This window comes from Mangifera indica, chromosome 9, assembly GCF_011075055.1.
Source record: "Mangifera indica cultivar Alphonso chromosome 9, CATAS_Mindica_2.1, whole genome shotgun sequence".
Taxonomy (NCBI): domain Eukaryota; kingdom Viridiplantae; phylum Streptophyta; class Magnoliopsida; order Sapindales; family Anacardiaceae; genus Mangifera; species Mangifera indica.
The window spans coordinates 12,472,831-12,614,881 of NC_058145.1; the positions used below are offsets into that span (position 1 = coordinate 12,472,831).

General features: G+C 33.7%; 15 protein-coding genes and 4 pseudogenes across 31 annotated transcripts in view; 10 read left to right on the forward strand and 9 right to left on the reverse strand.

The window, feature by feature from the left end:
• Positions 1-5,060: 5,060 nt before the first annotated feature.
• LOC123226403 (mitoferrin-like) lies at positions 5,061-8,628 on the forward strand. The gene is made up of 2 exons (XM_044650918.1): positions 5,061-6,104; positions 8,012-8,628. The coding sequence occupies exons 1-2, from the start codon at positions 5,343-5,345 to the stop codon at positions 8,225-8,227; spliced, it is 978 nt and encodes a 325-aa protein (XP_044506853.1). The 5' UTR covers positions 5,061-5,342; the 3' UTR covers positions 8,228-8,628.
• Positions 8,629-10,028: 1,400 nt separating this feature from the next.
• On the reverse strand, positions 10,029-13,998 carry LOC123224789 (malonyl CoA-acyl carrier protein transacylase-like). The gene is made up of 10 exons (XM_044648507.1): positions 13,613-13,998; positions 12,653-12,738; positions 12,403-12,469; positions 11,725-11,867; positions 11,199-11,247; positions 10,950-11,087; positions 10,758-10,838; positions 10,491-10,667; positions 10,321-10,407; positions 10,029-10,234 (listed from the first exon to the last, which is right to left on the reverse strand). The coding sequence occupies exons 1-10, from the start codon at positions 13,880-13,882 to the stop codon at positions 10,172-10,174; spliced, it is 1,161 nt and encodes a 386-aa protein (XP_044504442.1). The 5' UTR covers positions 13,883-13,998; the 3' UTR covers positions 10,029-10,171.
• Positions 13,999-32,361: 18,363 nt separating this feature from the next.
• On the forward strand, positions 32,362-34,666 carry LOC123224813 (SWR1 complex subunit 6-like). Of its 2 annotated transcripts, XM_044648537.1 has the most exons (5): positions 32,362-32,657; positions 32,758-32,863; positions 32,961-33,070; positions 33,149-33,355; positions 33,578-34,666. In XM_044648537.1, the coding sequence occupies exons 1-4, from the start codon at positions 32,568-32,570 to the stop codon at positions 33,350-33,352; spliced, it is 510 nt and encodes a 169-aa protein (XP_044504472.1). In that variant the 5' UTR covers positions 32,362-32,567; the 3' UTR covers positions 33,353-33,355; positions 33,578-34,666. The 2 variants fall into 2 exon arrangements, with proteins under 2 accessions (XP_044504472.1, XP_044504471.1); XM_044648536.1 differs by lacking the exon at positions 33,578-34,666 and having other exon boundaries at positions 32,363-32,657; positions 33,149-33,510.
• On the reverse strand, positions 33,949-34,665 carry LOC123224812 (annotated as a pseudogene).
• Positions 34,667-36,412: 1,746 nt separating the features above from the next.
• Positions 36,413-45,147, reverse strand: LOC123224757 (annotated as a pseudogene).
• Positions 45,148-45,514: 367 nt separating this feature from the next.
• Positions 45,515-50,467, forward strand: LOC123224755 (sorting nexin 2A-like). The gene is made up of 5 exons (XM_044648457.1): positions 45,515-46,803; positions 47,134-47,343; positions 47,619-47,879; positions 49,394-49,480; positions 50,062-50,467. The coding sequence occupies exons 1-5, from the start codon at positions 45,745-45,747 to the stop codon at positions 50,140-50,142; spliced, it is 1,698 nt and encodes a 565-aa protein (XP_044504392.1). The 5' UTR covers positions 45,515-45,744; the 3' UTR covers positions 50,143-50,467.
• A 3,326-nt stretch (positions 50,468-53,793) lies between these two features.
• Positions 53,794-55,513, reverse strand: LOC123226276 (beta-amyrin 28-monooxygenase-like). Its single transcript, XM_044650798.1, has 3 exons — positions 54,565-55,513; positions 54,197-54,384; positions 53,794-54,099 (listed from the first exon to the last, which is right to left on the reverse strand). The coding sequence occupies exons 1-3, from the start codon at positions 55,511-55,513 to the stop codon at positions 53,794-53,796; spliced, it is 1,443 nt and encodes a 480-aa protein (XP_044506733.1).
• Positions 55,514-59,626: 4,113 nt separating this feature from the next.
• On the forward strand, positions 59,627-61,394 carry LOC123226277 (beta-amyrin 28-monooxygenase-like). Its single transcript, XM_044650799.1, has 3 exons — positions 59,627-60,575; positions 60,804-60,991; positions 61,089-61,394. Exons 1-3 carry the CDS (start codon positions 59,627-59,629, stop codon positions 61,392-61,394), a joined length of 1,443 nt encoding a protein of 480 aa, XP_044506734.1.
• A 3,087-nt stretch (positions 61,395-64,481) lies between these two features.
• LOC123226278 lies at positions 64,482-69,902 on the reverse strand (annotated as a pseudogene).
• A 3,696-nt stretch (positions 69,903-73,598) lies between these two features.
• LOC123225762 (YTH domain-containing protein ECT1-like) lies at positions 73,599-79,275 on the reverse strand. Its single transcript, XM_044649983.1, has 8 exons — positions 79,106-79,275; positions 77,962-77,999; positions 77,679-77,850; positions 77,281-77,357; positions 76,692-77,201; positions 76,032-76,556; positions 74,956-75,168; positions 73,599-74,330 (listed from the first exon to the last, which is right to left on the reverse strand). The coding sequence occupies exons 1-8, from the start codon at positions 79,149-79,151 to the stop codon at positions 73,959-73,961; spliced, it is 1,953 nt and encodes a 650-aa protein (XP_044505918.1). The 5' UTR covers positions 79,152-79,275; the 3' UTR covers positions 73,599-73,958.
• Positions 79,276-80,758: 1,483 nt separating this feature from the next.
• On the forward strand, positions 80,759-81,625 carry LOC123226279. The gene is made up of 3 exons (XM_044650800.1): positions 80,759-80,848; positions 80,953-81,167; positions 81,266-81,625. Exons 1-3 carry the CDS (start codon positions 80,759-80,761, stop codon positions 81,558-81,560), a joined length of 600 nt encoding a protein of 199 aa, XP_044506735.1. The 3' UTR covers positions 81,561-81,625.
• A 271-nt stretch (positions 81,626-81,896) lies between these two features.
• LOC123226280 lies at positions 81,897-84,474 on the reverse strand (annotated as a pseudogene).
• Positions 84,475-86,159: 1,685 nt separating this feature from the next.
• Positions 86,160-91,320, reverse strand: LOC123224780 (myb family transcription factor PHL6-like). Of its 2 annotated transcripts, XM_044648493.1 has the most exons (9): positions 91,141-91,320; positions 90,269-90,345; positions 89,050-90,182; positions 88,732-88,939; positions 88,531-88,607; positions 88,398-88,437; positions 87,461-87,533; positions 87,291-87,360; positions 86,160-86,631 (listed from the first exon to the last, which is right to left on the reverse strand). In XM_044648493.1, exons 3-9 carry the CDS (start codon positions 89,719-89,721, stop codon positions 86,293-86,295), a joined length of 1,479 nt encoding a protein of 492 aa, XP_044504428.1. In that variant the 5' UTR covers positions 89,722-90,182; positions 90,269-90,345; positions 91,141-91,320; the 3' UTR covers positions 86,160-86,292. The 2 variants fall into 2 exon arrangements, with proteins under 2 accessions (XP_044504428.1, XP_044504429.1); XM_044648494.1 differs by lacking the exon at positions 90,269-90,345.
• Positions 91,321-100,376: 9,056 nt separating this feature from the next.
• Positions 100,377-102,458, forward strand: LOC123226281. The gene is made up of 2 exons (XM_044650801.1): positions 100,377-101,940; positions 102,184-102,458. Exons 1-2 carry the CDS (start codon positions 100,377-100,379, stop codon positions 102,456-102,458), a joined length of 1,839 nt encoding a protein of 612 aa, XP_044506736.1.
• Positions 102,459-105,455: 2,997 nt separating this feature from the next.
• On the forward strand, positions 105,456-113,113 carry LOC123224684. Of its 10 annotated transcripts, none has more exons than XM_044648362.1 (13): positions 105,456-105,706; positions 106,808-106,947; positions 107,151-107,268; positions 107,799-107,885; positions 108,476-108,589; positions 109,453-109,638; positions 110,420-110,530; positions 110,921-111,426; positions 111,692-111,791; positions 111,911-111,970; positions 112,085-112,177; positions 112,277-112,396; positions 112,499-113,113. In XM_044648362.1, the coding sequence occupies exons 2-13, from the start codon at positions 106,880-106,882 to the stop codon at positions 112,808-112,810; spliced, it is 1,875 nt and encodes a 624-aa protein (XP_044504297.1). In that variant the 5' UTR covers positions 105,456-105,706; positions 106,808-106,879; the 3' UTR covers positions 112,811-113,113. The 10 variants fall into 10 exon arrangements, with proteins under 10 accessions (XP_044504297.1, XP_044504304.1, XP_044504298.1 ...); XM_044648369.1 differs by lacking the exon at positions 105,456-105,706 and adding an exon at positions 106,058-106,075; XM_044648363.1 differs by lacking the exon at positions 105,456-105,706 and adding an exon at positions 106,117-106,195 and having other exon boundaries at positions 106,577-106,947.
• Positions 113,114-113,718: 605 nt separating this feature from the next.
• Positions 113,719-117,246, forward strand: LOC123225792 (PGR5-like protein 1B, chloroplastic). The gene is made up of 7 exons (XM_044650054.1): positions 113,719-114,315; positions 115,189-115,251; positions 115,355-115,441; positions 115,973-116,210; positions 116,354-116,427; positions 116,628-116,726; positions 116,979-117,246. The coding sequence occupies exons 1-7, from the start codon at positions 114,088-114,090 to the stop codon at positions 117,063-117,065; spliced, it is 876 nt and encodes a 291-aa protein (XP_044505989.1). The 5' UTR covers positions 113,719-114,087; the 3' UTR covers positions 117,066-117,246.
• Positions 117,237-120,214, reverse strand: LOC123225794 (respirasome Complex Assembly Factor 1-like). The gene is made up of 4 exons (XM_044650055.1): positions 119,076-120,214; positions 118,782-118,885; positions 117,971-118,100; positions 117,237-117,848 (listed from the first exon to the last, which is right to left on the reverse strand). The coding sequence occupies exons 1-4, from the start codon at positions 119,181-119,183 to the stop codon at positions 117,810-117,812; spliced, it is 381 nt and encodes a 126-aa protein (XP_044505990.1). The 5' UTR covers positions 119,184-120,214; the 3' UTR covers positions 117,237-117,809.
• A 414-nt stretch (positions 120,215-120,628) lies between these two features.
• Positions 120,629-131,330, forward strand: LOC123225745 (histone acetyltransferase HAC1). Of its 4 annotated transcripts, none has more exons than XM_044649901.1 (5): positions 120,629-120,942; positions 121,152-121,465; positions 129,909-130,023; positions 130,311-130,611; positions 130,684-131,330. In XM_044649901.1, the coding sequence occupies exons 2-5, from the start codon at positions 121,287-121,289 to the stop codon at positions 130,962-130,964; spliced, it is 876 nt and encodes a 291-aa protein (XP_044505836.1). In that variant the 5' UTR covers positions 120,629-120,942; positions 121,152-121,286; the 3' UTR covers positions 130,965-131,330. The 4 variants fall into 4 exon arrangements, with proteins under 4 accessions (XP_044505836.1, XP_044505835.1, XP_044505837.1 ...); XM_044649900.1 differs by lacking the exon at positions 121,152-121,465 and adding an exon at positions 127,769-128,096 and having other exon boundaries at positions 120,630-120,942; XM_044649902.1 differs by lacking the exons at positions 120,629-120,942; positions 121,152-121,465 and adding exons at positions 127,399-127,590; positions 127,769-128,096 and having other exon boundaries at positions 130,365-130,611.
• Positions 131,331-134,018: 2,688 nt separating this feature from the next.
• The window catches only part of LOC123225744 (histone acetyltransferase HAC1-like), an 11,350-nt gene continuing 3,317 nt past the window's right edge, over positions 134,019-142,051 (forward strand). Inside the window, exons 1-12 of one of the 3 annotated variants that reach the window (XM_044649898.1) lie at positions 134,019-134,329; positions 134,530-134,863; positions 136,670-136,784; positions 137,126-137,372; positions 137,445-137,924; positions 138,061-138,642; positions 138,753-139,897; positions 140,321-140,617; positions 140,714-140,992; positions 141,369-141,497; positions 141,602-141,802; positions 141,887-142,029. In XM_044649898.1, the coding sequence (XP_044505833.1) occupies positions 134,655-134,863; positions 136,670-136,784; positions 137,126-137,372; positions 137,445-137,924; positions 138,061-138,642; positions 138,753-139,897; positions 140,321-140,617; positions 140,714-140,992; positions 141,369-141,497; positions 141,602-141,802; positions 141,887-142,029 (3,827 nt within the window). In that variant the 5' untranslated portion in view covers positions 134,019-134,329; positions 134,530-134,654. Of the gene's footprint in view, positions 134,330-134,529; positions 134,864-136,669; positions 136,785-137,071; positions 137,373-137,444; positions 137,925-138,060; positions 138,643-138,752; positions 139,898-140,320; positions 140,618-140,713; positions 140,993-141,368; positions 141,498-141,601; positions 141,803-141,886; positions 142,030-142,051 lie in introns of all 3 variants that reach the window. The other 2 variants (XM_044649896.1, XM_044649897.1) reach the window with 2 other exon arrangements.

Sequence of the window (142,051 nt, forward strand, 5' to 3'; positions counted from 1 at the left end):
GATCAAATATGATTGAAAAGATTCAGAGAAATATTCTTTGACATTATCACTATGTAAGGTATGAATAGAAACATTGAATTATGTTTTTATTTCATCATAGAAGGCACAGAAATAGGAAAACACTTCAGAAAGATTTTTCATTAAGTAAAACCAAGTCATACGAGAATAATCATCAACGAAAGTAATAAAATATTTAAATCCAGTTTTGGACACAATATGACAAGGACCCTAAACATCTGAATGAACTAACTCAAAAGGAGAGTTAGCTTGTTTATTAACTTTAGAACCTGAAGACAGACAATGATGTTTGGCAAATTGACATTTCTCACAATCTAATGAAAATACATGACGAAACTGTGGACATAGAGTCTTCAACACAGGGAGAAAAAGGATGCCCCAACCGACAGTAAGCTTCAAATAGAGTTAAGGCACTGGAATAAGCAATGGACCTTGGCATTTGCACATCTAAGATATAGAGACCCCTAGATTCATGTCCTCTACCAATAATCTACTTCGTCGTAAGATCCTGAAATAAACAATGATCAGGAAAGAATGAGACACAACAGTTAAAATCACGAGTGAGTTTACTCACAGAAATTAAATTAAAGGAAAATTGTGGTAAACTCAAAACAGATGACAATGAAATTGACGAAGTTGGATTAACAGTTCCAGAACCAAGAACAGATGTCGTTGATCCATCTGCTAAAGTAACATTAGAAGGAGATGCAAATGACTGAAAAGTTGAAAAGAGATTAGGATTACCTGTCATAGGATTTGTAACACCAGAATCAATGACCCATTTGGATGAGGAGGAAATAAGACATGTATTTGGTTTACCTGACTCAGTACTGGCAGTGATAGAAGTTGATGAAGACTTTAGTGATTCTTAGTACTGAGAGAACTTGACATACTCATCTGCAAAAATCATAATAGTCTTTCCAGATGATGAATTAGTAGCAATGTTGGTCACTGCAACATTTGCTGACTGGGATTTTGAAGCCCGATTTTGTAACTTCCTACAAGTGTGTTTTGTATGGCCTGGCTCGTGGCAGTAATAACACACAATCCCTCCTGACTCATGATTATGATCAATAACTTTGTCACAATTAGTGCTGCTCCCTCCTTTATTTTTATATGATCGTCCAGTTTCAGGTACACTACTTCGACTAATAAGAGCACTGTTACTCTGAAATGATGAGGCACTTTCTGTACGAAGTACCCTAGTAAATGTGTCATACAAAGATGATATTTCAGGACTAGTAAGTATTTGAGATTTGGCAGTTTCGAACTCAGACGGAAGACCAACCACAAAGCTCATAATGGCCATTTGTTCTCGTTGGGCTTGTTGAACCTTCACATCAAGACTAAATGGTAACAACGTATTAAGTTCTTCATAAGTTCTTTTGAAATCCATAAAATAAGATGTGATGGTCTTGTCCTATTTTTCTGCACGATAGAAAGCTTTGCACACCTCATATATACGAGAAAGGTTACCTCTTCCAGAGTACAAAAAATATAGATATTCCATTTGTTCTTTAACCAATTCACAATGATTAATTAAACTGACTACCTCACTTTCAATGGAATTTTGAATCTACAAGAATAATCTAGCATCATCTCTTAGCCATGCTTGTCTAGTACCATCCATAAGAGGAGCTTGCGTAAGGTGATAATCTTTCTTGAGGCTTAACAGATATAATCGAACAATTTTACTCCATTCTAAATAATTGGAACCATTAAGCTTGTGTTCAGTGATCTTTGACATTACTAGAACCATTTCAGCCATAGTTATCGGTTTAATATCTGCCATAATAATGCTCAACATAGCCGAATAAAATAAATAGCAAAAAACCTTTGCACAAATTGATTTCTGCAGTAACTAAGATCCGAATACACAAAGAACAGTGAAAAAAAAGTGAAAACCTGGTCAGAAAGAGAGATTCGTCAACGACAATTGTTTCGACACGACGATGGCGTATGCGACGATGAAATGCGATAGAAGAATAGGGATCTGAACGATCGGCGTCGTTTGAGTCTGACTGTACCGACGGTGAGAATCAACGCGCCACAGAAAATGAGATCTGAGTGTTCATTTTCAAAAGGAAAAGATTCTGGGAAACTGATGATCAGTGAGCTTCCGATGGTCAAATTCTGGGAAACTGATGATCGGTGAAACGCGCTTCTTTCTAGGGTGGCGGTGAGAACTAATGGTCACTCTACACCGGTGAACTACGAAATTGCTTACTAGGGCTACGAAATTGCTCACTAGGGCTAGAAGAAATTTCCGAATTTGCATACTAGGGCAAACCGGGCTCTGATACCATGTAGAAACTGAAATTCAAAGTATATTTTTATTTATATATTTACTATTACAGAGATACGTTTATATATACACATTAGATATTCTAGACTAGGAAACAAAATATTTGATTCATATAATTGAGATTCTAAAATCAGCGTCTACCATGATTAATTCCTATAATTAAGCTCTATATCCACTAATGCACATATTTACAGATTCTGTAACAGTTTCTTTAATGGGAAAATATAAGAATTCAATCACTTTTATAAAAAAAAAAATAAAATTGATGAACCAATAATTGTCCACATCATTCATGAACTCTTAGTATGGATTGATTGATATTTGTATCAACAATAAGATGGTATTAGATTAAGTAACAACTTAATCCTACTATGGTTACTGATTTAAGTGCTCATTGACATCCGTTAGTAGGTCTGTTAGAGATATTTATTCCTATGCTTAGAAGTTATGAATCATTTATTAATTTACCAGAGTCTTCATACATCTCTTTTTATGGTAAATCACCACAAATTTGATAATCTTTCTCAGGGTCTACATTGGCTAGTGTCAAACTATATTAATTTTTGTACAAAACAGTCATATGACCTTAAGTCAAGGGATTACATGTATTATAATTTGTTAGAGAACGTATTCCATAGACATTGGGTAACCATTCATATAGAATCTTTTTAGTAGGTTATTGACAATATTTTTTATTCATGTGTTGCACTATGTTGTCAATAAAAAATATTGACACACACCACCTTTTAGTGGACTCATTCAATACTATAATAATCTTAACCATATTTTATACGTTATGAGTTAGGATAATATGGAGACTACAAAAGTTTCAAAAATTACTATTATATGTGAATATATGGTTCTCACGATCAGTTACACACTTTGATCCCATCATCACATTACTACCATCTTAAGGGTATTCTCTAGTCTTAATGTGATGTAGAAACAGTCATTTTGTTAACAAAATATGACTACAATTGTTAATATATAAATGTGACAATTGACTATAGAACACCTATTTTAACACATGTTTGTTGAGTACCCATATGATAGAATTAAAAAAGTCACAACCCTCCAATCTTTTTGCCCTTACATGCTATTGACATAGTTCATGGAGACATTTTATCTTCCATCAAAATCTTTTGTGAACTTTATATTGATATTTATTCTCCAAAGCATGTCCACATAAAGCTAACTAGATTTATACAGTAAAAACTATTCGTACCATCAGTAAGATCATTAACATTCATTTTCTCTTTTAACACAAGTTCTTTGATCGAAATATCTTTTATTTCATCACCACGGTTACAAGTACCTTATGTCAGAATATTTTCTTTCCTTCCACATATCCAATCCTCTACAGTTGATAATATATCGAAATTATGCATATTCACAATATTATCCTCATTAATATCATGAAGGGTATTACCCTTTCATGTTGAACCCCTTGTAAACAATCACTCTCTTTTATCATTGTTATGCAGTTTTAAACATTAATGTTGGTGGTTTCAAGAGATGTCCTTTTTTATTTCAGGATAGTTGTCATATAAATAGGAATGAGTTGTCTTATTTGTTAAGCAAGACTAATAAGACAATGAACATCGTCATCATCCTCTATGTTAATAGACTTCTCATTGTTGCATTTTCTTGTTTTATACTATTGATGGGATATTTGCCCATTGACTCCCATCATGTTCACAAGGATTTTCACAAATTTTTGTTTGCCTCTAATGTGTTTTATTGTGTTACTCTCAGTTCTCATCCATTCCTTTCCGTAGCAAATTAAAACAATTATTAAACCCGATATGTTGAGCAATCCTATAATGATAATATATAATTTCATAAATAAATTATTGGAAAAATAATTAAAAAATTCCAAAAAAAACTCAATTGTTTGAAAAAAATTCTATGCTACAGTAAATTTCAATATATTGTGTATTTTGCAGAGATAAGGAAATGTATCAATTACCCATATCATTTATCAACCCCATTCAAGATAATTAATGTAAAATATCAATAAGCTCTGAATGCAACTCCCATGATAAATTCCTTCTTAGGCCCATAAATGGCAACATAACAAATAAGCTCCCCCATGTGTCACACATGCTTGATTTCAAAATACCATGTATAAGAAATACATTTTAATTTATAAAACCAAAACAACACACTAAACAACAATACACAATCATTAGCTTCATTACATAAATAATACTTAGAGTTAAAAGATTCGTATAAATACTTTGTTTTATTAAACTTTTTTATTTGATTTCAGATCTTAAAGTTGGAGTGTGTGTTAGAGTGAAAATGAGACTTTTTAGAATTTGTAGCATGTTAATATTAGTTTGGTTAAAATTATTAGACTTTTTTTATAAAGAGATAGAGGTGTTTTAATATTTAAATTTAGAATTTTTTTTTTATTCTTTTTTATTTTGTAAGTCGTGACAGGGCTTTAGGAGAAAGTCTACATGTCAATCTAGCACAACTTGTTAAAAATGATATAAAATTAAAAAATTAAAAAATTAAAAGATATAGATTAATCGATAAAAACATATAGAATTCTTCGTTAAAGATCTATAAAAGATATAACTAAAAAATCCTTAGATTGTATCACGAGCTTTAATATGTCAGGTGTGTTGACCCGACCCATCCTATCAATCGAAAGGCCCATATATGACCCGACCCTTATACACGGTGGCTTGGTTGGCACGGCTCGTTGACGTAGCCACCACGGCTCACTGACGTGTCAAGATATAAACATGCTCTATCTCAATTAGCTGCCTACCATAAAACTAAATAATAATCAAGTTATTTCCTTTCCGGCTTATTCGGAACCCAAACCACCTCCTTGTCAAAACGGCCTCCTGAAACCTTCTTCTCTCAACTCACAGAAACTTGCATTCAGTCTTCTCTTCTCCGAGACAAATCTTTGTATGGCCACAACCCTTCTGGCTTTATTTCAAAACCCTAATTTTTCTCCGTTCGCTTCAAAAACTAACTTCAATTATTTTACCTTTCCACAATGGCCACGGAAGCTACCACTGCCAAATTTAAAAACCCAGATTTCCGACCCGACTTCAGACCTGAAATCTCTGTAACATCCCACGATGGCCTCCACTACTGGCAATTCATGATCGCCGGTTCAATTGCTGGTTCGGTCGAACATTTGGCCATGTTCCCGGTCGACACTATCAAGACACATATGCAAGCCCTAAGGTCTTGTCCCATCAAATCGGTTAGCGTTCGGCAAGCCCTTAAATCAATACTAAAAACCGAGGGACCATCGGGGCTCTACCGTGGCATCGCCGCCATGGGCCTTGGCGCCGGCCCGGCTCACGCCGTTTATTTCACGGTCTACGAAGTTGCTAAAAAGTATTTTTCAGCTGGGAACCCTAATAACTCAGCAGCCCATGCGATTTCTGGAGTATTCGCAACTGTGGCAAGCGACGCCGTTTTTACGCCTATGGATATGGTGAAACAGAGACTACAGTTGGGTAATAGTAATTATAAAGGCGTCTGGGATTGTGTTAAGAGAGTGCTGAGGGAGGAAGGTCTTGGCGCGTTTTACGCGTCGTACAGGACTACGGTGTTGATGAACGCGCCGTATACTGCGGTACATTTCTCGATTTATGAAGCCGCGAAGAAGGGTTTAATGGAGATTTCACCGGAGAGTGCGAGTGACGAGCGTTTGGTTGTTCATGCTACTGCTGGAGCTGCGGCTGGAGCGCTGGCGGCTGCTGTTACCACGCCGCTTGATGTTGTTAAAACTCAATTGCAGTGTCAGGTAATTCTGCTATGCCTTGTTTGGTTATTTCATTGGTCAGGTAATTCCAACCAAGTTTTAGTCTAATTCAAAAACTCAAATACTCACCTCATAATAGTTCAAAACCCAAAGATTTACTGGTCAAACTGTTGTTGAATAGAAAGATAAAATCGTTATTTTATTATTAATATTAAAAAATATAAATTTTATTATATTTTCTGTTTTAAAAATTAATAATTTTACCTTTCATCTAAACTTTTTTAACTTTGAAAAGTAATATTTCCTTCAAAATTTAGAGTTCATTTTTAATGGCTTATTGGTGACCATCTTCGGCCAATGATGACTCCCCTTTATACCCAAAGTCATTGTCGTCCCTTCATCTTCCCTCTCAAGAGCCTCCTATCGTCTAGACTCGTTTGGATTCATTCTATCCAAACGATTCCAGACAACAGGAGGTTCTTGGGAGGGACAACGTAGACTTTGGGTTTAAAGGGGAGTCGCTAGTGGTCAGAGATTGTCATTGGAGAGCCGCTGAAAATAAATCCTAGGTTTTGAAAGAAAAATATTATTTTTTAAAGTTAAAAAACTTTAGACAGAGGTTAGGGGACAATATAATGAATTTTATATTTTTTTAATATTAATAGTGAAATTATGATTTTACCTTCCCTTTTAACAGAGAAATTCAACGATAATTGGGTCATAGGTGGGTGGTTGAGTTTTTAAACTTTTGTAGGTACGTTTTTGAGATTACGCTAAAACTTGGGTGGAACATAGTCCTTTGGCCATTTTTTTTATATGTTTAATGTAGTGAATGTTATTGGGTTTTATGAATTTATATAACTTATAGGGCATTTGGTTTGTAGCAAAGGAAGGTTAATTTGGTAATTTATTTTTTATTATTTATATTGTTAAGGTAATTTACTTTTATTTATTAAAAAATTATCAAAGTAATCTTGATTTTGTTACAATTTTGTCTTTATTTATTAATTTTTTAAGAGTAAAATATCATTGCTTTTAATTAATATAATAAGTAATATAAAATATATTTTAAAATAATTATAACTAAAAACATTTAAATAAAATAATATCATTTTACTATCTCTAACCAAACACAATAATTATATATATTAATTTTTATTAAATATAGTAATAATTTATATCCAGTAATAATTTATCTTTGTGATAATATTTTATATTTGGGAATAAAACATTACCTGAATCAAACGCACTCATATAGTTTTGTATAGGTCCAAGAACTTGGTTTTTGGTTCTTAACTAGTTGATAAATATGGTAAAAGCAAACAATGTAGTTTCTCTTTCGAATTAATTTTTTTAAGCAGTGAGAACACTGCCTTACACTCCGAGTACATTCAAGAAAGGTGACTCTGGGTGGACTGCATGCTTGCAATAGGTTGTGCAATTTGACTGGTATACTGTAGTTGTCATGGAGAAGCCTTTATCGCCTGAACATGCAATAGAATGTTTTGTTTCATTGTGCATCGGGTTAAGTCTTAAGAGGGGTCTATTCATTTTTTTTGGTCGATGACTTTTCTATTTTCAGTAGGATTTTTTCTTCGTCCTCTGAGGGTTATACTTTTTGATGATTTGAAACGCATGGAATGCCTTTTTTCATTTTATTTACTTTGTATTTGGGATAGCCTAGTGAATTTACTACACTTACGCATTTAAACTCATGGTGTGCTCAAGTTTAGACCTATCTGTTTCCCACTTGATTTTAACTTGGCCTTACAGGGTTGGATGGTGACAACAGTATGTAAAGTGGTGTTGCAACGATTAGATACCGATATTTATAATTTCAAGTTTCAACATACGTTCTTCAATTTAGGATTCAATCTCGAAAAGTTGTTTGGTTGTTTTGTAGGAATGATAGGATCTTTTTTTAATTACTAGCTTTACATGCTGTTCAGGGTGTTTGCGGATGCGACAGATTTCAGAACAGTTCAATCAGTGATGTGATTAAAACAATATTGAGAAAGGACGGATACAGAGGGTTGATGAGAGGATGGATTCCGAGAATGCTTTTCCATGCTCCTGCTGCTGCAATCTGCTGGTCTACATATGAATCCTGTAAAAACTTTTTCCAAGACCTTAATGATTGTAGTAGCAGCAGCATTATCACCTAAATTTCGTTGAACAGTAACCATAATTATAATGTTTAAGTTGCAATAAATATCCATGTATAAGCAAGAATGAGAGCTTCACACAAGGAATGAACAAGCCAAGACTACAATGCATCTTCCAGATTTCAACATGGTTATTTAATTTGCGGCAGGAACCTGAATTTAGTCCTCAGAGCATAATTTCTTACAGCTGAACACTTTGTTGTTACCTTTGCCTAAGAAATGTCTGAGTTTTTCTCTGCTAGATAGCTATTAATTTTTCTCTTCTTTCCATTAAGTCATTCCGTGCAATGATTTTGAAATTTTGGTTAGTAGATGGTGTAGGTTTAATTGCAAAGGAAACTTTTGATTTGTTCTGGATATTGATATTTAAAGAGAAAGGAAATTTGGGTATGGCACCAATACATTTGTTGTTATGTTGGTTTGTACTTTATTAGTTGCCATGATAATCTAATGTTGTTATTAAGTTGTTTGAACTCATTCTATGCTTGGATTATTTGTAATGGAATTTCCTTTTACTGATTAATGATATTATTTTTCATCTTTCTGATGGTCTTGAAGTAATCTTCATAGATTTATATGTTTGTATGGCACATTGACTTCAAGTATTGCATCTTGAGTAGCCTGGTTAGTGCTGAATCACTTTCCAGAATGGAGAATCATATACTTCTGACTAATGCAGGTGATAATGTTCTATCTCTTTCAACAATGCTGTGATTGATTGAATTTAGAATGACTTAGGATAATGGTACATACTTGATATCTTGTTGCTCATGAAACATAATTAAGTATGAGAAATCGATGATGCAAAACTTAGTTTTCCCCTGGCCTTAGGGTTCGTGAGGGGTGACAGGGACTGCAGTCCCTTATAATCATGGTATTTTTCATGTCTGCTTCTTGAAGAACTTGGGATTATTTGACGTTATGGACATTTCATTTTGATAGCTATGCCAAAAGTAACTAAATCTACCATGACCTGCCATTAGAATGTGTTTGTTTCACACAATTGAGTACTGGTAAGGAGTGTTTGTTACAGAGATGTGTCATAAATTTCAAATCTGTAATGCCAAAATTGTTCAAGTTTTAGCCATTGTTCTCTAATCTCGGCATCAGAACATCTTTATGAACATAAAATTTACGGTCACATGTACTGGTTATGTGAAAGAAGTTGAAAAAGCACATCTACACTATAAATTCGATATGCCATTAGTCAGATATTAACAAATTTGTGTTGTAAGAATGTCATAATCCTGAGAATTTGTTTATTTACGGTCACTAGATGCCCATTTGACACCTCTTCTACCAATCAATCTCCGCCATGGATGATTTCGATTTTGATTATGAATCAAATCAATTGAGTTTGGGGGCCTTCAAAGGTTCTTAATAGCCTTCCAGATGATTATTATGTTAATGTAACAGAATGGGGTGTCAAGAGTAGATCTAAACAAGAAGATCGGAAGTGAAGATGAAGAGAAGAGAACGAGAGAGGAACCCGCAACAGCAATATTGAGAGCATTCTAAAAGGACGAGGATGAAGAAATGCTCTGCTGAGTGAAGAGATCGTGACCAGAGTAACAGAAGCCATGCGCGGTGTTTTGTTTGGCGGTTTGGCTCCTGATTGGACCAATTACTTTCCTGAACATTGATGGGTGGATCAACTCAGGAGAATACGGCAAACTCTGCCGCCCACCACTTTTAAACCGAATTCTGCATTACCAGGATTTGTTCTGGTATCCATGTTTCTTATAATTATCATTTGTTATTCCAGTCTTATAAGTGTGAAAATGATTCTGGAAATTGATGATTGAGTTTCCAAAGAAATATATTACTATTCTCACCAAATACATAAAGTTGATTAATTCTTGAAATTGGTCTCTCACACTCCAAAAAAAATTTAAGCTCCTACTGTGTTCTCCTGGTTTGAATAATGTTATAGAATTCCTCAACTTAAGCGGCAATGATTTCAATCTCTGCACTTTTGTCCACTCTCTTGATAATGCCAGCGATAACCTGAGTAGCGATAGGAATCAAGTCAATTAAACTGATGAGAAACGTGAGTGAAAGGATGAAAAGTGATAACCAGAATTGACTCATACCTTTCCTGGTCCCAATTCATAACTCTTCTTCAGCCCTTTGGAGAGAAGAGTCTTAACTGTTGTTTCCCATTGGACAGGAGAAGTCACCTGTGATGTTAAATTTTGGAGGCTAATTACCGTTTGAATCTTTTCATGGGGGTGAAACAAGTAGTGAATTCTGTTTAGCATACCTGACGGGCTAATATTTTCTTAATTGTTTCTGGATCTGCATGCGGCTGTGCATCGACATTTGATATGACTGGTATTCTTGGACTTCTGATCTGGGTTGCTGCCAGTGCAGCTTCCAACCTTGATACAGCCGGTTCCATGAAACCAGTGTGAAAAGCACCAGCAACAGCTAGACGGACCTGAGAAAAAAGGAAAAAAAAAAAAGGAAGGTCAGTCTTTGCCAGTACAAGAATGGCAACAGGCAAGACTAAAGTTAAGAAGAAAATTACAGTCATTCGAGCCTTGAATGACTTGGCCTTGGCTTCTACTGCTTCTATTCCTTTCACACCACCAGATACTGCATAATTCCCCTACCAAAGTAGAATTTGCTTCATTTGCAAAAGTTTATACATGATATAAAAAAGTTTAAAACAGAACCCACTATTAGATTTATGAAAATATAAAGACATGAAGAAACTCACAGGGCATAGATAATTTGCAATTTGAACTTTATCATGCTCATCGACTTCCTGATTGGCTGCATCACATAGCTGCTGAACTTTATCAGAATCCAGTCCAATGACACTGACCATGGCAGTTTTAGCAGCATCAGCAGCTTCCTGAAGGGAGTTGCAGAGAAACAATTACCAAAAGGAGTTGCTAACATTTATGTGAGCACCAATGCTAGGCTGATTAATTAAGACATTCCTTAGCTAATAATACACAGTTACCTGCATAGCTTCACCCCTTAGTTTGACCAGCTTCAGTCCATCTTCAAAGCTTATAGATGGGGGAAAAAAAAAACAAAAAAAAGAGGCAAAATCAACAGAAGAAATTAAGGAAATAAACAGATGGGTATCATTCTGTAATTTATTATCACTAGGCATATTGATCTACTAACATTCTAACTCCATTGAGTAAAATGACGCATGAGAGGCTCATTATATGTGATGCTTCAAATGGTCCATAGATTAGACAAGGGGAACTTGATGGCATAAGTCTTAAGCCAGTGCTTCTATACTGCAGATCTGAAAAATTACCCTGTTACAGAGTAAACTTATTGGATTGGCAAACCCAGTTTCTTTGCATGCTAATTTTCCTAGCATGCTTTGCACATATGCTCAGAATTAATGAGTAGAAAGGTATCAAAGATTATGCAAGGAGCTTATGTTTAAGTTTATATAAACTAAACATCATGATGTTTCTTCGCCATAGAAAAGAAGATAATATGCTGATCTGCTGCTACAGACAACTCACCTGAAAGCTCCGGCAAAGGCTAGAGCAGTATATTCACCCAAACTCAGACCACATGTAACATCAGCAGAATCAATTATTTGCTGGCCTCCATCTCGGGCTCGGAGCAGCTCAACTGCTGCTAAGCTTGTCACATAGATGGCAGGCTGCAAAGATGCAGAATTAGTTGCTGTTTTATAAATGTCAATGGATAGCTCTATTACACAGAAAAAGAATATAACATTAAATAACACCGATATTAAACATTGCCAGCAGAAAAGATTCAAAAGAATGGTAATGCTTCCTGATAGACAAAGGATTTCCCATTAGGTTAAGAAGAAAAGGGTACACGTTTTCATGATTTAAAATATTAACTAATCAATTCAAAATAACTATGAACTTAAACTACAAAATTAATGCCATCACAAAAATTTAAAATGAGCATATAATTGTTATTGTACGGTCCTTCTATTGGTCTAGACCCCAACTGATCAAGATAAATGGGCCTCACCATAGATCAATAATGTAGAACCCATAATTCTATGATTTCGATTGGTCCAAGACGAAATTTGTTCAAAATTAATAAAGTCTGCTAACACCACAAAACTACTTCTAGAGGAGTTTATCATTTTAGAAGGAAAAAGTGAATAAATCATAGCAGAGACAATTATGATATGAAGGAGAAGTAGCAAAGCAAATTACCTGGCTTATAACAGTTGAATCTAACTTATCTTTTGGTCCATTGGCGCAAATTTCTAGAAGATCAAACCTGCATAAAACATGATATCATATTACCAACAAAAGGCATCTTGCATTACTTGACAGAATGTGGAAATTTTGGGCAGAACATAGAGTTGACTGGAATTTTAATTTTAAACCAAATGCCACAGAGAATTTATCAAAAATTGAATACATTTAGTGGGTAACAAAAAGTTGAAAAATTTTAAGTTACCCTAAGATATCATTTGCTTTCTTGTACAGCTCTGCTGCAGCAGGCACACTCTGGGCCTCCTTTCCCATTCCAACTGCTTGTGCACCCTGAGACACAACATGAGTAGTAAATACACAACGAAAAAAAACATTAAGAGGATGATGAGTAACCAGGCTATTGTCAGTATCCTTGCAGGAAGTAATTTAAGGTGAAAAAATCAACAACACTAAATTACCAAGGGACACTGGTAATATGAGCTCCATGAAAAGGTGGTCACAAATTTATCTATTCTTCATATCCTCCTCATGGTCTAATCAGGGACACTAAGCAGAAATTTCTGTGTCACATAGCTGCAGATTACAGACACAATGCAAATTCCTCTAGCTAGCTGCTTAATTGATAGGAGATATAGCAACTCATCAAGTAAGATAAAATTTTAATTAGATTCCCTCTTCAAAACGATCCTTTCCTCTGATGAGATTTCTAGAATCTCCACTATCCTAGTCAGTAGGTATAAAGCACTAATCATCAATGAAGATTCATTCAAGAACAGCTGAAAGACTTAAACCCAGTACCTCTTTAGCATTCCAAAACCAATATCACCAAGCCCAACTAATCACATCTCATCAGCTTCAAGATTTGCTAACACACACCGATCTATCACATGTTTAAACTAACATTTGTTGTTATGACTAAATTTATCCAACTATTCCTCGATATAACATTTAAAAAAGCAGAAATATGCAGGAAAAAGAATTTGACCTTCTAAAGAGGTCGCAAAAAAATCTTTCCACATAGCATTTTGTTTTACAACTACAGTTTTTTGGTCAACAGCACACCTAGCAGCAAAATTATTATCATATATTTTTTATAGTCTCAATGAAATTTTCACAAAAACAATGAGAAATAAGCTTATATCTTAGCACTACAGAGGCAGATGTTTCCATTTAGAAAAAGGGAAAAAAGACAGCAAGGCATTACCTGCCCAGGAAAAAAGAAAGCGGAGGTGGGTTTGTAATTAGCAAAGAGAGCATCGTCAACACGCGTTTGACTTCCAACGGAGGCGCTCATAAAAACCCCAGATCCACCAAAGCGTGGTGATCCTAATCTAGTGAAAGAAACAGTAGCGCCGTAAGCGTGGTTTTGGAAAGAAATTGAAGGTAAAGCAAGGGAGGAGGCCATGGTGATGGACATGGTTGAACAACAAGAGGGACTGCGCAAGATAAGAGGGTGGTGAAACAGAGAGTTCATATATGTGCCAGTGAGCGTGAGGAAGGAGTAAAGGAAACAGCGGAGTTCACAAAGTTCTTGAAAGAACCGTTGGAGATGTCACAAATCAAATAGGCCAACTGTCATTTCCGTGACATCTCCCACATTTACCTAATTACAACCATCCCTTGAGAAAATGTGTCATTTTTTTATTTGAAGAGAACAAAAATTAGAATAAGATATGGCATTGGGGAGGAACAGGACCAATACCCTATTTTTTGTTTCCCTTTTTGCAGGCAATAACAATTCTTACCTTTGGTTACAATTTTCTCTATTTTGATACTCATAAAAAATAATTTTTTATGTATATTTTAAATACAATATAAATATATTAAATAATAATATTAACTAAAATTAAAACTAACTCATTATTTTAAATATGATAAATAATATATATTAACTATTTTAATATATATAACAAAAATATAAACATATTTAAAAAATATAAATAATTTAAAATTATAATAATATATTAGTATATTAAGTAAATATATTAATATAAAAGAAAGAAGAGATACATATATTCTTTATTCTTGATTGTGGAGATATTTTTCATCTTCATCCCTATCTTTTTTTTATTTTTATGAGAGAATTATCTCTCAATTAGATTAATAATCCTAAATTCCAAGCAAAATTACTCATTTCTAGTAATGCTGTTCCTTTACAATGATCAATGTTCAAATGTTGAATATTTGGCCAAATGGCTATTTCCCACCCAATGTTTGATGTTTTCTCAAGTTTTCACCTTTTAACTATGGAAACACCAAACACCTACCCATGACTGGTTAGATTTAACAAAACTCTAACGGTGATAAGGGTAAAATCGTTATTTTTGCTATAATATTAAAAATAAACTAAAATAGAATATAATTTTACCCCCCTAAACTTTAAAAACTAAAATTTTCCCCCAGCCTAAGTTTTAAAAAATCACAGTTTCACCCTAAGGTTTGGTTTTGAAATCTCCGGCGACCTCTCCGGCGACCTCTCCGGCTCCGTTGCTGACGACGTCTCCCTCCCGAAGCAACCTCTCCTTTCAGCGATCTCTTTCCTCCCATTTGGAGGTCCGATAGGCGTCAAAGACGCCTTGGGAGACGAAGAACTTCGTCGAGGAAGACGAAGACGACGACGGCTTCATCTTCGTCTGGGAAGATGAAGACGACGACGGCTTCATCTTCGTCTGGGAAGACGAAGAACTTCGTCTTCCCCGACGAAGTTCTTCGTCTCCCAAGGAGTCTCCAACACCGATCGGACCTTCAAATTGGAGGAAAGAGATCGCCAGAAGGAGAGGTTACTTCGGGAGGGAGAGGCCGTCGGCAACAGAGCCGGAGAGGTCGCCAGAGATTTCAAAACCAAACCCTATGATGAAACTGTGATTTTTTAAAACTTAGGCTGGGGAAAAATTTTAGTTTTTAAAGTTTAGGGGGGCAAAAAGAGATAAAATTTTTAGGCGTTAGGATTCTGTTAAATCTAACCGATCATGGGTGGGTGTTTGATATTTCCATAGTTAAAAGAGAGATATTTGAGAAATCATCAAACCTTGGGTGGGAAATAGTCGTTTGGCCTATTTATTTGAACAGCCTTTATTCTTTAGGATATGGTGCAAGAAACACATTGGCATTACATCTACTCACAAAATCTTGGGAGCTTTGACTCGACTCACACGATAGAATTTAGAAAGGCTAAATGACAAAGTCCCATCCCAACTCCTATGAAATGGTATTTTTTCCCTATAATTGAAAATTCTATTTATTTACATGTCATCAAATTTTGTTTGTGAATTATGTTTTATTTTAGTATAAATTTCTATTTTATTCTCACTGTTCCAAAATCTTTTTTTTTTAAATGAAGTTTAATTTTTGGTTAAAAAATATTATTTAAAGTTAGATTCAAACCGAATTAGCTCAGTTTCAAAAGTTGATTAGATCATGCTTGAATTTATTTAGTTCAAATTTGAGTCAAAAGATTCGCTTCATTTTTTAAATTGGGTGGAAGTCCAACTCTGAGGTATTCAACTTTGTTTGACTCGAATTCTTAGCTTGAATCTATTGTTTGAATTCATAGATCAAAACGACGGTTTGAATTCATAGCTCAGATTTGTGATTTGATTTCGTGACTTAATTATAAAACGGTGTTGTTTTGCCTTTTTTTGATAAATGATGTTATTTCGTTAATAAGCTATAAACTCAAATCATGAATTTAAGTTAAGGTTGAATTAAATCGAACTATTTTTTATTCAAATCAAACTCGAGCTAGAAAGTATTCCAACTCGATTTGGTGTATATCCACCTCTAGTGTTATTTCTGCCATGAACGGTACAAAAAGTGTTTTAGCCTTGGCTGGGAAAATGTAATTTACTCGAAATTTAATCGGAAGTATCTTCATCACTCTTAACACATTCAGTATCCAAACTGAGATGAAAAAGTTGTCTGGTTCATGTGAGGCCATAAAGCTACAACCTCGGTGATGCAGCGCCATTTTCACATCCAACTATCAAGCCTATTATTAAACAACTTGTTATATGAATATGAATTCAGTTGCAAACAATATCGTTCAAGACGAAGCCATGCATGCCAGCCATAATCAACTCCGGTTTCTGGGCATCATACAAAGCTTCCTTCTGCCTCTTTGTCTTTCCTGTTGGTATTTGATTGTCAAAACTTGCACAGCCTTCCTTTGTAGAGCCTTAAACATATATGCTGATCATGGATATATATAAGCAACAATATGAAGCTCATTTACAGTGTCACTTTTGCTCCTTATGCTCTTGCTTCATTGCCTATTATTTCAAGCACCTGGCACATGTCAAAAAATCTAATTTCATTGACCTTATTTGTAATGAACATTAACTTAACAGGAAACTTCCTGGAAACAAATGGATTGAACTTTGACACTGCTATGGATTTCAGAAGCTTTCCATCTTTTAGATGCACCAATCCAGCCAACAAGAGCTTCTTCCCAATCATAATGGTAGTCTTTCAAGTATTCCAGGAAATCAGCACACTCATCAAATCCCCCAGAATCTACAAAAAGTCCTCTTGAACATTCATAGTCTCCTGAGAAGTAAATTATTAGCGTACTCAGGAAAAATTTCACAAATGAAAACTACAACATTTAAGAAAGAATCCTTCTGATGGAACCAATTGAAGTGAAACCAATAACAAGAAACTTGCATAACCAATCCAGAAGGATTTATGCAGACTAAGGAGGACCTGATGATCAGGTAACATGATCTTCATTGAACCCTTCATTTTATAAATTATATTTTTTTACGCATTTAAAGCAATTTCTTTAACATCAGAGATGTAGGTAACATTAACTAAAAATATTTGCAAGTTAACTACACAAACCTAAAAAACTGCTCCACCTTCAGTTTTTGCCTGCATATCCAATGACTTCAATAAGTATAAAATAGCTATTTCATCTTCACCTCTATCAAGTACATCACCAAGCTGAATCAATATCTAACACTCAAACAAAATGATCATCATATCGGTTGTTATTATTCAGCTAGGATGATTTCCATCGACCAGGAATATCGTAACAATTTGTTTGAAGAGAGAGAGAGAGAGAGAGAGAGAGACTGTGTTCATCAATAATATATCCACACTCACAAAAAGAAAAAAAAATTCTGCCCAAAGCAATTCTTTTTATTTTCAGTAGCAATGTTCTTATGCTGATCAACACATATTCTACAAAACATGCACTGTTAGTTATTTACAGAGATAAATATCCAAGTACTTAAAGGAATGAGAAGCATGAATAAGAATTAATAACCCCAAAAAGGAACAGAAAGTATGAAGTAAAAGATGCAAACCAGCAACAATACGGCGACTGAGAGCAGATACAAAAGTGGGGGGATTTCCACTAACAACTATAGGCTTTGAGGCACCTGCTAAGCCACCATTTCTCAAACAACAATAACTAGTTTCAGCTAGTCTCCGAGGATGTGGAGAAGGTGGCAGAATTACTAATGAATTTAGACAAAGCGAAGCTGATGGTCATTACTTCTCAGCCTTGCATTTTTCTAAACCTTGTTTTGATTGGTTTTCATGAATATTTCTCGCTGTAGCTTTGCGTTGAATATTTTTTTCTTCAACTTTTCGTTAAAGGGCCGAGATAGTTGATATTCTAAAACATTTCTTGCATTTTTAAGCCCATTTTAATGGACTATTTGGTGATTCAGGATCCTATTTTGGCCCTAAAGCAAAGATTGATAATTTCAATCGAAAGCACAGGCAACAAACTTGCAGGGTCAATCACTGATCAATGAACAAGCATGTTGGTGTTTATGACTAACATATCCCACAAATCAAGTAGAAAACAAATTGACGAAGTTGTTTTTTTTTTTTTCATGTATTTGTTGAATAGGTAAACTCAGGATACAGTGATTAAACATTTAGTAAGCTAAAGTTTCATAAACATAACAAAAGTTAAGACCAAGACTTTCACTTTAAAAGTTCTAATATTCTACAAATTTTTCTAACTCTTAGGGCTAATAGCTTATGATTTGCTAATCAAAGTGATAAAATCATTTTGTGTTGTTGCAGAAATGATCTATCTCTCCATCATCTGTTTGTTTAGTTGTTTTCATAAAATGATCATATTTGATGTAGAATTTATCTCATAAGCCTTTAGTCATTTTTTTTCTTTTGATACATTGAATAAAACCATCTTATATCCCAAGCAAGATAAATATTTGCTATGGGCAACTCATCCTTTTCCTTTCATTGCATTTGATTCAAATGATCTTTTATTACTAGAAAGATTATTACAAAAATAATTACCTAAAAGATTATTAAGTATAAATTATTACTATGATGATAAAAATGAATGGATATAAATAATTATTATATTTTATTTAATTTAATAAAATAATATTAAAATATTTTTTGCTTAAATGTCTTTGATATACTTATTCTAAAACATTCATCTTGTTACTTGTTATATAAATTAAAAATAAGGTTATTTATGTCTTAAAAAATTAATAAATAATAATAAAATTATTATAAAATTAAGATTATTTTGATAGTATTTTAATATATAAGGTGGGGATGAAAATCAAATTAACCTTTATATTAACTATTATACATTTTTAGTAATAGAAAATTACTGAAATTTTTTATCATTTAATAAATCAAACAAAGTTTTATCAGAATTGAAAGATAAATAAGTAGAGTAATTTTTGAATACTTTAAACTAAACACCAATGTCATTGTGGATCTATCCTTCAAAGGTGCTGCTCACATCTTCAACTTTCATAATTTGAATTAGGGATGGCAACGGGGAGGGGCGGGTCCCCGTAGAAGATATCAATCTCTGTCCCCGACCCGTCCCTGTTACGGGATGAAAATGATTCTCCGTCCCCTCCTCGCAAAGAAAAATTCTTTCCCTATCCCCGCGAGAAAAAATCTCCTTCCTGTACCCACAAAAAAAAATTTCTTTTTTTTGCCTTCTAAACATAATATAAATATATTAAATAATATAATTAAATAAAATTAAAATTAACCCACTATTTTAAATATCACAAATATAATATATTAACTACTTTAATATATACAACAAAAACCTAAATAAAAGTGAAAAACATAAATAATTTAAAACTATAAAAAATATATTAATATTTTAAATAAATATGTTAATATAAAGGGATAGGGATGGGGATGGGGATGGGGATGGGGGTGGGGACGGGAAGGGCCGGGATGGGGAGGGCACATGTATCTCTATCCTTAGCCCGTCCCTGATTGCGGAAATTTTTTTCATTCCCATCTCTGTTTTCTTTCCCATTTCTTTTATTTGGTTAATGAATTCTGTTAAATGAAATGGATTATTCTATTTTTTTTTTCTTTTTTCTTTATTATTCTATTATTTGTTTTCAAAAGTTTATGAGGTAAACCTATTTTTAAAAAAATTTAGAGGAGTTTTTGAAATTAAAAAAGTTTAGGGTTTTTTTCAAAATTTAAAATTTCAATATATCTTTTAATAGTTTCAAAAGTGATAATAACACTCTTAAAAAACAGACTTAAATACAATATTTTAAAATTGGCTAGAATTTAATTTTTTAGGAGTCAAGATGATACATTTTTAATTAATAAAGATACATTGGTAATTAATATTTATATTAAATATTAATGACCGTTTTCCAATTTTAATAATTGGGTAAAACAATAATTTTTTTTGAAAAACTTAATAAATTCATTAACAAAAATAGATGATTGGTGGGAATTTTGCTTTTTAAAATTTAAACGATAATAATTTATCGTTTCATCAAACCTTTGGTGGGACATAGTCATTTGGTCTTAAATTAACCGTCATAATACATATTACAAGCGAGCATTGTTATGCGTATATTTTTTTGATACATAATTTAAGTATATAGAGTATATATTATCATATAATTAGATGTTATTTTATCTTTAATTCAAAATTATCTAATTATATAATGACATATTATTTATATATTTAAATTATATATAAAAAATAAATATACATAATTTTATTGTATTGCACGCTTCAGATGATTTAGGAAAAAGGGAGACGACCCGGAGGGGCCATGGCTCGCCCTGATGACCCGGCTCTGGCGTTAAGTGAAACAGCAGAATATTGTCGGTGTCGGCCCTCACCTTTGTGGCTGCAAGAAATCTTAGGAACATGATCACAAATCGACTTGTGTTTTTCATACTCAAGTAAAATGAATACAAATATACGTGATTTGACGTAGCAAATATATTTACATATCTGCTGAAGTCTGAATTGTGGATTCTGCTTTCACAACTTGCCATTGTGGACTGCCCACCTACATCTTCTCTTGGGATTGACAGTCTTCTCCACCTACAATAAGTTTTCTAACCCTATTACCTTTTCTATTCTCCTGACAATAATACTCCCTTTTGACAACCCTATTATGGTTTTGAAAATTATGCTTCTATCATATGATTATATTCTTTGACTCTATTCTTATTGGTACATATTGATTTTTCAATATCTTCTTAGTTATTCACAGTGCATGACTTCCACCCCATTAGACATGTTGTGCAGAGATTGAAAGTCTTCATCAAACCTTTTTAATAAAATATAAATATAAATCTATATTTAGTGTATGCATAAGCTAGTTGGTAATTTATGATTACACGTTAAGGAAAAGGGGGAGGGGGTGAAGTCTATAGCTTCCATGTGGCAACTGATTTGACACAAACACATCCCCACGTTCACACATTCATGTATATAGTGGGGTGTGCCGACTGAAAAACTCTTGAACTTTCTTCCGAATTTCATTCGGCTTGACCACGTTCAAGCAGTCCTGCGTATATCTCCGCTTCATTCGAGGGAGATTAGTGGGCTTGTATATTCTGGTCAAAAACACACAAGATGAAAAGCTTGAATAATAACAAAGAAAACAAATAACAAACAAGAGGAATATAGAATATTTAAAACCTATAATTTAATAATAAAACTATATATATACGTTTTTTATATATAATTTATATATATATAAATAATATATTATTATATGATTAAATAATTTTGAATTAAGATAAAATAATACCTAATTATATGATAACATATAATTAATTTATCAAAATTATGTTCAAAACATGTGAATACATAATGTTACTCATAACTTATATTTCATTTTATCAAACAAGGAAAAATACATCTGTTTTTACACACGCATGAGCATAACCTAGCAACAACAGTCATCACATTGCAATCTATATTGTTAATTACTTCTATTAGAAATAATGTATGGTAACATCCAAGAGTAAAATAGTCTTTTTCCCTTAATATTTTGAGTTCTTTTGAAGTGGTTTGAATTTTGTGTTTTAAAGAGATTTATATTTGATTCTTAAATTGATGAACGGCTATACTTAAAGGGCGCATACTTGTTTATCCATTAATTATCACATCAACATATTAGATAAGGTGCCATGTAGAAATTTTTAAACAAAACTTACAACCGCACATAAAGAAGATGCATATCCATGCACCCATTATGAAAATGAGTTCATATAGACACATTACCGAGAGTTTGGGAATCATTATCCCACCAATTCAATAATGATCTTATCCGAGATGCATAGAGAGTTTGAGTAGAGTTTCTCTTATAGTTGATGACAATTCGGTGACAGTTTCTGACTAAATGAAGAGGAGACGAGAAACAATATTAGACTTTACTGTAGAATCCAAGTTAGTGGAGACTTTTCTTAAGAGGCATGATGATGATTTCTATGGTATGACGACTATTTGTTGAATCCATGATATTTCTACATTAGAAATCTTGTCAACTATGTAAGCTGTTTAGTCACATATTTGACAAATCACCTTCCTCTTTCGATTAGGTTTACCCTTTTCTTTTATAATAAAATTATGTATACTCATTTTAGATATATGAATAAGCATATATTTATGTATATCATTATACGATTAAATGATTTTGAATTAAAAATAAAGTAATACTTAATCTTATAATAATACACATAAATATATACTCATTTATATACAGAGTAAATCGACGTAACATTGATGTTGCTCTTGATTGTGACCCTTGATGTATTTCAGTCTCATCATTGTAAGACATTTGTGTAATGATTCAAGAACGCTCATTATGGTTATTGGCCTGAAACTCTTGAAATTCTACCATTTTGATTAACAATAGTTGAATTACTATACATATATATCAAGAGACATTGTTGCATTTTTATTCATCCTCTAATTATATTTGGGTAAAATGAATTTAGTCTCTGCTAAAGATATGCCATCATTTTGAGAATCAATCTTAGAAGTAACTTGTACCACGGGTCAAATTTAGCTCCTAATTCATTAGCCACGATTAATTCTTCTTCATTAATAGTCTACCTTTAGTAGCATTTTTTATGACTTTTAGTGGCATTTATAGATGTTGCTATATTTTTTATTGGCACATAAACAAATATAATTGAATCATGTACTGTTACAAATATTAACGGTAATCATTTACATTGTTGATATAAACACAAAATAAGGGAGCTGTTACATTCATCATCCCTTTCTTTGGAGTCTATAAAGTGTTTTTCAGATGCACTTGATTCAATTACAAAGTAAGTCTTTAAGGTTCTCCGTAAACCATTTGCATCCAAACTCTTTGAAATTTGGTTAAACATTGATTCCGAAATTGAAGCTAGCAACCAACTTAACAACAGTTTATCATAACGTTTCCAGATAGAATATTAAAGATTAGATTTTTTTATAATAGTAATTCCAAAAACGTCTTTCACCAAAATAAAATTAGGACAAACAGATAAACCTGTTAATTGATCCTCAATATCATAAGCCTAGGATTGATGTGTTGTAAATTGGAAGTGGAAAATTCCCATACCGCGACATAGAACAAGCAATAACTTTCTTTGCAGCGAACTCAACTGAATTATTCAGCATGAAGGAACCAAAATCAATCCTGCCATATCTCTTCAACACAATGAACTCTTTAATTTTAGATTTCATTCTTCACACATGAAAAGGTTAAATAAAAGTTCCAAATTAGATATTTTTTGTTTGATCATTTCAGAAAACGTTGTGAAAAATCCAGATGACTAATGGCTAGCTATTGTATGTTGTTTACTTAATTCACCGGCGTCATAAGTTGGCGAAACCTTAAAAAATTGTGATGAAATCCAAAGACTTCAACTCAATGACAAACCGACATGAGTTGGAATGCCGATTGATTAGAATGTGATTCACTGAGATAATATATGCTTAAAATACAATGCAAGACAAATATTTTGAAAACACTAATGACAGCTAGTTTGGTATTAATACGTACAGTACTTTCGATGGGGTTTTGAATATCTAAATATTGAAGTCTAAGGATGAAGTATTGATTTAGGAAAAAAATAAAAAGACTAGTACAAGAAAGGGCGGAGGCGTACATATAATAGGAGAAATAGGAACCGAAGAGAAAGGATGAAAGATGGAAATGAGCTTTTTGGCATAGTAGGGTTACTAAGTAGGGCTAGACCTAAATTGAGTTGGCTCAAACTTAAAAGTCTGTTTAACTTGATTTAATTCAGTTTGAATTTATTCAATTCAAATTCAAGTTAAATTCAAACAAGAAGAGCCGATTCGTTTTTTAAGTAGAGTCAACTTAAAATTAAAAAAAGTTCAATTAAGTCTGATTCAAGTTTAATTCAAATTATAGTTTGAATTTATAGCTCAAGTTTAATTCAAATTCAGTTGTTTGAATCTGTGGCTTAAATTTATGGTTTAAGTTCATAACTTATTAACAAAATAATATTGTTTTGCTAATTATTAGTTAAAACAACTTTGTTTTATCAATAAGCTACTCACTCTAGCTATGGATTTAAACGACAAATTCAAGTGCAAACGGATAAAGGGCTAAATTTAAGAGATTCAGAGTTTGCACCTTATGTATCAACACCTTATGTATCAATTATTACTTAACTTCAAAAAAAATTAAATATGAATGATATGACAATTTTTTTTCCTATTAAAAATGTTAATGTGATTACTTTGGTATATTAATATGAATATTTTATTTGATGATGTAGACAACTTGTATGTTGATATAGACATTTGATATATAATACAAAAATAATAAAACTATGTATATCTATTTTGAGTATATAAATAAGTATATACTTGTTTTGTATCATCATATGATTGTGTGATTTTGAATTAAGGATATACTCAATTATACGATGACACATATAAGTGTATACTCATTTGTTTACTTAAAATGAATATACGTAATATTACTCAGGCCAAAAGACTAATTCCCACCCAAAGTTTAGTCCATTTCCAAATACTCACCTAAGGATTTGAAAAATCTAAATATCCACATGTCATCTAATTTCTATTAGAGTCAAAGGTAAAACAGTTATTTAACCATTAATATTCAAAAATACAAAAGTTTATATCATTTTTTTCCCTTGGTTTGAAAAACTAAATATTTTCCCTCATGATTAAGTTTTGAAAAATTATATTTCCCTTTAGGGTTTTAAAATCTTCCTTCCATTTTCTGATGATTATCCATCTTTGTCCAACCACCTTCTCTTCCTATGACTGACACAATCTGTCTCTAGCTATCTTCTCTTTTCAACCTTTGTCATCTCTTCCTAGTCCATCGTCATCGAAAAGAGAAGGACAACCCAATTGAAGGCTTTGCTTGGACAACAAATCCTTCGTTGTTCAGAGTTTGACATGTGTCGTCTTCTCTACCTTCTTTGTCAGAGAGAGAAAGAGAGATGCTATCATCCATTGTTGATGGTGGAGAAAGAAGTCATATGGAAATGGACGGTTGTTGAAAAATGGATGGAAGATTTTGAAACTCTAGAGGGAAAATATGTTTTTTCAAAACTTAATCCTAAAAGGTAAATTGTTAGTTTTCAAACGAAGAGAGAAAAATGATATAAACTTTTATATTTTTTAATATTACTAGTTAAATTACCATTTAACTTTTGATTCTAATAGAAGATTTTAACAAAAATTGGATAATAGATAGATATTTAAAAATAGACTAAACCTTGGGTGGGAATAAGTCTTTTGGCCTATTACTCATAGAGAAATTATAGAAAAAACATAATTAATAATACTGTACATACTCGTTTTAAGTACACACTTGATGTGTATTATCAAGTAATTAAGTAATTTTAAATTAAAGTTAATGTAACACCTATTCTCATGATAACACATTATATGTAACTAAAAAATATGTACATATAATATTATTCAAACATAATATATATTTAGAGATAAAACCCATTTTTGTGTGATAAAATTCAAATTTTGTCCTTAAAAAAAATTTGAAAGTTTAATTTTTAATAGAAAAGAAAAGTAAAATTCAATCAACTAATAATTATCGGTATCATCATTTCTGAAAATTTATGTCGCTAATTTTTAACAAGATTAAATCCGTTTTTACCTGACAGTTAACATCGGAAAACACAGTTCCGATAACGAAAATGATAATTGATACATAAAGTGTTGATATCTGAAATTAAAGTGGATGATAATGGTAATATTTATAATTATTGATGAGTTGGTCAGATGTTGCGAGGGCATTGAAGTCGATCAAAATTAATAAAATTTAAATGATCAGCAGAGAAGAGAGGAGAAGAGAAGAAAAGAAAGAAGGAAAAGAGAAGACCTCGAGATGTGAGAGTGTGAGAACTAGGGGCCTGAAGTCTACCACCTTCTCTGTAAGCTGTACTGAAGAAAGAAAGCAAAATTAAGAAAGTGATTCTATAGAAATGCAGCTGACTCTAAAAGCCATGAGGCGATGAAGGCGGTGAAGGTGGCGGTGCAAGTGCCGAGGCTTTTTGAGTCAGAAAAAAGAGGGCGCAAGGCATACTAGAATGAATGTCCATTCCCCAATGTATACTTTCCCTTTATCCACGTTTATCTTTATTATACTAACACCATTTTACAAATTTTCCTTCATTCCTTCTTCACTTTCTTCCCATTTGTTTTATAATTGGATTCTCACGTTTACATAGAAAGATTCTTGATCTAATTGTATGTATGGTTTTTTCTAATGAGATACCTTATTTGAAATAGTGGAAGAAGTTTGATCTATTATTATTTTGTTATTCAAATTATTCTTGAGACAAGTATATTATATACTATTAAATCATATTTCCATTTTTACAAATTGAATTTTTAATAAAATTATGTATATATATTTTTAAATATATAATTTTAATTAGATTAAAATAAAGTAATACCTAATTACATAATAACATATTATTCATATATCTTAATTATATTATATATATATATAACATTATTTTTGAATTTTACACTACATATTGAACCATTTATTTCTCTGATTAAGTGGAAATTAAATAAGAGATTGATTTGATAATATTGCCGACTGCAAATAATAATAAGATTATTAAATGATCATGATAAGTTTGACGAATAGAATTGGCGACTCCAAAAGTGTAAAATGCAGTAGTGGTGTTGGGATGGTGAAGGGCAAACTATGGACCTATGATATAATGACTCTTTACCCACCCAAAGCTTTAATTAAAGTAATCCTATTCTCGTATGATGTTATAATAAATATCAATTCATATATCAATTATAATGTATTATTATTAATTTAAAAATATTTAATTACACCATAATATATTATATTAATATTCAAATTAATGTTTATTATAAATATAAGCAAAAAACCATAATTAAACAACCAATTTTGAAATTATAAAACTTAATAATTCTATCCAAATTTATGATTTAATCACAATACATTATTTAATATTATAATACGAAGATTAAAGACAAAGACAAACTTGTTTGCGTTATTTTGTTGTGAAAATTGTTGTAAAACAGTTTGATTATCAACCTTTGAGCAGGTCTTCTTTCTCATTTCTCTATTGCGATGTGCATAAAAGATCTCAGGAGGATATATTGCGTAACTAGAAAGGGGATTTTGCCTTTCTTTTATTAAAAACTAAAATGAGTTAATTGAACTCACTCATAAGGAAGTCAATAATCTTATATTAGTTCACATTTATAATCCTAATTTTATAATTACAATATTATAATTACAATATGAAGTGTATTAACTCGTTTCTGAATTATTACATCAGAACTATAAAATAAATCCTTTTTAGACTACATATTCACCCAATTTTTATTAAAAGATAACAAAATTTAATCAATATATATCCACATTGTTCCAATAATAAATGCATATAATATTATTGCCAAAGACCTTCTCCCTCTTTCTAATTCATCTATGCAGCAAAATTTTTATACCCCATTAATTTGGCCTTGATAATCAAACAATATCAAGAACAAATATGTATCCGTGTGACAAATATAAATGCTATGTCTTCCTCATAATCCTTATTGCAAATTTGCTTTGATGAGGATGAAGGAGCAAATGTGTGTGTGTGTGTGTATGCACACACACGCACATACATAGGGTTTTGTATCATCCCATGGTGACTTGGAGTCATTTTTCTGTTATTATGGGCGCCGAACTTATCTGTAGTACGTTGATTTAAACATGGATATTTATCAAATGTAGTCGGCAGCGTATAAAGTAAACATATTGCATTGCAATTCAATGAGAGGAAGAAAATATAATAAATAAAAATACTAAACATTTTAAATTAAATTAAAAAACCGTCTCTCCACAGAAATTAATAACATTTTTACTTGGTCCAAAGCCTCTTGCCAGCTCTCACATGTATGCACACCACGTCTCCTTTCGCTTATAAATACTCTCAATCTCTCCTCTTTTCTTCCCCACAACTCCATGTGAGCTCCCGGAGATACTTTCAAGAGAGCTAGCTCAGTTTTAGCTTTATATATTTATTATGGAGGTTTTGAAGCTATATATTCACAGTATGGGAGAATCTGTAAAGCTCAGGAGGGATAGCGCCATGATTCCTTAACGATGATTCATAGTTTAATCATCACTGGCGCTATCCATCCTGAGTTTTACGGGTTCCTCTTACTATTTAGGGTGCAGTTTCAACTTCAACTGCAATTTCCGGCTTCTGGGTATGTGTTTGTTTTACTGGCATATATGTATTTTTTTCGTTACATCCACATAAAAGGTTTTTTTTTTTTTGGCTAAGCAATCCACATAAAAGTTTCGTCAAGGCTGATCGAAGCTTCTCATTTCATTTGATTATGTTCCTGTTTTTTATTTTTCCAAATCATGCATGGCAAGGTATTTGATCTGGGATTCTTCTTGTTCCTGACTGATGAATTTGTTTATTTACAACAAGTTATCAGTTCTTGTTTCAGCATCTAGGTTTTCTGATGTTTCATCTTTGATATAAGCTATAAAACCTGGGGTCTCTATGGATCAAGTTCAATATTGGTAGCTTATATTATTGATGATATCTTCAAAGGTAAAAATATGTGGTTCACAATCTCCTACTTCTTTCTGTTCTATTAATCAACATATATGTCTTTCCTTCAGATTTTGATTTTCCCAGATTCTTCTGGTTTATTCATCTTGGTATTAAAAATCATATAGACTTGTACAAGTGTGAGCACCTGTTTTCAGATTTGGGTGAATTTGCTTTTCAAAATGAGTAAACCAGAGAGCTTACTTATTACTTCATGGTTTCATCAGTTGTTCTTCATGATCAAAATTTCTCTTTCTAGATCATCATATTGCCTCAAGGTTTGATTTTCTTATTTGGAAAAACAAAATATCATATCTAATTTTTGGTACATCCAGAGTTTTATATTTATTACCTTGATTATAAATTTGCCTTTTAATAGCCGGTCTGAGACTCTGAAACCCTAGCCTTATATAGTGATCAATTTATTGAGCTAGCTAGGGTTTCACATTTTGACTTAAATTTGTTGCAGGCTTTTAAATAATGGACCAATTGGTTTTGTGGATGTTGACTCCTTACCCAAATTTAAACTTCGTTCAGGTCACGGTCTCGTCGCTTTCTTTTCTTCATGAACATCATTAACTATCTACAATATTTAAAGCAAAATAGTTGTCTTTAATTGTTATTTCTTCATGCAATTGATTCATAAATAAAAATAATTTAATACTTCAATTAGAATTCTTATTGAGTATGATGCTTATGTTGACTTGTTATTCGAATTCTTTTATGTAATGTGGTTATCTGTTCACTGTTGATATGCCATATGTAAATGATGTGGTTGGCCATTATAAGCCAAGTGTATGGTTGAGATGTATAATTTTATAGCCCTAATATTGATATTAAGAAGTTTGATATAACTTTAGGGTACAAGATGTGTCTTATTGTATGGGGACAACGAAACAAACAATCTATAGTAAATCTATTTTAGTATTCAGAATTCTATACATATTTAGTTTAATAACAATTTCACATTTTTTTTTAAACGGGGAAACCTTCTTTGCATCGAATAGTTCTTTTAGATTAAATTTGATCACTTCAAACAAGTAAAATTTTAAACTCAGTGGTTACCCATAACTATTAAATTAGGTAAATCGAAATTTTAATTTTAAAATATTGTTGGAAAAGATTTGAATCATTACTTTCTAATACATAAAATATTTTCTATTATCACTCAAATTACCCAAAAATTATATTTTAGTCTTTTTGAATTATAGTGGACAATGTCAATGTGCTTAAACAGAAACCTCCACGTTTCTCTACAGTATGGGGAAAGGAATTTGATGTACTAAATACTAATTAAGTTTATAGCTATTTCTTATTGAACGAAAAGAAAGTTGATATGGATGAATTGAATATAAAGTTTTGGCCTGGCTAAATTACGTGGGTGATTGGGATTTCAAGATTTGATGTTTGATTTGTAATTGGTTTTCTTATTATAGGTTTATCAAAATCCATTATTAATTTTATTTAATAGATGACTTCCAACTTGCTAACATTGTCGAGTAAATTATTGGCACAAATAGAAATGCCACGATGAATATAATTTTATCAGTTTATAGTTTCAGATCTTTGATCTGCATTCTTATCATATATACGTAGGATAATGTTCCCAATCCATCTAAGTAAATTAATACATTAATTAAATCTTGTTTCGTTCTTATCTCTAAAAGCTACCTCAGCTGGGAAACTTGAGATTCTAATCCGTTGGTCTGAAAGTTTTGTTTATCTCTTTCCGCCATCATAGTGATTTAACAAACACAGAAAGCTAAGCTTTGCAAATGAAAACTGTTGATGAAGGTGGCTAGGTCGAATCATCAGTATAAAAAAGGAAAAGAATGAATTAAGAAGGTGGGGCAACAGAAGTTGGCAGGATATAAATCCCAACCATAAAATTTCAGAGGGTGGCATGTGGGAGCATGAATTGAATTTCCCATTTATGTCGCATTAAATTATACAGTCAGAAACCAAGGTATATATGGTGATGAATATATATATATATATATATATATAGTCAGAAGAATATATGCTATGCCAATAGAGTTATAATAATTTGGCATGGACCCTTTTATGCAGAACAACATTAATCATATTTTTGACCTTTCCAAGATATCAGTATGTAAATTTAACTTCTGCCTTAATAATCTTGTCGTGGCATAAGCATTGCCATATCATCATCATCTTCTTCTTCCTTTCTGTCTTCTGTGCAACCACAAAGCCAGCCACTTTAATTTAAGCTTTAGTTAGTAGTAGGCCTCCATTCTCCAGTGATGTTCTCTAATTAATTACTTACAACACTCATCATTCCTACTTCTTATAGCTACCACTCCGGGATCTTCTCACTTTAAAAATCTAATCAAGAAGATAGTGGTAGACTGTGATTAAGTGATATAATTATTTATTTTTTCTTTTACTTCTATATCATTCAATCAAACACAAACATATCAGATTGTACACAAAATATTATACAGCTTATTTGTACATATAGTGGTACTCATAATAATGATAATAACAATAATAAAAATGTGGTCCACGTCTCAGGAGTATCAATTTCTTGTATAACAAGTGGTGCTGCAACATATTAAATCCTCTTCACAAGCAGAACTGCAGAAACAAACAGGCGCCTTGTTTTAAGGTGATGAAAGAAAACCCTCATGATGTTGATGGTGATCCCTATGGTTTGATTTCACATAATAAATAATTTCTATGAAATTTCATTACCATTTCTCCGAAACTAATATGTCCTCTTGATGATCTTTCATATTCATGTTATCATATCATATCATACCATGCATACACGTGGAAAAAAAATTACATTGTATTGAATTATTGCCCCCAGGTTTTTCAAACTCATGAGCTACGTAAGAGAGTTCAAAGTATGCAGACTAACAAGTAAGTACAATTTTCCCATTCCTTGCAAGAAAATGGATGGATCCAGACTAAGCCAAAATACGTTCAATCTTTGCAATTTCCACAAATTCTATTATGGATTGTGGATAGAACCCCACAAGGGAAACCAGTGAATCAAGGTTTAGTTGTTGGCGGTTATAATTATGGGATTTCTAACTGATATGTTTGATATATATGGCCTTGTAAATGGGTCATTTTGGCTAGGACTAGTTGTCTCGTATGGTTCTCTACTTGGAGTAACTCATTGAGAGAACTGAGATCATTGTATTGGAGCTTTTTATGCCATTTTCACTTGCACTTGTTGAGCTATATACTAATGTTTGGTTTGTCAAACCTTAGATGAAAAATAGCCATATAGCCTAAAAAAATTGGATTGTACAAGTAGTAAGGATCATTAAGCTACCCTTGAAGTCCTATAATTATTTATCCATGCACATACTAATATTAGACAGTTGATATTAGTGAATGAATATATAGGTAATATTATTTTTATATATATATATATATATTTTATATGTATAATTGAGTATATAGATAATATTTTATTATTTATTTAAATATAATTATTTAATTATATATATTAATATTAATATATTTATTATTTATAATTAAATATTATTTTATTATTAATTTAATTTAAAGTCACTTCATTGTAATCGCAGAAAAGGAGGCGCAAATTACAGGGACTGGTCTTTATTTTTGTTTGGGTCTGGGCCGTTCAAATACTCCTGAAAACCCTTGTCATTTTTCTTTTTTTTTTTTCCTGTTAAGTCCCTCTTCGTCTTGTTGAGCTGAGAGTCTGAAACTGAGGGTTTAATAGTGTTGTGTGCCAGCGTCGTCGGCTTCTTCTTGTATTGGTCTCTTTTAAATTGTTTTGTAAATTAAGGTCTATAGAAATGGAAGATGAACGCCGAATGTCAATGCGGACTCGTAAGGTTGCTCCCAAAATGGCTGCAGCCCTTGCCAGCGCCGACAATCGAACTCAGGTTTTTATTTTCTTTAATTTTCTTTTTCATTTTTTCTCATCTGGGGTTTGACCAAAGTAAAAGAATTTTGATAGATATTTTTTTAATTTACTTTTATTAGGCTGCTCTTGCTCGCCTCGAGGCTCTGGAAAATGATAATGCCGGAATTGAAAATGTTGAAATAAATGATGACGACGACGAAGCTTCTCTTGATGATGATGACGAAGGTCTTCTAACTTCCCTTAATAATATTCTTATTTAACTGACAAATGTATGCAATTCTCGTGTTTTGAGTAATCCAAAAAATTGGATTTTGCATTGCAGGCTATGTACAAAAGAAGCAATCCAAGGGTACTAAACGAAAAACCCGGCAGGCTAAAGCGCTTGAGGATGCTAGAAAGGCACCAAGGACTTTCCTTGAGCTCTTACATGAGGAATGACTCTGTTCTGTGCTTTTAATTCTCAGTTAAAATTTATTAAATTAAAGGTCCTAATTTTGGTTGCATCAACAGGCAAACCTTGAATCCTTGCCTCCCCATGTTCCATCCTATTTGAGGGCAGCTGTGGGACCTCCAAGTTCCAAGTCTCGTCGCCATTTCTGCACGGTTTGTGGATTTACTGCAAGCTATACTTGTGTCAGGTGTGGTGTGCGCTTTTGCTCCATCCGTTGCCAGAATATACATGATGATACTCGATGTCTCAAATTTGTTTCCTGAAAGGTTAGAGACTTGAGCTGGAAAGAATTTGTAAGAAAAGGATCAAATTTGAAGGTTACTCGTTTTAGTATGTAGCATGAATATTGTCAAATTGCTAAGTTTTGCACCAGTGGTTTGCCCATACTTTTAATATTAAAGCAGTTAGTTTTAGAGGAAAACATTTTTGCTGCTGTTACAGGAATTTGCATATCCTTTATCATTCCACTACATTGTGCTTTTTTCCAGGTTATTGGCACTTATCATTCCAGACTCAGGCAAATAAATACATGTACATCTAAGGACATTAGATAACAACAGATCATGTAATCGGGAAACTATAATTGTGGGATAATTTGTTGATAAACTTAAAATTACGGCAGATCTAGTGGAGGCTGTACAGACTGCAATTTCTCAACTTCATTTTCAACTGGGAAGCCATTGTGAGACTCCAAGTTAAATGAGCATCTATGTGACAATGCATCAGCTAAATACCTGTTTAGCCTGGTGAGTTAGAGGAAAAACTTAAATTATAATCAAACACCACTGTGACAAGAAAAGAACCTTGCATGTGTTTTTGCTCTTGAATATGGTGAATCACCTGGATTATCAGCTACTAATCAGATGGCACCTGGAGGTTTTCCTATGGTATTTCTTTTTGTGGGATCAACGAGTTTGAACTTTGCCGTATCTCTACTTGGGTTGAAGTTACCAAAACCTGATCCAATGACATAGAATTCATACCCATGAAGATGCATGGGGTGGTCCTCATCTGTGACAATGATTGTGTCCTATAACACTATCTGTACCCTGGATCCTTATTTCAACTTAGAGAGCTTAGTTACTTTTGCTGGCTGCCACAGGCCACAGCTCACATTGTTTGTATAATCAAATTGTATTGGAGGAACTGGCAGAAGATCTGTAGTGAAAACACCAGTTTGGCCTTGGTAGTAACCTTGCATCAGGGAGTTGACCCTGGGAAATACAAAAGAGGCATTGTTCATGCTTGTGGCAAGATGGGTTCCATTAGGACCTTGGCAATGAGGGCTGTTAGGATTTGTGCAGTTGATGAGCCCTAAACCCACTGTGAAAGTTAGGTTCTCATCAATCACGTGAGACTTCAACAGCATGTGGACTTTTGATCCCTGCAGTGAATGCAGTTGCAGTAACTACATCATTAAAACCTGGGAGTTGTGGAAAATTGGAGTTGAAGATTTTCCTTTCTTGGAGCTGCAGAGTGGTTTTATATTCAAGGATTGCAGTGGTAACTCTTGATTCATCCCTGAGTCGATAATTCTCAGAAGAATTTTCTCACCCAAATCCACTGGAAATCTCATAGTTTCTGTGTTGCAATTTATATTTATGTCATTTACTTTGTGATATTAGAGACTAAATTCACCACACCACAACAAACTTCTGGTTTTCCATCTGGCTTAAGCAAGGCAGAAGAATAGCACAAGAGTTCTAACAGCAAACCTTGGCTGGAGCATCTGTGCAGATAGCCTCGTTGACCATTAATGGTGTATGCATTGGAAACATATGGAGCTGCATCTGTGAAAGTTGCTAACCTCAGGACATCCATGGGTTTCCTGTCGCACCACTCCCCTGTTTGACATTGCCATCATGGGTTGGTGTTGTCATAATCAGAACTACCCTGCAGAAATTATTTCACAACTTCAAAAGAGGAACAGAAATGAGGTACCAAGAAGAATAGGAATCTCATTCTTTGGCATTGAGAAGGGGTATGGAATATCCAATCTCTGATAAATATGAGAGCTCCATATACAGTGGCCCTTAACCATCTGCTATGAGCATGCCACCACAACGGCCCCTCTTGAAACATCCCATTCACAGTAAAAATGTAATGGGTGGCATTGTATTATTCCAGTGGAGGGTGGCATTGTATTGAGCTCTATTTATAGCCTTGATCACAAGACTGTCTTCTCTTGAAACATCCCATTCACAGCAATAATGTTATGGGTTCTGCACAGCCTCTTCACTGGCTTGGCTTCAATTTACCGCTAAAAAAAGAGATAATATTCCTATAGTTTGTTCCCTACCAAACAATATGATTATTATATAGGATGAATAAACTTACAATAAACTCATGGTAGTGAGTTTCTGCACTCGCAGGAGAAGTTGGGAAGCCGAAGATGACGAGAAAGAGAAGTAATTGGCAAGGGACAAAGGGCTTGACTTTAAGGTTAAGAAACTTTGTAGCTGCTTTAATTCAAAGAGTTTGTCTGTTCGGGCGAGAATTAAGACCTTAGAAAGGTGGTTATTACCTATCATAAAATTATATATACATATTTTGAATACATAAATAATATATCACTATGTGATTGAATGATTTTGAATTAAGAATAAAGTAACACTCAATCACATGATGATATATCAGTTGTATATTTATTTATGCATCTGAAATGTATATATATAATATTGTTTTTTTAAATTTATAATAAGATAAAGCGACAAAGGACATAAATAAATTTTTTTTTAAAATTGATGTTAGGTTTTCAAATCAAACAAGTTATACTTAGATTTCGGGCAATTTAGTTTAAACCTTACAGAGAATATGTTACACCCACTAGCTCAATGAATTTGTTAAAAATATATGAAGATTCTGTACTTAATGTTGTTGGACATTTACTAATAATTTTTTAGATCTTTCAAGTTCAGTTAGAGAGTTTCTTGCCTCATAATCATTCCAATCCAATGTGATTTATAAGTTCATCAAGGACTGATCTTAAATTTTATTTACAACATTGCTTTGAAGTTGAAGTCATTGAATGTAGAACTGAGTCTACAAATCAAGTTGGCGAATGCCCAATTTGGGAAGGCAGTGTGGCTATAGCACGGTAGCTGAAACATTTCTGCAACTGTTCTGTTGGTTTATTGATGAACAGTTAACCGCACAAAAGTTTGAGATGGGTTGTTGGCTCAACAATTTTATTCAGCTTTCCTTGGATAATATATTCAGTATGGACTAATTTGTGGGGATCACTGTATGAGCTTATAGATAATAATCTCAAGCCCTAATCTGTTTTCAACAAACATCAATCATAAACGAAGGGATTTCAAGAATTTACAGCAGAAGTCAAACAATTCTATATAGATGATAATGATACATCACCAGTATTTATGCTTAAAAATACAGTTATAATTGACTGTATGATCGAAAACATAACCTAAAATAGTGAAAAAAAAATTTTAATGTTTTATATAGTCTACACTCTATAGGGGAAAAACTTAGAGAAAGACATCAAAATCGCTTTTAAAATCTGTGGTTGCACGTCTCGATAAAAACGGACCCCTAGCAAAAAATTTAAATTGTTCCCCATCCAAACTCTTCCCAGATTAGACTACTGCCTAAATATTTGGTAGCAAAATAGGCCTCCAAACCTTCAGTCACAGAGCCCGGAAAAAGCTCTGAAAAATTGAAATATATAAAAACTTCAGTGTCACTCTCAGCAGCAAAATTCATCTTCAAACCACCATCTGTTGTTGTAGACCTGGCCACGGTTCATGAACCGCCGGTTTCGGTTCGGAACCACCGGTTCACGGTTCGAAAATATAAGGACCCTGAACCGAAACCGTAACAGGACGGTTCGTCCACGGTTCGGAACCGCCGGTTCCGGTTCATGGCCCCGGTTCGGAACCGACGGTTTCGGTTCGGAACCGACGGTTTCGATTCGAATCCGATATTGAACCATCAATTCTAATACATGATCTTGATTTAATTTTTAAATTATTAATTACAATAATTGAAATTTAAAAGAAAGGCTTGGACTTAATTTTTCAATTAAGCTTCCTACGTATCTTCTTGGGGTTTAGAAGAATCAAAGCCTACGTAGTTCTCTTACCTTGAAAATATAAAATTGAAATTGAAATTGAAATTGAAATTTAAAAAAAAATAAGAAAGAATTTAATTAAATTTAATTGAATTGAAAGATTGAGAGAATATTAAGAGTTTAAAGAATGAGAATGAGAGTTTGAAGGATTGAGTGAGAGAGTAGAGAGATTGAGATTTGAGAAAATAGAATTTAAAGGGGTATATATAGAAAAAAAATTAGAAATAGGGGGGGTAAATTGAAATTCCAAAAAATTGCAGGGGACCAACGGTCCCCTGCAACTTCACTCCTTCAAAAGGCAGCGGTTCCCTGCGCAGGGAACCGTTGCCTTTTTAAATAAAATTTAAAAAAAAATAAAAAAAATTTCAAAAAAATTTCAAATTTTTTTCGGTTCAGCACAGTAAACCGCCGGTTCATAAACCGGTGTGAACCGACGGTTCTACGGTTTCAATTTATGTGAACCGGAACCGAACCGTAGAGCCACGGTTTCGGTTTCGGTTCCGGTTCACTGTCGGTTCCGGGTCTGCCGGTTCCGGTTCCGGGTTTAGCCGGGCCGGTTTCGGTCCGGTTCACGGGCCAAACCGGCCCGTGGCCAGGACTATGTTGTTGCATTGCTCGCAAAGACTTTATTTTTAATTGACAAATTTGAAGATATTCAGACAGTACAGCCCGCTTCCCAGATACTAGTTTCCTTGCAACATCAACAGGACTCCACGATTTCAGATCTTGGGAAGTACGATCACCAAATTCCATCTCATTAATGGATGAGATGTATGTTCCAAAACACTGGAAAACCTGCCAGGTACCTTCATGCTGTCCTGTTATCTGAAGGGAGGAGAATATGATGTCTAAGTTTTCGTCCTCTGACCTGTTGATATGATGCTCTAACCATTTTGCAACATCTAACACCATGCTGAGAGAAGATTGTATTTACTCCCAAATGCATGACAAACCGAAGAGATAGATTGATCCATAGGTCCACTCTTCTGTCTTCTTTCCAGATGGAACAGATCTGACTAGTCCTGGCCACGGGCTAGTTTGGCCCGTGAACTGGACCAAAACCAGCCCAGCTAAACCCGGAATCGGAACCGGAACCGGTAGACCCGGAACCGGCAGTGAACCGGAATCGAAACCGTGGCTCTACAGTTCGGTTCCGGTTCACATAAATTGAAACCGTGGAACCGCCGGTTCACACCGGTTTATGAACCGGCGGTTTACTGTGCTGAACCGAAAAAAATTTGAAAATTTTTTGAAATTTTTTTTATTTTTTTTTTGAATTTTATTTAAAAAGGCAACGGTTCCCTGCGCAGGGAACCGTTGCCTTTTGAAGGAAATTTGCAGGGGACCGTTGGTCCCCTGCAATTTTCAGTGAAGTTGCAGGGGACCGTTGGTCCCTTGCAATTTTTTGGAATTTCAATTTACCCCCCCTATTTCTAATTTTTTTCAAAAAATTTTTTTTCTATATATACCCTTTTAAATTCTATTCTCTCAAATCTCAATCTCTCTACTCTCTCACTCAATCCTTCAAACTCTCATTCTCATTCTTTAAACTCTTAATATTCTCTCAATCTTTCAATTCAATTAAATTTTCTTAAATTTAATTAAATTCTTTCTTATTTTTTTTTAAATTTCAATTTCAATTTCAATTTTATATTTTCAAGGTAAGAGAACTACGTAAGCTTTGATTCTTCTAAACCCCAAGAAGATACGTAGGAAGCTTAATTGAAAAATTAAGTCCAAGCCTTTCTTTTAAATTTCAATTATTGTAATTAATAATTTAAAAATTAAATCAAGATCATATATTAGAATTGATGGTTCAATATCGGTTTCGAACCGAAACCGTCGGTTCCGAACCGAAACCGTCGGTTCCGAACCGAAACCGTCGGTTCCGAACCGAAACCGTCGGTTCCGAACCGAAACCGTCGGTTCCGAACCGGGGCCATGAACCGAAACCGTCGGTTCCGAACCGAAACCGTCGGTTCCGAACCGGGGCCATGAACCGGAACCGGCGGTTCCGAACCGTCCTGTTACGGTTTCGGTTCAGGGTCCTTATATTTTCGAACCGTGAACCGGCGGTTCCGAACCGAAACCGGCGGTTCATGAACCGTGGCCAGGTCTAGATCTGACACAGGACTGGATTACAAGAGTGTGCCAAGACAATGGTTCTGTGACCATTTCCACCAAAATAGGAAGCTCACCTGGTGGAGAGATTATGAGAGATTCAATGGACCTACCCTTCTCAAGAATGCAATCCTTCAGCAGCGAATTCACAATATTCCAGGACAAAGGCCCACATCCGTTCACATCAGGCTGCTCAACTTCACAAGAATTCAAGTTCCACGCATTCAAAACCACAGCAAAACTCAACCAGTCAACCATGTTCGTACCAAAAACCTGCAACAGAGGTTACAATTTTACTTTTAATGGATAGTAATTCAGCAAGTTTATCCTTGAAACAGTGCACACAACTACCAAGGAACAATAGCACTGTCTCACATCAGTTTAGTACCAATCTCTTAGGTTTTTGTATGTAAATGGGGCCATTATAAACAGTATTAAAAGCCTAATCATGAAGCCTAAGAGCAGAATAAAATCAGAGTCTTGCAAAGTAAATAAAATGTACAAAACCGAAAGGAAAAAAGGAAAACACATGCTTGTAGTCACATGACCAGCAAATTCTTACCCCTGCAGACTTGATGCCATTAGAAACCCCCACAACCACCTCTATTGCAACACCTAAAGAGAACTCCAACATCTTTGCATAGCTATAAAGCAAATACTTCAGCTCTGGGAAACTTTTGCGTCAGGAAAAAAACATTTGCTTCAAAGTTTTCCTTAGTGGATGCTGAAGCACTCTGAATAGGTAGATCTATCATCCAAGAAAGAAAGGATTTCTTCTCAATGACTCTTTGTAAGTAGGCAAAGGTTGTTACCAAGTTCTGTTTAGGAAAATAGGAGATTCCTTCAGATGGACCTGGACAGGAAAATTGTCAAAACATTTTAGAGATATATATATATATATATATATATATATATATATATATATATCATGAAAGGATTGAAGAGAAGATAAAAGATACCTTTCCTATTCCCACAAAGTTACCTGACAAATACTATTAACTTCTTCACCGTAAGTAGAAACTCAAACCAAAAAAAAAACTGAACTCTAATATAATGTGCAAAACTCTGTTTATAAAAACCCCTGCTGGCATTCAGCAAGATAAATTATACACTTAGCAGTACTCATACTTTCCAAAAGATCTTTCAATTTAATGAGTTTTATGGTTATCACAGAATTTTCTAGTCCTACAGTTTACCATGCTGATGAATTGTGAGTAATACAGAAAATATCATGCAAGTTAAACTGACCTAAAAGATAATTCTTCTCAGCAGTTGGTGTCCACCAAGGTCATGACTGCCAATCTTCATTGAAAGTCAAAGATTTGGATCCAACCTCATTAGAGAGCTCCACAAAATGAATCCTGCATTTTATGCTCTTGAGAACACTCTACAAGAAGATGCATTTATGTTTTATGATCAAATCTTTGGAAAAAAAAAAAAAAGGCGTTTACTCCTAGAATGGCAGAATAAAAGCTACACCTTCTTCTTCAATGTCATGTGCATTCTGCTTTAGTTGTAGAATGGATTATTCTACCCTTGCTACTAAATACTGATTAGAGTGCTCCAACTGTTTAAATTGAACAAATTCAATTACCTGAAACAAGAGAAGATAAAAATCTTGCTTTATGTATTCTCCAGGGCCCAAATCTCATCCAAACATCGTTTTTAATGGCCTGGCTAAGGCTACACACACACTCCCACGGACACATAAAACATATCAGATTAACACAGAATGTGTATAATATAAGTTACCAAAACTGATAATCACAACTCCCACAAACATATTAGATCGATACAGTGATCTAAAAGAAACATGAATGCACAAAATGAGCAAGTATTGGTTGTTTTCAGCTGCAAAGTTACAAACAAAATAAAATGTAAAAAATTTACCAATTTCAGTACAATTCTTGGTCGGGATTTGTCTCTCGTCGTTGATCATCCTATCAATTTGTCACTCAGTCTTTGTCAACTGAATTTTGTCTCTTGTTGGCGTTCGTTCCTCTTAGTTATCGTCGTTCTATCTTGTTTTTTCATTTTGGATCTCAATTCGTCACCACTTGCTTGATTGTCAGCGGTCGCCGATTTTGTTTGATTTTGATTGAGAATACTACTCCTCTGGGTTGGGAGTCTTACTTAGGATTTGGTAGTGGAGGAGTTTAGGGCTTTCATACCTTTTATTTGGAGAACTGGAGGAAACAGGCAAAAGACTTCAATTAGATATGTTTAGTCTCCAAAAACATTAATTAGAATTGGTATTTTCTCCATCATAATTATTGTAAGAAAATACCCCCAATAATTCATCTTGGAAATGAGTACAAAGAACTTTGAAATTTTTCTATCCATAATCTAGAAACTAAAATATAGGCGTCAATAGGATTGGATAATTTGATATCAATTATTTAGTGAAACGACAACATTTTACTTTTTTTAATAAAAAATGATGTTTTTTTAGCACTAAACGATGTCATTTTAATGTAAAAACAAGCTACTAGCGAGCAACTCGTTTCTGCTTTCTTAAAACTTAAGCTTGAGCCCCTTAAGCTTTTAGGCTCGAGCTCGGGTTTGTGCTTAACAAAAATATGAACTGTTCGATCTTGTTCGAGCAAAGTTTTTTAACACGCTTAAGTTAGCTCAGTTTGAATCTAACTCTACTTGCAGCCCACTAAGTGATCTACTCCTACCTTGGTGCACAATTTCAACATACTGGCTTCTTTCTTGCGAAAGTGGGGAGAACACCTGCTCATTTAATTTGTTCTCGTCCCTTGGTCATTTGTCATCCTCTTTTGCAGCCACCTTTCCCACTTTATGGCACCTATATTGCCATTTCCTGCAACTAACTCCCTGCTTGGGCAATCATGGTGCACAACACTCTTACTGTATGTGTGCAATGTTGCCTTGGTCTACCTAAGCCACATATGTCCACCCAGGGTCATTTGTTGAAGCTAAATTTTGGCCTAATGGTTGAATTGCATGTCACCAAGTTATGCCCACTCTTGCCATGCTTCCACTTGTATAAACATGAGACACTTGGCACCATATTACCAGCCACGTGTTAATCACCCTTTTTATGAATTCCACCCATAACAAGACTTGGTTTGCCTATTTTGTCCTCATTTTAGCCTTTTTCATGTATTTCCGCCAACATGGTCTCATGTTGCCCCGTGTCGTTTCATGCCGCTCCCACACAACTCACATCTTTGACCATGCGCATGTCCCATACACCCGAGTATGTGTGTGCGTGCACTTGCTTACGCACATGTCTCGTGTCAATTGACACATTGTCCCCCATGCCCATGTCAACTTGATTGAGCGCATGTCTCGTGACATCATTTGTTATTAAAAAAGAATAAATAAATAGATAATATCAAATCATCTAACCCTATGCCCACCTGTCTTTTAGTTTCAAGACTGAATCAAAGATTTTCAAAGTCCTTTTACTCATCTCTATGACAAATTATTGTAGACATTTCCTCACAATAATTATGACGGAAAAAATACCAACTCCAATTTATGTTTTTGGGGACTAAATGCATCTAATTGAAGTCCTTCGACAACCTCTCCAGTTCTCCAAACCTGTCATCCTTCATCATGTTCTTGATATCCAACATCCATGGACTAAACTGCACTACATTTTCCTGCTTAAAATCTGTCTATCCCAACTTCTTGAGTGCATCTTTCGAAAACCATGCTACAATTAACGGCTAGAATTGATCCTTCAATTCTTTTTTTAGCACACCCTAAGTCTCAATACGTGGCCTGCCCACACTCACATCATTTGTCAATTGAGTACGCCACTATAGTTTGGTATCACTCACAAGGTAAATGTTGGAAATAGTGACCTGCTCTTCCTCCGACACACGCGTAGCAACAAATACTAATCCATATCCCAAAAAAATTATCAAACTCCTTAGCATCTCAGCATCTACCAAAAGACTTAGGCTTGGGAATTTTGTGTTTCAAAGTACTAGCACAACTATAACCGCTAAAAGCACCACTTGCAACCTTTTTCAACAATCCAACATCATACTTGATTGTGAGCATTGGCTCCTCCAAAAAATCAACCAAAGAAATAACTTGATTTAGTAACTCATTGCATTGCTTCATCAAGTTATTTTGTAAGTCCGAGATTGTGCTTTGCAACTCAGCTATTGCTTTCGCATGCATTGTGGCTTGCTTAGAAAGTGTTGCTGCATCCGAGGTTGGCGCTCCCACGAGCACCTCCAAAACGCTCACCCATTTCAAAAGAGTAGACATCAATGGCTCCCTCACCAAACCTGGCTTTGATACCACACTGCACAGGGTTGGTTATAGAGACCAAAATCGTGCACCTGCGATGCTATTAGGTTACCCACCTAGTCAGCCAGCGTTTACACTGTAATTTTGTGCAACGAACTCGTAAATCTCTGCCCACATTCACACTATAATTTTGTCCAACAAACTCATAAATTCGAAAACAAGATAATAACAAAAGACACAAAATTTACGGGAATTTCCCAACCTTCATATTACTCACAATATAAGGAATCTGCTGCAATGGAGTTTTAAAAGTTGTTCTCACTCTCACTCATACCGCCATGCCTTTCACAACTCCAATTTTTAGGTTAAGTGTGTATTTGACAACCCCAACCACTTAGGCACACTCTTAGGTATTTTCTTGTTCATGAGACATTTGTTATAATCATAAAAAGACTACTCAAATGATGAATATCCACATAGCCTTGCTGGCCAAGTCTTCCAACCCACCAAGTGATGTGCTCTTGCCTTGGTGCACAATATCAACATACTAACTTCTTTTGAGTAGAAGTGGGGAGAACACCCACTCATTTATTTTGTTCTCATCCCTTGGCCGCTTGTCATCCTCTTTTGCAACCACCTTTCCCACTTTATAGCACCCATATTGTCATTTCTCACATCTAGCTCTCTACTTGGACAATCCTAACACACAACACTCTTACTGTCTATGTGCAATGTTGTCTTGGTTTGCCACAGCCCACCTATCCACCCATGATCATTTGCTAGAGCTAAATTTTAGTCTAATGGTTTGAATCGCATGTCACCAAGTCATGTCCAAGAATGCTCATAAGCCGTGGATGTATAGTGAAATATGTGAGCCATGGCTGAACTCTACACATTCCATAAACAAACAAAGTGACAACAAACAAACAAATTAGCAAAAAATTTAAAACGCCAACCTGTTGCTGCTTCACAAATGAATATTCACGGATATTTAGGTCCAAATTTTTTGAAAATTTCACACACGAATGCTCATAATAGGCGGTAGCTAAGTCCACTGATTACACATAAACTAGTTCGTTAAGACGCTTGACATAGCAACGATAGACACATAAACATGAAGTAAATACTTACAGTGATTAACCGTTGGAAAACAATCTGAAGAGTACTGAGAGTGAGATCATCCATCAAATTGGCATCATTCTTACACAACACCTCTTTGGCATTTAAAGAAACTGATAAAGCTTCATCAAATTTACCCATTCTTTCCAAAACGAGAGCCTTAAGGGCCTACAAGACCAAATGAAGAGACATCACAAAATACACAAGAAACATTCGAGAAAAAACAATGTGGCTTGAGACTTAAAAGATCGTACGGTCAGGTGGGGAATTTAGCTCGCAAAGCAGTGGATTGCTCAAGAGCGCTCTTAAACTGCCGAGAGTCAATGGCGTCCCATATCGGACGAACCCTCCGATCGGATATTCCGTCAGCCAACCCGAACTTCGAAGCTATTTAGGGTTTTACTCAAACAGTGATGCTCTTGTCCTTGCAACTCTGAAGCGAGTGTTTGGATGCGGGTTTTATAACAATCGTGGACCATGACTTCTCTACAACTAAAACAAAAAAAAATTGTATGTTACCAAATTGTGATTAGTCTGTAATTATATCCTAGTTAAAATCAAATTACTTTTTTAATACGTAAATACACCGAAATTTAACCCTTATATTATTTATGATTAAAATTTCTTCTATTTCAAGCCGAAGCCGAAGCCAAAGCCAAAGTCCACTTTAAATTCACTGCACGTCAATTCAAAATTTATTTCTCTTGAGAGATCAAATCAAGTAAGCTAGCTCGCACAACAAAAAGAAAAGTATTGAGTTTAATCACCGTCAATCACACTAGAGAAGCGTGATCAAACGGACGAGTACGATCATCAACACAATATGACAAACCGAATCAAACAAGCAAACTCAGTATCCTTCACCTTAAAAAAATAAAAAAGATGGCTCATGGTTTCTTTGAAGTCACGGCCACACGCGTCTCTCGTTTCATTTTATTCCCCCCCACATAACCTTCCAGCGCACGTTAGTCTTCACCACCACAGATGAATGATGAAACTTCACCTTTAGTAGTACTGTCTTCTAAATTCAAACTTGAAGTCTGTTATCTGTAGGCTGAGTTTGAGTATTTTTATTGAAATTTGAATAAGATGATGGGCTCGGACAACCAGGGCTTCGAGGAAGCCCATCTTTTCGCCTCACGAGAAGAAATGGAAAATCTCGTTCTCGACGACGACTCCACCACCACCACCAGTAAATCTTATTCGAGTTACCGTAGCGCCACGTCATTATCCCCGTCGATCCTCGCGACTCCTGCCGACTCCGATCCCTTGCTCTCACCTTCACCGTACCTTAACGCACGGGACCATAACAACAACCACAATCATCACTCTTCTTACATCGAGCCTCCGTCTTACGCTGATGTCATATTTAGTCCCTTTGATCAAAACAGCGGCAACGAAAACAACACTGGCAACCAGATCAACGGCATCGAAAGCACCAATCAATTCCCTGAGTCTCCTATCTCACCTCCTAGTAGCTCCGATTACCTCAGAATCACCGTGTCAAATCCGCAGAAGGAACAGGAAACGTCCAATTCGCTGGTGCCTGGTGGTAACACTTATGTGACCTATTTAATTACCACACGAACTAACATACCTGAATTCAACAGATCTGAGTTCAGTGTTCGTAGACGGTTCCGTGATATTGTTACGTTATCTGATCGGTTAGCGGAGTCTTTTAGGGGGTTTTTTATCCCTCCCAGGCCTGATAAAAGTGTTGTGGAGTCTCAGGTGATGCAAAAACAGGAATTTGTTGAGCAAAGGCGAGTGGCATTGGAGAAGTATTTGAGGAGACTCGCAGCACATCCTGTTATCAGAAAGAGCGATGAATTTAAACTGTTTTTGCAGGTGCAGGGGAAATTACCATTGCCTACGAGTACAGATGTGGCATCAAGGATGCTGGATGGGGCGGTGAAGCTGCCAAAGCAATTGTTTGGAGAGAGCACGGCTGTTGTGGCGCCTCATGAGGTGATCCAGCCTGCGAAAGGTGGAAGAGATTTATTGAGGTTGTTTAAGGAGTTGAAGCAGTCTGTTGCTAATGATTGGGGTGGGTCAAAGCCCCCTGTGGCTGAGGAAGATAAAGAATTTCTTGAGAATAAAGAAAGGATGAATGATCTTGAGCAACAACTCAGCAATGCTTCTCAACAAGTAATGACATCTTAGTTCTTTGTTGTTTGTCTCAATCTGCATGGCTGTTATGTGCTATTAGTTTAGGAATTTTATGTATGAATGTGAATTTAGGGCTTGGAGTGATCATTAATTTTGGTAATACTATAGTACCTGATTTATAAAGCCATTGTCCTTGTTGAATATGTATGTGAATGTGCATGGAGCTTGGTTTGTATCTGCATGTGAACGCATGTATGTCTAATTTTTTGTAATCTGTATTGGTATTTTTTGTTGTGAATGAATGTATTTGCCAGTTATTAGGTCAGAGTGATTATTGAGTTGTTGCTTTCTTCTTGTGAATGTGTTTAGGCTGAAGCTCTTGTAAAGGCTCAACAAGATATGGGAGAAACAATGGGAGAACTAGGATTGGCCTTCATTAAACTAACCAAATTTGAAACTGAGGAGGCAATTTACAACTCACAAAGAGCACGGGCTGCTGACATGAAGAATGTTGCAACTGCTGCTGTTAAGGCAAGTAGGTTCTATCGGGAATTGAACGCACAGACTGTCAAGCATTTGGTAAATTGCTATACCTTAACAATGGATTATTTCAAGCTTTTTAAAGTTGACATCTTCATAAAGCTTTATTGTGAATATGATTTCTGCATGAGATGAAAAATTAAGCTTGCCAATTGCAGGAGTAGCTACTATTTAGTATCACTAGTGGCAGTTATATTACTATCTAAGCTATTTATAGTAAATAATAAATACTATTACCAGATTGTTTAATGTCATTTTATTCTGCAGAAACTTCTGCTGCTGTTTACGTTGTCCTTTATTTTGTGTAATTGCAGGATACCCTCCATGAATATCTTGGGCTTATGTTAGCCGTCCACAGTGCATTCTCAGACCGCTCAAGTGCCCTGTTGACAGTGCAGACTCTCTTATCAGAATTGTCCACATTGCAGTTGAGAGCTGAGAAGCTTGAGGCTGCCTCATCGAAAATATTTGGTGGTGACAAGTCACGTATTCGCAAGATAGAGGAGCTCAAAGAAACTATAAGAGTTACTGAAGATGCCAAAAGTGTTGCAATTAACGAATATGAACGAATCAAGGTATTATACCTTAGTAAAACCCTTCTTCTGTATCATTTTTAGGAACTGAGGTAATCCTTTTCTTTTCCTGCGATGTTTGAGATTTTATTACACTCATGGGTCCAACACTTTCTACCTTTTTTTCTTTTGTGTGTTGTTGTACCTCGCTAAGCATTGGGTTGAATGCTAGATATTGGCCTTCGTCTCATAACTTGAACAAATTTTTGTTTCCTAACCTATTTGGGTCAGGTATGGAAAGCCTTTCAGCTTTCTATGGGCACATAATTCTTTCTAATCCACTTAGGACGCATCTCTCATTGATGTACTAGGGTTCTTTTATAGGAATTCCATGTCTCCTTCAGCTTAATGGGCACATAGGTCTTCCTGAACCAACTTACTTTGCCTCTTCCATTGCTTATTCTGTTTGGATTCCTGGTCGCATTGAAGTGCCTTCAAGTTGATCAAAAGTATTCATTCTTAGTGGCTTTGCAAATGGAATACACTGTACAAAATCTAATATGCCACCCTTCTCTTTTTCATAATGTTTTGAATCATCCTGATCTTATTTGCCTTGCAAAAATGAGTGTTCCCATCCAGCCATGATCTTCTTAAGGACATTAATGTGATGAAAACCTTGCATTCTTTCCTAGAAAAAACAGGGGCTTCTCATTTCATCTTTTGGGAGTTTATTGTTAATATGATGGGTATGTTATGCTTTCATAGCTATTCCATAACATGTTATCCCCAAGATAATTACTCCTGTTTATCATGTTGCTTCAGGTCAATGTCATGTCCTCTTCCTTGTCCCCTTTTATTAGTATGATTGATCCAAGATAATCTTGGTGGCCATATTTAGAAAACTCTTAAAGATTATTTTCTTTGATGTTCTTGTTCATGTTCATACTTTGATGATGTAACTTCCATATGATAGCATTGACGGTATTAAGTTGATGGAGCTATCTTCAGCACTAAATTATCGTTTTGATCAAAATTTTGGAAGCACAATTGTACTGCAATCACATATCTGGCAATATATTAATATCTAACATTTGGTTGTCATGAGATATATCTTACACAGACATCTGTTTTACACCCTGGGATTAGTTGTTGACTTGGGTACAGGGGGTTGCTGATATTGCCTGGCTTGTTTTTAACTTGATTGAATGAAATAGTATATTATCATTTTTGGGAATGGGAGTGCATTTGCAGTTGTTTGACTTTGATATCTTCTTGTTATAAATGTTGGATGTTGACTTGTTAGGCATCATGAGTGGAATTTTTATCTAAAATATGTGGCAAGAATAATTGATAGAGAAAATGGTGCTATGATCATAAACTTTTTTTTTTTGGTTCAGAATCTTTCTTTCAATTTTTGATGTGCAGTTCATTGTCTGGATGTAAAATGAATTGGCTTGTTTAATTGCTTTTGTATTTTGACTATGTTATCATAAGATTTGATAATGAGCAATGATGGGATATGTATTGGTTCTTTTCACCATTTCCTGACAATGGCCTTTGTAACAATATAATTATAGGAGAATAACAGGAATGAACTTGAAAGGCTTGACCGAGAAAGGCGTACTGACTTCTTGAACATGCTGAAGGGGTTTGTAGTTAATCAGGTATGTTCAGGTTTCTTGTATCTGGTCCATATGGTATGAAAATGCTGTTACTTCTTTTGAGAGCCATGCTTATTAGGTGTCAGCGAGTGACAAAGGGATCATCTTCATGTGGTTAAGTCGGGTTTTGTCTCAAGTAATGAACTGTGTTTAGTTAGCTCATACCCTAGTTTTTGCTCCAAAGTGTTAGTTTGAAGCTTTTTGTTACATGTCTTAACAACGATTTGATTAAAAAAACAGCTTCTATAGCTTTATTAAGCTCTCTTGGTCTTTTATTTATTTATTTATTTATTTATTATGGGTAATGAGGGTGTGAATATAGTGGACTATGATGTGGTAGAAATGTGGAGTTTATCTCTTAAAATATTTGTTTGAAGTTCTGTCTAGGCAGGGTGATGATCCGGTCTGAGTGTTTGAACCAGTCTTAACTGTATTTCTGCAGCCATGATTCCACGAACTTGCTTGTATAATTACAGGAACATGTGTTTATAAAGCGGTGTACTCTATTATCTCATAAAATTTGAGTCTCTTTAGATTTCAATGTAAATGAAACAACTTGATAATCTGAGTCTCTGTCTGACCAGGTGGGGTACGCGGAGAAAATTGGTAATGTATGGGCAAAGGTGGCGGAGGAGACAAGTGGATACGGAGACGATAGCACTTAAACATGTGGCTGGCTGTACATTCACAACTTCAGCTTTTTCTTTTTTTTTTTTTTTAAATTTTTCCAGAGTTTGTAGTTGTCCACCAATAGGAGATGGCAATACATTGATAATAATGAAGAAAAATGGAGCAGTATGTAATTATGAAGTTTCATTTTGAAGTAGTATCTGGGGAAAGTTTTTCAACGCCCGTTGGCCTTAGAAGCTTTGCATTTGATATTGAATAGTGGTTGTTACTCGTTTGGTATTCGGGATCCAAGTCTTGAGTTGCTGATTTTGACATGACAATGAGATCATTTAATGACATTGATTTTATCCCATTGCCAAACTGCGATTGAGAAATGAAGTGTATTATCTCTGCTAACTTTTTTCCAAACCCTAATGATTATATATTTTGATTAGTAGGCAATTGGTTGGGACGTTGGGATAGAAGTCTTAAGAGCTCGAGGGTATTCTGTTGACACATAACCTCCAGTCAGCTTTATCGGCAGCCATAGGACTCTAGTGTTTCTAGAAGATCCCTTCGGCAAAGATTAGAGGTATGAGCGCAGTGTACTTTGATTGTTTTTTCAAATTTAAGTAAAAAAGTAGTTGGAAAAATTTTTAAATTAAATTATTTTAAATTTCATATTAAATTGAAAAAATTTGATTTAGTATAATTTGGATTGCAGATTGAATTTATTAAGTTTATTCACTTTTAAATATATATTATTTAATAAAATTAATTTAATTATAATAATAAATATATGAAATAAAAACAAAGATGTTGGAGATCAAATTGACCTTTGGGTCAAAGCTGCTAATGTTACTTTGCGGATTATCTTTTGCAGTGAAAGACCACTATGGGCCCATTATCAGTCTAGTTTTAGAGAAATCGACCTTGCTCAGACAAGTAAATGTTTACTTCTCTATTAGGCCTAGTCCAATTTTAGAATGACTCATACTTACATATAGTCCAAAGATTTTTGGATAAACTAACATTAATGGGCCAAAATTGCCCCTAAAAATCCAATACGGATGATTTGGGGTTGCAACTATCCATACTAAAATAATGATGCGTTATTGAATTAAAATAAAATTATATGTATTTATTCTAATCATATGAGTATACATATATTTGATTTATAAAAATAAGTGATTAAGTAATTTTGTATTAAAAATAAAATAATATTCAATCACATAATTACCTATTGTGTGTACTAAAAAATGTATATATATAACATTCTTAATTAAATAAGAAATATTATACGTATTCATTTTGAGTATATAAATTGATACACGTTTATATATGTTATTATGTAATTAGATATTATTTTATCTTTAATTCAAAATCATATAATTATATGATGACATACATTAAATATGTATTTATTTGTGTATCTAAAATAAGTACACATAGTTATATTGTAGTTAAATTAATATTTTTATCCTTTTGATCTATAAAGGAAAGAAAAAAATGAACTATTGGTTTGTTCAAAATAATAATATTATATGTACAATTTTATGTGTAAACAACGATACATTATCATGTGATTTGATGTTATTTTATCTTTAATTTTTAATTGACTAATCATATGATAACAAATCATTATTTATACACAAATGGTGGAATAATTTCTTCTTAGAGGCTGAGATCTTTGAGATATCAGTATCAACAAGACATGGAACCAAATGGTTGAGCTAGGCGCCCTGATTAATTAAATAATAAAACTATATATATTTATTTTAAATACATAAATATATATACATTTATATATATATATATACATTTATATATATATATACATTTATATATATATATATATATATATATATATATATATATATATATATATATATATATATATATATATCATTATATGATTGAGTACTTTTGAATTAATAATAAAATAACATTCAATAATATAATAATATATATAAGAGTATACATAATTATATATTCAAAATAAATACATATAATATTACTTTTAATTAAATCATACGTTTGGTAAATGGGTATGCTTATTTCTGTAGTTTAGGCCGCTGGCACCTACTTCATGATTTAATTAATGGCCAAAGGACAATTTCCCACCCAAGGTTTAATGAAAGGACAAATTCCCACTTTGTTAACTTTTAAAAACTTAAATACCCACTCATTTATTGTCATGAATAGGGGTAAAATTATCATTTCATAAAAATAAAAAATAATTTATTTCCCCCTAAGTTTATAAATTGATTTCCTCCCATGAAGGTTGGAAAAATCACTTTTTTCCCCTAGGGTTTTGAAACTATCACCAGAGACGGTGAAGTTCGTCATCTCCGGTCGTGTTCTCTCTCCCTTCCAACTTATCTCTTTTTCCTTGTCTAAAACTTTAAATCTTGGTCAGAGATCGTTGGCGTCAGACGTTGCTTCCAGACGATCAATTGTGCGACGAATCTTCAACAACGTCGCTTCTAATTATCATCTTTGTGGCCTTTTCATGACCGCGTCTTCGTCGTGGAGGTTAGAGGGAGCGTCGATAAATGGAAGGTCAGTCGGAGAAGGAATGAAACCCTAGGGGGGAAATGACAATTTTTCAAACCTTGAGTGGGAGAAAAACGTGATAGTATTTTATCTTTTTAATATTTTTAATTAAATAATAATTTTATCCCTATTCATAACAGTAAATGGGTGAGTATTTAGGTTTTTGAAAATTAATGGGTGAGAATTTATCTTTTCATTAAACCTTGGGTGGGAATCAATGGGTAAGTAATTTTGAAATAAGAAAAAAAATAAACAATTACATCACCTAATAAAAAGTTTATCATATCATTTTATATATAAAAAAAAAAATCATACAATTCATTTGTAGACATGATTTTATTCCTTTTATCTACTGTTGCATGGGGGATTTTCTCAAAACTTGTACCCCATCACTTAATTCGAAACTTATTATTGACATATTTCTCTTTCAATGTCTAAAACTCAACAACCAAATATGGTAGATGAATCGTGTATTAAAAATCTAATTTTATATATTATGTATAAAGTATTATATCATATCATATGATATAATTTTAAAAAAATAAAAAAATAAAAAATAATTAACACGTTATTATTTTAGAAAATATCACAAACATCTACAAAATTTAAAATTTTTTATATACACTTCTATTATATTATCATTTTCTCTAAAAAATGTATCGATCTGTATCGGTAATATGTATCATATTGTATTACAATACATCTCATTATACATATTATTTTTCATTTATATCGTATCGTATCATAAAATACGTATTGTGTATTATAGAATATTGATAACTATACATCCAATACCATTTCACAGCAGTCATTGATTCTTTTGTATTACCTATACTATAAAATATTGTGACAAATGACAAATGTCGTAGAACAATCACATGACAAACATAGAAACTTAACTTGATTTAGAGGGCTAGAACTTGATGAATGTGTGTTTATTTTATTAAAAAAAGGAAATTAAAGTAAAAATGCTGAAATTAAGAAAGAAAGACAAGACAAATTATTACTGTGTTTGGTATTGATCTTCCATAAGCAGCAGCTTAATTTGCCTTATTATATGTGTAACCTTACAACACCCTCATAACATAATTAACCATAATTAAACAAAGATAATGGAGCTGGCTAAGCTCTGCATGACATTATGTAATTAATTAGTCAACATGTTTGTGTGGAATAAGGCGAACTGGAAGTCCTTTAGCTGGCATGGGCATTGGATCCACTATTATTTTCTCATTAGAGATCAATGTTTGCCACTTGAACCTTTTCACCACATTATGCATGAACACAAGTATCTCCAAACGTGCATATTCTTTTCCAGGGCACATTCTGGGTCCTCCTCCAAATGGAACAAATGTGTATGGAGCTGGTCCATTTCCTTCAAATCTTGTTGGATCAAATTTTTCTGGCTCTGGAAAGCATTCTGGATTCCTATGTGTTGAATTTACGTTCCAATACAACTGCAATGTTTATAAATAATTCGGAAAATCATGTCAACTATAATTTATATATGAAATGTACAATTATTGATGTACTATTTATGTGGGTCGAACTGACCTTCCAGCCCTTAGGAATGGAGAAACCATTGAAGACAAAGTCTGTAAGGGCTTCCCTAAAAGCACCCTGAAGTGGTGGGGCAAGTCTCATAACTTCACATGCAACGTTCCACGAATACTTCATTTTCTGAATGTCTTCCCAGTTCAACAACTCTCCCGGCTTTTTCGATTTTGCGATCTCCATTTGTTCTATACATATATTTGTCAAAAAATTATTGTTAATAGCCGATCAACAAGCCTTGGAATCTCAGGAAAAATAGTTTAATTATCAATTATTAAATCAAATGTAACATAGGAGATATATAATTATCAATTATTAAATAGTTTATTGTGAAATGCTAAGATACAAGTTTTTTTGTTTTTACGTACCCTGGAAGACTTGATTGTATATGTGAGGAAGTTCTGAGAGATATTTGATGATGAAAGTAATGGCAGCACTGGCTGTATCGTGGCCACCGATCAATAAACCCAGAATTTTGTCGGCCATGTCTAACTCATCCATATGCTCACCATTCTCATCTGTTGCTTGTAACATATGTGATAATATATCTTTAGGAGACGTTTCTTTTTCCGCAAGATCAATCTTCCTTTGTTTGATAATAGCAATTATTTCCTTCCTTATCGTATTTGATGCCTTGATAGCACGGTTGAATGGAAACCCTGGAAAATCTACAGGAAGAGAAATTATTCCTGAAGCCAAAACATTAAAAGGATCAGCAAATTTCGCAACATGCTCAGGATCCTCCAGGCTTAAGAAAACTTTGCATGCAACCCAAAAGGTGTATCTCTTTGCAAGAGGGAAAACTTCAACTTGTTCTTTCCCTTCCCAACCAGCCTCAAAATGCCTCTGTGCAATCGAATCCATCATTCCAATGTATCTCATCAAGGCCTCCGGCTTTAGATGGTTTGGCAACATCTGCCTCATCTTCTTGGATTCTTCTTTGGAAGATGATTGTGTGGATGAAGGGAAGATCTTATTAACGTTATCCGGCCACCAGGCTTGGACAAGCTTGTTCTCATTGGAAAACAAGAACTTGTTAGAAGCTGCACCACAAACAACAACAGTAGGCTCAGCTAGGATTGAAGTCTTGAAGATTGGGGAGGAGTACTTGGCTATTCTGTCATAAATAAACTTCTCAGGATGACCCTTTCGGCTAGTGTTGAAAAACTCCAGGCTTTCCCCTATGAATGGCAAGCCCATATTTCCCGGAGGAAGGTTAGCATGAGAAGATTTGGATTTATTACGAAAGAGATAAGCAAGAGATACAGCGAGGAAGAGAGTAAAGAGGATTAACCCGAAAAGGAAGAAGAGCTCCATTGCTAGTTTTACTAAAAGTTTGTTTGCAAATGAAATTTCAAGCTTTGATTGTTGATGATAATATGTAAAGATTATGTGTATATATATAGGCAGAAAAGCTATGGGAAATGGTTAGCTAGAAAACAACTGATAGAATTTACATGACCATAGACATATGAAGTCAAATAAAAAAGTATAAAAGAAACAAAAATTTATTCCATTTTGCGGCTTTTGTATCTCAGGATGCAACAAAACACAAAAATCGAGGGCGCCCCAAATTGACATCTGGTTAACTACGCTCGGTTATTCACCTCATATCTGACTGCTAGTAATAAATTTTTAGTATTTGGGAGCTGCAATACATTAAGAAATCAAATTTTAAGTGGAAAAAAAATAAAAAGAAAGCGATAACTCTCTCCCCAACCACCATCAAGAAAATCAACAGCCCTTACGCATGGCTGGACAATTGGTCCAAGTCTTGCCTGCTTCAGCTAGTCCTCCAAGTTCAAACCATGTACCGTATGTGAAGCAAACCCCTCAATTTTCATGCATGTATTCGTAATCTATCTGCATATACTATGAATAATCAGGCAATTGTACGTTTACTAAGTACCGGGCCTATTGGGCTGGGCTAACAAGTTAAAATTGAAGGGTTCACAATGCGGTTTAAATGAGTTAAACCACTAAATTATAATTTTTTTATAATGTTTTAATTTTTAATTTTAATTAATTGTTTTTAATAATTCTGTAAGACTTATCGGTAGGTCTAACATGACCTGCTATGGTAATGGACTATGCTCTCGTTGCCTATGTTGCAGGCCAACGTAACTTCCTTGATATGTTACCTTGGATACAAAACTAATTCCTTGAAAGCCGATGATGTGCACCCAATACATTCATGCTCGATTACTATGCCCAAAAAAAATTATGTGGAAGCTGAACAAAATAATGCATGCCACTGTCACTAGTAAGTATAATTCAAATAATTCAGAGTTGAAATATATTAAAAGTGTGAGGTAAATTTACATGAACAATATAAACTCTACACTAGTCTTAATATTATATTTCTAACACAAATTTACCATAACCATGGAGAATTGATTTAAAAAGAAAAGCAGATTAAAGTTTGAGTTATTCTATTAGCTAGGAGCAAATCACATCTATCCCTTCAAATAGATGTGGATAGAGATGAGAACATACAACTAGGGTTTACGTAAAGTTAGAGATGAGGATAAAATTTGTTTTATTTTGTTACCTTAATTATATCTATATAATCTCTAAAATTTTCACCATGCGATCGTCATTAAAGAATTTCTAATGGGGACCAGAAATTCTCTATTGGTGATGATCAAAATGTTTATACTTTTTGGATTTGTGATGATAATATTGTTCAACTTATTCAACATGGTGAAAGCTGTTTCATCAAGTTTCTTATGTTCTTTGCAATGCAGTCACGCCTCCTATCTGAAGTTACTCTATTCTCTCTCTCCCATCTAAATTCCATCTTTAATTAATTAATCAAGCTAATTTTATACATACATACATATATAACATTAATTGTGCTATGAATTGAGGACAAAAATTATAATTCTCGATTGTGTGATAAATTAGGAAGAAAAAATTTCGTTCTCTTTTGTGTAATGAATTTCAAAAGAAATTTTCTATGTTGATGGTCATTAAAAAATAATAATAATAAATATTCTCATCGTTATTATAATATTTAACAGTCATTAAATATAATATCATTGACTAAGGGCCATATGTTATGACTGATCAACTGCTGCAACTTGCAACATTTGAAACTTGTTCCATTTGCCAAAAGTCTCAAAATTGTGTTTTAATAATCTTCTGTTGCTCGTCTGTATTAACCGACGGAAAATGGACAAAGAATAGGAGATATGGTTAGTCAAAGAAAGCTGCATTATCAAAGTTAGAAATCAGCACAAGAAAGTGACCTATGTTCAACAATAATTTATAGAAACAAAGTGTGCAAATCATATGAGGGGACTTTAAGAAAACAAAAATTCAGAAGCCATTGTTTTTGATAATATCCGCAGCTTCTACTCAGGTTGTGATTCTTCAAATTTTCACCATCAAAAAAATTTCCTTGAAACCCTAATTTTGTTTCAAATAACCTACTTTTCTTATACTACATATGCCACCACGTATGTCATCACCAGTAATGCCATCAAGTTGCATTTCATATAACTTGCATTTAAGCACCTTTTCTGTTCCCACACTTTACAGTGAATCATTTAAATTGAATAATCTTGTCCTTTTTTAAAAATAAATGTATGGTCTTAAAAAGACTGGTGTCTATAACTGAATCCACAATCAACTAGAACAACTTTTAATTTGTCAAACCAAGCTCTTGGAGTATGCTTTAAGCCACTTAAAGTTTTATTCAGTTTACAGGCGAGTTCATACTTCTTATGAACTGTAGCAAACCCCTTAGATTGACACATATACACCTATAATAACCATTCAGGAATGCATGGCTGATGCCAATCTGTTCAACCTCTCAATTGTACTGAACTGTCAGACTTAATATAACTCTTATGGTAATTGCTTTTACAATAAGGTTAAAGAAATAAAAAAAATCAATCCCAGAAATTTGTTGGAATCCTTTAGCTACTAGTCTAGTCTTATACCTTTAAATTGAGTCATCAAAGTTGAATTTAACCCTAAACACCTATTTACATCCAACTACATGCATGTCGTTGGTACAAGGGACAAGAGGGCATTAAATTCTACTTGCATGGCAGCCTTCCAGTCGGATCAAACAAAGATTCAGAGGTGGTAGTGGTTCCAAGGGAGCAGAAGACTCATGATGAGTTGTTTTGGTAAATGTTGGAGACTCAAATAAATAAAGAGAATCTCACATCTAATAAATAGAACATAAGAGAGTGGTATATAAGTGTGTGGATTGGACCTTAACATAAGTCAATTGGTTTTGTGTAACATGGGTTTCAATCTTCACACTTGTAAGCCCAATTTATATTTCCGACATGGTATCAGAGCACGAGCCAAACGGCGGGTTTAACACCCTAAGTGTTCCTGGATACAAGTGACAATGCACCCAGCCAAAAATCGGCCTGTCGAAAGGCAGGTCTAATAGCCTTGGTGCTTGCACTTAAGCGGGGGTGTTAAGGACTCAAATAAAGTAGAGTCCCACATCTAATAAACTTAAGTAAAATGAGTAGTATATAAGTGTTGTGGATTGGACCTTAACATAAGCCAATTGGTTTTATGTAACATGAGTTTCAATCTTCACGCTTGTAAGCCCAATTTATATTTCCGACATGGTATCAGAGCACAAGTCAAACGACGGGTTTAACAGCCTAAGTGTTCCTGGATACGAGTGACAATGCACCCAGCCACAAACCGGTTGAGCCAAACGGCAGGTCTAACCACCTAGGTGCTTGCACTTAATCGGGGGTGTTGGAGACTCAAATAAAGAAAGAGAATCTCACATCTAATATATAGAACATAAGAGAGTGGTATATAAGTGTGTGGATTGGACCTTAACATAAGCCAATTGGTTTTATGTAACATGGGTTTCAATCTTCACACTTGTAAGCCCAATTTATATTTCCGACAGTAAAGGAAAAGGTTGAGTGTTTGGGCAAAGTACCTATTTTGGATCTGGTTAACATGGGATGAGTGTTTGTGGGAATAATTGATTGAGATGAGATTTCACAGGTAGGGACTGTGTTGTGCTCTGATGTATAACTATTTAATTGTACCTCAAGATCGATCGATGGGTAGGAAAGGTCTGAATTGATGTTTGAGGTGAGGTTAATTTGTTGTCTGAGTTCAGTAATAAAGGATGGGATGAAGTGCGAGGGATTGAAATAGAGTGAGAACCAGAAAAATCAGAAACTGGTAAATTGATATATAATTATATTTGTAATTCGACATAGTCCGGAAGAGAAAATTTTATATTTGTGTTTCATAGATACTTCTTTAAACTAACTTAGACTTCATAAGTAACAAATTCTATCACAGTCTTCTACCTAGCCATTTCCCATTGCTTTTCTGCCTATATATAAACATAATCTTTACATATTCATCTCATCTTCAACAATCAAAGCTTGAAATTTCATTGCAAACAAACTTTTGGCAAATTTAGCAATGGAGCTCCTCTTACTTTCCGGCTTAAGCCTCTTTACTCTCTTCCTCGCTGTATCTCTTGCTTATCTCTTTCGCAATAAATCCAAATCTTCTCACGCTAACCTTCCTCCGGGCAATCTGGGCTTGCCGTTCATAGGGGAAAGCCTGGAGTTTTTCAGCACTAGCCGAAAGGGTCATCCTGAGAAGTTTATTTATGACAGAATAGCCAAGTACTCCTCCCCAATCTTCAAGACGTCAATCCTAGCTGAACGTACTGTTGTTGTTTGTGGTGCAGCTTCTAACAAGTTCTTGTTCTCCAATGAGAACAAGCTTGTGCAAGCCTGGTGGCCGGATAACGTTAATCAGATCTTCCCTTCATCCACACAAACATCTTCCAAAGAAGAGTCCAAGAAGATGAGGAATATGTTACCCAACTATCTAAAGCCAGAGGCCTTGATGAGATATATTGGAATGATGGATTCGATTGCTCAGAGGCATTTTGAGGCCAGTTGGGAAGGGAAAGAACAAGTTGAAGTTTTCCCTCTTGCAAAAAGATACACCTTTTGGGTTGCATGCAAAGTTTTCTTAAGCCTGGAGGATCCTGAGCATGTGGCAAAATTCGCTGATCCTTTTAAGGTTCTGGCTTCAGGAATAATTTCTCTGCCTGTCGATTTTCCGGGGTTTCCATTCAACCGTGCTATCAAGGCATCAAATATGATAAGGAAGGAAATAATGGCTATTATCAAACAAAGGAAGATTGATCTTGCGGAAAAAGAAACGTCTCCTAAAGATATATTGTCACATATGTTACAAGCAACAGATGAGAATGGTGAGCACATGAATGAGTTAGACATGGCTGATAAAATTCTGGGTTTATTGATCGGTGGCCACGACACAGCCAGTGCTGCCATTACTTTCATAATCAAATATCTCTCTGAACTTCCTCACATATACAACAAAGTCTTCGAAGGTACGCAGTTTTTAGTATTTTATTTCACTGGTTATCTTTATTATTCTATTCATTTATTCAAATGAGAAGGCAATTTACCGTGGGAGATAGACGCCAAAGTCAAAAACAAAACGCTTGTATCTTTTCACAATAAACTATTTAATAATTGATAATTAAACTATTTTTCCTATGATTCCAAGGCTTGCTGATGGGCCATTAACAATGATCATTTGCCAAATATATGTATAGAACAAATGGAGATTGCTAAATCGAAAAAGCCAGGAGAGTTGTTGAATTGGGAAGACATACAGAAAATGAAGTATTCGTGGAATGTTGCATGCGAAGTAATGAGACTTGCCCCCCCACTTCAGGGTTCTTTTAGGGAAGCCCTTACAGACTTTGTCTTCAATGGTTTCTCCATTCCCAAGGGCTGGAAGGTCAGTTCGACCCACATAAATAGTACATCAATAATTGTACATTTCATATATAAATTAGAGTTGACATGATTTTCCGAATTATTTATAAACATTTCAGTTGTATTGGAGCGTAAATTCAACACATAGGAATCCAGAATGCTTTCCAGAGCCAGAAAAATTTGATCCAACAAGATTTGAAGGAAATGGACCAGCTCCATACACATTTGTTCCATTTGGAGGAGGACCCAGAATGTGCCCTGGAAAAGAATATGCACGTTCGGAGATACTTGTGTTCATGCATAATGTGATAAAAAGGTTCAACTGGCAGAAATTGATTTCTAATGAGAAAATAATAGTGGATCCAATACCCATGCCAGCTAAAGGACTTCCAGTTCTCCTTATTCCACACAAACACCTTGATTAATTACGAATTGTTATACACAGCTATAATTTGCCCTGTCTTTCTTTCTTTCTTTAATTTCGTTTTTTAAATAAAATAAAAGGATAAATTCATCAAGTTCTAGCCCTCTAAAAATCAATTTAAGTTTCTACATTTGTCATGTGATTGGTCTACATAAATTTGTCATTTGTCAAAATATTTTATAATATAGGTAATATTTACCAAACAATCATGGACGGCTGTGAAATGGTCTTGGTGGTTGAGTATTAGACATTCAAAGAGGCTTAATATATCAATAATAAAGTTGTCAAGTAAGGGATAGAGTACAAGTTTTGAGAAAATCCCGTATGTAGCAATAGATAAAAGTCAATTGGAAAAGGGAGAGGTTTATTGACAGTGTGTACATATATATATATATATATATATGGACATACACACGCACAAAAAATAAAACTATCTGAATCAAAATTTAAATATACAAATATTTATATATTTATATGTGTCATCATGTGATTGGGTATTATTTTTATTTTTAATTTAAAATCACTCAATTATATAATAACACACCTAAATATGTATTTATTAATAAATTTAAAGTATATATACGTACTATTACTAGTATGTATAACACTAATTTAGGATTCCAAAACTTGGATTACTTGTTCTTTGACTCATACACCTAGACAATTAATTAAGTAAAATATACAAACCCATGTACCAAGCATATGATTTAATAAGTCCTCCTAAATCAACCATTTGGTTCCACGTATTGTGGACACTGATGATATCTCAAACATGCAAGGAAGAAAAATAAGTCTAGACTTGTATCTTACTTGAGCCACGTTGGTCAAGTCAGTATGTCACTAACTTACGAATCCCAAAGTTTTGACCAAGTAGCTCTAGCTATACATGGTTCCGAGTAAATTCATCTAACCTTCCAGGTGATTATCGAAAAGTCTAATGCAATCTTTATTGTATAAAATTTTTCAGCTTTGCCTAATAGAGAAGTTAGCATTTTCTGGACTAAGCAAGCTCAAAATAATCGACTGATAATGGCCCAAAAAGTGGATATGGGGGAAGATACACAGACAGACATTGCAATGTGTGGATGCAAGGAAGTGGCAAAATTCATGTGCATAATTAATCGTTACGTACTTAAATATGCTTATTTATTTATTTATTTCTATAGTCTTTCTTAAATACTCGTAATTCATCTTAACATATATTTCAATTTAATGTGGCAAAATGACTAAATCCCACATGACCTTTGATAAAATCACAATTTCTTATCTTTTAAATTTGAATAATTCATTTTTCACTGTTAAAATGTATTATTATTATCATTTTATCAAATATATAATAAGATTAATATCATACGTATCTTTAATAGTATAAACAAATAACATTTTGTTTTAACTATTTTATATTTTTTGTGTCTTCTTTATTTATTTTTTTTCTAAATTAATTGACAATCACCGGCAAACTAACAAATCCTAGTTTTCAGTTGAATCTTACTTGCTTTCACCATCAACATTACCTACACACCACAACTACCACCAAATCACACTTTCTAGACAAACACACAGGCACAAAAGTGAAGGGGTCCTTTTCCCAATTTTACTTGTGCGATTTTTTCTTTTGATTAGTTCCGTCTATCTTTGGCCTTAATGAATTAAGTATAAAGGGGCCTGCCAATCCTTTCAAGTTGTTCAGGAGTATAAAAATAGTGTCAATATCAAAGGTTAGTAGCATTAATATCCCTCCAATGAATGCTCTTGTTACCACTACCTTGCCCAAGATCTTTTATGGTTTTTGTCGAAAAACCATCAAGCTCATTAGAGACTTAGTGACCAAGGTAGATCAAGATAGAGAGACATTACTTAGCCTTTGTTCAAGAAAGTGGTAGGATAACCACCGAATCAAACATATACCTCAACTTTGAATTTCTGCACCCCCTATACATTTTGAATTCATCCACCCTCTTGTGTCATTGTCCGTTTGTGGGTAAGGTCATCAACTTAAAGGACTGAAAGTGTATACCTCCTCTTTAGATATGTCCTCGATAACCTAACAATATTTAGTCTCTACTTTAGGGGGCAAGAGTGTTTAGTCATAAAGTTATCATTTTCCTAAACTAATTTAATAGTGTCAACCTTATGATTGGTTTAACATTTTGTTATAAGTTAGTTGAATGTAAATAAGAGTACATATCTCCTCTTTAAACGTGTTCTTGACAATTTAATGATGTTTGGTCTCTAGTTTTGGGGGCAGAAGTGTTTGATCATCAAATTATCATTTTCCTCAACTAATTTAATTGTATCGACCTTGAGATTGGTGTTAAATTTGTTATAAGCTAATTGAATGTAGATAAATTGAATTAAATGATAAGATAGATTCGACTTTAAGTGGTGTAAGACCTTCAATCAACCATGGGGCATATTTTACCTTTACAGAATTCGTTCTATTAAACAATAATATAAAAAATCTCTTCTCTTCTCATGTCATTATTTTTTTTTTTTTGAATATTCTAACATATTGATAGTAAATTCAAAGGTGAAGAATTTATAATTGGTGATCTAAGCAAGAATTGATAGTGGCGGTAACAATGATGGTGACAATCCCTATAACGAAGGTGGTAACATTAATAGTGATAATAGAGCAAAAAATGATGAAGAAAAAGAGAAAATTAAATCAATAATAAAATTTGAATAAGGTTTGAAAGAGAGAGAGGCTAAAGGTGTGAGTTTGCCTTAAAATATCATTAAAGGGCATTCTTATCTTTTTACCAAATTTATCATACAACCCAACAGATATCACCAGAGGAAGATATGGATGAGTGGAAAAATAAACTTTTCAAACTTAAAAAATACGTTGGGAATTAGATTTTTAGCCATTTAATGTAGAATAATTTTGGTGTAATAAAAAGAGAACCGAAAACTACTACATTCAACATGTATTATTTCAAAAATATAACAGTGATTAAGAAATTTGTATGCTACCCTTAAACAAAATCAAAACTCAAAAACATAAACCTTTCTCCTCTAATTAACAAAAACTACAATTACAAACACATTGTAGTACAAATAAATTTCTCTAAACCACAAAAGTGACTTATAAAATTGTCTCTAAATTTTCTAAGAAAATAATTCTATCAATGCCATCTATTCAATGAGAATGACTGGCCTTGTGTTTCATTCAAATGTATAAAACATCAGCAAAAATGATTGAATAGAAAAAATTTCATCATAATAGTCAGATTCCTCTGTTTGACGAGAGGCTGCAAAATCGTCTTTCCCAGACGTTGTACCAAGCGTACCAATGCCTGCACTACTTCTGACATAGGTGGCCGGAATTCAGGCTCCAGCTAGCACAAATACGCAAACAAAATTATCATCATATGTAGCAAATGATTGAGAGAAAGATGATGCTGTATGTATGATTTGTTATTTTTTTTTTTTTTAAAGTATAGGCTAATTCTCATTTGAACACAGAGGGCAATAATAACATCAGCAAATCTGGAGAGGGATTTAGGAGGGTAGAGTCCGAACAATGCAGGATCCACCATTCCTGCCAATCCTTCAGTGTCATGTAGCTGTGGAGCAGCCCACCGTACTAAGCTTTGCTCGGATTTTGGTTTTTTACTGGAAACAACATAACAATGATTAGAGACAGTTTAGATAACTCTTCCAGATTTCATATGCTATCTTAGTGAATATGCGGATTGAGTTATCACCAGTCATACGTCATTATGACTGTCGGAAATATATATTGGGCTTATAAGTGTGAAGATTAAAACTCATGTTACACAAAACAAATTAGCTTGTGTTAAGGTCCAATTTACAACACTTATATATCACACATTTTACTTAAGTTTAATAGATGTGGGACTCTTTTTTATTTGAGTTTCCAACACCCCCGCTTAAGTGCAAGCACCTAGGCTGTTAGACCTACCTTTCGGCTCAACCGATTTTTAGTTGGGTGCATTGTCACTTGTATCCAAGAACATTTAGGCTGTTAAACCCACCGTTTGGCTCGTGCTCTGATACCATATCAGAAATATATATTATGCTTACAAGTGTGAAGATTGAAACCCATGTTACACAAAACCAATTGGTTTAATTAAGATCCAATCCACAACACTTATATACCACTCATTTTACTTAAGTTTATTAGATGTGTGACTCTTCTTTATTTGAGTCTCCAACACTGCTTGGCAATAACTCCAACATCATGACTCCAAATCTGTAAACATCACTCATCTGTGTATATGCCGAAGGCATTGTGCACTCTGGAGCATTATATCCTTCTCCCAGGTTTTGGCTTGTACGCTGAAAAGATATACAACTTCTTTAACAGACGATCAAATTAAAAGATTAAGGTCTCAACTGATCACTAAATCTTTGCAATTCATCCATATGACTGGCTACACTGGCAGGCAACTCCACTTCAAACTATGCTTAGAACTGAAATACGTTCCATTTCAAGAAATAATAACCTCATGGCAGTTTGCCAAGCCACAGTCAGAGAGGTGAGGATTGTGCTCAAGGTCAAGTAATATATTTGACGACTTGATATTTTTGTGCAGCAATGATGCCTTATGGAGATACCTGAACAAAAGAAGATAATGACAGGCTTTCAGAAAATAATTTACCATTATGCAGTTATGCCATCATTATTTATATCACACTGCAATTTCTTCAACCAGATTCATCACCATCTTTAATTCATTTCAGGTTCGTTACTAAACATGCTTGGATTGAATCTCTAGACTCAGAAAACAAACCCAATTATGTTTGCAAACTTAAAAAGCAAGTTTTGTATCACTCCATGTGTATGTACGGACTTACTCAATGGCCCGGGCTGTGCCCAAAGCAATTCTGATTCTTGTGTTCCAAGTTAGCGGTTTGCTGAAGTCGTCTGACGTGTAGAAACTCATGAAGTGAGCCATTCCCAAAGTACTTATAAATCAATATGTTATGCCCCTTTTCTGAACAATAACCAACAAGTTCAGCAATGTTTTTATGACGAATCTTTGCGATGTTTTCAATGAGTGCTGAAAAATTTTCAGTTTTATCTCCTTGAAGAAGAGAGGAATCAATCTCTTTCACAGCTAACAACTGACAAACAAATAGAAAATGTAATTACTAAAATGCAAATTGCCCCACCTTTCAAAGCATATAGTTAGTCACAGATTTAGTTAATCAAACTCACATTGATAAAATTATCAGTAGCTGCAAATATTATATAACTGCAAAGATCCAGCTAGGAAAGGAAATTCCTAAGACGTTGTTAACTAAAAGCATACCTTCCCATCAGGATACTTAGCTCTATACACACGCCCAATAGTCCCCTCACCAAGAAGGCACCCTGTTGCGAAATTAGCAGTAGCAGTCTGCAAATCTGTCAAAGAATAAGCTGTAACACGACCAGAGGTGCTTCGTTTGTCTTTAAGACGATTTGCAGATTCATTGTCATGGAGAGATTTTGCACTACTAGCAAGTGGATCCTTATGACCAATTGAAGTAGTTCTCTCAAAAGCGTTTATCAGATCAGTTGGAGGAGGTGGAGGTTTTGCACTATTAGCGAGTGGATCCTTATGACCAATTGAAGTAGTTCTCTCAAAAGCTTTTATATGATCAGTTGGAGGAGGTGGCGTTTTAAATGTTTTTTTCTGTGTCACCCATCAAAATTATATTAGTTACAGAGGCACAAAACCACAAATCATTATGAGGTGTCAAATCAGATAAAGGAGACAGAGATTATCAGAAAGTAAATCAGAACTCAATGAAAAATGACTAATTTAGAAAATCTTATCAGCTTTATGGTCACTTCATCAAGAAAATAAAAAGATGGAGTGGACTTTTTCCTTTAAGCATAAATGAAAGATCACCTGCCAAATTACCGGAAAAATCATCTTTGTAGTCACTTCTATAAGTCCGTAGGTCATTGGATAGTTCCTGTGATGCAAAGGGGGTAGAGGCTTTTCGTTGGCTAGCCCTCTCTTCATCAAGAAAATGGGAAGATGGAGAAGACTTTTTCCTTGTAAATAGAGCAATCAGAGCAGCAACTATTGCTAATCCACCCAAAACTACTGCTCCTATAACTATTCCACTCACAGTACAAAAACGAAGACAAACTATCACCAGAAGAGTCTGCTTGACGTTTCTTAGCAACAGGCTTTGCACCAGGAGGAGGAGGAGTGCCAGCCCAGAAGACCAAGAATTTCCACCGGTTCTAAAGGCAATAAAAAGAACATTATCACAATGGCAGAAAAACAAGTTTAGATTTCAACTTAATGCAATAAGAACTTCACAAGTTGTACTCACTTACCAATATCCTTCAGTACCTCAGGGACCCAACCAGTGAATTTATTATTTTCAACATTCTTGAGTTGTGAGTAGAAGCATTTAGCATGTAAAAGTTCCAGTTAACTCTAACAGGTTATATTGGAAATCAGATATGCATCAGGAGACATGCAAAATATAATTACTCAAGCAATCAATATCTCTTTAGAACATTAAAGCTTTGCTTCCTTGATAATCAAAAAGGAATTTTAGGAATAAATAGAAACCAAAAAATGATCAAGCTTTGTAAAATGTACAATAAAGGTACAAACCAACTCGGAAAAACGGAAGAACTCAAACAAGAAAACAGATTGGTATTACATTTGCAACATTTTAAACTGCTCCACTTACAATTCCTCAAGAGGAAGTTTGACAAGGACATTAATAGAAACAGTTAACTGATTGTTTTGCAAGAATCTGTATAAAGAAAAAAATTAGTATCAAAATGAATAAAAAATAGAAAAAAGGAGTTCTATATATGAAAAATTTGTGCTGCTTACAGTCTTTTCATGCTCGAGAGTGACAAAAAACTTTTTGGTAGATTACCTGTCAGTTTGTTCATGGATAGATCCCTGTATGTCAGCTTATGGATTAGAAAACTGAATACAAGAGCCAAATAGGTAGAATATGCCAGTGACAGACCACAAATTTTATCTTAAGCAATTTCTTCATCAGAAAATATTCCTCTCTATGAGTTTATAAATGAAGATGAAGATAATATGATGTAATTATTTTCCAGCTGAAACGTGAGATTATTATATTTTGTGCAAACACTGAGGTCATTCATCTTACATTCTCTCCTACTCTTTACTTTTTCTACCCAATAGAACCCTAGAAATGGCGACCTCAATTAAATAGACTTGTCCATGCTACTTCAACTTTCCCAACATTTTTCAGAACAAGGGTGATCAAGGGTAGAGAATCAGCATATGATTCAAAAATCATACCATTTTTGTAATGAAAAGATCCATATGGTAATAATAACTTAACAGAACTAAATTGATTAACGATTTACAAAATACATTATAATTTACCAAAATGAAGTATCGTCAACTTGACAATTTGTTATATATATATATATATATATATATATAAAATCAAAACGAATTTTAACTATTAGCTCTCTGTGTATTGGGATTTCAACAATTAAGGGTGAGGCATTTAATTACTAAATGCAAGACCAATAGCTTGATTTTCTAGGACAATAACTAAGTGGTTTGCAACAAACGGCAGCATTATGAAGAAAAAATATCTATTTTCTTCCTTGTTATTTTAAAATACTTGCATAGATTCAAGTTTGTTAAGTTTCTGAAACATATCGGTCACTTGTCCATTGAGCTCATTATGACCAAGATTTCTGTAGTCGCCAAAACATAATATTTAGAAACAAAAGCTAGAGTTGAGAAAGGTGTGGCATCAAGAGAATAAGTTAAAGTTTTTTTACAGGGACTTGAGCTCTGATAACTGAGAGATTGAATAAGGCAAACTACCACTGAAAGCATTTTCAGAAAGGTCCCTGAACATCAAGCTCAAAACATTTAGCATGACGACATTCAAGTGAAAGTTGGATACATAGGAACATCACATTGATAGTAAAAAACTACTGATTTCTATAAGACCATCTCATTTAGTTTATATTAAGTTCAGTTTTCTGGGGTAAAACAATTAGCAGAGAAATTGCAAATACGTCTACGAATGACTTACAGGTGTTTGAGTTTTGGAGGAAGTTGATACGGTATACTGTCCTTGAGGTTGTTTGAGCTCATATCACTGTACTAAAAATGCATTTCCTTGAGGTGATATCCTTTTAGTAAATAAAGCTATAAAATTCAAATGTGCTACTACTTGAGAAGAAAGAAAGGTCTCACTGGGTGGTGACAGATTTCAAGTTTGATAGCTGGTAACCCATTTGTCCATTAAGTCCAAGCCCTGATAATTTTCTGCAAAATTATAATTGTACTTAGAAATTTCAAGACATCCTGTCAAATATGTGAACTATAAACCCTGAATCAAACAAAAGCAAGTATTAAAACAACACAAAATAATACATTTCAGTTACGGAGGAGCCTGAGCACATAATCCCTTTCCAAGATTGGTCACAAGGGTCACCACCTTTTGCCTTCCAACCACACATTTTTTTAGGAGAATTTAAGCTTGTAAACATTTCATTAAGTGCAGAAGCTGCAAATGACAATTATATGTTAGCAAATATCATATTCTTGAAGAATCGAATCCGAGTCTTATTCATAATTAAATTTCTACAAGTAGAAAAGATGTAACTTTTGGCAGAAAATAAAATACTATATATTAATAGAAGGCCACCAACAAATTGTTTAAGGGGCATTATATTATATAAAACTTCAATATTTGATTGGGCATGAATTAGAGGAAACTAAGCTAAAATCAAACAATAAGCTACTCACCCTGGAAAAAAAAAAAAGAAAAGTTAATTATGGAGCTATATACGGCTTTCAAAGAAAATGAATGTAATAGAAATTGGTAAATTAAGAAAAGAATGGAGAAACCTAAAGAGGAGGAAGAGTTGTTCATGTATCAGTATGAACAACAACAACCTCCTAAAACAAATTTGGCTTTCATAGCTTTTTCACCAGGAAAGTGGGGGTGTTTTGGGTAGTTGTTTTGTTTGAAGTATGATAGCTAAATTTGGAGAAGTAAAAAAAAAGGGAAAGCAAAGGCTAAAAATGGTGTAGAAGAGAAAGAGAGTAGGAATAAAGAAGTTGCATTGCATGGAGAAGATGGAGGAAGCGAAAGGTAAGGAGACAGAGAGAGGGAACTGAGAGTTGTGAAAATTTATTGGACCTAAGATTCCATGCTTGCCCCCGTTGTTTAACTGTTTAGATGACACCATCCATTTACTATTAAGCATTTCCAACTGAATTTTACTTGTTATTTCGATAACTATGTGACATGTCTACTAAACTTCACCATCTTCATGCTTGTACAGGTTAACCTTTTTGCTTTCCATTTTTAATCTTTTTCCAAAAATATCTCTTTCCCTTATCAGCTAGCTTTCACCCTCCAAAATAGGCCGAAATTCACGGGATTTGCAGAAGGGAAATGAACAAGGTGGTCAAGAGAGATGGTGACAATGGCTGTCTGGGTGTCAATTGATATCAGTCAGTTTCGGGCAAATAAGTTTCTATCCAAATGTCTGATGTCCAATATTAACCCATATTCATTTACATTCAACCACACTTCTCAAATTCTCACCATTGTGAAAAGGCAAAACAAATATAAATAATTTCCTAAACGAAATAGATCCCAATGTGGTGTTCTTCGTTGTGCTTCATACTGATTCAAAAAGTTCGTTGTGGAGGAGGATGCTTTCAGTCCTGGAGGAGAGCAAGTCTGGGCTTTCATAAAACCCAGGTATTTTCAGTTTGATATTTTAGACTGTTGTGGTTTACATACTGATTGTGCGGGATTCTATTCTTACTGGGTTAGATTAGAATGGATTAAGGTTTATGAAAGATATAAAGGTTTATCTGGTTGTGTGGATTATGGACTTCCGCTGATATTGGCCGTGTCCTGTGGTTCTTATGACGACCACTGCCACTTAAACTATGGCCCCAGCTTTAGCTCAACTCCAAAAATGGCTGCCAAAGACAAGGAATGACTTGAAAATTGGAGAGACTGGAATTTCCACTACAAGTGGAATTATGTACGTGAGTAAAGCACTACTTGTAGCTTTGTTTTCGTGTAAGCTAGGTTTATGTACGGAAATTATGACATTACTTCCCTCATGCCTTGAAAATGTGTTTGTATTTGTAGTTCTCTTCAGCAAGCTTCTGTTGGGTTGTGAAAATTTGATTGAAAATTCTGCATGGCAGGTGTAGCAATGTCGTAAACATTAAATATTTTGAATCATAGTTAAATGGGCTGTTTCAAATTGAGTGGCCCTAATAAACAGAACATAATTGTTTCTCCAATAAGAACCATATGACACTGCAATAATTTAATAAAAACCAACAAAATTGGTTGTGTTAATGCAAGTTAAGCTAAAGTTCACCTTTGCCCATTTTGGCTGGATGATGACATGCCACGCTTATGCAGCATTGTTAAGATATAAGCCATAGCAGCCACCCAAGGTAGAAAAATCCCGAGCCAGGTAGATTGCACCCCCACTTACAAGCAAAACTTTAGCTACCAGTTTCTTTGATGGCCTTGTACATAATTTCTTCTCTTTGACTTCACCAGAGTAACAAGGGATGCGAACTGCCTCTACACTTGGTGGATAACTCCTTGCCTCTAATCCAACTGGAACCTACAAGTGCCCGTTGTAAAAGAAAAAAAAAACATCAGCATAAACAGATACGCCATGACATAAAGAGGAAGACATAACAGTTCTATCTACTCGCAAGACAAAGGTACAGTACCATATTTGCAATTATGAAAACCAAGGAAGACTAAATGCCCCTGCTAAGAGGACAAGTCGCCCAGAATCAACTACAACTTACAAAAATGTATGCAGAGACCTTAAGGTGCCTACACTGTTGAAATGAAGAATACATCCAGGTAATGATACAATCTCATATTTCTACTGTAAGTCGAGACTCTGCTAATAAAAGCAAACCATATGAACTCAGCCGGGGGTTTGAAATGCAAGGTAACCTGCTCTGTCACTTTCTACCCACACTGTTCATTTTATTGAGGGAACTCGTTACTTCTTTTTATCTTAATTACCATTAATGAACCAAACTTGACCACAATTACTTAAAAGAATTAAGTTCTTCAGACTTTAAATTCTGTAATCGATCATCATACTGCCTTGAACAGCATTAAACTTGTTTTAAATATTCCTTAACCTCAATCTGAACCACAAGAGAACACAGCCAGACTCAAAGTTGTATTCACTTAACTTCTGCAATTATAAGCCACAAATGGATTCTTGATAAGAAGACTGCAGTGTGTATCAAAGTAGGCAGTAAAATACCCATAACGTGCAATCTGGTATGGTGTTCTGAATACTAAAAATTTGGAAACAAGTAAACATCACACTAATCTAGATACATACTGAGAAAATGTATCATCAGTTTTTCAATGTAGGAAGGTTATGAGATATCACACATATTGCATCTGCAGAATAGAAGACAGAATGAGATTGAATTCCCAATTACATTTCAAATTTGTTTTCTACAATCAATAAGCAGCCGTGCAAGTCAAAGAACAAAGGTATGGAGAGAGAAATACGAAAACTCCAAAAATAGAACAAATTGATTATACTAAAGAAATATTAATTATGAGATAAGAAAAATATAAACAACAATGTTACCCATATAGATTGCCTCACTTTGGACTAGTACATACAGTCAGGTAGTTTGTTCCACAATCTTCACTGTATCAAATCCATCAGACAAAAACTGATAGTTCCTCCATAAATTTTACAATAATTTACCTAAAAAATTTTTAAAAAAAATAAGAATCCATTAACCAATCACGATCCTACCAGAGAACTGCCCTCAGAGAGGCTGTCTAAATGCACTCTTTCTTTATGAATAGCATCTGCAGGCTATGCTTCTCAATCCAGAACTACTATTGCACAAAACATTACTGCCATTTTTTTCCATAATTTTTTTTAAAAAAGAAAACAGGAAGATAAAATATATGCTTTCATATATAATAGGAAAATAAATGGAGTCATAATGGTATCATTAATTCCATACTTGTCATGTTCTTTGATAATAACACGTACCTATGTCACCATAACAATAGCTCAACACAGTTAATGCAGTTGTCATCAGCCCTTGCCATCTTGTCGCCTGTTAAAATATGTAAAGCTATGCTTCCCAAGAAACTGCATAAGTTTTTCCTCGACAACAGTAGCCATCATAATGGACCAAATCATGGATTGCTAGAAGAAATATAATGAAAAGGGTTCTTCAATAACACCTTCTGATGTATTCAATTATTAGACTGCCTCAAAAGATATGGAACTTTACAAATGCAAGATGTCAGCCAATATCTACATGCAACTACACATACAAAAGCAAAGAAAGAGACAGGAAATAAAAACCTAATGACTAAAATAAAAAAGAACTTGAGAGATGATTATACAAGAAGCTCATCAGCTTGTAAAACTGGTAAGACCCTTCATTCAGTTACTAAAGCACTCCAATGATCTCGACATCAGTGATCTACCTTCTCAAAAAACAATAAAAAGCTAAACAGAGTAGGATTGAAGTTCATAACATAAAGAACAGCAACCCCACCACTTGATTTTTTCCTAACCAGTTTGAGCAGAAGAGACAGCAGCTGGGAGGGCATCTTCTAGTGTAACCCTGGCACCCATAGATCCCTCAGAGGCAGAGGTAGGTCTTTCAGTACAAGTGCCTTCTTTGTTACCCTCATCCACACGAACAACTTGAGCAAAGCTCTTAGACATCTGCCTGACGAAATCATCGGAATACGTAACAGCATTTCTATGATCAGTTTCTCCAATTACTCCTACAGTCATCAGGCTAGCTTGCTGTCTTGACTTCCTTTCTTGCAAGGCTTTCTGCCGATCTTCATAGTAATCAAAATCATCTAGGATTGATAAATCAGTTTCATAATTTTTGAAAATGTTCAACATCTCAATTCCCTGCTCCAATTTTACCTGCAAACGTTTTATGTTAGGCTATAGGAAGCAAAATAATGGTCATTTGTAGAAGCAATTAGACATATCAAAAGAAACCATTGTGCTACTATAAGAGTAAATTATACATAACTTCAGCAATGACATCTAATTTAGACGTGGGGGATGAAACGGATCATTGGGTAAACAGATTACATATAAATTAAGGTTTCAGAATATGATTTGAAATCTCAGAAACTAGGGACCGTTTGAGCAGATAATTCCAATATGGTTATAAAAACAGGTTTTAGCCAGGCAATGCATATGTGAATGAGAGATCTGTTGGGAACCAAAAGTCCTGGTTGCATGAGTATCACCTCAATGCACAGGTTCCCTAGGATCAAAATATAGGACTACTCATTAACTTAAGAGTTTTTCCAGTGGTGAGTACAAGGACCAAAGCTCTTACCAGAAAAAAATAACTAACTAGTTCACAAAAATTCAAGTTAACTAGGTAATGAAAGTTGGAGCTGCAATTACAAGAGAGGGAAGCTAAACACCTAGGCGTATCTTCAGAAACAATGATCATGTGTGACTACATAGCCCCTAAATTGTTAGGAAAACAAGAAGTGTTTGATTGCTCCCAGAAGCTCAAATAAATTCATACCTCCTGAGTATCACGGCTGTTGGTCACAGGCTTATTGTCATTATTTTCAATTACAATATGACGAAATTGGCTATTTGGGACATCTTTAATAATATGCCACTTGACTGGGAAATGTCCACTCCATTTATCTTGCTGCCAGTAATCCACACTCTTTTCAAAATCAACAAGCCCAACCATTTCAGCCACCCCACAGAACTGAGCACTAGCATTCACCTGCATTTTTAATTGCATCATAAAGCTGCAAAGAAACTACAAGGAAAAGAAAATACAAAAAAAAAAAAAAATGGAAGCACTGAAGCACAACAACAAAAGCAAATATGTACTCCAACAAGCAGCAAAATATTTCTTTTTAAACAATAAATACAAACAGTTCAACAGTTCTACTGAGAAGGTTAAACAAGTGATTTCTGCTCAAGGGAAGCAAATAAAGAGAACACAGGGGTCCAGTTAAACATGCAAAGAGACCATTTAATGCCTTATCGTCCTGAGTTGAAGCCATGATTGCTATATTTGGTAGAACTCACTATTCCCTCACAGAAACCAGCTTCTTGGGAAATGCAAGTGTCATTATCAAGGCATCAGAAAATTACCAATGATGACAATGGGCAAAACAACACCCTAGACAAAGAAAAAAAAATAGTGTTGACACATGTTTATAAAATAAATTATCCTTCAAAAGTAACGAATTTGAATATAGAATTCTACGAAACAATATAAGTCGCCATCCGATAAACCATTGATGATTAAAGCACAAATCAACACCTCAAACTGAGGTAAAGCATATATTGCCCACATATATTTTCTCAAAAAATTATCATTCAGAAATGAATATTAAAATAAAACTATTGGACATCATAATCTATGAAACAATTCAACATGATAACCATATGACTAGTCAATGAGACTTGGTCCATTCAAAAGTAATCCAATAAACGCAAAACTAATGCAAGTCCCACTTGTGTCACCCCATTCTAAGGATTTAACTAATCTCCATACCAACGTCATTTCAAATGTTCACATAAATATTATTTTTTTCCAAGTGGTATTCTTGTCCTAGTCGAGGTTAAAGTATTTACCGAAAAGCAGAGAAAAATTGGGTTTGACTCTTGCTTCTCTTTAGCTTCACGATAAGCAGAATCTAACTTTTTATTCCCATTTGGTGTGCTGGCCCAGACACCGTACTTGATGCTCTTGTGAACATTATCTTCACTATATGACTTGATGATGAAAAACTTAGCATCTTTGTATTCAGTGACAAAATCTGGCTGGTTGTATGACTCATCGAGAATCTTGATTTTAGCCTTGCTAATTTTGTTACTATCCACAGAAGATCCCTGTTCAGTCATATGACTCTTAGGCTTTGAAGCCCTTGGTCCCCTGTTTTGCTCACTAAGTATATCAAGATTACCATTACCACACAGAGAGTCATTATCCCTCCCATGTTTGTCAAGGGAAACCCATCCCCGATTGTTCATTCCCAACATAGGAATAGGTGCACTACCAAAACTGGAGCCCCGGTTAAAACCACTATGCAAATAGCCTCTATTGTAGGAGTTCAAACCAGATCCAAACTCAAAGAATGATCTTTGTTGCTGGGATGCCTGAAGAAATTAGACTTAATTGTCAGCATTAAAATAATAGTAATAGCATATTACTTGAAATAAATGAATATTGTTACAGGATGATTAAATTAAATAATTTAAAAAACATGATAAGATACTGGAAGCAGAACCAACCATTGGAACATTCTGCCCAAAGGACCTAAACATGTCAAGTGGTTGTGGAGATACAGCAGGTGACACTGGAGTCAGAGGTGGTTGTCTGTCAGAGGGTTTTGACCAATCTGACCAAAGTCCTCCAGATTTCTGTCCATCAAAACCTTGCTGTAAACCATGGAAGCCAAGCGTACCAGGATTTCCAGGTATGCTGCCTCCACCGAAAGATCCCACAGGAGGAGGATAACCAGGTCGTGGTCCAAAAAGCATGTTATCATTTTGTTGGTCAGCACCCAGTAATGTGGTAAGCTCCGGTTGAGACACTGGAGTTGGTGAAGCAATATATGGCACACTAGGGGGAACCAACTGCTGATAATAAGGTGGCCCAGAGAATGGAAACTGCTGGGGTGAATACATGTTTGCATCTCCTCCTACAGGAGTAGTGACAGAGGAATATCGTCCATATGGCATTTGTGGACTGTAGCCATATCCAGTATGGAAGACAAGTGAAGGATTGTCATTGTAAACCCCCTAATATTATAAAAGATTAGACAAAATGTTTAATCTGTGGAAGAAATGAAAAAACATGTTAGAGGGAACATATACTGACAGATGATCCAAGTTCCAATCTTTCAACATTGACACATGGGGCATATTCATCCCATTCACCAGCGACATTATCATAACCTAGAGTCACAGAACAAATTAGCCATTGATCCCTTCAGTTATTTTTTACAAGCTATAAACAAATTAAATATAAGAATATTGCAATCAAATGCAAATGAGGTATAACCATCATGTTTAGACCACCTCTTACACACTTCATGACCAAGAAAACAGATGAAATTTTTGGTCAACCATCAAGAAAACCTTGTTGTTTCATGACCATAAATAAATTACTCTCCTTCAAAAGTAAGAGGAAAGCTAGATTCTTATTGGAAGAAACAAAAAGGTCTGATCAGGCTGAATTTCTTTGGCTTAACAGACCCAGAAATATGAAAGACTAACCTCTATAGTAGAAGCCCTGTGCCTGTGGTGCATAGATAGTAGGTGAATAAACAGAACGACCTCCACCTGTTAAAAAGGCTGATTGAGCAGCAGCCTCCCTTGAATATTCTCTAGTGGCAGCACCCAGGGAGGAAGTAGTTGAAATTGAGCTCCCTTTTTTGGCTGAGGGAGGCTAACAATAAATAAACAAAAGAAGGTAATCAATATAATGTTTTTCTTTCCCAAAAGGACTGACAGAGAAACAAATATAGAAACGAAGGGATTGTAGAGGACTCATAAACACCTGCTCCTTCCTGTTATCTGGATCTGCAGGTTGCTCTTCTGCATCCATGATCAGTATGCTCAGTGACTAAGTAGAGTCTCAAACACACGCAGTATAAATAATTGACCAACCAAAGCTATATTGTGGGAAAGGAAAACTTGAAGTAATGAATATGTGCACACAAATCCACACGTGAACACCCATGCACCCATGATAAATATAAGGGCATGAATAGATTTTAATGTGAGAGGTTGTAACTTATTGACTAACTAACCTAGTATTTTCTTGAAATTTTACAATGCCAAGATCAGAAAGATAAGGGACACAGCTAAGAAAACATATACAACACACTTATCAGCAAACAAACTCTATATGTAAGCATAATATTAAAAGATTCATCAAGCTTCTAGCAGCTGTCTGAGATGCCAAAAGAAGCAGAAGAAAGATTTTCTGAAATTTATTCAGTTAAAAAAAAAAAAGCAAAAATAAATCATAATTCCTCAACCAAATGTTTTCACTCTTTTCAAATTAACATATGCTCTTCTCAACATTCAATGATCTTTGGCGCAACAATTAAAATTTATTTTACTAAATAATATCTAAATTAAATTATCTCATCATGTACATAAAGGACGATGCCCTGTTTGCCTTCTTCCACATCTACAACCTCATTTCATGACAAGCTATTTCATCTAATGCACGGATACTATATCTGGTATTGACAAAATTCAAGAAACAGATTCACAAACAAAGAGATATTCTGGTTTAATTTTCCCATGAAAAACCTTTAAATTAAAACTCACAAAAATCCAAAATTTGCAATAATTATAGTCATATTGCAATATCCAGATCCCAGATCTCAACAGAGAGTCAAAGCCCCACTACCTCTTTAGTAATTTTACCAACAAAACGACCTCATAAGAATTCAAAATTAAGAGATCTTATAATACCAGCCTATATCACCTTATTTATATTAAGTTTTTTCACGGAAGTCAGAAAACAACCCAACACACAACCAAACACATTAATGGAATCAACGTGATGAGCCATTTGGTAAAGCAAAAGAAACCCACCAAAAAAGAGAATAAAAAATTTGAAGATCAAGATGGAAACACAGATAAGTACATATATAAAAAGAGATGATGGGATAGGCAGTTGAAAGTACCAGTGGTACGATCTGAAGTCTGTGATTGGGTTGCCGCCATATGCATCTAATTGAAGAAATGACTGTCTTAAAATTCTGGCACCAGAATCTAAACTAAAGACACACGATACCTTTCCATTTCCAATATATCCTCTCTCTCTCACTACTATTATTAATGTTAAGTTAATCCATGACAACTCCTATTCCTTCTGTATTCTTTATTTCTTGAATGGTAAAAATGGTAAATCCCAAAAACAACAGTGGTTGCAACCGACCACTGACCCTGAATATACTATGTTGTTTTGGCAATAAATAGCATCATGAGTGGCAGAGAGCAGATTCAACTATGATTGAATTGGTTTTTTTTTTTTTTTCTTATATTTTGGATTGAACAAATCACATTTATTTAAGATTGAATAAACTACAGTAAACAAGTAAAACCAGAGCCAATTTTAGCCAGTCGAGCTACCCCTGCCGCAATTGAATTGGTCATTTGTATGTGATGCACTGTTACATTTATATCCATATTTGTGTTTGGTGGAAGTTTAACTTACATTGATGTTTTGGGTATTTTTTATTGGTTTCAACAAAATATGGGCTAAAGGCCTTTGTTTCATATATACATCAATCAATGTGCTAAAGACAGAGTGATATACTTCAAGTCAAACCCAACTACATTGAAAATTCAGCCTGGTCTTCCCATCGTAGTCACTCTCTGCACGCAAAGAGATAACTAAAGAAACCAAACCCTATTTACAGTAATCCCTGTATGCCTACATAAATGAGAATTTCATGCAAAAGAAATAATTTTTGCATACCATAAACAATGAAAGTAAGGAGGGGTACTTCACAGGAGAAAAATAAAAAACAAACATAAATGGAGAATAGGAGATAACCGAGTGTTCTTTGATTAAAGCAGAGAGATCTGTGGGTATACCCATAATGCTAGAGTAATGAAAAAATAATAATAATAAACCAACCACTACTAAGTGATAGATGTTTTGATTGTTTTATAGAATAACATCGAATCAATTGGGGAGTGTCGGAAATAACGCAAAAAAGAAACTGACGCAATGTCAACATAATAATTAATATAAAAGAAAATATAATTTTTGGTTGCTTAAGTGGTAGTCAGAAATGACTAATGAGCAATTAAAAAAAATGCAGGTGACAGGCAAGGGCCATAGCTCAATCTTGGATTCCTCAGCACATTATCACTGGATACTTGTATTATTCTTGTTGCTTTGCCATGGCAAGATTCCTGTTTATCTATCTGTTTAGTCTTGAGTAAAGAAACAGACATGGTTATTACATCAAATAAGATCCCACCTTCCACGAAAAGAAGTTAGCGACATTCAGGTAAAAGACTGAAGTTGTCATTGTCTTTGCCGCAAGATATTACATGGCTTCGCTCATATAATAGAATTTATCTATGTTGTATTTTGGTTTGGCTTGCTGTGATATTCGGCAGGACAACAATGGGAATTTTATTATTTGTATTTGAGAACAGAACAATGATCTTTCAAAGGAAAAAAACAAGACTCTGATGATAGCTATGATCCCTTAAATTGATAAAATTCCTGGGACTACGCTTTGCTTCTTTCTTCATCCATTTGGCTCCTAGAAGGTTTTGCTCTTGATTGCAGCAGGAGAGTTTCATACTGGAGTGGAACAATGGCTTTTGGAATCAAAGAAATGGGTACTATAGTGGCAGTACTTGGTTTCAAAGCTTTCATGTTTGGAATTGTTGCAGAACGCAAAAAGGTTTCAGTCTGTTCTAAAACAATTTCATCGAGTTTCATTTACTTAAGTGGTTGAATTTCAACTTTTTTTACATTGATAATTCATTTTTAATGGTATATCTATAGCCTGCATCTGGAACTCCAACGGTTTTGGGAGAAGTTGTTACCTGCAAGTACCCATCAGATCCAACAGTCTATATTGGCTTCTTATCCATAATATCACTGACGGCAGCAGTGGTGATCGGTTTCTATGCCGTATTTCATTCTTACAAAGGCAAATCTGTTCCTCTTAATGCTCTCTTCAGGAACACTAAATTCTCAGTGTTTTTCAGCATAACTGTGTGAGTACTACTAGATATCACTTTTAACTCATCAATCCCTTGTTTAACTGTCTCTCAAGTAATTCAGATATGTTCCTTTGCTGTTGTTATGCGATCAGGTCGTTGTCCTTATTTGCTGAATTGATGCTGTTGTGGACAACAATTAGTGAGCTCAAACACTTGACTAACAACGTCCATCGCAACTTGGACACAACATGCCCCACAGCCAAGACCGGTCTTTTTGGTGGCGGCGCCCTCCTGGCTCTTGACGCTTCCCTCTTCTGGTTGTTATGCCTAATGATAGCTGAAAATGTGAGGGAAGACTACTTTGATGAAGAAGAGAACGATAAAGGTGAATATCGTCAGGCTCTCACCACAGATTATGCTGCAAGGGGCCAAGCTAATGTTGCTTAAGAATGTATTCAAGAGGCAAACACAAAGTGATTGAATGTTTCTTGAACCTAGCCCTTTAGATTGATTATTGCAAGGTGTAATTACTTTGGCACATTTGCTTCATCAACAGCTTCACATCTTTGAAACATTTTGCTTTCTATACCATACAAGGGAAAATTTTAGCCTCGCATAATTGCTTCATTGAATTAAAAAAAATTGCTCATATTAGCCTCACCTAAGAGCCTTGCAAAACTTGTGCAACAAAATATGTAATATGATTCAATACAACCAGGATAATATGGCAAAATATGTATTAAGTCAAGATGCACAAACAAATTGTCTTTATCACTTATTTTTTATGTACTTCTGTGGAAAAAATCTGTACAAAGAAATGGGGTGAAGCCCCGACTGCTATGGTCTATTCAATCTAATGCATGAGTTTTGAACTAGCTACACTATCAATCAATTCATGGCCTTTGCTTTCAAGAGGGAAAAGCAATGTAGCAGTCCCCGACACAAAAATAACAATCTCAAACAAAACTATGGCTGCAATTTGATGACATCGTGAACTAGAGCAACTGCCACAAGAGGACATCACCATCCCACCAATTCTTCTTCTTCTTCTTCTTCTTCTTCTTCTTCTTCTTCAGGAGTTATACTATCTTCATCAAGACTTGTTATGATCAAACAACTAGTCTCTAGCTCACATTCCTGATCAGAAACAAGAGCACCAGAAGGAAGTGATGAGCCATTGATTTTTGCCATTTTCTCTAAAATATGACGTGCCTCAGCTGTTCTACCTTTCAAGCATATATACCTTGGTGATTCAGGAGTCACCCAAAAGAATAAAAGGAGAAGTAAAGAAGGGAGAGAGGAAAGTGCAAGTAGCCACCTCCAACCCTGTCTTGGCATAATAAGCTGCAAAGTAGACATCATAAGGATGAGTGTTCCTTCCAAATAATTTTTTTACAGTAAATTAGCATACTAAACAAGGGAAAATGTCATGTCATTTGAATTTCTCCAGATCATATACTTTGGCAACTAAATGTGAAAGACTAGACCATAAATGCAATAGTGCTGTCTTTCCTACCATAAGGTGCAAGTACAAAACACAACCAGGCCATGGTGGATGGCAAGATTGGACAACTTCACAGGTTGACCACATATTAATGACTGCTATCAAACACAGTGCTAACTGTAATGTATTTTAAAACCAATATCTCTCAAATGGGGAAATGATATTTGTAAAGGGTATAAGTCTCACTACATACCCCAATTGCAGAATTTAGAGACAGTTATAACATGCAAATGTCCAAAGAGAAAGGAAGAGATGGAAAAATAAAAAGGTTTAAGGAGAAAATCACTAAATTATTGAAACAATCCACATTAAGGAAATGGCTTCTACATGGTTTAATACGGCAAACAACTAATTAATAGCCTTGGTATTTAGGTGAGCAAGTTCCTGATCTTAGGACCCTAAGAATCTCGTAAATGACCTTTTTGAACAAGAAACAGCAAAAAGGTCAAACATCTCCAGATTCAACAGAGAAAATATCAAACAAAAAATAAAGGACAGTGAAGAAAATTAAAACTACAAAGGAAACAGTGAATTGCAAAAAAAAAAATTACAGATATCTAGGAAATCGCAAGTGTACCCATGCAAGTGCTGCCTCCAAGATTGTACCAACACTCCAGAAAGCTGAAAAAATAACCATCCAAACGCCTCTGTTTGAAGCAGGTATAAACTCTAGAAACTAAGATGAGAGTACAGGACCATCTCCGAAACCAAGACCAACCAAACAACGAAAGATGATCAAGAAATAATAAATTGGGGCAAAGCACTCAGAAAACCAGCTGTACTCAGAAGAGAAAAAGAAGAAGCAGAGTGATCAGATTCAAATAAGGTAGATAGAGAACTGCAGTAGAATGCTGCAAGAAAAAGCCATATCAAATTTAAAATCACTTAAAGAAGTAGCATAAGCATCCATAGTTACTAGAGCAAGGTGACATGATGTCCATTTCTTTTCAATACTAAAATTCCCCTATTCAACCATGTATTAGAAAAAAAAGAAGACTTGAAAGAAGTTCACAGGACCACTTATTTTAAATCTATGAGCATCGGCAGAAAACTTTTCACCAAGAGATTTTGCCTCAATTCACATCTGCAAGACCTACATTATAAGATTAATTCATTGAACGAACCAGGAAGAGCAGAGATTAGTCCCATCTAAGGACCTCCTTTAATTCTATTTCAATAAACACTGTGTTGACTAATCCTAAAGGAGTAAATTTAAAGTCCATTTTGTTTCTCACTTTCCAGTATAGTAGGTTTTATATCTCAAAAGTCATATTTTCCAGGCCAAAAAGGAAAGAAGCAGAAAACCATTTCTTCTTCGGGAGCAAAAGTTAAGATGGAATAAACTGGTCATTATTTAACCACTAGAGAATCGTCTTCTAGCACGGTAAAAGAAAGCAACTTGTCACTAGTTTCATTTCACCAAGACAAATAAATATGTACTCCCTATAAATATGAGTGACACAATCAATATTGAAAAATTCCTCAAAACACTGGAGGCGGATTTAGAGAAGCAGACGCCAATGCTGATTCAAAAAAAGACTGCAAACAATAATTGAAAAAATGATGAAGGGCACACCTTCTTCCATAATTGTCTGACATGATGCCTGATGAATAAGCTCCAACTAGCATTCCAGCAAAAACAACACTAGTTATGAGACTCTCTTGCTTAGGAGAAAGACCCCATAAGGACGGAACTGCAGGTCCTACAAAAGATAGGAGCATCATCTCCATCACTTCCAAAATCATTCCCACACCAGCATAAGCGAGCATACAAGCTTGAAATTTCCCAAATCCCATTTTCGTAAGAGCTTTATCCACTGTATATCTGAAGTTTTCTTCTTGATTTTGAATTCCCATCTAAAATCAAAGAGATAGAATAACTTAAATTCTATAAATCCTCATTGCGTGTAACCAATTGCTTAAAGCATTAATAATTCAGAAGTTTCTACATGATTTTCCCGAAGAACTCAGATTAATACTTCACCGCATATTATCAGTTGCTTTGTATCTCCATTTAAAATGCAGACACAAGACACTGGTCTAAGTCTTAAGTCAGGATACATAGTTCAAAAAATCTAAACTTCATTTAAGCTAGATGTGAAAATAAATTACCCTAATGACTAGATAAAACTCTTTTGAGCCTCTAAGAAGTTTAGGAGCTTGAACAAAATGTTTAATTTAAAGTAAAGAATGGTGAAACATTCAATGATATTTATCCTGATGTTGTTACATGTAGAGAGTTCCATTCTTAGTGTGAAATGTGTTCTTCACTAACATCAAATTCCAATGCTATTTGGATTGATTTACTTCTTCACTTGCACATCCTTTCTGTTTACAAATCATGTAGCCAAATGACAATGTAAGAAAAGCATATATATATATATATATATATATATATATATATACACACACACCAATTCAGATAAATGCATAATCAGAAATACAGCATGTCCCTGAAAGGAACGAAAGTATGAATATTGCGAGTATAATATTAAAAAAAAAAAGTAAATAATATGAGGGTTTAATCAAGAAACCAGAATTGAACATGAAAATACCGTACAGAATCAAAATAGATCCCACCAAACACAGAGGAGCATAATAGAATGCAAGCATTAACGTAAAAGAAGCAAGAAAGAAGTGCATATGAATGAAAATGAAGGACGAACCTTTGGTATAAATTAAAATGAAACGAGCAAATGTGGATCTTCTTCTAGTTGCTTTCTTCGTCCGTCCTCATTCTTATGGTTTACTTTTGAATGTTGTGCTTACACAGGACAAAAAGTCAACCTAAATGGTTAAAGTTCATTGGTTCTTAACTAGGAGTGGCGTCACAGGGATAAATTTCCCTTACGAAAGTTATATGAAAACGCCTCTTGTGAGCACTGCATGGTCCTTCCGAAGTTCCTATCATTTTAACACTCTTTATACTTGGCAAGTCCAATTATTTTGTGCTTAATATAAAGGAAATACAAGTTACAACATCAATTTCACAAACACAACTGCTACATATAGAACACGTGTGCCCACACGACGCACCATTCCACCTTTGAAATGTAAGGGTGTGATAAACCTCCTCCACCAGAAGAACTCAACTTCCTTGTTAAAAGCTCTTGGATCTGCTCCAAGTCTTCCTATGCCAAATCTAGTTGGTCAACAGTTCAACCAGAGATTTGACCACAAACCTGCCACTTTCACTCTCTAAAACTCTGTTTTCTGCAGCCGTAGTTGTCGAGCATCTTTCTAGAGTTTCCGGTCAAACTTTAACAAATAAATGTTCATACCTGTTTTTGCCTTATTAACTCTAAATGTTCAACCTATTTCTAAAACCATTGTACCTGCATTTGCTTCTAATGTAGAACAAGCCAAAATTTGAACTACATTATTAACGCCAACCTCTTCAATAACTCCATCTTGAAGCAAATGCAGGGCATCAACATCACTAATGGCCACAGAAACATCAGATTATCTGAGATATGTTTGCTTCATTTTGCTTTTGAAGCAGAAGCAAATTTTCTTTCATTCAGATATCTAAAATGACGAGATTGGACAAAATCAACAAAATCTCAATTCAATCACAAATTTACACCAAATTCAATATATGTACAATACAAGTATTAAGTTTTTTCTGAAGATGATACAGATAAACTATTAAAACTAATTAAGGGCCTGAAGCTATCACAGCACAGGATTTTCAACCTTTTCATCATCTAAAGCTGATTCTGGCTCGTCTTCGAGACAAATCCTTTTGGCATCTGGCTTTGATTCACTACTGTCCGTAGCTTTATGCTTTGATGGTAGAGCTGATGACAAGTCTGTTTTAGACTCATCTGGCTGGTCAGGCAAGCCACTAACTGATGGAGAAGAAGGCTGCACCTCAGAATCTTTGATTGGATTGGTAATTGATGACAAACTTTGAGGAGGAACCAGCACACTGCCGGCTTTCTGCTGTTCCTCCAAGATCTTCTGTAAGTACCTTGCATGTTCCTCTATGCGCAATTGAAGAGCCCTTTGTACCTGCATGAAGGACATGCAAATAGCAGAACCATTACAACCACAAAAAAATTACAACATGGAGACAGAAACTTCCAAGCTTAGCATAAATGATGATAAGTGGATTATTAAGGGTTAATGGCGCCAAGATTTATTAGTGTAGGTTGAAGAATCATTCAATTCATCCTTCACAACTCAGTACAAATGATGTTACATTAAGAAGGCATTTGGTTGGAGCATATAAAATTATTATGATAATTTATCTTCTATTACTGACATTACTTTATTTGTTTTGTCAGATAATAAAATATTTCAGTAATCTTCTGTTATCAGTGGTAATATAACAGGTAATCTAATTACAACTCTCACATTAAATATTTAAAGATTAATAATTTTATCTTTATTTATTAATTTTTATAGCAAAAATACCTTATTTTCAATTAATATAACATGGAAAATAGTTTTAAATAATAATACCCATGGCATTTTTGTAAAATAATATCTTAATATTTTTTTATTACCTTCAACCAAACACAATAATTATTTATATCTATCAATTTTTCTCAAATATAGTAATAATTTATACCCAACAATCTTCAAAGGAATCTATCTTTGTGGTAATTTTTCATTTTTGGTAATAATAACATTACACCAACCAAACAAACCCTAAGCATTAAATATACCTCAAGCTGTTCATGCAGCTGTTTCTGAACTTCCATTTGCATGCGCAAGGCCTCAGTGATTTGTATGCTTCTGCAACAAGAAAGATAAAAATTATAGCTAAACATCATATGATGCAACAAAACAAGGAAATGTTTTCTGGTCTAGACTGTAAATTTACAATGACACTGACCCTTTCTTCCGTCCATCACAATCATTGCTGCTTAAAGTTGCTCTATTTTCTTCAGAGCTACAAGTCTTCTTTTCTGTAGAACAAAAGGGCAGATCAAATGTAAGCAACTTGCAAAGGGCAATTAACCTAAACCTAAAAATCAACAAACTTCAAACACATACAAAGACACAAACAGCAGTAGGGAGACGGATGGGGCCAATCTTAGCAACCAAAAACTGAAACATGTCAGCATCATAAACCATATGTATCAACATTTAGCCCCTTTAAATAAGCACCTTTTACCACTTGATGCAGAATCTCTAATGCAACATCTTGTTTATTTTCACCATATAAATATTTTCTTCCCAATCTAAGGTTTGGTCCCCTCAATTTGCAATCAGCCAATTGTTTATTTACTTATCTCAATGCTAGGAGAAGTCAGATCCCAACCAGATCTGCCAAACCTCTCAACTCATTCTCATAGAATTTATGCCAATAGCTCTCACAAACATCATCATGACATTATGATCTATTCAGCTTGCAACAGACACTTGTACAACTTCCAATAAACCAGCTAAGAGCCAGAAGAAAAGTTTGTCTAGCCAACAAACATCCCATAAAATGCACGTGACTGTTATGAAAATATGAACATGAAGGAATCAACAATCAAGAATAAAGAATTTGATGAATCAGCAATTATCAATATCAATATGGACAAGTCTAAGAAAACATTAGCGTCCAATACACAATTAAAATTTGAAGGAAACAGCTAAGTTGATCTAGAAACTAACTACAAACTCAGAACTTTAACCAGATTGTACAGATAAAAACATAACATAAGTTCTCAAAAATGAACAACTCAGATATAAACATTCACTAGCATAATGATTCTAATAAAATGCTTATGATTATGTAGAAGGCTTAAAGCATCAATTCTCTTTCATGATGCTTTCATTACCTTCCTTTTTCTCGGGCATATACTTAGCAAGTCGGTATTTCTGCAAAAGATGTACAAATGAAGATGTAAGTTTAGATAGAGTAATAGCTAATTCAACAAGTACACTTAATTTACTAATAACTTCATTGATTACCTGTAAGTGGCTTTTCACATGATAGATGGTCAAACCTTCTACATTCATGAGCTTCAACACACCTTTGGGAGTAGCCTCTGCATTTTAAGAAATCAATAAGCCTCTTTCAATTATTAAAACAATAAAACTATGTATACCTACTTTGGGTATACACTTGATATGGTCATTAGGCCAATTTGTTTACTCGAATGGACAACATACTTTCAGCTCCATCAAGTTTGTCAACAGCTGCCACAAAACACTCATGGAGCTCAGGGGTCCATCTCATTCTTGACTTATGTGCAGCAGCTGGACCAGGAGAGGAGTGACTTGAAAGCACAACAACAGGTGGTGCTGAAGGGACACAGCTCTGATTACATGCAAGTCCAGAGGAAGGTTTTGATGAAGACTGAGGTGTTTCATATATTTCCTGAATTAATAAACACACTAGTCAGTAAACGTCATGCAGCAATGCCCATGTACCAACATAACACAAAGGCAAACCAGCAGTGCCCAGGAGATGGGTCAAAATATACTTACATCAAGTCTGGGATTTTCTCCTTGGTCAGTTATAGCTATGTCAAGTTCATCAGACAAAAACTGAAGCTCCAAATGATCATTCAGAGCTAAACTGTCATCTGCATAAGTTACTCCATGAAAGCTACCATCTGAAATATCACCAGACAAATTAAAGAAATCTTTCATAAGAGATTCTGAGTGCTCTTCCTCATATGCATATGGGTTCGCTATATCCTCACTAAATAGCAATGGAGATTTTGTTGAGTCAACTGCAGAAACAGATTGATTGTATGAGGGAGGAGGTGGAAGAAATGGTAAATTCCCAAGTTGTCGATGGGTTTCAGAACTTGATGAAGATGATAGGTATAAACTGGTACAAAAAGCAGAAGCCCGTGAAAATGAGCTCTTTAAATGTTGAAGATGAGAACCAGGAGTCCCGGGGCTTTTCAGTCCAGGTGAGAAGCAATACTTGGAGGATTGGGACGTAGGTGATTGAATATGATTAGGAGAACTAAGAGATTGTTTTTGTATAAAAGGTGATGGATGTGGAGAGGAACAATCACCAGTAGATAGACTTTGCCCTCCTGATTCAACACTCAAAAACTTTTGAACCGGGGTCAAGGCACAAGAGGACTGTTTGACTCCCTTGTTAGATTCAGTTTGACTGGCAGAAATGAAACTATGATGGTTCATGGTCTTTGGTGACAGCTAAACTTGTTGAATGAAAAACTGCAAAATCTTGCAGAACGCCTTCAAAAAGAGAGAAATAAGGGTAAATTTGAGATATGGGGTCAGAGTTTGAGCCTTCAGTGAGTTGAGTGAACAGAAGCATAGTATTCAGGTTTATAACCAAGAGACACTCTTAAGAGTGCAAAACCAAAAAAAAATGTGTCAAACACTATCACAATGCCCATGCTAGAAAACTTTTCTTTCTTTGTTCAGGGATCAGCAACAATTTCTTTCACATCTCAACACCAAAGCTCTGCTTCAACACTACTTCAAAATAAATGAGTATTTCCACAACCTTCTCCCACTTCAGAAACAATGGCACTCACTCTCATCTGCTTAAAAAAATACAGGAGAAAACTCACAGACTCAGAGAGCAGAGGAACTCCATCATGGTATAAATAAAATCATCTTCTCAGGCACAATACCTGTAATAATGACATCTAGTACGTGATCAGCAATGTAGCATCAAGAAAAAAAATCAAATTAACATAATATCAACATAACCCTTAACTGGAGAAGCAAAACCCTTTTAGCAGCTCTACCAGTTATCTTACAGGTGATCCATTGGATAATAACACAAGAAATCAACTGCAAACAAATGAAAAAAGCATTTAATTATAATTTTTCTAAGCTACCAAGAAATGCTGTTAGTTCTCCCTTGCCCAGAAACTATCAGTGCCATTCTCAGCAGCCAGTTATAAGCACTCGAAGCATCTAAAAGCTTCAGTTGGCCACTGTAGAATCATTATACATCCTAAATTACAACTAAAACACAAACAAGAAGCTGTTCTTGAAAGAATTGATGGTTCCATACACGTAAGCTGATTTCAACAAAAAATAAGAACTATTCCCACATTCATAAGGACATTAGACGTGACAACAAAAAATCAGTTGTGCTTCCGGGCTCAGTGTCTTCAGCATCATTACTCATCACACATCAGAAAGCAAAATCAACTTTATTTATTTTTTGCACTCTCTTATTTATTCTTTAAATCAAAAACACCAAATACAATACTAAAAGGCAATTTAGTAATCACAGAAGCAGAATCATATATCATCTCCATTGAAACAAACAATACAATTATCTCCATTTATAGAATTCCAGAATCTCATGGACCTCTTCACATGGATATATACAATACACACAACAAGGGAACCCATACAAGCTTCATAAGTCTTAAAACACAGCCCAGTAAATTTGAATATTTAAAGACTTATCTATACTATGTATAACGAGTTTGAGTCAACATAACTTTGCCAATTCCTGAACCATTTAAAATCCATCTAAATTACATATTTCAAAATAATAATAAGTAAGCCATTTTTTAGTCTAAAAAGCAGTTAAAGCACAGCAAAATTCAGAGGAAGAAAAAGAAGAAGAACCTGAGAGGAGAGGAAGAGTAAAGGGCGCAGTGTTGCTGAAAGATAAGATGAGATATTGTTTGACGAAAAGGGTAAAGCTTCAAAGTCGGAAGACGAAAACTAACAAGTTTTTGGCTATGGTTAATTCGGCAAATAAGACTATAAGAGTATAGCTAGCTTTGGAATTAGAGATTATGATTTTGGCTGCGGTCTTAGACGAACCCATGACGTTTAGATTCATTTTGTCATGTTTTTCCACACGCGCTTCCCCAAAGGCGGTGCTTTACACGTTCCAATTAAATTTAGATCATTCCAAATTTGACTCACCTTGCACTGCTTCGACGTTCGTGTTTTACTGCCTCACCAACTCCGTCATTATCTATGGCATGGATAAAATCATATTTGGTCAAAATATTTAAACGCAAGTGATAAAAATATTTATTTAAAATTTATTATTTATATTTATAAATATTTTTAATATTTTTTAAATTAAATTAAATTATATAATTTAATCGATTAAATTATAAATTAATTTATAATCTAATATTATATATATTAATTTATTCAAAATTTGACCGAATTTATTAAATTCATTAAATCAAAAAAAATTTTTTAAATCAATCATTTATAATTAATTTTTTTCTTTATCTATAAAATAAAGTGACAATTATTTAATTAACATCTTTAAAATAAAATTATGTCTAATATGTTTAATGTTTAAAATATGTAGTAAATATTTAATATTATTTAAAATATATATAATAATTTGATAATAAATTCAATTGGTTAATTGTCTAATTAAACTGTGAACTAGTAAAATGATCGGTTCAGCTTTAAAAACACTGATATTTTCTTCATTTTAATATAATTTTTAATATTTTATTTATGTTTTTTTATATAACTAAAAATTTTATTTGATTTTATCAAAAAAATAAATTTAAAATATAGTGATCAAATTTATAATCATTATATTAAAATTTATTATTTTATAATATTTTATTATTTGATTTTAAGTTAATAAAAAATTATATTATTCAAACTCTAACATTTTTGATAAAAAATTATTTTTACATTTTATCTTGAAACGTATGAAAAATATATAATAAATAATAGGGTCTGGGGTCTGTGTTGTTTTACACTCCAGTAAAATTTTCGTATTTATTTGATGGTAAATTAAATTGACTAATTTATTAATTAAAAAAATAGGGAGGGAGGATGTGAGAGTGGGGGTGTGGGTGGGGTAAGAGTTCAATAATTTTTTTTCGATTTGAATTCTAACTTCCATCGTCCTGATGTCATAATTTATACCCCACCTTCTTTTTTATAATAATTGTATTTTCCATTATCAACGGCTTAAGCCTGCCTGGTGTAATCTCCAAAGAACCAGCCCTAATTTGGCCACTAATATATGCAATGATTGATGGCAAAAATGGTATAATCTGACTCAACTAATAATCAAACCAATAAGATTTTCATATTAGTCTGATTATACCTTCCACTATGGTCATGTCGCGTTATTGAACTTTCTTTTTTTTTTTCTTTTTAAGAAAATTTGGTTAAGTAAAGTAAATACTAAAATAACATTTTTGTTGTTCTAAACGAATAATTTGAATAATAATAGAGAAAATTTTAAGTATAAGAGAATAATAATTTAATTTTTTCTGATGATATTTCAAAATTAAATTTTTGATTTATTAATATAGTAATTATAAGATCAATCACTGTATTCAGAGTTTTATATATTTGAAGTAATCAAGTTTATCTCAAAAAAATAGTTCAATTCATGAAAAGTTTTCTCATTACAATATATATATATATATATATATATAAAATCCTTTTGTATTTGTATACTCTTGTATTCAAAGGACAAAAGAAAATAATATTTGTGTTATTACACAACAAATTCACACCCAAGTCCCTATATATTTAATCCATGCTCTTTCAGTTTGCAATGTTAGCAGATAAAGATGGGTTGTGATTAAACAAATTATAGAACTACCAAAATTCATTTTTTCCATTGCCTCACGATAATAAGACTCTTAGCCATCGTCTGATTCATATTACATGTAAATGGTGTTGTCTAATTATTTCTCGTATTACTAGTCATTCAATATGAAATGATTAAATGTCTCTTTGGTACAATTATCTTGTATATTTGTAAGGAAAAGTTTGATTGTACAATAATTGTCCCTAAGTTTTTAAAATTTCAGGCTTTAAAAACTCTTTACTTCCTAAACAGATAAACAACAAGTGGACAATCATAATCCCTACTCATAAAATGTTCCTTTCACTTTGCATTTAATGCTCTAGATGCAAATATTATACGCTATTATAATAATTCAGATATTCATGATTTTTTTTTAGACAACGACTGGATAAGCCTGTAGATAAATTACACATGTCACCAACCTAACTTAGGCAACTAAAATTATTTCTCACTTAATCCTGACTTGTATATAAATACCATTTTGAAAATTATCTTCCAGTTTGTTTACTATAAATTTTAACAAGTCTTTAAATTTCTTTTATAAACATTAGAAATTTCACCAAGCTAAGCCTTCAAGACTTTAGAATTCTCAAAATCATTGTCGGTTTTCTCAATTTTTTTTTCAAATGAATACCATTGGAGTATTCTTTGTTTTCAAACGAGAACAATACTAGAGTATTCTAAGTATGGTATCTACAAAGTAAATCTCTATGAACCTATATTTTGTATTTCCTTATTGCATTCATTTCTAAATATTATCTTGGGTAAATCTCTAGCCACTAGTGAAGCTTATAAGTAAGGTTACTTCTTGAACTTGTTGTCAATAGTTAGTAGAACTCGCAGTTTGAACCGATAATTGCTTGTATTTTTGTTTCTAGATTTCATTGAAGAGTTTTGTCAACAATAAAAGTCCAACTCCACCCAACTAGCTCAGAGGCTTCCTCATCAAGGACAGATTTAAAGGTTCATTTTTTGAGTTGTCAGAGTTTCTTTATTAAGAGAATTGACCTATTGGCTAAAATAGAACTAGTCAAAGTTATGTATAAAATATATCTCAAATGGGCTAAACACAACCGAAAAAAGTTAAGGAAATAGGGTTTTTGTAGAAAGTAAACTCTTTATGATCTAGTTTAAATTATAAGAATATCATGTATATCAAAGACATCGAACAGTACTCCTCGATTAGGATTGTATACTTTGAGCATATCAAAGATTGTTATTACGTCTCCGTCGAACTATAGGAATGAACAGATTATCTGTATTACACAAACCTTTTTAAATGAATTGAGTTGTTAAAAACCATCATGTAGTGTGGAGTGATGCTTCCCTGCACACATTCGTATTGGCAATGCTCAAATACATTAGATTTGGTCCATTTGAGCTGTCACCTTATGCATTCGAGTGCATAATTGAGAAGCTTGTTGCATAAAGGAGCAAGGGCTAGGAGAGCCCGTTATGCAAGAGCTCATCTATGTCTACATGATGAAGGAGCATGCCTTGGGGGAGGGCTTCTTCTTCCTGTCAAAGTGAACAGAGAAGGAATTGAGGGCAAGTACCCATAGCAAGGATAATTTAGGTGATTGACTCAACAAGTTTTTCCTTTTCCTATCCTTACATCAACGGAAAATTTAGTATAACAAGTAAATGTAGCAGTTAGATCTACTTGTCATTTGTTTTTCCTTCTTTTTTTTATCTGATTCCAAACATGCTCACTCTGTTTACAATCAATCGCCCCAAAACCAAGCTCAAGCATGATTCACAAAGATTGGTGAGACTTTTCTATGAGCTTTTTGATAGAGCCTGAGACATAGGGGAGCTACTGACAATTGCCAAGCTTCAATTGCACCATTTTGTCCTTTAGACTGTATTATCAAGCTTTCTAGAGAAATTTCGACAGCCTAAGAGTACGAGACACCAAGACATCATCCCTCTAGGATCCTGAAAAAGACATAATTGTGTAATAAATATGAGAACATCTAAAGAAATCAGATAGCTGTTTACTATATAATGCCTGAGTGCCTCTTTAATGCAGCTCTTATGCATTTGCTAAGAGAAAATTTTGCACAACATCAATTTTCATTATTCAAAGAGTGTCAATTTTATATATAAAAACAAATTGATATTAATTAAAAGGCTAAGAATCTTTGCACAAGATTCAATCCCAATCTGCATCTGTTATCGTCATAAAATTTGATTGAATACGCCCAACTTGTGTTCGTGTGTTTCAATTCAAACATAATTAATGACACATCATAAATTTGGACTGGTGCTTGTTTCATTTTCAATACACCCAAGTGCCCAACTTGTGTTCGTGTGGTCCCTATAAAAGAAAAGTTCTCAGAATTGATGGTTTTTGTTGCAGAAGCCAGCGACCAGGGACCCAACCCATGGGGCCGAAAAGGCTTGGCTAAAGTAAATCATGCTTTTTATTATAAAGAGGGAAAAAAGAATCTTCATTTTCAATCACCCACTGCCATTCCATGCTCAACTTCGTGGCCAACCTCAGAGGCCCCTTCACTGCTCAAAACATTGTTCTATTATTTTATATAATATAATATTCATTATAACATTTTTTTACCTAATTATGTGATGTTAACATTCGACTGTCGACTGGGACAGGCAAGATTGAGATCCGATTATTTGATCCAAAACAAAATTTTGCTCTCAAGGAAACGAAACAAAAAAAAATATATATCTATTAAATTATGGGGTTCAGAATATTCAAGCTTGAGGCTCAATAAGCCTGAAAAGTATAGTATTTATTAATTTATATTAATATTATATTTATGCAGTATTTGTTAATTTGTTTGAAATAGAATAAATTTTAAATAATTTTAAATGTTGCCTATGTAGATGTAACAAAACTAAATTTTTTTAATTTTCTAAATTGAACTTTTTTTCATATATATTAAATGGGGTTATGATATTTATGTAATTATATTTTTTAAAATCATTTATATTCCCGTCAGTTTCAAAGAAGATTAGCTATAAATTATAGTTGTAATTTATGGTTGTTTGAGTTAGTTATTTTTTATTTAGTGAAATGTTTGTATAGGTTTTTAAAATTGCAAGAGTGCTTTTATAGTGTTTTTTAAGTAAAATGGGCAAATCCAAAATAAGTTTAAGTCCGATTTACTCTAACAAACCAAGCTTAAACAAAAATTCTAAGATCCGAATGAGTAAACCCAAAACCCAAGTTTGAATTTTTTTTTTCAAATCTAAGATTGAATAAGTCATGTCCGATTGAATATACTCAATCGATAGATCTAATTTATTATTAGAGTATTTGATTTATTTTTAGATCAATTTATTGAAAGGTTATCTCGTTTTAAGAGTCAAATATTTATCAATTATTAAAAAGATTATAATATAATTAATATTACGTGCCGGCTCTTATTAATCTAAAAAAAGATGAAGAAGTGGGTGAAAATATTAAATGGTACCCAAAATGGATGGAAAAATTAGAAATTAGTCACAAGAGACTTAAAGTGGCAAAAAAAGACAGCACCCAAAAGAAATGGTTAGGATGAAGACAATGAAGCTTTGGGCTAGAAAGGCGGAAATTGATTGGGGTGCTGGAAGGACGTGAAAGGCCAACCTTAAATTGGCGTATGAAGAAGTCAGTTCTTTCTAGATCTTATTTGTGGCGTCAGCGTGGTTGCTTAAATATTCTATGTATTTCTCTTCCATCAATTAGTGATGATAAGTGGCAGTGTCTTTATTTATTTACTTTAATAAATAATAAACAGTATTATATTCATTATTTTTTTTATAAATAATTATATATTATTATATAATTAGATAATTAAAATATAACAACAAAATAATATTTAATTATATCAAGATATATTATTATTTATACATAAAATTATATACAAAAATTATACATACAGTATTAATGATAAATAATTAATCTATTACTATTTATTGTCTCCACTACAAGTCATTATTCCTTAAATTAATTTATTTTTATATAAATATAATTAATTAAAATTCCCTTATTTGAGGGGCGCACAAAATTAATCAATACTTTGGGATCATGAAATCAATAAAATTATATGTATATATTTTTATATATAATTTAGATATATAAATAATGTATCAATATGTGATTGAATGATTTTGAATCAAAGATAAAATAACATCTAATCACATATTAACACATCATCTATGTATCTAAATTGTGTATGAAAAATGAATATATATATATATATATATATATATATATATATATATATATAGAGTTCATGATGATACATTATTTATATACTCAAATTTTGTATAAAAAATATGTAAATATAATATTACTTCTTGTTTAAAATAGATTCAAATGTTAGTAAAAAGTGTTTATTAGTTTTATTTTAGTTTTTTTGTTATTGTTAAAATACATATGATGTGATTTTGACAAAGAAGGTAAAGGGTAATTTTTTTGTATGCATTAAGAGGTTGTTTGGTTTTAAGAATGTTTTATTGTCAAAATTAAAGGATTACCTTGAAGATAAATTATTTTGAGAATTACTGAGTATAAATTATTACTATGTTTAATAAAACTTGATTGGTATAAATAATTTTGTGTTTAGTTAGAGATAATAGAATAATATTAGTATATTATTTTATTTAAATACTCTTAAATATAATTATTCTAAAATATTTTTATTCTATTTATTATATTAATTGAAAATAAAAAATATTTTTGTCCTAAAAAATTAATAAATAAATATATAGTTATAATAAAATGAAGATTATCTTAGTAATCTTTTAATACATAAGATAAATGTGGTAATTAAATTATCTCTTATATTACCTATCACATTATCATTGGTAATAAAAGATTATCGAAATTTTTTATTACTTATAAACTAAACAAAATAATATAAATAATAAAAAATTAATTACTAGAGCAATATTTAATGTCCTCTAACCGAATGCCCCAAAGGGGTAAAATGAAATCCCACTAGGAAAAAGTATGCTTAAAAGGTAAATGATATTTTTAGTTGATGAAATGCAATGGTTAAACAATATTTTACTAAACACTAACACCTAGTAAGAATTAATTGATATTTTACAATAGGTCAGTGTAACACCTATAGACTAAATTCAAGGTTAAGTTGGTCATTTTATGATTGGAAAGTGTTAATGGATTGAAAAAATAGCTAAACATAGAAGAAAATATGAAATTTGATCTGATGAACAGTTGCATGCCTGTTTATGAGTTGATCATGTAGAGTATATGGATATCATGTCATATCATGAAATATAATGGAACATACAACCGTGCATAAAGAGTCACACGATCGTGATATCAATTTTTGGTTTATTTAATTTAAAGAATCACATCTCATGATTTTGGGATTATATTTCATTATTGGTGTTTATCAGTTTGAAATAGAGAGAGAGTATTCATAAGCCTAATTAATAGAGAATTTTCCTACGAAGGTTTGGACTTTTTCGGTGATCAAGAAGTAGCTTCGACATCAAAATATGTGGTAGGAGGAAAGTTAAGTATGGTATTGTTTTATACATATTTTGATTCATGGTGATGGAATACAAACCTTTTGATGTTGAATGATATAATTCTTTGTATTAGAAGGAACCATCTAACAATATTGCGGTGAAATTTGATGATGGTTGCTTATACGATAATATGTATGTTGGATAAACCATAGTGTACGTATAAATATCTTATCTTATTTCGAAAATTATTATATTCACACTTTATATATGTATATATATATATATATATATATATATATATATTTATAATATAATATTTATATCTCTAATTTATTTATTCCATTTATGATGTAATTATAATTTTAAATTATTAAGGACATATTAAAATTTAAAATTTTAAAAAACACTCCAAACACTTTTTAGAATTTTAAAACCCCTAATAATTTTCATTGTCACCTATAAAATTTTGGAGAACTATATTTGCTCCAAACATACAATTATATATGAGTAACACTCGTATCTATATTTGTATTAGTAATTTTTTATTTTTAATTGAAATTAATGTAAATTAAAGGTTAAAAAAATGTTTAATGAAATTTTGGCATACATTGTTATCCAGTTGGATGGTTTTTTTGTCATTTCAATATTTTAATGAAAATTGACCTTATTTTTTTAACAAATTAATAGAAATTTGATTTTTTTAATTATGCTCTGCACTTAGCCCATGGGCTTAAATAGCACAAGCCAGAAGTAGCTTGACCAAATATTTCCTATCCCTTAAAACACCCTAAGTTAAAAGAGATATCCATTTTGAGAGATATGTAATTTTTTTTAAAAATAATTTTCATCTTCAAGTCTTTCTTCTCTAAATTTGTAGAGATATAATAACTAATTATAATTAACTAGCCTTATATGTATATGATAAATATAATACAATATTAATGATAGAAACAACAACTACGACTAGTGTCATAAAATAATAGCGCGCGTATGATACACGTTTCATTTTTAGTTAGTTTTATATACAATTGTATTATCGTGCGTGTAATATACTTTCGTATTACTTGGTTTTACGTACGCCGGATGCACACAATACTTTCTCACTTAAGTTTGCATGAAAGGCAATTGTCAGAGGAAACTAAATAACTTGACTTAATCATCCATTAGAGAATCAGCACACAGAGAGCAAAGATTTTTACCAGAAACAATTCATACTTTCACTTCATTTTTACAGGAGAAAAAAATTGTCCCCAAATTTCTTTGATCTTTTTTCATTCCTTCAGGTACGTATGAATACATATTTTCCCTTTAAATTTCATTTAATTTATTAGCTTTCTATCACTATTTTCCCTTGTCAAAATGGTGTAATGTTTTTAGATGATTAGACAAAATAAATCATATGGAAAAATTGTGGGTTTTATGGATAGTTGCTTGTTTTGATGAATCTGCATGCATAAAGGACTGATAACACTTGGGTAGATTTACAGTATAGAAAGGGATTTTAGTAAGGAAAAAATGTTTTTATTCTTTATGTTAATATTTTTATCGGAGAAATTATAATGATAAATAACGATGAGATTTTTTTTCATAATTAAAACTTTTTAATAATAAAAAATAAATTTTTAATAAATATTTTCTTCGTATTAAAGTCATATTTTTATTTATTTAAAAAAAAATATAAATAATTAATCGTTAAAATCATAAAAATAGTATTTATAACGATCGAATGTTTATTTAGCGTTATTTTTCCCTCGTTAATGATGGTTTTTTCTTTTTTTTTGTGATATTAATCGCCGGTAGAGGTGGTGAATGTGGCATGGAGATCAATGTTGAAGAGCATGGAATCGCCATTGATGAGGCAAAGAAGAGGGTGGAATGCAAGTATTGCGCCAAAGTGGTAAGCGGCTTCCATCGTCTCAAGTGTCATTTGGGTGGTTTACGTGGTGATGTTTTGCCTTGTGAGCAAGTCCCCTCCCACATCAAGGAAAGCTTCAGAGCCAAGTTACTTCAAACCAGAAGGAAAAATCTTGTCAAACAAGTTGATCATCTTTTTCACCCAGATCTTCCTTTAAAGAGGAATTGGACTTACCCCAACACTAATGATGAAGAACAACAAGTGGATCAAGAAGAGCAAAATTCAAAGTCTAGGAGAGGATCAAAATCCAATTCTAATGACCTTCCCAAAAGAAAAATAGCCAAAGTTAACGAAACTAAAGATCAAGCTGTAAAGGAACACCAAAAGGGCAATCTCAATACTTCGAATTCTAAACTTAAAGAGGAAGTGAGACAGATGAAGAAGTATGTGAAGAAGGTTAAAGATTCTTGTGGGAAAACCGGATGCAGTATCTTGTTGGATGAATGGATTGATGAGACTGGAAGAGACTTGGTAAATTTTCTAGTAGACTGCCCAGAAGGCACCATTTATGTTCGCTCATGTGACCTTTCACCATTTGTTGGTGAAATTGCTGCCTTGCGGGAGTTGTTAGAAGAGGTGATTGAGGAGATTGGTGTGCAAAACGTAGTGCAAATCATCGCATCCTCTACAGCAACCCGGATGTGGCCTGCAATTAGGCAGATTGTCTCATGCCATAGAAACATCTATTGGGCGTTGGACGCCTCTCGCTACATTGGTGTTATTTTAGGGAGGATAGGAATGATGAATCCCTTTAGAGAAATATTTAGCAACGCCAAGACACTAACTCAGTTCATTCATGGCGAAGATCAAAATCTTCTCAAACTATTCAAATTTCACTCTCACGGCCATGACTTGATCAAGCCCCACAGGATAAAATCAGTAATGGCTTACCTCACTTTGGGAAATATCATATCCCAAAAACAAAACTTGCAGGAAATGGTCGCCTCTTCTAACTGGGGAAACTCCCTCTGGGCTTCAACAATTCATGGGAAGATGATTGTGAACCAAATAATTAACAACCTCTCTTTCTGGAAAGGAGCCAAAGTGCTTTTAGCAGCAACTGCACCACTTATTCGTGCAGTTTGTCCCATCAATGGCAAATCATTTTTAACAGTTGGCTACATATATCAAAGCCTTATGCAAGCGAAGGAAGAAACAAAAGTTCAAATGGGAAATAAGGCTTCCTGTTATATGCCATTCTGGAGTATAATTGATGAGACATGGGATATATATCTCCACAGACCTTTATATAGCGCAGGCTATTATTTAAACCCTTGTATCTTTTACACCAAAAATTTCTACAGTGATTGTGAGGTTGAACTTGGCCTTGAAAATTGTATTAAAAGCATGGTGGAAGAGACAGAAAATCGAGCTTTAATATCAACACAACTCCAGGAATACGAGCAAGCCAGAGGCGGGTTTAAAGATGGAAGTAGCGCTGAAGCAATAAAAGATATTTCTCCAGGTGCGTAATTAAGAGATCATCACTCGAATTTTTATGGTTTTTGGACAGGGAGTGTACAATCCGGCTGCCATGGTTTGAAAGTTTTTTAGAACCAAATTAAAAAAACTAATTTAATAATTTTTTAAACCAAATTAAATTATTTTAAATTTTAAATCAAATAAAACAAAAAAAATATAGAACAAATCATACGCACGTTATTTTTGAATTATCGAGTCATTCATTGTTAACTAGTAGTACATGCAGTTGAATGGTGGGCGAAATATGGAGAAAAATGTCCAGAGTTGCGGAAGTTCGCCATTCGGGTGTTAAGCCAAACTTGTGATGGAGCTGCAAGATTCGGTCTGACGAGGAGTCTGGCCGAGAAACTGTTGACAGGAGGAAGGAATTCCAGCGACCAAGGGCGCTTGAAGGACATAACTTTTGTTAACTACAATCTGCAACTTCAAAACTACTCAAAAGTGGTGGGTGGAAATGCCACTGCTGGTAATAGTGTAGCTGAAGAGATCAAATATTATTGAAGATAGATGTATGAAGCAGTGATCTAACTCTGTCAAATTATATGCAACTTTTGTCATTCCATTTCATAAAATCAGGACTTGAATTTGTGGGTGCATGGACTTAATGTTGGTAGCCTTCAATGTTCTATCTTTATTTATTCAATAAAATTATGTACTGGTACATAAATATATATATAAATATGATCTCGTATGATTGGAAGATTTTAAATTAATGATAAAAATAATATTCAATCATATAATAATATATTTGTGTGTATATATTTGTGTATAAAATAAGTACACATAACATTGCTCTTATTTAATTTTGCTACAAAAATCAAAATTAACTTGTATTGTTATGTGTGTGTGTAAAGAAATAAACCACTGACAAACTCTATTTATAGAACTATGTGTATCTATTTTAAGTACATAAATATATATATATATTTATATATATTATCACATAATTAAATAATTTTATAATAAAAATAAAATAATATCTAATAATATAATAATATATATAATTAAATATTTAAAATAAATATATATAATATTACTCTATTTGTATTCGCATGCAAAGGGGAGTATACCATAGGGACGTAAAACTTTAGGCCATGCCAGGCCAAGGCTGACTTGGGCTGGCCCATTTTTTAAATCTAAACCCGGGCATTTATATGAAGATGAAGCTTTTTGAAAAATTTAATTTATAGGTGAGACCTTTTAGTTTAATATAATTTATTAAGGCTTTTGGAAAGAGCAAATTGTCCACCCAAGTTTAGGACGACAAACACTTTTTCATCCTTAAATGTTATAAATAACATTTTTCTATCTAAAATAAACTCTATTAAAAAAATATCTTAAAATAATGCAAAAAAGTAAAATAACGATTTTATCTCTACTATTTTATTTTTCAAGATCATAATATAATTTCAAATAAATAAAATTTTAAAAACCCTTTAGGTATCTAAATTGTAAAAAAAATCATATTAATTTTTTTTTCTTTTATTTTACCTCCTTTTTCATCGTATCCTAAGTGGACCATCACCATCTAACCCACTCTAGAGTCTTAACCCATTAATCCACCTTCTTTCTAACACCATCATCTTTTCCTCTCTCTTTCATAATGAATTTCACCCCTAGAACCCTTTCTCTCATTATCATTAAAGTTGTCGATGATGACTTCTCTTGATTGAGTCATCGATAACTCCATTGAATGAAATACTAGTCAACGACAATTTAAATGCAATGGGAGAGAGGGTGATGAGGGCAAAACTTATGATGATTGTGAGATTTGTGATAGTGGAAAAGGACATTGCTAATAGTTAAAGATTTTAATGGATTATAAAGAATGAAATGCAATATTTTTAACCTTAAAAAGGGGTGAAAGTGTCATCTTTTAAACAATTAAGTGAGATTTGTAAATATTTTTTTTAATATTTAGATGATAAAATTACTATTGTACCTTACGACATTAGTTTTTTTTAAACGAAGTTTAATTTTAGATTGAAAAATATTATTTATGACATCAAAGAGTTGGAAAAGTATTTTTGAACCAAATCTTGGATGGAAAAATGTAATTTACTCTTTTAAAAATCATTTTAGAGGTCTTTCTAAGAGTATTATATAATATAAGAATTATTTACAATGTTTTATTCAATCCACCCTTTAATAGAATGTCCTAAACATTTGACTAAAGGTGTCAACCCATAAGGATGAAGTTAGTTCACAAAATTGGCCAAACGACTATTTCCCACCCAAGGTTTAACGTTTTCTCAAAAGTCCCCCCTTTAACTATGGAAACACCAAACACTCACCCATGGCCGGTTAGATTTAACCAAACCCTAACGGTGGTAGGGGTAAAATCGTCATTTTTGCTATAATATTAAAAATAAACTAAAATAGAATTTATTTTTGCCCCCCTAAACTTTAAAAACTGAAATTTTCCCCCCGCCTAAGTTTTAAAAAATTACAGTTTCACCCTAGGGTTTGGTTTTGAAATCTCCGACGACTTCTCCGGCTCCGTTGCCGACGGCCGCTCCCTCCCGAAGCAACCTCTCCTTCCGGCGATCTCTTTCCTCCCATTCGGAGGTCCGATCGGCGCCCGGAGACGTCGTGGGAGACAAAGAACTTCGTCGGGAAGACGATCTTCGTCTTCCCAGAGGTCTTCTTCTGGGAAGACGAAGAACTTCGTCTTCCCGACGAAGTTCTTCGTCTCCCACGACGTCTCCGGGCGTCGATCGGACCTTCGAATGGGAGGAAAGAGATCTCCGAAAGGAGAGGTTGCTTCGGGAGGGAGCGGCCGTCGGCAACGGAGCCGGAGAGGTCGTCGGAGATTTCAAAACCAAACCCTAGGGTGAAACTGCAATTTTTTAAAACTTAGGCGGGGGAAAAATTTTAGTTTTTAAAGTTTAGGGGGGCAAAAGGAGATAAAATTTTCAGGCGTTAGGGTTTGGTTAAATCTAACCGGCCATGGGTGGGTATTTGGTATTTCCATAGTTAAAGGGGGGACTTTTGAGAATACATCAAACCTTGGGTGGGAAATAGTCGTTTGGCCTCACAAAATTTGAAGCTTTAAGACACAACCCACAACAAGGTTCCAACGGAGTTAGAAAAAAACAATTTTTGGGATTAAAGATAACCTTTAACGAATAAAGGGGTTTAAAAAACAATTAATTTAGAAAATTGCACTGATGGTTTAAAGTTTCAGTTTGGGTGGATGGGGTGACCAAACTAAAGGAGTAAAAAAATTATTTAGAGTTAAAAATGAAATTAATGGAAAAATCATTAGTTGAGAAATTACTTTTGTAAATTTCAGTTTAAAATATTTAACTATGTTTCATTGGTTCAAAATTATCCAACACATAATTATAGGTGAAAAAAAATAAAATTTTTTGAAAATGATATGGAGTTTTGTGTTTGTCTTGTTGACCATTAATTGTTCTTTTAAATTTTTAAAGTTTTGGGTTTGTTTCTTTGTTTGTTTGTTTGACTATCATGCAAATTAAAGCACCTACTATTTCATAAATATTTCTTACCAAACACCAACTAAGCTTAACTCTATCTGTGTCCTTTATTCTCTTCCCATCCTGGATTTTGAATTTTAAGTCAGAGATTGGGGGGCTGAGTTCTCATGATGTGATGCTATACCCATTTCGAGAATCTACGCTTGTTACGAGAAAGGATAAAAGAAAGCATTTTTGAAGTTCTATATTTTAGTCTTTTCAACTGCTTTTTGTGCTATGGAAAGCTGAGAGACTCCTTCTGTTAAGGTTTGATTTTTAACCCTTTTGGATCAAGCATTTTTTCACCTTTCGAATTTTACTCTGAATTTTGAAGCTTTGGGGCTAAATAGAGAGGCGATAATACATAAAGAAGGCTCTATTATTGTTCACTGATGGATGATGGGTCATGTTCTGATCTGTGTGAAGCAATTTAAAAAAAAAAAAAAGTTCTTTTGATAGTAAATAAGGGACCACTGAGATATGTAATTTGGATTGTTCTTTTGCTTTGATATTTTCATTTCGTTGTTGTCCGTGTATTGGAAGCTTTTTTTTTTTTTCCAAAATATAAACTGATTGACTCCTCGTTTTGACTTTCTGTGTACTCATATCTAAGCTTTTATCTCAGATTGTGAGGAGGTGTGTGAAACTGAAAGCTCACTTGGTCTATCATTGATATCTTATTATTATTTTTATCATTTTCAGTGGACCAAAAGTAATCAATTTCCTTTTTCTGTGGCTGAAATTTGGAAACTTTTTGTGAGTATGTTTGTAAAATGCTGTCTTTTTTACTCTCAATGTAAAAGTCGTTTCTTTTGTCTTCAATCCCATAAGAACTCCACTTATTTTGATACTCTGCCGTAATCCCATCTTTCTAGATTCTAATTTGGTCATTTTTGCATTTCCCTTTTGGAGACAATCATATCCTCTTAATCACAAAATTTTACTGCCTTCTTTCTTTAGCTCTAACTTGCATGAAAGTAGAAATGTAATTGATTTATGACATAGCATTATTCACACTGTCAAAAATGTTATCTTATAATTTTTATTATTATTACTTTTTTAAATTTTGCTTTTATATTGTTTTAACCTTCCTTTCTAATTTCTAAGTTGTGTTGGTTCGCCTTTGTCCTTAACCAGGTATGGAATTTAAGCTCTCCATTTGTGCTGTATTCGTATGGTTGTGTTGAAGGTGACTGGTAGCTGTGCATTCATGAATTTAATTGTCCTTATTACATCCTCGAAGGCTACATGTGGCTTTCTTTTCTAATTTTCAATATATTTTCTATTATCCTATGATTCTGAGTGATAAAACTTTGCTAAATTTAACAGTTTGACAAACTCACAGTTGATGTTTGTTGTGATCTGCAGTATTTATGATGCTTGTTTTTATATGAGCACAAAGAAGCCACGCTTTTTCGGGAATTCCAGGAGGTCTATTTAATGATAAATGCCACATCTCATGATTACAAGATGTGTGACTCTCCAGTTTCGCGATCTGCCTTCATCTTGTAAGGGAGCATTCTGTTTTTCATTTTTTTTCGGTTTCATATTTACTTCTGTTTTCAAGGGTATGGATGGAGCTTTTGGGTTCTATCTGTTATGCTTTTTTTTTTCTTACATTCTTACTTCTGTTTTTTAGGTTATGGATGGAGCTTTTGGTTCTATTTGTTAAGCCTTTTTTTTTTCCTAATGGTGCTGACATTTTTTTCAGAAATAGTTCAATCTCCAGATATTCCGATTCTGAAGCGAGTTACTATAAGTCAGACTCTCAATTAGATGTCGTTGATGAATATCAAAGTGATAATTCATCCTTAGAGGTTAGTACTGAGGTAGGCATTCATTAAGTTGGGTTGAGATCAATGTGGATAAAGATTGAAAACAACATAAATGGACCAAGCTATTCGGTGCACTGTTGTTTTTCTTATTTCCTTTAGGGCATATTCTGCATAACTTTTTTCAATTGGCTTGTTCTGATGTTTTCTTTTCGATTCCCATTTTTAGAGGTTTTTCTTGATTTTAAATAATTTAACATTGTATTGTTAATGGGATTACTGAAAACACAGCCAATAACTCGAGTTTTGAGTTGCTGTATGCCAATTTAGATGGACAATGGCTTCATATTAAAACCTGCATTTCTTTGTTGACTTAAGTTGAATTTCCTTTCAAATTTTCATTCTCCCCAGTCCGAAGCTTGATATAGACTGGCAGTTGAATTTTTAGCTTTTTTTTAAGTTTTCTTATACTTGGTCAATTTGAAACACTTCCATTATAACATCTCTTAGTTATTATAACCCTCTTCCTTTACTTTTTCTTTTCTTCAAACATATTTTTTTGACAGAATTTTAGGTGATTGATTTAGGTGTGGGACTGTAGTGAAGATGCGGAAAGTCTTGGAAGTGCTAAAAACCGATATTCTTACCCATGCAGACTGCAGCTTGAGGAGGATGTAAGCTTGAAACTTTGAAACACTGCTGCGTATACTGTGCTGTCCTGAGTAATTTGCTTAATTTGTTTATTTATTTTTATTCTGTTTTTCAAAAAATTAGAAATAAATAGCCTCAAGTTATTTAGATGGGGAATGCTATTGAGCTATTGTTCAGTACTTCAATATGTTAATGATCATAAAGCTAAAATATCAACAGAATTTTGTTCACCTCTGTCATCCTCTCAGTGCAAGTTTCTTTTCAGGTTTTTCTAATACATTAGCGTACTAGGTTGTACTTATGATGTCATTGGTATGTGTTTCATCAAGCTTGACCAGGGTATTATCTCATGGCTAGATGTAAATTCATTAGTAACTTTCCTCACTTTCTTGTAATTGCGGTTTTATCTTTGCTTATCTTCTTCGTAGAAGAGACTGTCTTCTTCAGTTAGCTTTCAGATATTCTGTCATATGCTTCTCAACTTTGCTGTTAGGAAGGATGTTACCTTTTTAATTTAATCTCAACCACAGTTCCAGAAAAATAAATTTACGGGCTTGGTTAACGTAGATTCATTGTAATTTACTGAACCCTCATGGGAATTTTAATGTAACAGGTACAAAGGTTACAACAGAAGTTGCATGAAGAGATGGAACTGCATATTATTCTGGAAAATGCTATTGAGAAAAATGCAGTGAAATTATCCAGTTCATCATGCCTGCCACACCATGTAGGCCATTTATTTATTTGTTTGTTTTTTTAACTATTTTCTTTTGTGACGATCAATTTTTATATTTAGAAGTAATTTGATGAGCCTTTTTTCATTTTGTGCTCCGAACAATTAACTTTTTCTGTGCATTACACCTAACACGTTGTGTGAGATTTTTGAGCACTACTTAAGAATGATAGAGCAATTTCCCTTTACCTTCATGGACATGGCTACTATATTCTTTTAGTAAATTGAGGGAAATATTTACGCAATGGATAGTGTGTGTGGACTGGCTGTATGTATTGTATAGTGTATACAACATTATCATGATTTGAAATCTTGGACCCAGACTCTCATAGTGAGGATGCAGATTCCTACACCTCTGTCTCTTATCATTGTTTACTGTTCTGCAATTTTTCTTCTCACTGCAAATCAAAGAGGGTGTTTATGTGTTATATATTTCACAGAACTGGTAATATTGTTATGTTGACTAATGGTCCATTCAGTAACTCATAAATTCAACATTGTATTAGTTAAATTTTCAATATTTAAAGTCCATATAAGGAATAACAGGACTGTGTAAAATTTCAAGATGTTAAACACTATCAGAGTAGAGTTTATGGACCTACTAAAAGCTTAGTCCATGAACTCTACTTTGATGGTCTATTCATTATCCAAATCATTTTGTCTGGGTTTTGAAAAGCTTAACCTAACCTTCTGGGCCTTAGACATTGATCATTGATGGCTGATGAAATGACATCAAGGGTTATCTAATGTCCGTAATTTGATTTGTGGCTTTGGGAATTCTGATGCCATCATGCACCAGGTTTCTATTAGGTGTTTTAATATTGTCATAAAATCTTTCTTTTTTCATATTTGTACAGGCTCGGGAGCTTCTCTCTAATATTTCTGTACTGGAGATTTCAGTTTCAAAGCTTGAACAAGAGATAGTCTCTTTACATTTCCAGCTTAGTCAAGAAAGAAATGAACGAAGGCTTGTCGAATACCGTTTAAGGCATTCATCTTCTTTTTCGTTGACTAAGTGCTCCTCTGACCTTACAGAATCAATGGTAATTAATCTATCTCTGTTCATGCATAAATTCTTCCTGATTACTACGATAATTTTTGCAGACAATTGTGGTTAATTTTATCAAAATTTTTTTATGTGGTTGAGTTTCTTCAAACAACTGAAAAAAATCAAGGGTCTTTTTAATTTAAAATTTCAATAGATTAAAAAAAAATGTTTTTTCAGTTTTCCATGGTTTATAAATTGAAAAATAATTTTTAGTGCTGTATCAAACTTTTTAGATATTAGAAATTTTAAGAAGAAACTCAAATTTTGAAAATTTCTTTTAGATCACTATACCTATCACATCCTTAAATTACAGAAATAGCAGAGGTTAGGTGCTGCCCTTGTTATGAGACTTTTTTTTTTAAATGTTGATTGTGCTCATTTGCTACATGTTAGTATATGAACACTAGACACTAAGTTGTTCATTTTTCTCCCCTAAATATCCAGGTAAAATATGATATGTACTTGTTGGAGCTACTCATTATTCATATATAATCATTGCACTGCTATCTGGATTATCAACTTGGTTTCTAGATGATCACCAATCCGGTTTTAAGTCAAAACCATATTCAAATATCTCAATATCCTGTAGGAAAACTAGACACATATGGGCAGAGTGTTGTTTATTCATATGTAAACAATCTCTGTATGTGTAATACTGAAACTTGAGAGGGTTGCACAATAGCAACTATGCCATGTCTTAGCTGAATATACTTTATAGTATGTGTAATGAGTACATGTAAATGCTTCTTACGTGATCATCTTCATTGTGTTTGAAGCACCATAAACCTGAACTGGGTGATTGCCTAGAAGGCAACTCATGCCGTGAGCAAGGAGGCCAGCCATCAGAATCTAAAGGTGAATTGTGTTGTACAGAGTCGATAATGGAGGTATCACTCTATATTTTGTCATCCCTGTGGAAATCTTAACTTTATGATTGTGCTAGGGGCTATAATGCTTTCTAGTTATATAAGAGGCCTAATCCATCTTAAAGTTTATGGTTCCTCCTTTTTATTGAAATTTCTTGCCGTCTTAATGCTCTACTGACATCAGTAGTTCAATGAGAATTGGTGGTGCTATTATTTACAGCGTCAAGTTTAATGTATTTTGTGAATGTAGGGGGTGTCTAATTACTTTTGTTTCTTTATCGAATGATCTAATGGTTAGGGTTAACAAATTTGAAATTGAACCACACACTTATGCTTGTTCATGACCAATTTGTGATAAGAAGGTTTCTATTTTTTTGTTTGGAGCTTATAGTTTATTATATTGTGCATTAGGATGCAGATGACTCGGATGTGTATTCCCATGAGAAGAAAACATCTAAAAAGACAGATTCCAAACCAAATCACTTTGTGGAGTTCCGGAGGCTTCCTACTGAAATAACTCCTAAAGGCTTCTGGGATAACCCTAATCAATTATCAGAAGAAATGGTACGATGTATGAAAAATATATATATGTCCCTGGCAGATTCTGCTATACTATCCAAATCTTCTGCATCAGAGAGCCACTTCTCCTCTGCGTCACCTCGCGGACATCTTTCAAGTTCATCATGGTGGTCATCATCTGAACGCTCAATAATTTCATCATGGGTGCAGAGTCCACAAATTGATGTACAGAGTCACACTGGAATACTGGCCTCAGAGAATACTTTTGATCCCTACAAAGTGCGTGGAAAGCTAAGCTGGGTAGACATTGGAAACTATGGATTAGCAACCGAAGTATCATGGATGTCAGTTGGTAAGAAGCAATTAGAATATGCTTCAGAGGCTCTAAAGAGGTTCAGGTAGGATGCCATTTAGCTTTTGGTTATTTTTTTCTTTATTTGTTGATTGGTTAGTGAGGGATAAAAGAGTCAAAAGTATCATAAACTATGGAAGAGGTTAACAGTTACATATGATTTAAAACCGTATCACAAGTTATTTTTTTCTTTTGATTAATTCGTTTGCTGTTCCATTTACCTATTAAACTTTCTGATTTTTGTGTGGTTAAAATATTTTATTTGATACCAGAGCTGATCAAATCTATTGTTATTGTTGTTTGGAGTGCAGAACACTTGTCGAGCAATTGGCCAAAGTGAACCCTATCCACTTAAGTTCCAATGAGAAGCTTGCATTCTGGGTCAATTTATATAATGCATTAATCATGCATGTAGGGTTCTTTCTTTTATTATAATTGAAGTTTATGCACATACCGTGAAGCAAATTTTATGTAGCTCATTATCAGAGATGTCTAATTTTATGGAAATTGTATATGTTTACTCTTGGCAGGCTTACTTAGCATATGGAGTCCCTAGAAGTGACTTGAAGCTCTTCTCTTTGATGCAAAAGGTTTGAGTGTTGATCATAATAATCTTATGTCTATTTTATTTTATTGCTTTGCTTTTGGGACTCTTTTAGAGACCAGTTTTATGTATTTGATGATTTTTCTTTAATAATTTCTAGGCAGCATATACTGTCGGTGGACATTCTTATAGTGCGGTAGCTATCGAATATGTAATTCTGAAGATGAAACCACCCTCACATAGGCCTCAAATTGTATGTTCCAGCTTAAAACTATGTTTACGTATGCATTGGTCAATTAAATTCTCTTATGTCTTGTTCCCTAACTTACCTTTTTCATGGAAATTCCTATAGGCTTTGCTGCTTGCCATTCACAAGTTGAAGGTATCGGAGGAGCAAAGGAAGTCTGCAATTGATGCATATGATCCACTTGTAGCTTTTGCTCTAAGCTGTGGAATGTACTCATCACCTGCGGTATGTTGAGTCATTTTAATGCTGATTTTGCTTGGATTTCTAAATTGCTATATTGTGTATGTGAAAATCATAAATTTACTTGACAGTCATTGGCAAATGTAGGTAAGGATCTACACTGCAAAGAATGTAAGGGAGGAGCTTCAAGAGGCTCAGCACGATTTCATTCGTGCTTCAGTTGGGGTTAGCAACAAAGGGAAGCTGTTGGTTCCAAAAATGCTGCACTGTTTTGCTAAGGGATTGGTGGATGATGCAAATTTGGCTGTATGGATATCTCATTACCTTCCACCAATTCAGGCTGCCTTTGTTGAGCAATGCATATCCCAGAGGCGGCAAAGCCTTCTAGGGTCTCGAAACTGTGGAACCCTTCCCTTTGATTCACGCTTCCGTTACTTATTTCTTCCGGAAAAAAATTAACTTCGATGATGCTTCTACATGCTAACTTAAAATCCTTAAAACTTACTGCTGGCCCTGCAAAATGTTTCAGAATTAGGCTGTTACTGCCTCCAATGTGAAATCCGGCCTCGTTGAAGATGGCGAGGGTGGTAGCATTTCTGTTCTTTTCCCTAACAACCTCAAACTGGTTGCATTGCATCCTTGGATGTTGTACATTTTGTTTTTTAGTTGCTATTAGAAGTGAATAACACCATTGTGGCAGGCAGCTGTAGCGTATTTGAATTTTCCATCAAATAATGTTAAATAAAGTTAATGTTTTAAGAATCCAGAGATTAATAAAACTAGGGCTGGATTCGAGCCGAGCCGAGCTCGGCTCGCAGCCAGCTCGGGCTCGGCTCGGCTTTTTAAGGGCTGGCTCGAGTTCGGCTCGAGCTCGACTCGAGCCGAATTCGGCTCGGCTCGAGTTCGGCTCGTTTTCAGTTCGGCTCGGTAACGGCTCGGCTCGGCTCGTTTTTTATATCAAAACGACACCGTTTTGTATATATATATGGATTAAAACGACGCCGTTTTGTATAAAAAAAATTTTAAAAAAATATACCGAGCCAGCTCGGGCTCGGCTCGAGCTCGATCGAGCCGAGCTCGAGCCCGAGCTGGCTCGGCTCGAATCCAGCCCTAAATAAAACTGGTAGAGTATTAAAACTTCCAGGGAGGAGGTTTGGATGCTATAATAATTCTCGTTTTAATTTTTGTTTTTTCTTAAGTTCATTTGCAATTTTTTATTTTATTTCAATTTTTGACGTTATTAAAAATTATTTGTATATTTAAAATTTTCATCTATAAATACAATTTATTTCAAACTTTTTATTTTCATTTCATACGGACAGAATGCAATTTTGTTTTTGAATTTTCATTCGAAAATGCATTTATTTTTTTGAACTTTCACTTCAAACATACATAATACGCTTTAATTTTCATTCCGATATTTTTTTCAAATTTAATTTTCACTTCGAACACAGATAATACGACTAGTCGTAGTTTTCGATTTCAATAGATGCTGAATACGACACGTCGTTGTTTTAACAATCATGATCGACGTTAGGAAATAAAAATCAGCAACTTATGGCCAATTCGAAAACGAACGAGAACCTCAAGGGCAATTTCGTCCACTCGGTAGCCCAACGTGGTCCTCTCTCGATCTTATGGCTAATAGCACACGCTTCTCCGTCTCTCCCAATGTACAAGTATCTCCCAGGCTCTCGTTATCACTGCAGTAGCGTGGCTGTTCTGCTCTTCGGTTCATGGCCAGCACGTGCAACTCAATCGCGCCTCGTGTGATTGGATCCACTGTCATCGAATTAGCACGAAACGGCAGGACTGGGGCTCCGTTTTCGGTTCGGATATCCACCAAGAGCCATGGAGCCACCGCGGCCTCCGCCACCACGTGTAGCAAGGAAGGTCCGTCGTGCATATACGTCGGACCTATTGAGACTGCCAGTAAAGAAACTCTTGAAGCTCTCTATCGACAAGTAAATTATAGCTTTCTTGAGCTACTTTATGTTTCTATCGTGTCGCATTTAGTTAGTTTAGAAGTTTCCTTAATTTAAATTTAGTCATATAATTTCTTGTTAAATTGATTTAAAGTGTTCACTGTTCATAGTTCATACTAATATTTGTAATTTCTTCTGAAGCGCTTGCCATGTAGACGCGTATTAGTTTATTTTAAAATGTTTTTATTATTGTTAAATGGATTCTTATTATTTGTATTATTTTTACAATTAGGTGCTGATATAACTTTTTCAATTTATAATAATTTTTAAATCCATAGTAACAAGGGTCGTTTGGGGGTGTTTGGTTCCCTATCCAGATATAGTTTTTGAAACTAGAGACGGTTTTGAGCTTTTGAGTATAATTTGGAGGCAAATCAAAAAACTGTTGTGTACAAAAGGCAACAAAAGTTTTTTTATTTTTTTAATTTTTAGATTTTAATCTTCTTTTTTGGATTGTCTGGCTAAAAAGTTTTAAAGATACCAAACCTTATAAGATTTCTATCTTTCTAGATTGAAAAATTGTATATTGATTACAAATCAGACAGGCCTTTGATAAAAAAGTTGCCGTTCACCCACAAGCGGAGTTTTGGTTTTGAATAGTGGTGATGTAAGTTTTGTCAAATTTATGTGTTATGGTTAAACAATACTGTTCTTAATGGTTTTAGCAGAATTGAAGTCATAGTCATCATTGTTCAGGACCTTTTAAAAATGAGCCTATAGTTACAGTTCTTATAAATTTCATATATGAGAGACAATATATGATAGCCTCTTTCCTTCTGGGTTAATATGCCTTCTTTATAGTACATATAAGAATAAAAGGAAGCTCTTTTGATTTGATTGGTTCTTGTTTAGGCTCGGGATGCATATTACAGTGGAGAACCTTTGATAGTTGACGACATGTTTGATAGAGTGGAGGTAACTTCATATGCCATATAACTATAGGAGTGGTCTTATTTGGATGTAAATGATGTTTAAAGTGTCTAACGGTAAACTGTAATTTCTTTTTTTATTTAAACAGTTAAAGTTGCGGTGGTATGGCTCAGAATCTGTTGTTAAGTATCCCCGTTGTAGTATCCGGCGACAGTCAACATATGCAGATGCGGAGGTAATTCTCTTTAAAATTATTTTATTTTTCTTAATAAATTCAGGTTGGCAATGGAATTGAGTTTACTATTCAATAGTCAATAGTCACAGTCATTAGTGGTTACAGTGTGTTCATATTATGTTCCCAAAATCAGGAAAGTCAGAAAAAAGAGAGAGAGAGAGAGAGAGAGATGGAGGGAGAGGGAAATAGCCATCTATTTCATATTCACTTCATCTAGCAACCATGGACTTGAGAGAAAAATAATATAACAGATCATAGCGGGAAGCAAATTTCCATCCTTCTTGAGCATTGTTTTTGTTCCACTCTTTATCATCAAAGTGGATGTAACTGCCATAAACTTTTAGTTTTTTCTTGAGCTGAGAAAAGAATGACTGATGTCCTATGCTTTATGGATCTCTTAGTTTGGTTTTAGTATGGTTCCAAATATTTAACCATTGACAATTTATTTGCTGACACAATAAGCATATTAATAAGAACACTGTATTTTTCTCTTCTCCCTGTGAATATTGAGTTGACATGGATGTAGGGCAGGAAGATCTATCACAGGTTCTTGCATTAGCGAGCATATGGATCCTCATATTTGGTATTGGCAGTTCTATATGTCTTGTGCCTATGATCTACACTGTGGTTCTAGCATATAAGGATGCATTCAGTCAGGGAATTTCCTATGGCAGCCAAGCATCTGTGTCAGGGTTTCTTGTTGCAGCAAATGTCATTCTTTTCATGGCAGTGGGTGCCTTAATTGGCTATCCAGTTGCCTCAGCTTCTGGTAAAATTTTTATGCAATTTTGCCCATACCATGGAAAATATTAACTATAGAATTCCATTGGTCTGGTATGGATCTGTATATGGATAATGTTATTATGCATTTCTCTTTATGCATGTTATTTACTGAAACACCAATTCTTGTAGTTAAAGTGCTTCTAGGCCTGTGGAGGAATGACTTGGTGGCATTAAAAGGGGCATGCCCAAATTGTGGAGAAGAGGTCAGTTCCTGGCAAATATTAGCTCATTATGAATCTAAGAGGCTATGACTTCTAGAAGCAATTACATTTTGCTTTTGCACCTACATGTTGAATCTTCCATGATCTGGCATATGAAGGATGAAACTTTAGTCATGATTTGACAAGTACATTGTCCAACCTCCAATCCATTCTTCCTGACTGATCTTAGCACTTTTCTGCAGGTATTTGCATTTGTTAAGTCGGATCAAACCAACAACTCTCCCCATAGAGCAGACTGTCATGTATGTGAATCCTTACTAGAATTCCACACAAAGGTTGAGGTAATTAAGTTCTCTTCTGTAACTATACAAAATGTATGTTTTATGAAGCAAAATCTATTTGCTCTTTCTTATATTAATACACTAAGTCAAATTTTCAATACTTGATCAAATTGTAGTATTAACAAGAGATCCATACTGTGCTCTCCCGTAGTAGGAATCAAAATATTTTGTAGTAGTGACTGCTTTCTGTGTCATTTCTTGTTCCTTAGCCTTTCAACATATAATCGCTCCAAATTGTGTTGTATTGTGCAGCAACCGAGTTCGAGACTAGGTAGACAGTGGGTTTATGGTCGCATATATCTTCTGTCAAGGAGAAACAGATGCCAAAGATGGATATAAGAGGTCTGTGTGTTCCAGCCTTTTTTTGGCAATTGAGTGTATATTTGACATAACGATGACCTATCAGATATCTTTTATCGTAGAATTAACTCTGTAAAGTTTGAAGTTTGGCACTTGGTATTTAACTCTTCAATAAACAATGAATACCATCAGAGTAAAATGAATCGTCCATGATGAACCACATTCAGTTAGTTGATCTGTAGAACTGGAGTGAATCATATCATCATTAGAAACTACAAAACAAGTTTGCCTCATGTAATCGAACAGATATGGCTACATGATAAAAACTTCTGAAGTCACAGTAGAAACCAGAGTTGATTCTGTCTTTGGCTTAATTGGAGTCTCAAAAAAAAAAAAAAAAAACCAAAAACATAAATATATTCACAGAACATTTCGTATATGAAACCGTGTAGCTGAGAACTAGTTCATTCTACTTGAAATACAAGACAATGGTGTGCAGCAACTTGCGAGTCAATTTCATATCTGCGGCGCTGAAACTTAGTTTGCTTATCATTAACCATGCAAACCATAAATGGCTACATAGCACAGGAAGTTCATGAAAGATTTCCTCTGGATTAAACAATAACGCGTTCATACTCCGCAAATCAAAATGTTGCACAGTTAAAGTAAAAGTTTTAATTGTTTCCCAAGGGCGATGGCAATGTTGCCTCATTTAACTTAGCAAGATTGTTCGAATATCACTTCGAGATAAGGAGGGCTACCAAATTAATTGTCCCGAGCCAATCAGAAGTGTGCCAAGCTATATACCAGAATCCATGCCAACTGAACAGAAAAAAATGGAACAAGGGTTAATTCTAAGACCAGGAAAGGACCATGTTCTAGCATCTAGGCAAGCACCATTTTTTAGTAAAAGCTAAATAGCAGTGTTGAAATACTGAAAGTACCAGAAAAAGGGTTATAGAGGCAAAAAGGCCCTCTTGGAGTAGAGCTCCATGACCACCAAATTCTTCTTCATCAACCTTTAGTATCATTGCATAATAGACATATATAATCCCAGACGATATCACCAAAAAACTGGGAAACCAACATTGGCAGCAAAATATTAGAAAATGAATCTTCAAAAGATCTAATGATGAAAAGACATTGATCATCACAGTTTCTAGACGACTTAGCATAGTATGTTAAAGATAAGAATCCTTCACTCAGCACCTACACTTTTCAGACTGACCTTCACTGGGAAAAAAAAAAGACAACATCGATATTGTTCCTTTAAAGAGACCTCAATATCGCTAGATGTGACAATGTATATATTATGCGGGGCCAACTCATTCTATGCACTGAAAAAAAAAGCCCTCAAAGGCAACCCATAAATGTTCAAAGGTGGGCATTCCCAGCCCTTCAAAAAAGCAGCCCCCAAGCCAACTTCCAAAAACAATCACAATTTACAAAAGCATAAAACTTTAATCTTTCATTTTGTAGATAGCAACCTGGCAAACAGTCCACATAATTGAAAGCAACAATGAGAAATGAATCATCAATATGCAACAAAGTATAGTGATTATTTTGCAGACTGATAAAAGATTCCATAACATCGTAGCTCAATTTTTATTTCGAATGTAGTAACTTTAGCAAATAATAAAACAAGAAAATAAAGAGAAAAACAACAAAAAGTGACTCTTCCAAAAAAAATAGGAGAAGGATACCCAGAATTATCAATGAACTGCAGCTATAGAGAGGGCGTAAGCATCAACTTACACGACAATCCATATGCCTCCAACCAACGGAATAGCACCCCATAGCAAGCCACAAACAATGGCCACCACTTGCCGAATCCAATGTAACACATCCCCCAATTGATCCTGCACCCAAATCACTAACTTCAAACGTAATTCCAAGCTTTATAATAACACAAATTTCATTAATTCATTACCGAAAATCAACAAAATAATCAGTAATTAGTAGCATTAAATAAATAAGTAACTACAGTATCAGTTCAACAGTCAATAAATTAACTTTCAAAACCATACCAATTTAATGAAAATCGGTTACCTTGTCCCAAGACGCATCTGGATCCAACAACTTGGCGAATTTGAAGGGAGACAAGTGACCATTCTGCTGCTGTTGAAGATTGAATTTGACTGATTTGCCCTCTTTCATTTAGGTAATAGGAATTTAAGATACTACAAATTCGTCAAAAGGCGGCGATGAACGAAGTTAGGGTCTGTTGATCAGTTGACAATGGAAAAATAAAGAAGTGATCAAGTGAAGATGACTGGATTGAAGGAACATAAGGATTAAAAAAATAAAAACAAAAAACACAACTGTAGATCTGAAATGATTGGAATTCGCAGGTTCGCGAAGCAAAGCGCAAGTGTTGTAGTGGTGCACATGATTGGATGGATACGACTGTCCGTTTCTGATTCTGCCACCCTCCTTGCGTTTATTTTTTAGACGGGAAGAAAAAGCCCAGGGTTAAATTTGTCTATTAATTTCACAGGTGGGCTGGCAGTGGCCACTACTCATCAAACACAACTTTACCATATTATAATTTATATGATAGTACACCACCACCCCCACCGCCACCAGATGCTGCGCCGCCAGGAGATGATGCACCGACACCACCAGATGGTTTACACCGCCACCAACTAATGTGTCCAAAAGTTTCGCCGCCATTGTTGTCGCAAGGAAAAGGCTTGGTCAAGAGCATAGCTTTTCTTCCAAGGAATGCCTTCGCATTCCTAATCCGCTGGGGCTGGCCGGCTATCTTTGCCGCATCTTGGCAAATCGCATCCCCGCGCAACGACATTGTTTGTGCGGCCCTTACCTTTCCTGCTTAGTGTTTTCAGCGGCTAGGGAGACAGTAGAAGCCTATCGTCACGCTGACTTTTGAGTTGAGATTTCACAAAAACCACAATTCAGATCATATCATCCTAAAATATTGCAAATTCGCAATGAAATCTCCTGAAATTCAACATCCATAAACACAATCAGGAAAGCAAACATATTTTCCCATCATTAATGAGTATCGGGTAGTCATAGAGCGTGACAAGGAGCTCCTTTTTTAAAGGCAAACAGAGCAAAGAAGACAGAAGAGGAACACGATAGGCAAGGGGAGGACCTAAACTAGAGCTGATGACTAGTAAGTAACCCACTTGTCTTCCCCTTTAGTTAAAAATAGGATATCTGGGGATATGGAAGCACCTTGCTTTTTTTAGGCCAAAAGCTTTGCTCCCACCAAAGGTTTAACGCATTTTAAAATACATACGAGATTTTTAAAACGTAAATATTCATGTATGAATTATTTTATATCATTTGATTCATGTGTAATAATTTTATTTTTTATAATTAATAATTTTAGTTTAATTTAATAATATAAATAATAAAAAATAAATTATTAAAATAATTTTTATTACACATAAATTAAATAATTTTTTTTAAAATAATTATTTTTTAAACTTTAATAAAAGTAAAAAAAATTGTAAAATTTTCTAACTTGAAAAATATGATAAATTTTTAATTTTTTTAATATTTTTGTTAAACACCTTTGTCCTAACCATCAATACAAAAATTAATTGATTTTTTTAACTGATAATGAAGAGCTCTCATCTTTGGGTGGGAACAAGTGATTTGGCCTTTTGACCAGGTATTTCTTTTACATTTCTCTGTCGATCGATTTCCCAAATGTATTTGCTATAAATATAATCACCTGCTCCTTGATTGCTCGCATCCGTTACGTAAATTCACCCGTGTGAGATTCTTACTGGCACTTGCGATCCAAGCGGTGACTTAATCTCTTTATCTATATTTTACTTTTCCAAACCAAGTCGAGTCGTCGATCATCGTTTTTTGTTGGCGTTGCGATCGTACGGCCTTGGATTGCTTCTGTTCATGATTAATTGTACTATTCTCAATTCAGGTTTGTTGTATTCTATTCTTTAATCGATCGACCTAAAAAGTTAGGGTTTAACTTAATCGATTTTTAATTTCCCCCAATTAGCGTAGGATCCGCTTCCTAATTTTCTTACTGTTATTTAACTAACATCAATTGCTTCGTCAATTAATGCAATTCTTATCGTATCTTTCAAATTGAGGTTCATTAATCGTTTGTGTACTTGGAAAGTATAGGTATTTGGGCGTCTTAGATTTTGTGAATACTGAGAGAGAATGAATGAAGGGTGGGATGATCCTTTATTCGAGAAAAAGTGTTATGGTAGAGTTATTTGGTAGTATTATTTTCGATTAGAGGGAGCAGAAGAAGAAATGAATGTACAGACTCATATATCGGCCCGGCAAGTTCCTAATCAAGGGGAACTGCCACAGCAAAACGGGAATGCATTGCCACCTGGTAGTGTAGTTGTTGCTGGGGTTACTCAGCGGAATAATATGCTTAAAGTGGATGCCGAGCTGCTCAGAGCTCGGAGTTGTATGCGCGACAGGATGTAAGTCAAGCTTTTGTCTGCTCTGTTATTGTTATGCCTTTAGCTTCATCTACGGACTATATGAGTAATTGGATTCTTATATATATCTTTTATTTTGCCTATTTTGCTTTTTTAATTTTTGATAAGAAATATATCACAGCATTTGTTAGTGGTGAGAAAAAATATGAAGGCAGCTAACCACCAGTACCCTATAAAAAAGGGAAGAAAAATATAACGTGAAAAAAGAAACAAAATAGAATAAACCCGATTGCTATGAATGCTGTTTTAATTCTTACGGTTTGTATGCCATTTCTTTTCCCTATCTCCTCCCTGATTGTGAATAAGGTAAATGCTGGTGAAGTTGGGTACTCGAAGGTTATTTACTGATTACAAATATCTCATAACGATGAAGGAAAATAATTTTCATTTGAATGAATTTAGAAGCAAAATTCTGTAAAACTCCATAATTTTTCATGCAATATTGTTAACCGAAGAAAAGAAACATTATTTTTCTTGAATTAATAGTGAAAATATCATCATTCCTATGCTGGACATTTGTGTTTTCATAGTAAGAAATTTATATTATGAATATTTGGTAGCCTGAAGATTTCTAATGTGTAGATTGATGTATGAATGTGGATGGCTGCTAAAATCATTGATTGAACCTATGAAACATGTTCACTTTCCCCTATAAATTCAAACCTGATGATTTTTAAACTGCAGTGGTTTTTTGTGGTATGTAACCTTTTAAACTCTCCTTTGGACTCTCAGGTTTATGCACATAGAAGAATCTATTTTTATGTGGTATCTTTTTTGTCTTTAGAATAAGAACCCATTGGACTAGGACTGGGAGTGAATGTTGTAAGTAACAAATAAGGTCAAGTTTCTTATAGGATATTATAATCACTTGGTGATAATTTAGAACTTCTCTGAGTGAGCAGGATCTTCGCTTTCTTTCTCTTTTACTGTTAGCTTTCACATGGACTTGGGAATTGGGATTATTTACTTAGAACCCATCAGTTTATTAAGTTTTATTATTTTTAAAAAATAATCTTTATTGAGTAATTACTAGTCTGTAACAATTTGGTGATATTATGTAGGTTCTTAACATATTTTAATCATTTTTATATTCCATATTTGAATTATCTATACATGTTCAATTGGGGGAGATGAAATATTTTATTTCTTTGTGAATCAATGCCGTGGAAGATTTTGCTTTTCTGTTGTTTTCTTGATTGTGGTTCACTCATAAGATCTATTATCCTCACCCTTGTGTTCTTTGATTTTTTTTTTCTGGGCGTCTGGCCCTCAATTGTATTTCTTCGCTTTTCTCAAATAAATGAAGAAAGAAAAAATCTAATAAGTTGGCAGGGTTTACCGCTTGTGTACTGTAAAAATCAATCAAGAAACTAATGATCCCCATGATTACTTTCTACTTTTTACTCTTTTGTCACCAACTAAAATCCACTCTTTTTGTTTCTGCTCTATTTTGATTATGATAAACCAAGAAACTAATTGTTTTGTGCAGACGAATGTTAACTAATCCTGTGCTCCATTGAAAAATTGTTTGAAGGAGAAAATAATGCTACTCTGATAAGTTTTTAATTTCATGTGATATGTTACCTCATTTATGCATTATATTCTTTAGGAATTATGGGGTACTACCATATAATTGTCACATTATTATATCATCTTGGTCTGAAAGTAGTATCCATTTGAGAACCAAATATCTGGAAAAAAGTTGTATTACTAAATTTTTGTTACAGTAACTTAACAGAATCCTCACTCTATGCAGCTTTTCTATTCTAATGCAACGCTAGACACAACAAATTGACGAAAGAACAAGAATGAAGTTCAAAGATATTTCAAAACGCTTAGAGGATGGTCTATTTAAAGCTGCTTTTACAAAGGTTTTTCTTTCTTCTCTTTACTTTTTATTTAGGCAAATATTTATCTCAGCTATTAATTTATGAAAATTTTAAAGTTTTTCCTAGGATAGAAATCATTTATATTGAAATCCTGCCAAATTGAGGCAGCAAGGTACATCATGTCTATGATTGTTATCAAGAACTTATTATTCTGTATGAAACAATTAAGTTTTATATCTTGTTTTACATGTGCAATTCATATTTAAGAATTATATTTTATGCGATAATTAAATCTTATTTCTCGTTATACATTTGCAACTTCTATCTAGGAGGATTATATGAATTTAGAGACCTTAGAGCCTCGTTTGAGTAGTCTGATTAAGGGAAGAACTATCCGTAACCATAATCAACGCCATCAGCAGCTTGTAAATTCTTCATCTTCCATTGGTACAATGATACCAACACCTGGGATGTCACATGGTGTGAATTCATCAATGATTGTTACATCCTCTCTAGATAGTTCAGTGATTGCTGCCACTGGAAGTAATACCATAGCACCCTCAACTGTCAACACAGGAAGCCTTTTGTCAGTTGGTGGCTTACAGAGTGGTTCTTTCAATAGATCTGATGGTATATATTATTCTTGTAATTTCTTAAATTTTTTCCTGATTACTTTTCCTTTTATGCCGACATTACATGATTTACTTTTGCAGGGACATTCTCTAATGGATATCAACAATCACCTGCCAATTTTTTCATTGGTTCCCAAAGGATCACAAGTCAAATGATTCCTACACCTGGATTTAACAGTAATAATAACAACAGCAATAATAACAACAGCAGTAGTAGTAGCAGTAATCTGTCTTATATGAATGTGGAGTCTTCTAATAATGGTGGTGGGCTTTCAACTGTTGAATCTACAATGGCACTACAGCTACCCCAGCAGCAGCAGCATGTTGGTGGTCAAAACAGCTGCATATTGCACAACATTGGCAGTCAGAGGGGGTAGATGAAGTTAAGGGTAAATTGGGAATTAAGTAAAAGTATAATAAGAGTATCCTACTTATTGAGGAATTATCACTCCCTTCTTTAATTTCATATTTTGTAGGTAATAAGTGATCGTGATTATTTCACTACGAGAAAGATCTAGTATAGAGTTTTCATGAGGGACATGGTTGTCAATTTTACAATTTATATGTGTGCACAGACATATATATACATATGCATACATGCATGTATATGATTATAATACAACTTGTGTTTCAAGAGTTAGGTTTTCTTGAGTATAACAGTTTTATATGTATGTGTATGTTTAATAATTTTTCTAGAAAATGCCGATGCATTCGGGCTTCATGAGAAGTCGATAATTTTATTATAAGCTATGTGATTTTTCCTGTTTCTTCTTGGAACATAAATGTTTCTCTTATTACTTTTGACACCTAAAAGATAAAAGATAAATCATAAAAATGACTTACTAGAAGATAACATTATTTGTGAGCAATTGAATGGGTGTTATTTATAAATTATTTATCTGTGTCAATTTAGTTATTAGCAATTGTGGTAATGAATGATTTTATATTGATTAAAGACATTAGTAATGTATTGGTTCTTTATTGGTAATAATATTATCTAGATTGATGGCTGTAATGTCATCCAACAATATTTGGTTTCTTTTTTTTTTTTTTAAATTGTAACCATCTTTAAAGTTAAAATGTTGGTCAATAAGGAGTCAAAAAAATTCATTTTATATATAAAATGAAAAGGCCAAAAGACTATTCCCGTATTGAAGGTTTGATACATTCTGCAATTTTTATTTATTAAGTTTTATAGATCTAAATACCTATTAATGATCTAATTTTTATTAAAATTTTATATTAGAGCTAAAGGTAAAACTAATATTTTATCAATAATATTAGAAAATTTTAATTATATCTCATTTCTTTTATAGGTTTTGAAAATTAATAATTTTATTTCATTTTTAACTTTTTCAATTTGAAAAAATAACTTTCTTCTTGTATATTTTTACGGTCTTTTCTTCTCTTTTCAACCATCATCTTTAGAAACAATGACGTCTTCGTCTAACTTTATCGATGGTGAGAGACGACTGTAGAAGGAAAAAGTGGGAGAAGAGGAAGTCGTTGTCATCAGAAAGGAAAGAAAAAACCCTAAAGATATAAGAGGGAGGGGGAAACTCACTTTTTAAAATTGGAAAAATTAAGGATGAGATGATGTTAGTTTTTCAAAGCCTTGGTTGGTGGTGGGGATAGGGGTGGGTTTGGATGTGAGATAAAATTATATATTTTTTAATATTATTGATAAAATAATAATTTTACTTTTAATTTTAACAAAAAATTCTAATAGAAGTTGGATAACGGGTGAATATTTGAGTTTTTGAATTTTAATAGATGAAAGTTCAAGAATAGATCAAACCTTAGGTGAGAATAATTCTTTTGGCCAAATAAAAATAATTAATATTGCTAAGTGAGAGAATGTTAGAGAACTTATAACTTAATTAATTATGATTTTGATTTAAAAAACTTAGAAAACTAAATAGCTTAATAACAATTTACAAATAAATTTAATATGGATAAGTTCAATATACATCAGATATTATTGTGTACTTCAAAGTTTTGTAGACTTTTTATGAGAGCTCCAATAAACTATTATATACATATTAGATTTTATATGTAAAAACTAACATAATAACTTCATCCTTTAAAAATTTTCATTCCAAAATTTTTAGAAGAGAATGACTAATTAGAAAATATGACATATTAAATATTTTTATAACCTTAAAATAATTTAATTCAATTTTTTATAAATTACAGGTAGATCTAACAACTTAGATTAAATTATGTTTTGTTCATCAAAGTGTTCTCACAATTAAAAAAATCCTTCACCTATGTTGTTTGACTAAAAACCATGACAAGCTTCTTGAAATCAAACTTTAACCCAATTTTTATAGAGAATTTAGTTATTAAATGAATATTTTTTTTTCTAAAATATTAGTTAAAATAAACAAAAAAAATTACATCTAAATTTTTTAATGAATTTATTTTTTTAAGCAAACTTAATATTTATTTCAATAATACTCTTACTATCTAATAATTATATTTCTTTAGTCGTGTTTTTTTTTTCGGTAATATTTTTCTTCGACAACGTTTTTTTTTTGCAGTTTACTTTAGATTCATCACATTGATTATAAGTTTGGTAATTTATGAATCAAAACATTTGAAACATGTTAATTTTTGGTTTGATTATTGATATATCAAAATCGAAATAAAAAATAGGAACAGATGCAAATAAAGTGCGACTCTCACTCGCAGTTGCGTCTGTTTCTGCTTTTACATTTTAATTTGAACATATCAACAATCAAATCAAAAATCAACCTGTTTTAGAATAAGTTTATGAATATTTTAATTTATAAGTTATCAAACTTACAATTAATGTGATGATATTAAAGTATGTTGTTGAAGAAAATATTGTAAAGAAAAACACATGACAGAAAAAAGGTAATTATCAGAGAATAAGAGTACTATTAAAATAAATATTGAGTTTGTTTTAAAGAATAAATTTATTAAAAGTTTATCTAAAAAAATTTTGGTGTAAATTTTTAAATCCATTTTAATTAATATCCCTTTTTTCCTATTAATTTATGCAATTTTTTATATTCAAGATTTTAGCCTTAAAAATTATGCTAAAAATGTTGTCGGTGGCAAAGTTTTTTCTGAATATATAAAAATTAAAATTTAGTTGAAAGGAAGGATATGAAAAAGGAAAAAAAAAAAAAAACTGCATATGATTATGATGTACAAAATTTAGGGGGAGATGGGTGTTTTCGTAATTTCAAATATTGAATTATCTTAATTTCGTTTGTAATATATACACAAATAAAATATGTAGAGAAATTATTATATAAAGGAAAAATACTGAGTTTCATTGAGGAGACAGAATAAATAAATAAATAAATAATTAAAGCAGAAAAATATTTATAAAAAGTTATAATACTTTCATTTATTTATTTTTAGCGAGAAATAAATAATTAATCCTTGAATCCTTTACGTAAAATACTGAGTTTCATTGCTTGGTCGCCTCCGTTACGTAAATTCACCCGTGTGAGATTCTTACTGGCACGTGCGATCCAAGCGGTGACTTAATCTCTTTATCTATATTTTACTTTTCCAAACCAAGTGGTCGATCATCGTTTTTCGTTGGCGTTGCGATCGTACGGCCGTCGATTGCTTCTGTTCATGATTAATTGTATTATTCTCAATTCAGGTTTGTTGTCTTCTATTCTTTAATCGATTGACCTAAAAAGCTAGGGTTTAGCTTAATCGATTTTTAATTACCCCCAATTAGCCTTTGAACTAACATCAATTGCTTCCTCAATTAATGCAATTCTTATCGTATCTTTCAAATTGAGGTTCATTAATCGTTTGTGTGCTTGAACGTATAGGTATTTGGGCGTCTTAGATTTTGTGAATACTGAGAGAGAATGAGTGAAGGTGGGATGATCCTTTATTCGAGAAAAGTGATAGAGTTGAGTTATTTGGTAGTTTTCGATTAGAAGAAGCAATGAATGTACAGGCTCATATATCGGCAGGGCAAGTTCCTAATCAAGGGGGACTGCCACAGCAAAACGGGAATGCATTGCCACCTAATCAAATGCAAAATTCAGTAGATGGCGGTGGTAGTGTAGTTGTTGCTGGGGTTTCTCAGCAGCATAATATACTGAATGTGGATTCTGAGCTGCTCAGAGCTCGGGGTTGTATGCGCGACAAGATGTAAGTCAAGCTTTTGTCTGCTCTGTTATTGTTATGCGTTTAGCTTCATCTACGGACTATATGAGTAATTGGAATCTTATATATATCTTTTATTTTTTCTATTTTGCTTTTTTAATTTTTGATAAGAAATATATCACAGCATTTGTTAGTGGTGAGAAAAAATATGAAGGCAGTTAACCACCAATACGCTATAAAAAAAGGAAGTAAAATAAAACGTGAAAAAAGAAACAAAATAGCATAAACCTAATTTCTATGAATGCTGTTTTAATTCTTACGGTGTGTATGCTATTTATTTTCCCTATCTCCTCCCTCATCTTCCTCCCTGATTGTGAATAAGGTAATTGCTGGTGAAGTCGGGTGCTTTAAGGTTGTTTACTGATTACAAATATCTCATATGACATTATTGCTTTTACGTATGATGAAGGAAAATAATTTTCATTTGAATGAATTTAGAAGCAACATTCTGTAAAAATCCATAATTTTTCATGCAATATTGTTAACTGAAGAAAAGATATATTATTTTTCTTGAATTAATAGTGAAAATGTCCTCATTCCTATGCTGTGGACATTTGTGTTTTCAGTAGTAACATATTATATCATGGATATTTGGTAGCTTAAAGATTTCTGATGTGTAGATTGATGCATGAATGTGGATGAATGCTAAAATCATTGCATGAATCTGTGAAACATGTTTAGTTTCCCCTATAAATTCAAACCTGATGATTTCTAAACTGCAGTGGTTTTTTGTGGTACGTAACCTTTTTAACTCTCCTTTTGACTATCAGGTTTATGCATATAGAAGCACATATTTTTATGTGGTATTTTTTTTTTTTTTTTTTGGTTTTTAGAATAAGAACCCATTGGACTAGGACTAGGAGTGAATGTTGTAAGTAACAAATAAGGTCAAGTTTCTTATAGGATATCATAGTCACTTGGTGATAATTTAGAACCAATTTGAGTGAGCATGATCTTCGCTTTCTTTCTCTTTTACTGTTAGCTTTCACATGGTTATTTACTTAGAACCCATCAGTATATTAATATTTGTTTTTTTTTTTTTTAAATAATCTTTATTGAGTAATTACTAGTCTGTAACAATTTGATGATATTATGCGGTGCCAATATTCTGAACATATTTTAATCATTTTTATATTCTGTATTTGAATTATCTATACATATTCAAGTGGGGGAGATGAAATATTTTATTTCTTTGTGAACCAATGCCGTGGAAGATTTTGCTTTTCTGTTGTTTTCTTGATTGTGGTTCACTAATAAGATGTATTACCCTCGCCATCGTGTTCTTTGATTTTTTTCTGGGCATCTGGCTCTCAATTGTATTTCTTCGCTTTTCTCAAATAAATGAAGAAAGAAAAAAATTAATAAGCTGGCAGGGTTTACCGCTTGTGTACTGGAAAAATCGATCAAGAAACTAATGATCCCCATGATTACTTTCTACTTTTTACTCTTTTGTCACCAACTAAAATCCACTCTTTTTGTTTCTGCTCTATTTTGATTATGATAAACCAAGAAACTAATTGTTTTGTGCAAACGAATGTTAACTAATCCTGTGCTCCATTGAAAAATTGTTTGAAGGAGAAAATAATGCTACTCTGATAAGTTTTTAATTTCAAGTGATATGTTACCTCATTTATGCATTATATTATTTAGGAATTATGGGGTACTATCATATAATTGTCACATTATTATATCGTCTTGGTCTGAAAGTAGTATCCATTTGAGATCCAAATATTTGGGAAAAAGTTGTATTACTAAATTTTTGTTACAGTAACTTAACAGAATCCTCACTCTATGCAGCTTTTCTATTCTAATGCAACGCCAGACACAACAAATTGACGAAACAACAAGAATGAAGTGCAAAGATATTTCAAAACGCTTAGAGGAGGGTCTATTTAAAGCTGCTTTTACAAAGGTTTTTCTTTTTTCTCTTTACTTTTTGTTGAGGAAAATATTTGTCTCAGCTATTAATTCATGAAAACTTTGAAGTTTTTCCTAGGATAGAAATCATTTATATTGAAATCCTGTCAAACTGAAGCAGCAAGGTACATCATATCGATGATTGTTGTCAAGAACTTATTATTCTGTATTAAACAATTTAGTTTTATATCTTGTTTTACATGTGCAATTCATATTTAAGAATTATTTTTTATGCGATAATTAAATCTTATGTCTTGTTGTACATTTACAACTTCTATTTAGGAGGATTATATGAATTTAGACACATTAGAGCCTCGTTTGAGTATTCTGATTCAGGGAAGAGGTGGCCATAGCCATAATCAACGCCATCAGCAGCTTGTAAATTCTTCATCTTCCATTGGTACAATGATACCAACACCTGGGATGTCACATAGTGTGAATTCATCAATGATTGTTGCATCCTCTGTTGATACTTCAGTGATTGCCTCCACTGGAAGTAATACCATCGCACCCTCAAATGTCAACACGGGAAGTCTTATGTCAGCTGGTGGCTTACAGAATGGTTCCTTCAATAGATCTGATGGTATATATTGTTCTTGTAATTTCTTAAAGTGTCCTGATTACTTTTCCTTTTATGCTGACATTATTTTTGCAGGGACGCTCTCTAATGGATATCAACAATCACCTGCCAATTTTTCCATTGGTTCCCAAAGGATCACTAGTCAAATGATTCCTACACCTGGATTTAACAGTAATAATAACAACAGCAGTAGTAGTAGCAGTAATCTGCCTTATATGAATGTGGAGTCTTCTAATAATGGTGGTGGGCCTTCAACTGTTGAATCTACAACGGTACCACAGCTACCCCAGGAGCAGCAGCATGTTGGTGGTCAAAACAGCTGCATATTTCACAACACTGGCAGTCAGAGGGGGTAGATGAAGTTAAGGGTAAATTGGGAATTAAGTAAAAGTATAATAAGAGTATCCTGCTTATTGAGGAATTATCACTCCCTTCTTTAATTTCATATTTTGTAGGTAATAAGTGATCATGATTATTTCACTACGAGAAAGATCTAGTATAGAGTTTTCATGAGGGACATGATTGTCAATTTTACAATTTATATGTGTGCACAGACATATATATACATATGCATACATGCATGTATATGATTATAATACAACTTGTGTTTCAAGAGTTAGGTTTTCTTGAGTATAACAGTTTTATATGTATGTGTATGTTTAATAATTTTTCTAGAAAATGTCGATGCATTCGGGCTTCATGAGAAGTCGATAATTTTATTATAAGCTATGTGATTTTTCCTGTTTCTTCTTGGAACATAAATGTTTCTCTTATTACTTTTGACACCTAAAAGATAAAAGATAAATCATAAAAATGACTTACTAGAAGATAACATTATTTGTGAGCAATTGAATGGGTGTTATTTATAAATTATTTATCTGTGTCAATTTAGTTATTAGCAATTGTGGTAATGAATGATTTTATATTGATTAAAGACATTAGTAATGTATTGGTTCTTTATTGGTAATAATATTATCTAGATTGATGGCTGTAATGTCATCCAACAATATTTGGTTTCTTTTTTTTTTTAAATTGTAACCATCTTTAAAGTTAAAATGTTGGTCAATAAGGAGTCAAAAAAATTCATTTTATATATAAAATGAAAAGGCCAAAAGACTATTCCCATATCGAAGGTTTGATACATTCTGCAATTTTTATTTATTAAGTTTTATAGATCTAAATACCTATTAATGCTCTAATTTTTATTAAAATTTTATATTAGAGCTAAAGGTAAAACTAATATTTTATCTATAATATTAGAAAATTTTAATTATATCTCATTTCTTTTATAGGTTTTGAAAATTAATAATTTTATTTCATTTTTAACTTTTTCATTTTGAAAAAATAACTTTCTTCTTGTATATTTTTAGGGTCTTTTCTTCTCTTTTCAACCATCATCTTTAGAAACAATGACGTCTTCGTCTAACTTTATCGATGGTGATAGACGGCTGTAGAAAGGAAAAAGGGGGAGAAGAGGAAGTCGTTCTCATCAGAAAGGAAAGAAAAAACCCTAAAGATATAAGAGGGAGGGGGAAACTCACTTTTTAAAATTGGAAAAATTAAAGATGAGATGATGTTAGTTTTTCAAAGCCTTGGTTGGTGGTGGGGATAGGGGTGGGTTTGGGTGTGAGATAAAATTATATTTTTTTTAATATTATTGATAAAATAATAATTTTACTTTTAATTTTAACAAAAAATTCTAATAGAAGTCGGATAGCGGGTGAATATTTGAGTTTTTGAATTTTAATAGATGAAAGTTCAAGAATAGATCAAACCTTAGGTGAGAATAATTCTTTTGGCCAAATAAAAATAATTAATATTGCTAAGTGAGTGAATGTTAGAGAACTTATAACTTAATTAACTATGATTTTGATTTAAAAAACTTAGAAAACTAAATAGCTTAATAACAATTTACGAATAAATTTAATATGGATAAGTTCAATATACATTAGATATTATTGTGTACTTCAAAGTTTTGTAGACTTTTTATGAGAGCTCCAATAAACTATTATATGCAGATTAGATTTTATATGTAAAACCTAACATAATAACTTTATCCTTTAAAAATTTTCATTCCAAAAGTTTTAGAAGAGAATGGCTAATCAGAAAATATGACATATTAAATATTTTTATAACTTTAAAATAATTTAATTCAATTTTTTATAAATTACAGGTAGATCTAACAACTTAGATTAAATTATGTTTTGTTCATCAAAGTGTTCTCACAGTTAAAAAAATCCTTCACCTATGTTATTTGACGTAAAAACCATGACAAACTTCTTGAAATCAAACTTTAACCCAATTTTTATAGAGAATTCAGTTATTAAATGAATATTTTTTTTTTCTAAAATATTAGTTAAAATAAACAAAAAAAAAAATTACATCTAAATTTTTTAAGTGAACTTTTAATGAATTTATTTTTTTAAGCAAACTTAATATTTATTTCAATAATACTTTTACTATCTAATAATTATCTTTCTTTAGTCGTGTTTTTTTTTTCGGTACTATTTTTCTTCGACAACATTTTTTTTTGCAGTTTACTTTAGTATCATCACATTGATTATAAGTTTGGTAATTTATGAATCAAAACATTTGAAATATGTTAATTTTTGGTTTGATTATTGATATATCAAAATCGAAATAAAAAATAGGAACAGATGCAAATAAAGTGCGACTCTCACTCGTAGTTGCGTCTGTTTCTGCTTTTACATTTTAATTTAAACATATCAACAATCAAATCAAAAATCAACCTGTTTTAGAATAAGTTTATAAATATTTTAATTTATAAGTTATCAAACTTACAATTAATGTGATGATATTAAAGTATGTTGTTGAAGAAAATATTGTAAAGAAAAACACATGACAGAAAAAAGGTAATTATCAGAGAATAAGAGTACTATTAAAATAAATATTGAGTTTGTTTTAAAGAATAAATTTATTAAAAGTTTATCTAAAAAAATTTTGGTGTAAATTTTTAAATCCATTTTAATTAATATCCCTTTTTTCCTATTAATTTATGCAATTTTTTATATTCAAGATTTTAGCCTTAAAAATTATGCTAAAAATGTTGTCGGTGGCAAAGTTTTTTCTGAATATATAAAAATTAAAATTTAGTTGAAAGGAAGGATATGAAAAAGGAAAAAAAAAAAAAAAACTGCATATGATTATGATGTACAAAATTTAGGGGGAGATGGGTGTTTTCGTAATTTCAAATATTGAATTATCTTAATTTCGTTTGTAATATATACACAAATAAAATATGTAGAGAAATTATTATATAAAGGAAAAATACTGAGTTTCATTGAGGAGACAGAATAAATAAATAAATAAATAATTAAAGCAGAAAAATATTTATAAAAAGTTATAATACTTTCATTTATTTATTTTTAGCGAGAAATAAATAATTAATCCTTGAATCCTTTAATATTAATTCAACTCGTGCTTTTGACTGAAGATTTCCTTTTCATTTCTGTGTCGATCGATTTCCCGAATCGTATTTGCTGTAACTATAATCACCTTCTCCTTGCTTGGTCGCCTCCGTTACGTAAATTCACCCGTGTGAGATTCTTACTGGCACGTGCGATCCAAGCGGTGACTTAATCTCTTTATCTATATTTTACTTTTCCAAACCAAGTGGTCGATCATCGTTTTTCGTTGGCGTTGCGATCGTACGGCCGTCGATTGCTTCTGTTCATGATTAATTGTACTATTCTCAATTCAGGTTTGTTGTATTCTATTCTTTAATTGATTGACCTAAAAAGCTAGGGTTTAACTTAATCGATTTTTAATTACCCCCAATTAGCCACATCCTAATTTTCTTACCCTAATTGAACTAACATCAATTGCTTCCTCAATTAATGCAATTCTTATCGTATCTTTCAAATTGAGGTTCATTAATCGTTTGTGTGCTTGAACGTATAGGTATTTGGGCGTCTTAGATTTTGTGAATACTGAGAGAGAATGAGTGAAGGGTGGGATGATCCTTTATTCGAGAAAAGTGTTATAGTTGAGTTATTTGGTAGTATTATTTTCGATTAGAAGAAGCAATGAATGTACAGGCGCATATATCGGCAGGGCAAGTTCCTAATCAAGGGGGACTGCCACAGCAAAACGGGAATGCATTGCCACCTAATCAAATGCAAAATTTAGTAGATGGTGGTGGTAGTGTAGTTGTTGCTGGGGTTTCTCAGCAGCATAATATACTGAATGTGGATTCTGAGCTGCTCAGAGCTCGGGGTTGTATGCGCGACAAGATGTAAGTCAAGCTTTTGCCTGCTCTGTTATTGTTATGCGTTTAGCTTCATCTACGGACTATATGAGTAATTGGATTCTTATATATATCTTTTATTTTTTCTATTTTGCTTTTTTAATTTTTGCATAAGAAATATATCACAGCATTTGTTAGTGGTGAGAAAAAATATGAAGGCAGTTAACCACCAATACGCTATAAAAAAAGGAAGTAAAATAAAACGTGAAAAAAGAAACAAAATAGCATAAACCTAATTTCTATGAATGCTGTTTTAATTCTTACGGTGTGTATGCTATTTATTTTCCCTATCTCCTCCCTCATCTTCCTCCCTGATTGTGAATAAGGCAATTGCTGGTGAAGTTGGGTGCTTTAAGGTTGTTTTCTGATTACAAATATCTCATATGACGTTATAGCTTTTACGTATGATGAAGGAAAATAATTTTCATTTGAATGAATTTAGAAGCAACATTCTGTAAAAATCCATAATTTTTCATGCAATATTGTTAACCGAAGAAAATATATATTATTTTTCTTGAATTAATAGTGAAAATATCCTCATTCCTATGCTGTGGACATTTGTGTTTTCAGTAGTAACATATTATATCAAGGATATTTAGTAGCTTAAAGATTTCTGATGTGTAGATTGATGCATGAATGTGGATGAATGCTAAAATCATTGCATGAATCTGTGAAACATGTTTAGTTTCCCCTATATATTCAAACCTGATGATTTCTAAACTGCAGTGGTTTTTTGTGGTATGTAACCTTTTTAACTCTCCTTTTGAGTCTCAGGTTTATGCATATAGAAGCACCTATTTTTATGTGGTATTTTTTTTTTTTTTGGTTTTTAGAATAAGAACCCATTGGACTAGGACTAGGAGTGAATGTTGTAAGTAACAAATAAGGTCAAGTTTCTTATAGGATATCATAGTCACTTGGTGATAATTTAGAACCAATTTGAGTGAGCATGATCTTCGCTTTCTTTCTCTTTTACTGTAGCTTTCACATGGTTATTTACTTAGAACCCATCAGTATATTAATATTTGTTTTTTTTTTTTAAATAATCTTTATTGAGTAATTACTAGTCTGTAACAATTTGATGATATTATGCGGGGCCAATATTCTGAACATATTTTAATCATTTTTATATTCTGTATTTGAATTATCTATACATATTCAAGTGGGGGAGATGAAATATTTTATTTCTTTGTGAACCAATGCCGTGCAAGATTTTGCTTTTCTGTTGTTTTCTTGGTTGTGGTTCACTAATAAGATGTATTACCCTCACCGTCGTGTTCTTTAATTTTTTTCTGGGCATCTGGCTCTCAATTGTATTTCTTCGCTTTTCTCAAATAAATGAAGAAAGAAAAAAATTAATAAGCTGGCAGGGTTTACCGCTTGTGTACTGGAAAAATCGATCAAGAAACTAATGATCCCCATGATTACTTTCTACTTTTTACTCTTTTGTCACCAACTAAAATCCACTCTTTTTGTTTCTGCTCTATTTTGATTATGATAAACCAAGAAACTAATTGTTTTGTGCAAACGAATGTTAACTAATCCTGTGCTCCATTGAAAAATTGTTTGAAGGAGAAAATAATGCTACTCTGATAAGTTTTTAATTTCAAGTGATATGTTACCTCATTTATGCATTATATTATTTAGGAATTATGGGGTACTATCATATAATTGTCACATTATTATATCGTCTTGGTCTGAAAGTAGTATCCATTTGAGATCCAAATATTTGGGAAAAAGTTGTATTACTAAATTTTTGTTACAGTAACTTAACAGAATCCTCACTCTATGCAGCTTTTCTATTCTAATGCAACGCCAGACACAACAAATTGACGAAACAACAAGAATGAAGTGCAAAGATATTTCAAAACGCTTAGAGGAGGGTCTATTTAAAGCTGCTTTTACAAAGGTTTTTCTTTTTTCTCTTTACTTTTTGTTGAGGAAAATATTTGTCTCAGCTATTAATTCATGAAAACTTTGAAGTTTTTCCTAGGATAGAAATCATTTATATTGAAATCCTGTCAAACTGAAGCAGCAAGGTACATCATATCGATGATTGTTGTCAAGAACTTATTATTCTGTATTAAACAATTTAGTTTTATATCTTGTTTTACATGTGCAATTCATATTTAAGAATTATTTTTTATGCGATAATTAAATCTTATGTCTTGTTGTACATTTACAACTTCTATTTAGGAGGATTATATGAATTTAGACACATTAGAGCCTCGTTTGAGTATTCTGATTCAGGGAAGAGGTGGCCATAGCCATAATCAACGCCATCAGCAGCTTGTAAATTCTTCATCTTCCATTGGTACAATGATACCAACACCTGGGATGTCACATAGTGTGAATTCATCAATGATTGTTGCATCCTCTGTTGATACTTCAGTGATTGCCTCCACTGGAAGTAATACCATCGCACCCTCAAATGTCAACACGGGAAGTCTTATGTCAGCTGGTGGCTTACAGAATGGTTCCTTCAATAGATCTGATGGTATATATTATTCTTGTAATTTCTTAAAGTGTCCTGATTACTTTTCCTTTTATGCTGACATTATTTTTGCAGGGACGCTCTCTAATGGATATCAACAATCACCTGCCAATTTTTCCATTGGTTCCCAAAGGATCACAAGTCAAATGATTCCTACACCTGGATTTAACAGTAATAATAACAACAGCAGTAGTAGTAGCAGTAATCTGCCTTATATGAATGTGGAGTCTTCTAATAATGGTGGTGGGCCTTCAACTGTTGAATCTACAACGGTACCACAGCTACCCCAGGAGCAGCAGCATGTTGGTGGTCAAAACAGCCGCATATTGCACAACATTGGCAGTCACATGGGTAGTGGTATAAGGTCTGGCTTGCCGCATAAATCTTATGGGTACACTAATGGAGCTCTAAATTGTGGGTTAGGGATGATTGGGACCAATTTACCCCTTGTGAATGAACCTGGCACTTCTGAGGGCTATTTAACTACCATCCCATATGCTAATTCACCCAAACCTTTACAACAACACTTCTATCATCAGCGTTCACTAATGCAGGGTAATCCATCTCTCTGCGTCTGCATGTTTCCTTATCTTTTTTGTTGAATCATGTCTATTGCATCATACATATCTTTAAAAGCTGAGTTTACTCTTTGCATAAGATGGCATTTTACAATCAACAATTTATTCATTAGGTGATGGATATGGCTTGGGCAATGCTGATAACTTTGGGACTGGGAACTTCTATGGAGGTTCCTCAGTTGGAACAATTACGAGTAATCAGAATTTTAATTCCTTGAGCATGCAGTCGCCCATCTCCAAAACGAGCTCTGCATTGATCTGTAATCAGTCGAATTTGCATAGTGCACCACAGGCTGCAAACACAAAGCCTCAATTGATTGATCAATCAGAGAAGATGAATTTCTCTTCCCCCTTAACCTCTAGAGACAATCTTCTGCAGTCTCATCAACAGCAGCAATTTCAGCAACAACCACATCAATTTCAACACCAGCAACAACCCATTCAACAACAGTGTCACCAGAAGCAGCATGGTCAGCAGCAACAGCATTTGTTAAACAATGATGCATATGGTCTTTCTCAGGTGATGCCTGATATAGGCAGTGAAGTAAAGCATGAACCTGGATTGGAGCAGCAGAATGAAGTTATGCATTCACAAGTTTCTGAACAATTCCAGATGCCTGTGTCACAAAACCAATTTCAGCTGAATCCTTCTGGAGACCATTCTATGGGTGCTCAACATTTATCTGTTTCTTCTGGTCTGCATGATATCTGCTTGTTAATGTCTCAAATTTCTCAACCTATGCTGCAAAAATTTCATCCATGTCAGTCACAGAATCTCATAATGGTTTTGACTTATTTTCTGTAGGATCTCAATCACAGGTAGCTCTTCAGGGTCCATGGCATCCTCAATCATTGGAAAGGACTCAAATGACTGGGAACATCTCCAATGATCAGCAAATACAGGAGGATTTCCACCAGAGGATAGCTGGGCAAGGTGAAGCTCAGCGCAATAATTTGTCTTCGGATGGATCTGTTATTGGTCAACCTGCCAATCCTAGAAGCACAACAGAGCCCCCAAATTCTAGAGGTACTAGCTGCAGATCCAGCAGTGGAATCCGTGACCAACAGTTTAGAAAACAACAAAAATGGCTTTTGTTCTTGCACCACGCTCGTCGATGTGCGGCTCCTGAAGGAAAGTGTCCGGCTGTTCATTGCATTACTGTTCAAAGATTGTGGAAACATATGGAGAATTGCAATTCACCTCAATGTCCATACCCTTACTGCTATGATTCTAGAAGTCTGATAAGTCATCTCAGGCAGTGCAGAAACCCTTGTTGCCCTGTTTGTGTTCCTGTGAAGAAGTATCTGCATCAACATAAAGAACGTGCTTGCCATAACTCTGACTCTCGGTTGCCGAGTTCAGTTGGTGGATCGTGTAAATCCTATGATACTGGAGACACTTCAGGTGGAGTGATTCCTAAAACTCCACCTGTTGTTGAAAGTTCACAAGATATACAGCCTTCTCTAAAACGAATGAAATTAGAACAATCCTCTCAATCTCTTGTTCCTGAGAGCAATGCTGCATTGGCTTCTGCAATTTCAGAACCTCATGTCTCCCAAGATTTTCAGCACCAAGATTACCAACAGGGAAAGATTGGTATGCCTATTAAGTCAGAGTTTATGGAAGTAAAAACTGAAGCTTCTGTAAGTTCTGGACAAGGAAGTCCTCATAACAGTGACATGAAGGATAATGTGGGTGACATTGGCAACCAAAGGCCTGATGTTGAGCCTAGCATATATGGGGATCCTACTGCTTCAGCCAAGCAAGAAAATGTTAAACCTGAGAATGAAAGTGATGTGTCTAAGCAAGAAAATGTGGCACAGGCTGCTGAAAATGCAGCTGGAACCAAGTCTGGAAAGCCAAAAATAAAGGGGGTGTCACTGACCGAATTGTTTACTCCAGAACAAGTTAGACGGCACATAACAGGCCTAAGGCAGTGGGTTGGCCAGGTATGTCAGTCAATCTTCTTAGGGAAAGTATTTAAAATAAGCGAGTTTTATATCATGTAACTCTTCCCTTTGCTTTTTAGCTGGAAAAAATGTGGTTGAATTAAATCATTGAGATGCTATGGCTTGTATATAGGATCAGTTTAAGATAGAGGAGTTCACATCATTTTTTTTCCTTTTGGGATAGGGGAGAAAAATACATTAATTAACTCTACATGTTCAGGTGCTGTCCTTTCATCTTTGCTATATTTTTTTTAATATTATTGAATCTTAATGCTAGTATTGGAGGTCCTAGTTCTCATTCTGGTAGGGGCATGTGCATGCATATTTTAACAGGCCAATACTGTAGTGTAAATGTTCCAATCTTCTCTAGATAAGCAATTTGCTTTTTAAGTCTCTCTTACATCAGTTTGTTCCCTGTTTCAGAGTAAAGCAAAAGCAGAAAGGAATCAAGCAATGGAGCATTCAATGAGTGAGAACTCTTGTCAGCTGTGTGCAGTTGAGAAGCTCACTTTTGAACCACCACCTATATACTGCACACCATGTGGTGCTCGTATTAAACGAAATGCAATGTATTATACCATGGGAGCTGGTGATACACGCCACTATTTCTGTATTCCATGTTATAATGAGGCTCGTGGAGACACAATCCTTGTTGATGGAACTAATGTTCCAAAGACAAGGCTAGAGAAGAAGAAAAATGATGAGGAGACAGAAGAATGGGTAAGTTTTATCTTTGTCATTTTGTGTTTGTTCTTTATGTTTTCATGGTCTTGAACATTCATTGTAATGTATTCCACCTTTAATCATCACATGCAGTGGGTTCAGTGTGACAAGTGTGAAGCTTGGCAACATCAAATTTGTGCTCTATTTAACGGTCGAAGGAATGATGGTGGACAAGCTGAATATACTTGTCCTAATTGCTACATAGCAGAGGTTGAAAGAGGAGAGCGCAAGCCTTTGCCACAGAGTGCTGTTCTCGGGGCCAAAGATTTGCCAAGAACAATTCTTAGTGACCACATAGAGCAGCGATTGTTTAAGAGACTAAAGGCAGAGAGACAAGAAAGGGCTAGGATTCAAGGAAAATCATATGATGAGGTAATTGTTTTTGCTGTCATGTCTGTTGTTGTTCTTGGAAAATCATATTAGGTTTCATGTGATACTAGTCAGCATTCTCCTTTGTATTCTGATTTAAGTGATGTCATGATAATCAAGTCCCTTTCCTAATTAGCAGGAGGTTGATTTAGGTGATCCCATTTGGTATTTATGGGATATTATCTTATACCTGTCAATTGGAATCAGTTGTCAATGGTTCCTTACTGTGTTACTGGTCCTGGAACCTATTTTCTAGGTGTCTATATGCAGGTGTATCCCTGCAAATGTTTGTGGTATTAGGTTAATTGTTTTCTTTAATTGTTTAGACTCTGATTATTAATATATGCTCAACAATCTCTTCTTTAATTATTATTTCAAGGTTCCTGGGGCTGAAGCACTTGTAATTCGAGTTGTTTCATCTGTTGACAAAAAGTTGGAAGTGAAGCAGCGGTTTCTTGAAATTTTTCAGGAAGAGAATTACCCAACAGAATTCCCATACAAGTCCAAGGTATTGAGGATATACTCTTGATTAATTCTCTTACTTTGACAAGGCAATGTGGTGTCTGCGTTGTGTCTTAGCTCTTGATGCCAATTTATGATCATTTCTTTCAGGTAATTCTGCTGTTTCAGAAGATTGAAGGCGTAGAAGTATGCCTTTTTGGTATGTATGTTCAAGAATTTGGATCAGAGTGCGAATTTCCAAATCAGCGTCGTGTATATCTATCATATTTGGACTCTGTGAAGTATTTTCGGCCTGAGATTAAAGCCGTTACTGGAGAAGCCCTTCGTACATTTGTCTATCATGAAATCCTGGTAAGTTTAAAATGTCATTTATCTCTTTTCTAATCGCAATTGATTGGATTTATGATATTTAATTGGAATAAATTATGTTTCCAGATTGGCTACCTTGAATATTGCAAATTGCGTGGCTTTACAAGCTGTTATATATGGGCCTGCCCTCCACTAAAGGGTGAAGATTATATATTATATTGTCATCCGGAAATTCAGAAAACTCCAAAATCTGATAAGCTTCGAGAATGGTGAGCAGTAATATTCTGGAAA

Bases quoted from the DNA above. Each gene is read 5' to 3' on its own strand.
- LOC123225762 (XM_044649983.1), bottom strand. From the start codon at position 79,151: ATGCATATGGCGGCAACCCAATCACAGACTTCAGATCGTACCACTG. The intron at 78,000-79,105 runs GTACTTTCAACT...TCATGGATGCAG, and splicing joins GACTTCAGATCGTACCACTG to AAGAGCAACCTGCAGATCCA. The intron at 75,169-76,031 runs GTAAATACTTTA...TTAAAAATGCAG, and splicing joins CAATTTTTCTCTGCTTTTCG to GTGAATGCTAGTGCTCAGTT.
- LOC123226276 (XM_044650798.1), bottom strand. From the start codon at position 55,513: ATGGAGCTCTTCTTCCTTTTCGGGTTAATCCTCTTTACTCTCTTCCTC. The intron at 54,385-54,564 runs GTACGTAAAAAC...ATATATGTATAG, and splicing joins ATACAATCAAGTCTTCCAGG to AACAAATGGAGATCGCAAAA. The intron at 54,100-54,196 runs GTCAGTTCGACC...TAAACATTGCAG, and splicing joins CCATTCCTAAGGGCTGGAAG to TTGTATTGGAACGTAAATTC.
- LOC123224684 (XM_044648362.1), top strand. From the start codon at position 106,880: ATGATAAATGCCACATCTCATGATTACAAGATGTGTGACTCTCCAGTT. The intron at 107,269-107,798 runs GTAGGCATTCAT...TGATTGATTTAG, and splicing joins CCTTAGAGGTTAGTACTGAG to GTGTGGGACTGTAGTGAAGA. The intron at 109,639-110,419 runs GTAATTAATCTA...TTGTGTTTGAAG, and splicing joins CTGACCTTACAGAATCAATG to CACCATAAACCTGAACTGGG.
- LOC123226281 (XM_044650801.1), top strand. From the start codon at position 100,377: ATGGAGATCAATGTTGAAGAGCATGGAATCGCCATTGATGAGGCAAAG. The intron at 101,941-102,183 runs GTGCGTAATTAA...TAGTACATGCAG, and splicing joins AATAAAAGATATTTCTCCAG to TTGAATGGTGGGCGAAATAT.
- LOC123224780 (XM_044648494.1), bottom strand. From the start codon at position 89,721: ATGAACCATCATAGTTTCATTTCTGCCAGTCAAACTGAATCTAACAAG. The intron at 88,608-88,731 runs GTATGTTGTCCA...CTTAAAATGCAG, and splicing joins CAAACTTGATGGAGCTGAAA to AGGCTACTCCCAAAGGTGTG. The intron at 86,632-87,290 runs GTATATTTAATG...TCCTTCATGCAG, and splicing joins AGCTGCATGAACAGCTTGAG to GTACAAAGGGCTCTTCAATT.
- LOC123226277 (XM_044650799.1), top strand. From the start codon at position 59,627: ATGGAGCTCCTCTTACTTTCCGGCTTAAGCCTCTTTACTCTCTTCCTC. The intron at 60,576-60,803 runs GTACGCAGTTTT...ATATATGTATAG, and splicing joins ATACAACAAAGTCTTCGAAG to AACAAATGGAGATTGCTAAA. The intron at 60,992-61,088 runs GTCAGTTCGACC...TAAACATTTCAG, and splicing joins CCATTCCCAAGGGCTGGAAG to TTGTATTGGAGCGTAAATTC.
- LOC123226279 (XM_044650800.1), top strand. From the start codon at position 80,759: ATGGCTTTTGGAATCAAAGAAATGGGTACTATAGTGGCAGTACTTGGT. The intron at 80,849-80,952 runs GTTTCAGTCTGT...GTATATCTATAG, and splicing joins TTGTTGCAGAACGCAAAAAG to CCTGCATCTGGAACTCCAAC. The intron at 81,168-81,265 runs GTGAGTACTACT...TTATGCGATCAG, and splicing joins GTGTTTTTCAGCATAACTGT to GTCGTTGTCCTTATTTGCTG.
- LOC123225792 (XM_044650054.1), top strand. From the start codon at position 114,088: ATGGCCAGCACGTGCAACTCAATCGCGCCTCGTGTGATTGGATCCACT. The intron at 115,252-115,354 runs GTAACTTCATAT...TTATTTAAACAG, and splicing joins ACATGTTTGATAGAGTGGAG to TTAAAGTTGCGGTGGTATGG. The intron at 116,428-116,627 runs GTCAGTTCCTGG...ACTTTTCTGCAG, and splicing joins GCCCAAATTGTGGAGAAGAG to GTATTTGCATTTGTTAAGTC.
- LOC123225794 (XM_044650055.1), bottom strand. From the start codon at position 119,183: ATGAAAGAGGGCAAATCAGTCAAATTCAATCTTCAACAGCAGCAGAAT. The intron at 118,886-119,075 runs GTAACCGATTTT...ATTTGGGTGCAG, and splicing joins CAGATGCGTCTTGGGACAAG to GATCAATTGGGGGATGTGTT. The intron at 118,101-118,781 runs GTAAGTTGATGC...TTGGTTTCCCAG, and splicing joins GGAGGCATATGGATTGTCGT to TTTTTTGGTGATATCGTCTG.
- LOC123225745 (XM_044649900.1), top strand. From the start codon at position 127,888: ATGAATGTACAGGCTCATATATCGGCAGGGCAAGTTCCTAATCAAGGG. The intron at 128,097-129,908 runs GTAAGTCAAGCT...CACTCTATGCAG, and splicing joins GGTTGTATGCGCGACAAGAT to CTTTTCTATTCTAATGCAAC. The intron at 130,612-130,683 runs GTATATATTGTT...TTATTTTTGCAG, and splicing joins TTCCTTCAATAGATCTGATG to GGACGCTCTCTAATGGATAT.
- LOC123226403 (XM_044650918.1), top strand. From the start codon at position 5,343: ATGGCCACGGAAGCTACCACTGCCAAATTTAAAAACCCAGATTTCCGA. The intron at 6,105-8,011 runs GTAATTCTGCTA...CATGCTGTTCAG, and splicing joins AAACTCAATTGCAGTGTCAG to GGTGTTTGCGGATGCGACAG.
- LOC123224755 (XM_044648457.1), top strand. From the start codon at position 45,745: ATGATGGGCTCGGACAACCAGGGCTTCGAGGAAGCCCATCTTTTCGCC. The intron at 46,804-47,133 runs GTAATGACATCT...GAATGTGTTTAG, and splicing joins TCAGCAATGCTTCTCAACAA to GCTGAAGCTCTTGTAAAGGC. The intron at 47,880-49,393 runs GTATTATACCTT...ATATAATTATAG, and splicing joins ACGAATATGAACGAATCAAG to GAGAATAACAGGAATGAACT.
- LOC123224789 (XM_044648507.1), bottom strand. From the start codon at position 13,882: ATGAACTCTCTGTTTCACCACCCTCTTATCTTGCGCAGTCCCTCTTGT. The intron at 10,668-10,757 runs GTAATTTTCTTC...CTTTTTTCTCAG, and splicing joins CATTCAAGGCTCGAATGACT to GTCCGTCTAGCTGTTGCTGG. The intron at 10,408-10,490 runs GTATGCTAAACA...TTAACATCACAG, and splicing joins AGAAAATATTAGCCCGTCAG to GTGACTTCTCCTGTCCAATG.
- LOC123224813 (XM_044648537.1), top strand. From the start codon at position 32,568: ATGGAAGATGAACGCCGAATGTCAATGCGGACTCGTAAGGTTGCTCCC. The intron at 32,864-32,960 runs GTCTTCTAACTT...TTTGCATTGCAG, and splicing joins TCTTGATGATGATGACGAAG to GCTATGTACAAAAGAAGCAA. The intron at 33,071-33,148 runs GAATGACTCTGT...TTGCATCAACAG, and splicing joins TCCTTGAGCTCTTACATGAG to GCAAACCTTGAATCCTTGCC.